At 48.3% G+C, this 139,860-nt stretch overlaps 3 protein-coding genes and 1 long non-coding RNA gene across 8 annotated transcripts; all 4 read left to right on the forward strand.

Annotated features, from left to right (window-relative positions):
* Positions 1–13,390: 13,390 nt before the first annotated feature.
* On the forward strand, positions 13,391–15,693 carry LOC136365313 (uncharacterized). The gene is made up of 2 exons (XR_010744343.1): positions 13,391–15,215; positions 15,259–15,693. It is a non-coding gene; the product is annotated as an uncharacterized lncRNA (long non-coding RNA).
* Positions 15,694–16,978: 1,285 nt separating this feature from the next.
* Positions 16,979–29,797, forward strand: MFSD1 (major facilitator superfamily domain containing 1). Of its 3 annotated transcripts, XM_066325665.1 has the most exons (17): positions 16,979–17,146; positions 18,363–18,415; positions 18,776–18,888; positions 19,272–19,314; positions 19,650–19,717; positions 20,090–20,198; positions 20,805–20,907; positions 21,727–21,825; positions 22,344–22,455; positions 22,929–22,985; positions 24,258–24,414; positions 25,509–25,606; positions 26,577–26,689; positions 27,148–27,195; positions 27,347–27,407; positions 29,256–29,370; positions 29,582–29,797. In XM_066325665.1, exons 1-17 carry the CDS (start codon positions 16,996–16,998, stop codon positions 29,639–29,641), a joined length of 1,560 nt encoding a protein of 519 aa, XP_066181762.1. In that variant the 5' UTR covers positions 16,979–16,995; the 3' UTR covers positions 29,642–29,797. The 3 variants fall into 3 exon arrangements, with proteins under 3 accessions (XP_066181762.1, XP_066181763.1, XP_066181764.1); XM_066325666.1 differs by lacking the exons at positions 29,256–29,370; positions 29,582–29,797 and adding an exon at positions 28,435–29,051; XM_066325667.1 differs by lacking the exons at positions 29,256–29,370; positions 29,582–29,797 and having other exon boundaries at positions 27,347–27,411.
* A 25,477-nt stretch (positions 29,798–55,274) lies between these two features.
* On the forward strand, positions 55,275–61,445 carry IQCJ (IQ motif containing J). Its single transcript, XM_066326415.1, has 4 exons — positions 55,275–55,500; positions 56,343–56,423; positions 59,065–59,254; positions 61,362–61,445. Exons 1-4 carry the CDS (start codon positions 55,406–55,408, stop codon positions 61,443–61,445), a joined length of 450 nt encoding a protein of 149 aa, XP_066182512.1. The 5' UTR covers positions 55,275–55,405.
* A 29,149-nt stretch (positions 61,446–90,594) lies between these two features.
* On the forward strand, positions 90,595–131,270 carry SCHIP1 (schwannomin interacting protein 1). Of its 3 annotated transcripts, none has more exons than XM_066325671.1 (7): positions 90,595–90,704; positions 121,809–121,927; positions 126,120–126,237; positions 126,770–126,967; positions 128,228–128,351; positions 129,732–129,825; positions 130,773–131,270. In XM_066325671.1, the coding sequence occupies exons 1-7, from the start codon at positions 90,621–90,623 to the stop codon at positions 130,822–130,824; spliced, it is 789 nt and encodes a 262-aa protein (XP_066181768.1). In that variant the 5' UTR covers positions 90,595–90,620; the 3' UTR covers positions 130,825–131,270. The 3 variants fall into 3 exon arrangements, with proteins under 3 accessions (XP_066181768.1, XP_066181769.1, XP_066181767.1); XM_066325672.1 differs by lacking the exon at positions 90,595–90,704 and adding an exon at positions 108,239–108,334; XM_066325670.1 differs by lacking the exon at positions 90,595–90,704 and adding an exon at positions 115,657–115,806.
* The last annotated feature ends 8,590 nt before the right edge of the window (positions 131,271–139,860 follow it).

The raw sequence follows: 139,860 nt of genomic DNA on the forward strand, positions 1-139,860 counted from the left end.
GTGGTTAGAAGTTTATGAGAGGATCCAGGGGGTTTGATGGGTGTCAGGTACTGAGGAGAACCAAGGGGGATTTGAGGTGGTTTGAGGTTTATGAGAGGATCCAGGGGGATTTGAGGGGTGTCAGATACTGAGGAGAACCAGCGGATTTTGGGCAGTTTGAGGTTTATGAGAGGATCCAGGGGGTTTGAGGGGTGTCAGGTACCGAGGGCAGCCTGGGCCCTCGATGGGGACCAGGGGTTCTGAGAGGAACCGGGAGGATTTGGAGGGGGAATGAGGATTTGGAGGGCACCAGGGAGGGCTTCAGAGGGACCAGGGGTTTTAAGAGGAGCCAGAGGAGCTTGAGGGGGGACCAGGGGTTCTGGGGGAGTCAGAGGGATTTGAGGGGAGCCAGGGTCCTAAGAGAAGCCAGGGGTTCTGAGAGGAGCTGAGGAAGACTTGGGGGTACTCGAGGAGGGCTGGGGGCCAGGGGGACTTGGAAGATGCTGGAACTTGAGCAGGACCAGGGCTTCTGAGAGGAGCCAGCGACACTGAGGGTGACAGGACTGGTCTGCAGGGAGCCTGCAGCTCCAGCCAGATGTGTAATCCTGACACAGATCCCAGCAAACACAGGTAATGCTTGGAAAAATGCAGTTAGCTCCTTCTCAGCCTTACCACAACTCAACACCTCCCAAAGCTCCTCGCTCAGACCGTGACACGCTTTGCCTGGGACACAGCTGAAATATTCCAAATGTAATGCGCAAGAAGCTTTCATCTCTGGAGTAAATCTCACTTAGGGAAGTTTTTGGAACCAGTATAGTCATGTCTTGGTAACATGAAGAAAATCAACAGAGCATGCAGCCAGATTCCCTTAAAATGATGTTTGGGATACAAGTGGGCTTGTTGCCTTGCTCCTCCTGCAAAGCATCTCTTTTGGAGAGACTCAATGTGGTAAAATGTAGAAGGCTGCAGCACTTCCTGTGTTAAAAAAGCTGATTTTTAATGACCTGCTCTATTACCATCTGAGCAGACAGGGGTTTGTATGTGCAGCTGGGAATCTATTTTTGTGCTCTGCATGAGCATTGGGGCAGGTTTCTGGGCTGAGACCTCAGAGAAGTAAATCAAAACGAAATCAAAACTCTGCTTAAGTACTCAAACTGTCTCCTGTGGAGCTTTAAGTCTCTCTTTATTACTGGAACGGTTTTTCACAGAGCTGGAAATTCAGTATTTCTGAGGCTTTCCTAAGTGAGGGAACGAATTATTACAGTAAAAACATAATATCATTCTTTAGCACATTTTTTTTATAGAAACCAGCTAATTTTCCTGTATTTGTTGATGATGATTTTCCCTCCTGAAATAGATTCTGTAATTAACAGTTTTAATATTTACAGCTTCACACAGGCCAGGCTGGAGGGGGCTTGGAGCAACCTGCACTAGTGGAAGGCGTCCTTGCATAACCTGCTGTCAAGGTTAGCTGGAGGATCATGTTTTTCCTTTGTCTCCCAATATCTTTTCTGGAAGAAACGGACATCTCCTCGTTTGTCCTCGCTGCGGTGACAACGCTGGTGTCCCCTTCAAACTGCATCCCGCAGGCTGAGCGCCCTGGGCAGTGTCACAGCCGTGCCCCGTGTCCCCTCCCTGCCCTGCCAGCAGCGGCCGGCTGTGGGATGAGCGCCGAGGATGCCGTGGGAGCGCAGGAAGCGCGGATCCATGGAAAGGCGAGCAGCGAGGTGGAGCGGGGGAAAGCTCCGCTGCAGGATGTCGGGCAGGGTGGGCTGCGATGGGAGCGGCTTGTCCCGCTCAGGGAAGGAGTTAAACCCACACTCACAGCTTCGGTGCCTTTGATTGCCGAAGTGGTTTTTTTTAAAAAAAGAGGTAAAAGCCTCTAAATGCGGCTTTGTCACCAAAAGCCTGCCAGGCTCAGAGCGGAGCCCCGGGACGCTGCCCCCATCCCTGACTTTGGCTGCACTTCCTTTCCCCCGGAGTTCTCCTCCTTTTCCTGCTGTCCCAGTGAGAAGGCAGTTTCCTTCCTCCCGAGGGTGACCAGGCGGCTGTGAGTGACCCAGAGTCAGTGTGACAAGGGCACTGAACTCCTGTGACAAAGCAGGGACAATCCCGGGGCAGTTTCCTACTCTCCGTGCTGCTGTAATTTGCTGATCTGAATTTACAAAACAATTTTGACTTGGGAAAAACAAAAGCTCCAGATCAAGGCTGGGGGATGTTTGTGAATGTGTACAAGCACAAGGTTTTGTGCTTCCATAACTTTTAGGAAATGTATTTATTTTAAACTCTGAGGGTTTGGGACCCTTAAAGGCTGGAAATGCATCCTCCAGGAGCCAAGGTGGCTTCTGGCTCTTTGGTGAGAGTGAAATGGAGCTGTGCAGTGTGTCAGAGCTGAACCAAAGGAGCTGAAGTGAATGACCTGACCTGAGGGGATGGAGGGAGTCCCCAGGATGATCAGAGGGATGGAGCAGCTCTGCTGGGAGGGAAGGCTGGACAATTGGGATTGCTCAGCCTGGAGGAGCTTGGGGGTGACCTCACTGTGGCCTCATCTGAAGGGGCTGCAAGAAGGATGGAGGGGGTCTATTGACAAGGGATGGAGGGACAGGACACAGGGAATGGCTTCCCATGGACACAGGGCAGGGCTGGGTGGGATTTGGGCAGGAATTGTTCCCTGGCAGGGTGGGCAGGGCTGGCACAGGGTGCCCAGAGCAGATCCCTGGCAGTGCCCAAGACCAGGTTGGACACTGGGGCTTGGAGTGACTTGGGACAGTGGGACATGTCCCTGCCATGGCAGGGGTGGGGCTGGATGGGCTTTAAGGTCCTTTCCAACCCAAACCATTGCATGATTCTGTGTATTCTGGTTAATTAAGTTAATTCTAATTTAATTAAGAATGTGGTGCAGGGAGGTTTTGTCCTTTACAATATTTTTTTTTCCTCTCATCCCACAATAATTTGCTGCAGCCCCGAAGAGGACAGTGCTGGTGTCAGCTCCAGCTCACAGAGCCTCTCTCCCCTTCAGGAACCAGGACACTCTGGGAGGCTTCCCAAGGTGGTTTGCATCACACTTTTGTCACAGCTGACTTGGACCCTGTGGAACTGGAAAGGAGGCTTGGTTCAGGCAGTGGCTCTAAAAAAGGATCCTGAGGTTTGCATTTTCCTTTTTCATACATCAAGTGCTTGTTTAGAGGCCAATTATTACTAATTTGTTTCATATTTGGAGGAGATTTCTATATCCCCTGTATACACCAGACCTCACTGGCTCACAATCATTACCAGCTGACTGTAATTTAATACAGTGAATTTGGACAAAATTCAGTTTATTTGGTTGTGCAACTTTTCCAGTTTTAACTTCCCCATCTTGCTGTAGTTAAGAACGAGTTCTGTTACTTGTTTTTAACTGATTTGGGATTTATTCTCAATAATTAATCCCAAAGAATTTCTTTTTAATTAGCCTCCAGATATTTTTCTGGATACATCAAGAATTGGTCACCTTTTAATGCATTGCTGGGCTGACCTTACCTATAGGAATAAAAGACGAGTATTTGCTTTAGTGTGGTTCAATTTTTTTCCCAGGAAAATTTGGGTTTGAGGGCTTCTGATTATTTTTATATCGTGGGTAGGGGTGTTTTTATTAAAGAAACATTTTGTCAGCAGCAGTTCTGTCACTCCAGGCCTTTGCAAATTGTCTCTCTCCATCTCCCTTGTAGCTCCTTTCAGGTACTGGAAGGCCCCAACACTTTTAAGGGGCAATATTAAAGTCAGCCAGGAAGGTCTGGTAACATCTTCTGACCAAAACCAAGCTGACTGATGCTGTTTCCATTCTTTTGTGTATTTTTATGTTGGGTTTAAAACGTGTGCCAAAGTCCTGTACAGTTGAAATGGCACCAGGAAGTTTCAGAGCTCTCTCAGTTGCTGTTCCCACTTTCCCAGTGAATTATCCATCAGCACTTCTGCTCCTGCTGCTGGGAGGCTCCTCCAGCCTGAAGGCTGATGGTGTAAAGTCACCTTTAATGCCCCATTTCACTCAATTTGCTGTTTTTTCCTGTATCAAATCAATGCTTTTGCAGTGTCAGATATTCTCACACAGAGAAAACCCCCCTTGTGAACCCAGTGAGACAGAGGAGCCCAGAAACTCCCAGCACATCAGCATTTACAGGATCCTCCTTTCTTGCACTTCCCCAAATGTTGTTTTGCAAGGAAATTGGAATAAATCTGCCATGACCTGACCCCAGGAAAGTGAAAGGACAGGGATTATAAACAGGGAGTCAATCATTGCAGGTCATCACTGTGATCCTGACCTGGGAGAGACACACAGAACATTTGGGAAACCTCCTCTGGATCATAGCCTTTGCCTTCTGGAGCTGCTCTGGAACAGAGAAACCTGTCCAGACAAACCAAATCCCTTCCATGGCCATGAGATCCCATCATCCAGAGCCAGGAATAATCATGGGCAGTAAATAATCCCTGTTAATAACCTGAACTCACCGGCCTGCCTCGGGAAACTGTAACAAACGCGTGTGGGCTCATGCTCAGGCCTGTTTCAAAACAAACACTAATTAAAGCAGCCCTTTGGAGCTGAGCTGCTGAGGGGAATCTCTGTTTCTGGGGGTGTTTGCTGGCTGTCACAGGGAGCTCAGCTGGGATCCTCGCTTGGTGGACAGCTCTTGCAGCAGTCCTGCCTCTCCAGAGATGTTTGGGCAGATCCCCAGAAGATGGGAATGTGAGATGAAGCCTGTAAAAGCCCTGTTCAAATGGAATTCTTGGCAGATCATGGATGTGGAGGCACAACCCCTCACCCCACAAAACTTTAATTTGTTTGAGGCTAACATTTACTTACTGATAGCAGCAAAAACCCCCCTCGTAATTCTGACTTTTTGACAGTGATTCTGGAAAGGTTCAGTGCATGTCCCTGTGAAAACGAGGCTTGCAACAGCACAATCACTTGGGAGGTGTTTGGTTGCACAATGTTTGGAGAAGGCATTAAATATTTGCACACCAAGGGGCTGATGGCTCAGGGAGGTTTGACATGAGGTGAGGAACAGGAGAGGGATTCCCACCAAAATTCCTCAGCGTTGTCTCAGCAGCCACCCCTCTCTGCAAGGTGACAGTGGCCCCTCAGAGAGGAGGGAATTTGCCATGTTCTGCTCACTGGATCCCCCTTTTTGTCCCCTCTCTGTCCCCTTTTCCAGCAGCTGGGGATGCTGAGCTCTGAGGTTCCTTTCATCAAAACCCAAAAGGGACAGAAACCCCTGTGGGGACAGCCCTGCACTGTCACTGCTCTGGGCACGCCTCAAAGGTGATCCTGACATTATTTATTTCATCATTTTTAACATCTCTTAGACAAAATGAGGTCTAAGAGAATAAATATATATCATATTTTTTAATATTTATTTTATAATAAATATAAATAATAAAATATTCCTCAATGAGACCTACCTTGAGTATGGATGCTATTTAGAGTGGAACACAAGTGGAATTTATTGTTAATTCTCTTCTAAGAAGAGTTCGTGTTGCAGGGAGATTAATTAACTTAAATGCAAGGGTTTATCTTCACTTCTGAATTTTGTACTTAGGTTTTTTAAAGGTTGGCTCAAAGCTTAAACACTTACAGCCTGTATTTATGTCAGTAGATACATAAATTACTCATGGAAATATCCATTGTACTCGAGGATGCTGGAGATCTTTTCCAGCCTTAATCATTCTGGGATTCTACTTCTCAATTTTCAGCTCACCCTATAAAATGTGTGATGACAATTTGCAGGTTTTTAATTTTCCTCTCCTGCAGGATTTCCAGTAACCAGGTGACTGAAGCAGATTGAGCCCCCTGGCAGCAGGAAAGGCAGGTTATTCTTCAGGAACCCCTACAATTATTTCAAAGAACAAGTCAAAATTCACATTGTGATTTGTTTGTATTGCAAAGTTCGTGTTTGGTTATTGTAGGCACCACTCCTGGGACTTAAAAATCAGCTAGGATTACATTTTAATCTGAGTATTAGATGGACATGGAATTAAAACATCAGAGCAGCTATGTCCAGTTCTTGCAGTAATTAATGCCTATAAAATCCCATTTCCCTACTGAGGAATGGTTTGGTTTCTCTCACTGGTCAGTGAATTATCTCACAATAATCTCGTTTTCTTGGTTGTGATTAGCAAGAACTCCTCCTTTGTTCTTTTTCTGCATCACTGTGTGTTCCCAGCCCAGAAGTTCTGAGAAAATGATCTCTTTGCCCAGGATTAGTCATGGTGTTTTGACAAATACGGCCTTGTTTCCTCACCAAATGTATCAGCACCACCGTGTTTATTTCTCCACCAGCAGGAGCATGGGGCAGTCCAGCTGAACGTTTGGATTTAAAAAAATCTGGTGAAATGAGAGTTTTTTACAAAGTTCACCGTGGGCACTGTGGTGCTTTTCATGAGCCCTGGAGTTCCTGGCCAGTGTTTATCCTGTCAAAACTCCAAGGGACAGGGAGGGCTGCGAGCTCAGCCTGCCTTTGATCCACTCACCAGCTGCCCAAAGGACTTCCAAACATTTCCAGCTCCAGGAACAGTTTGTGAAGAGCAGGAGAGGGGCACAGGCATTCCCAGCAGCTGGAATTCCACTTGGAGGGGCTACAGGGAGAAAATTCTTCCACTTTCATCCCTGGGAAAAGGATGGGAGTTGGTGTGATGTGGCAGAGCTGCCTCACCACATCACCAACCCCATCCCAGAGAGGGAGTGACCACACCATTCCCTGGGTTCTGCTGGAAAAATGGATCAGAAATCCTGGGATGGGCACCAAGGTTTCATGGTTTTCCTATAGATTGAGAGGTTTTCGGAGAAACAGCAAATGAAAATGGGAAAAGTTTTATGTCTATTTAATGGCTAAATGTCTGTTTAATGTCTAAAGGGTGATTCTGGCTTGGAAAATGAGGATTTGGTACCTTCAAATGTTCACAGAATCATGGAATTCCGGGCTGGATGGGCTGGAAGGGACTTTAAATCTCTCATTCCCAAGCCCTGCCATGGACAGGGACCTCCCACTGGAGGTCCAGGGGTTGGGAATGAGATCCAGGGGCAGCCACAGCTTCTCTGGGAATTCCATCCCCTCCTCCCAGGGAGGGATCTGGGTTAAAATATTTGGGTTTGGCTTAGGATATAAAACCATGTCCAGGATGAGTTTGTTAATTTGTTTCTTTCCAAAGGAAAAAAAAAAAAAAAGCCTTCACAATTGTGGAATTTTATTCTTCCACGTTCTAGAATGTGCTGAACTATTTGTATGGATGAAATGAATGAAATTATCCCAGATGAAATAATTTGCTGCCAGTTAAGAGCCTGGTGCTATCATTTTTTTATTAAGTATAGATCTCTTTAGATTGATGATGTGTTTACAAACACCACAGTGCCACATCTACATAAATTATAAATATATATATATATATATATATATATATATATATATGTATGTATATAGTGTAACCTATGATTGAAGTGATATTGTGGCTGAATCCCTGATATCACCCACCTTTCTCTCTGGAAGGATTTTTAATTGAGTATTTAATTGTCCAAACAAATATAGGAAGTTGAAGGGGAGTTCTTACATAAAGGAAAAAAGGGAGAACTTTCCCTTTTTTTCTGTGGAAGCCATTGCAGAGTTTCCCTGCAGAAAGCTCCAACCTGCATTGACATTTTGGTTTCCTTTTTTCCCCTGATCCTGGCTGCCCTTGATTCCAGAGGAGAACAATGGGATGGGAGTGAGTGCTGAGGGTATTTACAGCACAATCATGGGAAATGCTCCCATCACCACTGAGCCCTTTTCCTTCCCCTGGCAAATCCTCTGGCTGTGCTCCAGCCTCTGGATCCACGAGCCTCTTCCCTGAGGGAATTGTTAACAACCTGGAAAATTCCTGTATTCCAGAGGCACCCTTGGAAGGGCACAAGGAGACATCCAAGATCCAGTTCCCTGGTGCATTCAGAAGGTGCTGCCGGGGGAGTTGCACTGATTTTAACAGCTCCAAAGGTCAGAGATTTATTTTTAATGAATTAATTCCCCAGCCTTCTTAAATCTAATGGTCAGCTTTCCATGTTTGTTGTAGTCGCTGCAGGGTTTGAGGGGCAGCAGAGTAAAATTGATTTAGGGATAAATTGCCATTTCTTCACAAGACTCTTAAAAGGGAGGGGAGGGATATTCATATTTCACGTGGCTGGGAGAGGAAATGCCCAGGGGAAGAGTCACAGCACCTGGGCTGAACTCAGCCAGGTTTTTGGCAGGAATGATCTCATTGCTCGTCATGAATGGAACAGAAAACAATTCTGACACAGAGCAAGAGAAGCCTGGCTCAGGAGGGGCCGTCACTGCAGTCAGAGAAGGTTTCAGTGAGCTGGAGAAGGCCACAGAAATGGCTTGTGTGTTAAAAGAAATGTGAGGGGGTAGAAGATCAATAACAAAAATCAAACCAAATTAATTCTTCCTTCTTTTGGTTTTGCTGGGTTTCCCTCTGTTTCCATCTTTCCATTTGCTGTGTTTCCAAAGCAAGGAAGAAGAAGGAGTTCAGGCTGGTTCAGCTCAGCCTTGCAGATAAAGTGATTTGGGCTTTCCCTCATCAGTCTGTTTCATTAACTAAAAATGCAGAATTGAAGAAGTTGTTGGATATTTCTGCATTTTTTTGCAGTTGGCTGCAGGAGACTTTTCTCAGACTGAGGGTTGGGGATGTCCAGCCTGGAGAAGAGAACGATCTGGGGAGATTTAACTGGGGCCTTCCAAGACCTAAAGGGAGCCTGAAGGAGCTGGAAAGGGACCTTGGACAAGGACCTGGAGTGCCAGGACAAGGGGGAATGGCTTTAAACTAAAGCAGGAGAGATGTAGATGGGATTTTGGGAAGGAATTCCTCCCTGGGAGCATGGGGAGGGGCTGGGATGGAATTCCCTGGATCCCTGGAAGTGTCCAAGGCCAGGCTGGAGCCCCTGGGACAGGGGAAGGTGTCCTTGCCCATGGCAGGGGTGGGGCTGGATGAGCTTGAGGCTCCTTCCATCCCAAATTCCATGATTCCAACCCAAAGATGAGCTGGGTATGGAGCCAGCAGTGCCTGGGGGCTAAAGCACCTTCCCAGCTGTTACCAGAACAGGAATTTCAGACATTTTATCCCTGGGTTTTCTTGCTTATCCCTCAGCTGAGAGGTGATGGGAACAACCAGCAGGAGCATCCCCAGGCCCTGGGAGTGGGATACTTTGGGAATGGGACACTTTGGGAATGGACAGTTTGGGAATGGGATGCTTTGGGAATGGGCAGTTTAGGAATGGGACACTTTGGGAACGGGACACTTTGGGAGTGGCACTTTTATAACCATTATTGGCTTTGTGGTTTATCCTGAGACAACAGAACCAACAATAATTTGTCACTTCAGGGCCAGCATTTAGCAGCAGTTCAGGGAAATGCAGGGTGGCTGTGGCAGGTATTAAACACCCCCAGTAAATCCTGGAGGAGGATCCCAGGGTAACAATGCCTGCCTGCCAAATCTGTTTGCAGAGCCCACAAAGCAACGAGGAAAACATTGCAACAGCACAAAGGTTTTCTCACAGCTCCACCACGGGCTGCTGCCTCAGCAAAGCTGTTTGCTGGTGCTTTTCTTCCAGCCCAAACTGGGATTGAGCCAGGCCCTGCATCCATTGGGTTTGGGATGCTGTGGCTGTAGGATAAACCCCCAGCCAAGCCCCCCAGGGAGCCATTTATGCTGTTTGGAACCCGTTTGTTTTTCCTCATTTCCTTGAAGATGTGTGTGAGGAGCAGTGATTCTTCCCAGACCCGTGGGATGTGTGTTTCTTTCCTGTTTCCTGGAAGCACTCAGTGTTTGGGGAAAGTTGCTGGGCCACGAGGAGCTGCTGGACACCATCCACAGCCCCTCTCAGGCATTTTCTGCTGGGTGCAACTCCCTGAAAATCCCTCCAGCTTTGCAGGGAAATCACTTTTCCTGTGGGGCACTCAGGGTGTGAGGCTGGCTCTGGGAAATATTCCCAGGGAAGAAAGGCTGGGAATGTGCTGACAGCAGCACTGCTCTTTCAGGTGTCACTGTAAGAAGCTTATAAAAAGCTCCAGTTCTGCTTGGTGAGCAGAAAGTGCAAGAAAATGGGCTGGGAATGTGTGGAGTAGAAGCTGAAAGGATGTTGGGAGAGCTGGGGCTGGAGGCAGGAATGCTCAGCAGGGAAGGAACAGGCAGCCTTAAAAGGAAAACTTGAAGATGTGAATTCTAGACAAAAGAATTATACAGAGCTGATGAATTATGACTAAATTGCAGCGTGTTTGGACTCCTGAAGACACAGATTTGGAAGCCCTGACTGTCAGAGCTGTGCTCTGGGTTTTGGTAGTGGTGCCATCCCCTCCTCCCCAGCAGGGCTCAGCTGAGCCCCGTCCCACCCTTTATCTCCAATTCCCTGCAAGAATCCGATTTTAGGGAGTTATAAAAGCCCTCCTCGGTCGTTTCTCCTCTTTTGGTGGGGATGTAAACTCAGAGAAGCCAAGGCAAAGAGCCCAGTGGTTCCAGAGCCCCGGGGCTGCATTCCCAAAGGAATGGGGAGTCTGTTCCCCAGCAGCCTCGATGGCAGCTGGATCCAGGGAATTCATGCTGGAGCCAAGGCCTGCCCCAAAGCCCTTCTTGTTGGGGTGGAACATCAGAAGTGTGAGTTCACAGTTTGCCAGCCAGCTCAAACAAGGAAGCAAACACTCCAGCTGCAGGATGGGATGTTCTGACTTGGCGTGGCTCTCTAAACCAGGATTTTTATCTGTTCCCTTTCCTGAGGTCACTTTTCTCTCCCCATTTTCCACTCCCTATCGTTTTCCAGAGCCGTGCCCTTGGCACTGGTTGTCAGATGTCAGATATTTAAATTTGGAGTTGTATTTTCTATGAATGCTTTGTGGTCGTGGATCTCAAATTTCCAGAAAAAAAAACCAAAAAACCCAAAAAACAAACCAGTATTTACTTTCCAGATAAGGGGAAAAAAAAAAAAAAAAAAAAAAAAAAAAAAAAAAAAAAAAAAAAAAGGATAAATTCATTCCTTTTCTCTTCAATTTCTTCTAATCTGACTTCACCTCCTGGTTACCATGCAGGGAGTGGTGGAGTCCTCAGTCCTGAAAGTGTTTAAAAATCCTGTGGATGTGGTTTAGTGCTGGGTGGATTGCTGCTCCTGGAGGTCTTTTCCAACTTTAGGGATCCTGGGATGATTCCAAAAGGACAAAGAACTCGTGGCTCAAAGGGTTTCAGCTCCTCTGAGTGTAACCAAAGCAGATTCCACAGGAGATGTCCATGGCCAGGTCAGCCTGGTGGGATTTCCTTCCCCATCCAAGGAGAAATCGGTTTCTGTGTGCAATCACAGTCATTTAAATATGAATATCTGTGGGAATGTTGTTCCCAGTGGAAGCAGGGAGAGGTAAAACCCCACGTGGCTTTTCCATGTCTCTGGGATCCATTCCTTGTGCTGGTGGTCAGGGGTGGGTGGAATTCAGGGTTTGCCCATAGGGAAGAAGTAAATACAGAAATAAACCAAGTTGTGAGGGAAAGGCTCTCCAGGCACAGCACAATTTCCACTGAAACAGTCTGAGAACTTGCTTTACTCATTTCCTTCTGCTCAAACCGGGTTATTGTCAGTGAATTCTGGTCTTTTTCCTCCTTTTCAAGGAACATGTGGGGCCCAGGACCAGCTGTGACTCAGGTGAAAGCACAGCACCATTTTTCCTGCCTCAGGGGAAGAAGGTGAGTCCTGGAGGTCCCCTAAGAAATGACCAAATTTTCCAAGCCAAGGAAGCTGGAATGAAACTTTCCTTGAAACTCTGGGCTGGGAATAATTCCCTTCACATTTCCTGAGTGGGGATGAGCTGGTTGTGGTGCCAGGAAAGGCGAGGGGAATATTTCAGATACTCACCTGTAGGATTTGTGTTTATTCATTTGGCATTTATGAGGAACAGCAACGTGAACACGCTCGTTTCCTTCTCTCAGGCCATGAATAACATTGAGGAAATTGTTTGCACTTGGAAACCACAAGGTGGGGAGCTCAGGGACATAAAAATGCAAAGAATTGTAATCCGTGAGTGAAACTGTGAAATCAAGTGTTGAGCAAGATGCTTCTACAGGAAACAATATATTTTCAGAATTAGATCACTAGTGATTTTTTTTTCTGTGCAAAATAATTTCTCCTTCACTCTTAGAAGGAAATAAAAAAGAGAATTGCATTTCATCTCCCTCTCCAGCCCCTGATTTTAATGTATACTTAGGCAGAATTTCTTGTCCTCTCATTTGAATTTGTGAAATGGTTTTTTTCTCCCCTCTCCAGCTTGTTTCCAATTCTTTGCCTATAAGGAAATGATTGTGCTCCCCCTTTCCCACCCTTTTCTCTGTTCCTCCAAATCAGAGATTTTTGTAATTTTTTCCCTGTGGTATCACTTTCTTGGGTTCTGAAGCAAAGCCTCATGCTCTGAGATAAAAGTGGATATGTGGAGATGACTCAGGGTTATTGCAATAATTGTGATTTTTCATTTTGAGTTTTATTTTAAACGATCTCAACCCAATGAGAATATTTACCACAACCATGTCAACTACAGGGATAGAATTTTAATTGAATTTCCTCAGATCCAAGGCCTGGGAGAGCTGCAGAGAAGGAATTCCACAGAGGGGATGAATTAATATAAAAGTGAGGGATCAGGTGTATCAGCAAAGGAATTCAAGTTCAGGGAACAAGGGGACCATGGAATCAGGGTGTTTGCTTGGAAAGCTCTCCAGGCTGCAGCACAGAGAAGGAAAGAAATCCACCTCAGCCAGGTGATGGAAAGTCTCCAGCAAAGTTCAGGCACTGGAGGGCAGAGGAAATGCCTGAGGAGGAACTGCTGGATGTGCAGAAAACGCTCAGCCCTGGGCAGGGGAAGAGCAGGAGGCTGCCAGGAGCTCTGCCTTTGGGAGAAAGGAACTGAGGGACACAGCACAGGGCTGAGAGGGGACAGCAGGAGCCTGGAGCGAGGAGCTGCTGGGATGTCCCACAGGCTGGGTGGTGGGACAGCCCTGGATTTGGGAACAGGAGGAGCTCTGTGTCTGCAGGGATGCCAAAGGGACACTCAGCCCTGCCACGTGGGGAACACTTCCCTTTGCCACCCACTGCTGTGTTCCCAGAGGATGAGGAGCCCTGGGGACAATGAGCTCACCTTGGCCCTCAGCCAGAGCCCTTGTCCAGGGTGGGAACTTCCTTCATTCCCAGCCCCCAGCGTTTGATTCAGGATCAGAGCTTCCTCCTGAAATTCCAGGCCTGAGCTATGAAATCCTTCGTGTCCATCCCGCTGGAAGAAACAGCAGAGTTTTAAAAAGTTTAAATCTTTTGAGAATGCACCTTTTCAAAGATGAGCTCTCCAGGAAAGCCTTTGCTCCAGGTTTCCCCTGCAGTTGTTCAGGATTTCCACCAAATGACCTGGAATTTGTGTATCCTGAGGAAAACAGGCACAAAGGAAAAGTTGTGCAGGGGGCCAAGCTCAATGTTACCTAGAAATTCAGTTCTAGTCCCCAGAGCCTAAAGCTCTGAATTCCCAGAATCACAGAACCCCAGACTGGTCTGGGTGGGAAGGGACCTTAAAATCATCCCCACACCTTCCACTGGAGCAGGCTGCTCCGAGCCCTGTCCAACCTGACCTGGAACATCAGAGAAAAAATAATAAAATCCTCCTCAAAGTCCTGGCTGGGCTGAGAAGCTGCACATCATCCATGGTGCTCCTACACTCTCCCAGGGCTGTTTTTCACTCCATTTCCTGAGCTGTCTGTTGCAGAAGGAGCCTGGCTGACACCAGCTGCCCTCGGGAAGAGCTGTGAACTTCGGGGAGGATGCAGAACAATATTTACCAGTGTGGGACAAGGAGCCACAAACCCACCCTGCTGCTGTGACTCAGCAGAGGCAAGGAGCTGTTTGCTTTGGCACAGGATCCCTCCCAACCAACCACAGGAGCTTCCTCAGGCCAGCATCTTTGCTCTCACAGAGATTTATGGGGCAGAAAACCTCCCCAGCCTCTTCCCAGCACTTTGAAGACATCAGAATTGTATTAGGATGGTGCAGAAATACCCAATAACATTTGAGCGACACAGAGAGGTTTGGAATAACCCATTCCTCAGCACATGGAGTGATTCAAAGCTGTTTGCATGCCTTTGTGGGACAGATCCTTCATCCTCTGAGGGGAGAAGTGTGAGATTTTTCCTCCAGAACCTGGATAATGGGGTAATGATGGTGGAGTCAATTTAATCATGAAGTACAGCTCCTGCTTGGTGGCAGTTTTGAAGCAGCTTCCCAAAGACAGCAATAACTCTGAGGAGCTGAACCCTGAGATTCATCCTGGTTTCCTGGGAGCTTTTAGTGTCCTGAGTGCTCCCTGCACCTGCACTGCAAGGAGGGGAGGCCACAGGCACGAGGATTTTATGGCCCCTATAAAGTCCTGTACACAGCTTTTCCTCCATTTACTGCCCTTAAACGCAGCTTTTGTGGGATCATATGGCACTTTAAGTGCTCTGATTTATGGGAAAGCAGCAACTGCATCTGTAATAAACATCCTAAAGCCCGAGTTTAAGAGCAATCCACTGTGTTTATTTGGCACATAAACGCTCACCTCACATGCAGTGCATGTGCCTGAGCTCACAGGAACATCACAGGCACAGCAAGGTCACAGCCAAGGGGGAGGTGGAAGTGACAGGGGAGAAAGGCAAATATTGGGAATTAGCAAATGGAAAACTGCCCTTTTCTCCTGGTAAATACTCTGGATACGTGGCTGTCATTTCTTACCCTCTGATAAAGAGCCTGGTGTTACACAGAACAAGATAAATATAACCCCAGGCTCGGTTTAGCTTCGCTTTCCAAAGTTATCTGTTGTATCTGTGGATAGAAATTGTTTCCCTGGAATTAGGAAACTCGTGGTGCCTCTGTGAGGTCAATTATCTTTGAGCTCCCTCAAGTGGCAGTGAAACCTTGGAGTTTGTCACCGGAACTCTCGGGTTTGTCACAGAAATCCTCGAGTTTGTCATAGAGATCCTCCAGTTTTTTTACAAAAATCCTCGAGTTTGTCACTGGAATCCTCGAGTTTGCAATAGAAATCCTCGAGTTTGTCACTGGAATCCTCGAATTTTTTACAAAAACCCTGGAGTTTGTCACTGAAACCCTCGAATTTGTCATAGAAATCCTCGAGTTTGTCACAGAAATCCTCAACTGTGTCACAGAAACCCTCGTGTTTTTTACAAAACCCCTTGAAGTCTGTCACTGAAATCTTCGAGTTTTTTACAAAACCCTTTGAGTTTGTCACTGAAATCCTTGAGCTGGTCCCTGAAACTTTCCAATTTGTTGCACAACTCCTTTTCTAAGGAAGCTTTGTCATTCGAGACCATGTTTTTCACAGCAGCTGTAGTAAACTGAGATACTCGCATTTCAAGGAATCCAAACCACTTCAGAGCAGTTGAACATGATCCATTTAATAACACAGTTCTCTTTTGACAGGTCTCTGAAGAGACACGTATCATGTGAAATGAAGCATTTTATGTCCAAGAGGAGTTTGCAGCTGACTCCCAACGTGATACCTGCGTGTTTTGAGAAGTTGTTTTGACTTTCTTCTGTGGTTCCTTCTCAAATTCATGACAGAGTTGCTGGAAAGTGAATGTGTTGTTCAACATCTCAGGTAAAACTCAGCCCTTTGCTTTCTACACCTTGAAAAGGTAAATAAATCCTTTGGCTTCAATCCCAAATGGTTTTGCCTCATTAAAATTTTTATTCAGGAAGAACATCTTTTAATCAGAAAGCAGTTGATGTGCACACAGGATTCAGGTCATTTTTGGTGCAAGAAGATGAAATTTGATGGCAGACTGGAGCTTTTTACAGTAAAAAAAAAAAAAAAAAAAAAAAAAAGTAGCTTTTTCTAGGGTTTGTCTAATATGGCAAGAACCTTTTGGAGCAAAGAGCTCAAGAAAAACGACTTTGGAGAAGAGAAAACTTGCAGTGTTTGAAGGGGTACAGAGAAATTGGAGTAGAAGTGTTGATGGGGAACAGGACTGGCAGGACAAGAGGGAATTAATTCCACTGGTGGGATTTTGGGAAGGAATTGTTCCCGGGAAGGGCTGGGGTGGAATTCCCAGAGCAGCTGGGATCCAGGCTGGACTCTGGGGCTTGGAGCACCTGGGCCAGTGGAAGGTCCTTGCCCATGGATGACCTTTAAGGACCTTCTAACCCAAACCATGCTGTGATCCCATGATCCATGACTTTACCACCCAAAATAAGGACAATGGAGTGATTTTACACACTGCTGCATTTCCCTGGATGCTTATTGTGGCCCTCAAACTCCATTTACCCTCACACTTACATTTGTATTTACACTTACATTTACCTTACATTTACACTTATGAGAGGAATGACACAAACAAACTCTGGGTCTGCTGGTAGATAAATCCAGCACTGAGAGAGAAAAGAAACAAAGGAAAAGAAGATATTTGCCTTTACAAACAAACTGTGGGTTTGCTGATAAATGGAACTGGATATTGAAAGATGAAAGAAACAATGGGGAAAGCCCATAAATTCCATAAGAATTAAAAGTTACAAGGGGGTTATACATTAAAGGGGAATTTTAGGTATTGGGCACTCTGGGAAGTCTGTAACTCTCAAGTCCCTCAGATAATGGGGAAAGAGAGAGGGAAACGTTCCGGGAAATTGGGATAAAAAGGAGGCTGCATCCTTCAAACTCGGAGAGACCCCAGGGGAAATGCCCCGTGACTCTCCCTTTATTCAAATAAAGCGACTCCTCTGTCTCCTTTCCGGACACAAACCACTGCCGTTTGCGGACTAATACTGCTAACACATTTACACGGACATTGACATTTTTTATATTTATTTCACGTTCCCGTTTCTCAGCACTCCCCCTCAGGCCTCAGCCCGGCGTTGCCGCGGCAACAGGCGGGTCACGTGCGCGGGGATGTCACGTGGGCGGGTCACGTGGGGCGGGTCACGTGGGGCGGGTCACGTGGCGGCGCTCACGTGAGGCGGGCGCGATGGCGGAGGAGGAGCGGGCGCTGCTGGGCGCCGATGGCGGCGATGGCGGCGGCTCCCCGGGCCCTCCCCGCGCCCTGCCCGCCGCCTGCGATCCCCGCCGCCTCCCGCACCGCCTGCTCGTGCTGGCCCTCATGTGCTTCCTGGGATTCGGTGCGGGCCGGGCCCGGGGGCCGTGTGTGGGGCCGTGTGTGGGGCCGTGTGTGGGGCCGTGTGTGGGGCCGTGTGTGGGGCCGTGTGTGGGGCCGTGTGTGGGGCCGTGTGTGGGGCCGTGTGAGGGGCCGTGTGTGGGGCCGTGTGAGGGGCCGTGTGTGGGGCCGTGTGAGGGGCCGTGTGTGGGGCTGTGAGGGGCCGTGTGTGGGGCCGTGTGAGGGGCCGTGTGTGGGGCCGTGTGAGGGGCCGTGTGTGGGGCTGTGTAGGGCCGTGTGTGGGGCCGTGTGTGGGGCCGTGTGTGGGGCCGTGTGAGGGGCCGTGTGTGGGGCCGTGTGTGGGGCCGTGTGTGGGGCCGTGTGAGGGGCCGTGTGTGGGGCCGTGTGTGGGGCCGTGTGTGGGGCCGTGTGAGGGGCCGTGTGAGGGGCCGTGTGTGGGGCCGTGTGAGGGGCCGTGTGAGGGGCCGTGTGTGGGGCCGTGTGAGGGGCCGTGTGAGGGGCCGTGTGAGGGGCCGTGTGTGGGGCCGTGTGAGGGGCCGTGTGTGGGGCCGTGTGTGAGGGGCCGTGTGTGGGGCCGTGTGAGGGGCCGTGTGTGGGGCCGTGTGTGGGGCCGTGTGTGGGGCCGTGTGTGGGGCCGTGTGTGGGGCCGTGTGTGGGGCCGTGTGAGGGGCCGTGTGTGGGGCCGTGTGTGGGGCTGTGTGGGGCCGTGTGTGGGGCCGTGTGTGGGGCCGTGTGTGGGGCCGTGTGTGGGGCCGTGTGTGAGGGTGTGAGGGTGTGAGTGGGGCCGTGTGTGGGGCCGTGTGTGGGGCCGTGTGTGGGGCCGTGTGTGGGGCCGTGTGTGGGGCCGTGTGAGGGGCCGTGTGTGGGGCCGTGTGAGGGGCCGTGTGTGGGGCCGTGTGAGGGGCCGTGTGAGGGGCCGTGTGTGGGGCCGTGTGTGGGGCCGTGTGTGGGGCTGTGTGGGGCCGTGTGTGGGGCTGTGAGGGGCCGTGTGTGGGGCCGTGTGTGGGGCTGTGAGGGGCCGTGTGTGGGGCTGTGAGGGGCCGTGTGTGGGGCCGTGTGAGGGGCCGTGTGAGGGGCCGTGTGTGGGGCCGTGTGTGGGGCCGTGTGGGGCTGTGTAGGGCTGTGTGTGGGGCCATGTGGGGCTGTGTGTGGGGCTGTGTGAGGGAGGGTTCAGGTGTGGCACCAGCGCAGAGCCCTGAGCCGTCCCCTTCTCCCTGCAGGCAGCTACTTCTGCTACGACAACCCGGCCGCTCTCCAAACGCAGGTTCAGAGGGTGAGTCGCTGTCCGGGGCCTTTGATAAACAGGGATCTTTTCCGTGGGCTAACGGGACAGGGGATTTTGGGAAGGAATTCCTGCCTGGGAGGGTGGGCAGCCCTGGCACAGCGTGCCCAGAGCAGCTGTGGCTGCCCCTGCCCCCCTGGCAGTGTCCAGGGCCATTTGGAGCAACCCGGGATAGTGGAAAGTGTCCCTGGGCTTGGAACAAAATGGACTTTGAGTCCCTTCCATCCCAACCCATCCACTGATCCTGTGAATTACAGAAAACACACTTGTTTGTACCTGATTCTTCCTGAACACTTTGTGTCCCTGCAATTAGCTCCGGACTGATGGCTGTTTCTATTCCCCTTCCTCCAGGACATGAAGGTGAACACGGCCCAGTTCATGGCTCTCTATGCCTGGTACTCCTGGCCCAACGTGGTGCTGTGCTTCTTTGGAGGTTTCCTGATAGACAGAGTGTTTGGCATCAGGTGAGTGCAGTGTTTTGTGTCTCTCGTGAGGAGTGATGAGCTAAAACTGCAGCCGGAGTTTATGCTTCATGTTATGAAATTTTTCAAGCTCATAATAAATTTTTTTGATAGTTTTTCTCCCCGCTCAGTTTCAGACTTTTTAGCACTATAAATGTGCTTCCTTTCCTTCATAATTTAAATAAATTTATTTCCAAAACCGCCACCTTGTGCTGCCTGTTTTCTGCGGGAATTACTGAGCTGCACAGAATTTATTACAGAGACCTTTTTAGTTGCCCATGCACCTCCCCTTGTCTCCCTGCTGCAGGTCTAAAATAGTGTTTTGCAGGGGGGGAAAAAATGATTCTGGTTATGCATGAAGTGATTTTATTTTATTTTATTTCCAGGTTGGGCACTATAATATTCAGCATCTTCGTGTGTGTTGGGCAGGTGAGTGAGGGAGTGAAGGATGATCTGGGTGTGCAATTTGTGTTTCCCTTTAGACAGCTCACAGCTGGAGTGGGAGAATTTGGGTTGTGCTGGGAAAGGGAACCTTGGAATGGGACTGAAATCCTGGGAATGATCCACATTTTTGGTGTGGAATTGCCTGAGGGTGACACAGTCCAGCTGGGCCAGGCTGGAGGGGATGAACAGCAGAGGGAGCAGGAACTGGGTGAGAGGCATTTCTGGGAAGGGAGGAGCACTTTTGTTCGTGTTTTCAGACAGTTCTGCTTTGTTCCACACATGAAGTGCACAGTTTTCATTTCCCTGGCTGCTGTTTGCAGGTGGTTTTTGCTCTGGGAGGACTCTTCAATACCTTCTGGCTGATGGAAGTGGGCAGGTTCATATTTGGGTGAGTCTGGAAGGGCACACTGGTGCCCTTGGAGGTAAGGCCATCTAAAAAACTACAAAAACTATCCCTGAAAAACTCTCCTGCCACTTGGAGCCAAACCTTGGTGGATTCTGAAGCTGAGGAATGCAAGACCTCCTCTTGTTTTCCTTGTGTAACTTAGAAAACAAACCCCAGGATTTTGCAGGTGCTGCCGCATCAAAACCCCTAGAGCCACCACTTACTCCTCAATCACTGCAGCTCCATTTTTCAGTCTTTGATTTCTGCTGCACTCTGCATTCAATCTGCCAGCACACAGGCAGCTTTCTCTGCAGATTTCCCTGCTGGTTTTGCTGTGCCTGCTGCATTGGGGCTGTTGTGCTTTGGTTTCTCCAGGATTGGTGGCGAGTCCTTGGCGGTGGCCCAGAACACTTATGCAGTGAGCTGGTTCAAGGGCAAGGAGCTCAACCTGGTGTTTGGATTGCAGCTCAGCATGGCCAGGATTGTGAGTCTGCCCCAGGGGGGATGGAGAGGGCAGCTGTGCTCCTCTTTTGGGGGGTTTGGGGGTTTTTTAGGGCTCTTTTTGGGGTTTTTTTAGGGCTCTTTTGGGGGGGGGGGGGTTTAACCACTGCAGGTGTGTCCCTGGTGGAGCTGTGCTCTGAGGGTGTTCACCAGTATTTAACTGGTGGCAGCCTTGGGATTGAATCCTTCTCTGGGGGAAAAAGGAGGGGAAAAGGTGCTTTTTTTCTGGTGCCTGTCAGCTGGGAATCCTGTCTGACCAAATCCATCAAATCCAATTCATTTATGAACTCGTGCCTGTGGGTTTATTCACTTTCTTTTAGTGAAATCCCTTCCAGACTTGTTTAAAAGCTCAAATTGTGATGTTATACCCTTGTTGCAATGATTAATTAAATCCTTGTTGCAATGATTAATTATACCTTTGTTTATCTCCTGGTTGCAATAATGAATTTGTTACCAGCCCAGCAAGGAAATAATTTGTACCATTGGTTTAAGTTCCCTGGGTAACACTTGACTAATAAAAAACTCGTTCCTGGTGAATCCCTGGAGCTGGGAAATGCTGGATTCCTCACTATGGCTCTCTTGTGCCTAGGGGAGCACAGTGAACATGAACATTATGGGCTGGATCTACTCCAGAGTTCAGGATCTCCTGGGCTATGCTGGGCCCAGCACCCTCGGCCTGGCTCTGCTCATAGGTCAGTGACCTGGGTTGGTGTCACCTGGCTGTCTTCATGATTTATTAATCATTTGAAAGCACTTCTCAATCACTTAAAAGCGTTTATTAATCACTTAAAAGCACTTTTCAATCACTTAAAAGCGTTTGTTAATTACTTAAAAGCACTTTTCAATCACTTAAAAGCGTTTATTGATTACTTAAGGGCATTTATGAACCACTTAAAAGCAGCACAAATCTGTTTGAGCTTAGAAAGAGCAATTCCAGCACTTATTTTTATATCATATTCTCCTTTTCTCTCGGCTTACTGCAGCCTCTGAAATGCTCTGGCGTTTTTGGGGTTGCCAAATTGAAGCTTGTGTCATGTGGAGATGAAATATTTCACATCCTCTGAGCAAAGAACAGGCTTGAATTGTTTTTTTTCCTGAGGAGTGTCAAAGCTTGCCTGTGGTCACCTGATTGTAAAAATGAAATTATAAACAGTTTGGGGGTGTGTTCCCTTCCCTCAGAGCTGGGGGCATGGAGCTTTTGGTGTTGGGAATAAGGCCAAGGCCTTGTTCCTGTTCCTGCAGGGTGCAGCTGAGCAGCTTGGCTGTGCTGAGGGGGGACTGCAGGGGATCTTTTAAATAAAATAAACTCATTTCCACGTTTGTGCTGCAGGGCAGGTGTGTGCCACGTGCCAGTTTTACCCCTGAGCCTTTGAGTTGTGCAGCTCTTGAGCCCTAAAGCTGATGGTCAACTTGATGTGCCTTGACCTGTCCCAACAAAAACTGCACTAATTGGGCTGGAAAACCCAATTACTGCTGCAGCTGTCCCTGACCATGTGGTGTTGGCTTTTCAGGTGGGGTCACCTGTCTGTTCTCCCTGAGCTGTGCTTTAATCCTGGCTTACCTGGACAGGAGAGCAGAGAAGCTGCTCTGTAAGGAGCAGGGGAAAACAGGTGAGTGCTGGGCTGGGACAGACCCTGCAGCTGCAGTTCAGGTGATTCAGTGGCTGCTGCTCCACATCTTCACAGTTAGAAAGGTGATTTTTAACTCATTTTGACCTGAAGTGTCAGTTTTAAACAGCAGCTCAACAGGCACTGCCACCTGCTTTATTTATTCAAATTAATTAGTGTAAATAAATTTACACTCTTTTGTGCCATTGCCACCAGTTCTGTGTTTTCTTGGATTTCCTGTGAATTTTCTGTGGTTTCCTTTAGCAGGGAAACCACAAAACCGTGGAGCTCTTCCCTGTCAGTGTGTGCTGGGTGGAGTTTTTCCACGTGGGAGAAAAACAAACCAACAAATAAACTAAGAATAACTGAAATTAGAAACCCAGACTGGTTTGGGATGGGAGGAACCTTTTGTCCTGCAGGCAGGGCTGGGATTTGGGAGGGGTTTGGGATCAGCTGGATGCCCTGCAGTGGGGAGAATCCCGGATTTGTTTGTCCTGGCTGATGCCAGTGTGTCCCTGCAGGAGAGGTGATCAAGCTGACAGATGTGAAGGATTTCTCCTTGTCCCTGTGGCTCATCTTTGTCATCTGTGTCTGTTACTACGCTGCAGTTTTCCCTTTCATTGGCCTGGGCAAGTGAGTGCCTCTCCCTTCTCCAGCAATTCCCCAAACTGAGCCAAAAATCCTCCCAAACTTGACATTTATCAGCTGAGCTTGGTGGGAATTGCCCCTCTGAGCTCCCAGAGCACCAGGAATGTGAGTTCCTGGTGAAAACTGGACACAGGTTTAAACCATGGGCTGGGATTTGGTGTCCTGTGGGATTCCTTCCATATTCACTACCCAATATCTCATTATTTGGCTTAAATGTTGGTGATGGATTTTTTATCTTTTCCCCAAAGTATAATTTGAATGATCCTTAAATTGAAATCTCTGGAGTCTGATAACGAGCTCCTGAATTAATTATAAACGAGAATCTGGGATATTGATGTCAAAGCTCTATTTAATTTTTTTGTTAGTGGGATTCTCATGTCTTTGTCTAATTTAATTTTGATTTCCCAGCCTTCAAGTCTGCATTTTCCTCAACAGTTTTTTTTTTTTTCTTCCCTCAGGGTTTTCTTTATTGAGAAATTCCGATTTTCCCCTCAAGAAGCCAGTGCAATTAACAGGTACCTTGGGATTGATTTAATAAGGACCAGGTTTTAGGATATATTTTTGGGCTCTGGGCAGGTGGGAAGAGATTTGGGATCTCCTGTGAGCTGCATTTAAGTGGAGAAACAATTTCACATGACCCAAGGAATAACTGGGAAATGTGGATGTGTTTTTTCATTTAAAAAAAAAAAAAACCATAACAAAAATGTTTCCAGATCTTCACACTAGAAAGAAAAAACTCTGAAGGGTTTTATTTTAGTATTTAGTGATTATTTTCTGAGTGATAAAAGTATTTTATTTACTAGCAACACTAAAGAAACTCAATTTTGGTAGTTTGAGGATGAATTTGTGATGTGCAAAGCAACAAAAACACCACAAAAAAAAAAAAAAACCCACTTGCTGGGCTCTGGGTCTGTCACTGTTTCCTTGGATGCTGAGCACTCCACATCCTCAAACCTTCTGGGAATTCTCAATTATTGGGATTTTTTGGGGGGAGATGTTGATTTCTTCTCACCTGTCACTGTTTCCTTGGATGCTGAGCACTTTCACATCCTCAAACCTTTTGAGAATTCTCAATTATTGGGATTTTTTGGGGGGAGATGTTGATTTCTTCTGGCTTGTCACTGTTTCCTTGGATGCTGAGCACTTTCACATCCTCAAACCTTCTGGGAATTCTCAATTATTGGGGTTTTTTTGGGGGAGATGTTGATTTCTTCTCACCTGTCACTGTTTCCTTGGATGCTGAGCACTTTCACATCCTCAAACCTTTTGAGAATTCTCAATTATTGGGATTTTTTGGGGGAGATGTTGATTTCTTCTGGCTTGTCACTGTTTCCTTGGATGCTGAGCACTTTCACATCCTCAAACCTTTTGAGAATTCTCAATTATTGGGATTTTTTGGGGGGAGATGTTGATTTCTTCTGGCTTGTCACTGTTTCCTTGGATGCTGAGCACTTTCACATCCTCAAACCTTCTGGGAATTCTCAATTATTGGGGTTTTTTTGGGGGAGATGTTGATTTCTTCTCACCTGTCACTGTTTCCTTGGATGCTGAGCACTTTCACATCCTCAAACCTTTTGAGAATTCTCAATTATTGGGATTTTTTGGGGGAGATGTTGATTTCTTCTGGCTTGTCACTGTTTCCTTGGATGCTGAGCACTTTCACATCCTCAAACCTTTTGGGAATTCTCAATTTTTGGGATTTTTTGGAGGAGCTGTTGATTTCTTCTGGCCTCAGAATGAACAGAAGGCTGTGGGATTGTCCAGTCTTGAATTTCCCTGTCCTGCAGCATCGTGTACATCATCTCAGCCCCCATGTCCCCGGTGTTTGGCCTGCTGGTGGATAAGGTTGGCAAGAACATCATCTGGGTGCTGTGTGCTGTGCTCACCACGCTGGCCTCACACATCCTGCTGGCCTTCACCTTCTGGAACCCCTGGATTGCCATGGTAAACTCATTTCCTGGGATTCAGACCCAAACACAGCCCAAATATCAAATATTGCTTCCATAAATATCAAATATTTATTTGATAAGTACAAAATAAGCACTGGAGTTGGTGCTCAATTATTCTCTGTGCTGTGAGGTGGAAAAATTTCCTCACTCCATGACTAAAGTCCTGTGCCAGGTGCTCACTTTTTTCTCCTAAATGTTGTTACTTTAATTTATTTCTGAAGTTTATTGCTGTTACACAAACTGCTCATTTTACTCCTAAACATTGTTATTTTAATTTATTTCTGAAGTTTATTACTATTACACAAACTGCTCACTTTTCTCCTAAACACTGTTATTTTAATTTATTTCTGAAGTTTATGATCATTACTCAGACTGCCTCAGATGTGCTGGATTGAACCTCAGTAAAAATCTGCATTATTTGGAGCAAACCTAAAAATTGTTCTTTTAGGTAACTTCTGAAGTTTGTTATTACTACTCAAACTGCTCATTTTTCTCCTAAAAATTGTTCTTTCAATTTATTTCTGAGGTTTATCATTATTATTACTCAAACTGCCTCAGATGGGCTGGATTGAGCCTCAGTAAAAATCTGCATTATTTGGTGCAAACTTTAAAATTGTCCTAAACCTAAAAATCTTCATTATTGAGGACAAACTAAAAAACTTTCTTTTAATTTATTTCTGATGTTTATTAGTATTATTATTACTACTTAGACTGCCTCAGATGTGCTGGATTAAACCTCAGTAAAAATCTGCATTATTGAGGGCAGATTTCCTGAAACATTTGTTTGGAGCTGAGGATTATGCTGCTCCTCAGTGGGGCAGGGATTAAAAACTTCAATCTTCAAGCGGTTTTCTAGCTCTGGGTGCTCACTCAGGCTCCATAATTTAAATTAACAGAGTTGATTTTAGGGAAGAAGAACTTCTCCATTCCCAGAAGCGTTTCCAAGTGTGGCTATTTTAGAATTTGATGACACAAAGTGTTTGCTGAGCTGCTTTTGGGAGAGAGGGCAGGACCATGTATTGATTTATTGGTGTTCCAGCTGTGGGGTGGCCGTGCTGTGACCCTGTTTGTTTGTCCCCATGTCCCCAGAGCCTGCTGGGGGTGGCCTATTCCCTGCTGGCCTGTGCCCTGTGGCCCATGGTGGCCTTTGTTGTCCCTGAGCACCAGCTGGGAACTGCCTATGGCTTGTGAGTATTCCCAGGGAGGGGTTTTGTGTAAATCCACAGCTCCAGCACGGGGAGGGAGAGCTGGGATTGCCCAGGCTGGGCAGGAGAGTTTGGGGTCACCTGGAGAGGGACTGGGGACAGGGAATGTCAGAGCATGAGGAATGGGATTTGGGGTGGGATTCCAATGAGAGGAGCCTCCAGGAGAGCTGGAGAGGGACTGGGACAAGGGATGGAGGGACAGGACACAGGGAATGGCTTCCCATGGGCACAGGGCAGGGCTGGGGGGGATTTGGGCAGGAATTGTTCCCTGGCAGGGTGGGCAGCCCTGGCACAGGTGCTCAGAGCAGATCCCAAGGCCAGGCTGGACACTGGGACAGTGGGACATGTCCCTGCCCATGGCTGGGGTGGGAATTAAATCATCTTTAATTCCTTCCCACCCAAACCATCCCAGGATTCTCTATATTCTGGTTAATTAGAATGTGGTGCAGGGAGGTTTTGTCCTTTATAGTATTTTTTTCCTCTGGCTGGGATGGGATTCCATTGAAAGGAATCTACAGGAGAGCTTGGGATGAGCTTGGGTGGGACCTTGGATGAGGAGCTGCAGTGCCAGGACAAGGGGGATGGTTTAAACTAAAGGAGGAGAGATTGGGGACATTGGGAAGGAATTCCTCCCTGGGAGGGTGAGGATGGAATTCCCAGAGAAGCTGTGGCTGCCCCTGGACCCCTGGAAGTGTCCCAGGCCAGGCTGGATGAGCTTGGAGCAGCCTGGGGGGTGTCCCTGCCCTGGGGAATTCCTGGGAATCCCTGGGAACCCCTGGCTGCTTTGGGGATGTGGCTTTTGTGGTTTCTGCAAAACTGAGCCCTGACTTGGCCATGTCCCAGCAAATGGGGGAAGGTGCATCCCTCAGGAGCTCCAGAGGAGCTTTTCCTGAGGAAATCAGAATCCCTCCTCCTGAGAAAAGCCCTGAGTGCTGTTCCTGCTCTGTCCCAGCATGCAGTCCATCCAGAACCTGGGCCTGGCAGTGATTGCCATTGCAGCTGGAGTGATCCTGGACACCAGGGGATACCTGTTCCTCGAGGTCTTCTTCAGTGCCTGTGTCTGCTGTGAGTGTGGGGCCCTCTGGGAATGGCTTCAGGAGGTTCCATTGGGCTTTGGGGCTCCATTTTTCCTGGAAAACTGAAATAATTCCTCTTTTCTAGAGGTGCCAGCTGGGCAGTGTTGGGATGAATCCCTCTGGGAATGGCTTCAGGACGTTTCACTGGGCTTTGGGGCTCCATATTCCCTGGAAAACTGAAATAATTCCCCTTTTCTAAAGGGAGCAGTGTTGGGATGAACCCACAGCCAGTGAAGTGCTTGGGGTTGCCTTGAAGTGTGGAGTTTCAGTGTTTAAAAAGATGGAGTGAAACCAGACAAATAATGCTCTTAAAGTGTCAATTAGAAGTTTAAAATCCTTTCTGAATTACCAGAAAACTCCCCTGATTACAAGCACCATGAAAATCTTGGTTGTGGGTGAAACCTGGTCCTTTATTGTCAGCTCAGACTGTCCCTTTCCCCCCTGCAGTGTCACTGATAGCTGTGGTCATGCTGTACTTTGTGAATCACCTCACAGGTGAGTCTCTGCAGCTTCTCTTTACCTCAGTTTCTACTCCTGAAATCCTTCTTCTGATTTCTCAGTGCTCTGAGAACTCCTGGGCTGGGGGAATTTTGATACCAAAGCCACAAAAATCTCAATTTTCATGGTCCCATTGCTGCTGTTACAGGTGGTGATCTCAACTGGTCTGCAAAGAAAAGGGCAAAACTGCAGAAAGCAGCTGCTTCTGAGTGAGTACAGAGACAGGAAATGTCAGTGTCCCTGGGAAATGTTTGTCCTGGAGGGATTCAGGAGATCATTTCTCCAGTCTCATTGATATTGGATTTATTTTATAACCAGTCTGGTTTAGGATTTCACATCCTTGCCTCCTGTGAGTCAATATTTGAGGTAGCATTATCCAGGTGGCCTTTCCTGGCACTTCCCCTCGGTGTTTGCCTTGATTCCAGTGGCCTCACAGCTGAAATGTGCTGGAAAATGTGGTGGTTGGAGTGTAAATCACAGCTCTGGTGGGAAACTTTGGGCTCAGATCTGTCCCAGATGCTCCTGGTGACAGTCAGAGGCTTTATTTTTAATAAAAATTGGGGCAAGACTTTTCAATAAAATGAGATTCACTTCCTGTGAAAGGAAATGGAGCACTTGAGGTGGCAGGAATGGCTGGAATAAGGGAATTTTGACTGTTCATGGAATGGTTTGGGTTGGGAGAGACCTTAAAATTCATCCAGTTCCCAACCCTGCCATGAGCAGGGACAGCTCCAGGTTGGTTCATCCAATTAAAAGATGGTTAATTATTCTTAATGTAACATTTTCACAGGGATTCCTGTAACAATTCCAGGGATCCTGTGGGATTTGGGGTGCCCCATCCCTGTGTTTGTTACCCAGAACAATTCCAGGGGCTCAGTGGGGTTTTTGGGGTGCCCCATCCCTGTGTTTGTTACCTGTAACAATTCCAGGGGCCCAGGGGGGTTTTTGGGGTGCCCCATCCCTGTGTTTGTTACCTGTAACAATCCCAGGGGCTCAGGGGGGTTTTTGGGGTGCCCCATCCCTGTGTTTGTTACCTGTAACAATTCCAGGGGCTCAGTGGGATTTGGGGTGCCCTATCCCTGTGTTTGTTACCTGTAACAATTCCAGGGGTTCAGTGGGATTATTTGGGGTGCCCCATCCCTGTGTTTGTTACCCAGAACAATCCCAGGGGCTCAGGGGGGTTTTTGGGGTGCCCAGCCCCGTGTGTGCAGTAATTGTTGTCCCCGTTTCTTTCAGAAAGGAGAGTTGAGTAGCAAAGGCCCTCCCGAGGTGGGAGCTCCAGCCGCTCCCCAGCTGCAGGAGGCAGAGTTGGGGTGTCCCTGGGGCTCTGCAGGATCCCTTCACCCCCTGGGCTCTCAGCACTGCCTCAGCTCCTGCTTTCTTCCAACAAAATCCCTGGGTTTGCTGGGCTGAGGGCCCTGGCTCACACACCTGGAGCTCTCAGGGTGGAGCTTTCTGAGCAAAAAAGCAAATTTTTTGTTCTCACTCAGAGCTCACAACAGCTCGCTGCTGCTGCTTCTGTCACTGTCTTAATGCAAAAAACCACTTTTTAAATGTCTTCACAGCTTTGGGGTTTGTTTCCTTTCAGCACAATGGAAAACGAGCCACAGGTGCTCATCAAATGGACTTTTTTTTTGTAGGAGATTTCTGAATTCTCAGACTGCTGAGCAGTTTTTATTGCCTTCTCCGTTCTCTTTGTATTGTAATGTTCATTTCAAGGGATGAAATTTGTTTAATAGATAAAAAAAAAATTGTTCCAGAAGCTCCCTGAGCACATTGTAATCTGGGAAAAGAACCAAAAGGTTTCTCTTTCTACTGCAATCTTGGAGTGAAATAAAAGGAACCTGCAGAAATCAGCCTCTCTCTTTCTTTACACTGAATTACTGACCCCTGCACGCCTCAGGGTCGTTCACCTGCCACCCCAAAGCATCTCCTGGGTGTTAAAACAACATCAACAACATTAAAATATTAACTAACACTCAAATAACAACAATTCCCTGCTTGGGCAGGCATTTTCCCCTCAGGGCAAACCATCTTTTGCCACTTTTCTTTTGCAGAGCAGAAGAGCAGGAGAGGCTCAGACGGCAGAAGGAAGATGATTTGGCAAAATTGCTGCCAAAAGCTGATGCCTTTAGTTTAAGGAATAAATACCTGTCCAAACTTGGAGCTCAGGTATCACTGATGAGGATGAGGGGGGGGTTTGTTGGAAGAATTTTTTTGGCTGTGTTTAACAGCCAGCAGCTCCACCTCTTGAGTGCCATTCCTGGGATTTGTTCCCAGGAAGAAACCTCCCAATAATTAAAAAATCTAATGAAGGAAAGGAATCGAAGGCTGGCCCCTTTCAGCCGTTGAGGAATGTCTTTCATTTTATCTTTTTTTGCAGCTCCCAGCTCATTACTCCTCCTGTTTCTCAACCCTGGCCCACAGAAGTGTGTTGAAATAGCAGCTTGGCCCTGTGGAGAAGCAGGAATACTCTGAATTTCCTGGGCCACAGAGCCCAGCACCAGCAGATGCTCCGTGCTTTGCTGCAAGCCTAGATCCTAGATTTCAAATCTTGCCTAAAACTCCTCCTTCCTGGGCAATCCAGAGGATCCTGATGGGGAATTGTGGCCCTGGTGGAAGCTCTGAGTACCTGCTCCAGCCTCCTGGCTCAAATTACTCCGTGAGTAGCTGAGTCAGGGGCCAGGTTTGATCCCTGCCTGTGAAATAGGAAAATTCCATCAGGAATTGCTGGGATGAGCCTGGATGGAGGTGAGGCTTTTCCAGCCTCTCCTCCTTGGACACCTTCCTTGCTCTGCTTTGTTTTTCTGGGAGAAAAAGGTGAGGAAAAGCTTCCCAGAGAATATTTCAGAGGAATTTCCAGAAGTACAAAACGTGCTCAGCCTCAGGAATTTATCCCAGGTCAGGAACAGCAATAACCTCTCCAAGCCTGAATAATGTGAAAACTGATTTATTTTTTAAGAGTTAATGACTAAAAATGAAAAGAGTTAAAGCAAGAACTTGGATTTTGTTTCCAGAGGGAAAAGCCTTGAATTCCATGCTGGAACTCATCATTTTCTCATCCTTTCAGTGGGAAGCTCCTTGCTGAACAGGGAGTTCCCAGAGCTCCTGCAGAATGCACTTTGCTTTGGTTTAATTACTCCTGGAGGTAATTGGATCAGTTATCTCTGAACTGAGCTGAGCTTGCTGTAAAGGGGCAGGAGCAGGAGGTTTGTGGAGCCCCAGGAATGGAGAATATTCCTGGGATCTTCCAGGAAATATTCCTGGAGGTTATTCCTGAGATGGCTCCAGGGAATCCTCGTGTGCCACAAAAAGCTCAGGAGCCTTTGACATTTGTTTGGCTGCAGTGAGGAGTCTGTTAGAAAATGCTGCATTGGGTGTAGAATATTCCTCATTTAATATTTTTAATTTAAGCAGAACTCACAGTCTTAAAGCTGGGGTTTAAAACAGATTTTTTGCAGTGGAGATTTTTTTTTTTTTTTTTATGTCCCTGGAAAATTCTGGTCTTCCTGAGGGACCTTTTGGGTGGAATTTCAGGGTTCTGGAGGACAGTGAGGGAGCCCAAAGCAGCAGTTTGGGAGCTCCCTGTCCCCCTGAGCTGGGCTGGTCCTTTCTGGGCTCCTCAGAACCAGCACTGAGAGTTTGATTGGCTGCTTTCCTTGTGAATTTTGGGGTTGTTTTTAATAAAACCTTTTGTTGGGCACTGTGACCGGTGGTCTTTGATTGTTGAGAGTTCTGGTGTTGCCTTTGGGGGCAGGTGGGAAGGGAACTTTATCCCGGGAACTTTATCCCAAGAACCTCTCCCTTTTCCAGGGATCTCTCACTAGAGGTCAGCACTGGCACGCTGCCGCCTCGGGATGGTGGAGAATTGGGATTAAAACCTCCGAGGCTGCGGCTGCTGGGGCTTGTTTTGGTGCCTGGGTTACACCAGGCTTGGTCCTGGCACGGGGTGTCCATCCCGGGGTGTCCATCTGGAATGTCCATCCTGTCACAGGGTGTCCATCCCGGGGTGTCCATCCCGGGGTGTCCATCTGGAATGTCCATCCTGTCACAGGGTGTCCATCCCGGGGTGTCCATCCCGGAGTGTCCATCTGGAATGTCCATCCTGGAGTGTCCATCCCGGGGTGTCCATCCTGGCAGTGTCCATCTGGAGTGTCCATCCTGGAGTGTCCATCCTCGAAATGTCCATCCTGGAGTGTCCATCTGGAGTGTCCATCCTGGCACAGGGTGTCCATCTGGAATGTCCATCCTGGAGTGTCCATCCTGGAAATGTCCATCCTGGGGAGTCCAAGGCCGGGCTGGACACTGGGGCTTGGAGCGCCCTGGGGTGATGGAAGGTGGTTTTGAAGGTCCTTCCAAGCCCAAACCAGTCTGAGATTCCACGGACCAGAGTCCAATCTTTGGGAAAAGCCCCTCAATCCCTTCAACCAACTTCTCCTTGAATTTATTTCTGAGCTGGGTGAAGCCTTGGTGTTCTCCAGTAGGTTTTACAGGGGAGGTCAGGGTGGAATCAGCAGGGATTTCTCCATGGAAAGGGAGGCCTGGTGTCCACCCCTGGAGGTGTCCAGGGAATTCTGGACATGTCCCCAGTGCTTTGGGCCGTGGGGATCAGGCACAGCTTGGACTCCATGATCTTGGAGAGCTTTTCCAACCTCAGCAGTCCTGGGATTCTGTGGCTCTCCCATGAGTTACTGAGTGGCCTTGGGGAGTTCCTGGTGGCTGAGCTTTGATCAGCTGGACCTGACCTTTGGAAGAAACATTCCTCATCCCTTTGGGATTTGAGGCTGGAATCTCTCTGGCCTTCAAGCCAAAGTGGGGCCTCCCAGGGAACAGAAGGAAGGAAAAAAATTGCTGCTGTTTCCCCAAGCTGCTCTTCCTGGGATTTTGATTTTGCAGCTGCTCCTCAAATGATCCCAATCAGCGTTAGCCTTTAATTAATGGAGTTGTTTAAAAACAACATTTTGTGTTTTCCAGAGCTCTGTGTGTGGGCACAGCAGGAACTCAGCCCCGGGGGAACTGGCACATCCCTGCTGGCAGCTGGAACGGGGATGGAACAGCCAAAACAGGGGAGGGAAATGTTCATTCAGGGCTGGGGCAAACCCAGAGGGGCATGTCCCCAAACCCTGATGGAGATTTCCTTCAACTCCAGACTTCAGGTTAAAAACCCGACTTTATTCCCAGGATGTCTGCAGGTGAGCATTGCGTGGATTTCTGATATGATTCGATATTTTTAGATATGGATTTGGGGGTTATTTTAGAGTGCAGCAGATCAGATGAAGAGCACAATCCACGGACTCAATTTTTTCCCCTTTGCACGGAATCATTTTTTCCCTTCTCCTTTCCTCCTGCATTTCCTGCTCTCCCTTTGCCCAGGCTGCTGCTCTGTGGGGTTTGTTCATCAGCTTAACCCAATTAGTGCCTCGGGAACAGAGGCTGATTACCCTGCACATCCTTTTGATATCCATCACTGGAATACTCCCTAACAGAGTTAGCAATTGGCCTCCCAATGAACCAAAAGGGTTCAGGAGCTCATTGCAGGCAGGAACACCAACCCTGCTCCCCCAGCCCTGCCAGGAATGGGGCACATTCCCAAAGCGGGGCTTCTCTGGGGGATTCATTGGCTTTTTTCTGTCTTGAGGTAGAAAACACGGTTTGGATTTCATGCAGCACTTCCAGAATTGCTGATCCCTGTCCGAGCTTTTTTTATGGAGAGCCTTCCCTGGAGAATTTCCCTTTGAGGAGCTGCAGGAATCAGGAACTCAGATCATTCCACAGGGACTTTGCTGATCCCTGTGGGTCCCTTCCAGCTCAGGATATTCCAGGATTTGTTTGTCTTTCCAGGGAAACAGAAGGGGTGAGTGAAGACAAAATGAGTTTTTTTTCCCCTACAGATCATCTCTCGATTTAGTGAATTCTTGGACAATAAATTGTGGGTTTAGGTTTCCTTCTGAGCAGCAGAAAGCCAGGAAATCCTGTTCAACACCGGGACAGGCAGATCCCCTTGTCCTGGCTGCTGTCCCCTGCCCAGGGCACATCTCCCTTGGCCCTGGCAGGAACGTGGGCAGACAACTGCGGAAGGCTTTTGATGTTCTCCACCTTGGAGTGGAATAATCACCCCGAATTCTGCTCCACCTTCAGTGGAAAATGCTCTTCCCCAGGAGAACCTGGCACAGATGGGATCTGCTGCTCCTGGGGCTGCAGATTCCAGCTCTGAGCCGGGTAAAATCATTTATCCCTGTTACTCCTCGGGTCAGGGCTGGATTAATGGCAGCTCGGCATCATTAGCTATTAATGAGCTCCCTCTGATTTATTTTTCCTGGCAGCCTTCCCCTGCTCCATGCATCATTCCCAACCATCCCATTTCCCTGCTGCAGCTCAGTGGGCTCTCCCATCATCCTGAAGGGTCATTTAGGGGATGTCACTCCATAACCCCCCTGGTGACATCTGTTCTGTCCCAGGGCAGCTCCTGCTCCCCAGCCCCTTGGGAATGGTTTTGTCATCCCAAAGCCCTTCCCGAGCTCCAGGAGAGCTCAAATAACAAACTGGATCCCAGGGAATTGTGGTGTGGGATATTAAAGTCAGTATTTATTTGCCAGAGTCGCTCGAGGGGGGGGGTTAATTGGAGCAGCTTTTCTGCTCAGGCTGCAGAACGGGGCAATAAAAATCCCAGATTGATGGTTATGAGCAGATTAAATGGGGATCAAAGTTATAAATTACAGCCCTGCCCGAGCTGGGATTGGCCACCAGAGATCCTGCTAAGTGCCACTGGTGTTTAATGAGCTCGTTTATTTGCAGGCCTCCAACTGTATCAACTCGGGGAGTTTATTGAAAGTGTGTTTAAAATAACAACGTGTGTCAGGAATATGGGATATGGGCTGGGCTGCCTGGGTCAAAGAGCCCCGAGGGGAAAAGCAGGAGCTGAAAGCAGAAATTTGGATTTCCAAGGGAAGTCTGAGGGCTTGGGGAACATGAGGGGATTCCATCCTGTGGTTTTGCACTGCTGGGATTTTGGGTTCTCCTGGTTTTTGGGTATTTCAGTGTAAACACGAGGCCTTAACCTGCCAGGTGTTAAAAATATGGGATATGGGTTGTGGTCAGACATTCCAGAGGGAAAAAGGGTTGAAAACAGAAATCTGGGTTTCCAAGAGGAGGCTGAGGAGCGTGAGGGTGGTTCTGGGATTTGGGGTTCTCCTGGGTTTTTGGCCATTTCACCAAAAAACCCTCAACGTGCAGCAGATGTTTGTGGGATGTCCCTGGAGGGCTGGATAACCTGGTTATCCATGGAACAAATCCAATGTCCCCATTCCCAAGGGCCGTGGAGGAACCTCAGCAGCACAAGGAGAGTTCCTGGAGCCCTGTGGAACTGCTTGGAGAAGGTTTCTTTCATCTCCTTGGCTGGTTTTTACCCTGTTGGGAGACTGTCCCTGGTGACTCCAGAGTCTCCCCATCTGCTCAGGGAAGGAGAGGAGATGGAGAGCTCTGGAAAAGGCAGAAAAGTGGGAATCTCCTGATATTATTTGCTCGTAGCTGGGCTAAAACTCAAAAGCACAACCTCCACGTAACAGGGATTTGCTGAAAGCACCGAGATCATTTTGTTGGATTGTTCCTCAGCTCCAGAGCTGAAAACTCACAGAGAAAAGCTGAATTTAGGCTGCTCTACGAGGAGACTAAACTCTATTTCCTGACTTGCTGAGGGAGATTTCTAATTGGGGTAAAAGCTGAGCTCTGAATTGATCTCAGTGCAGGACTGTGGCATCAAAAGCTCCCCATTGTCCCGGGGCCATCCTTTGTTAGAGAATCATTTGTTTTACTCCAAAGAGCCTCCTTTTTTTTTTTTTTTTTTTTTTTCCTTTTCCTTCCTCTATTAAAAAGTTGATTTTTTTTTTAATTTTTTTTTCTTTTCCTCCTGGGAGTTCCTGATTAAACATTTCAGTTCAAAAGGGTTTGTGGAGGCTTTTGGGGAGGGAGGATCCGTGGGGATGCTGCGGGTTCAAAGCAGCCTCTGCTTCCTTCCTCTTGCATCAGCACTTTGGATCAGCTCTTCCCTGGCCCTGGGAAAAGCCAGAAAGGGGCCCTTTCAAAGGGCAGAAAATGGTATTTAAAGTGATTTTTATAAAAAATGATCCTATTTAAAGTGGTATCGTTTGAGGTGGTGTTACTTCAGGTGATATTTAAGGTGATGTTATTTAAAGTTGTATTAATAAAGGTGATATTTTTCGAAGCGATGTTATTTTAAGGTGATATTATTTTTTGGGGGGTGATTTTTTTTGAGGTGATCTTTTTCGAGGTGATTTTTTTTGAGGTGGTATTATTTAAGGTGATATTATTTAAGGTTATAATTTTTTTATGTGATACGATTTAAGGTGATTTTTTTTGAGGTAATATTTTTTGGAAGGGATATTTTTGAGGTGATATTTTTTGGAAGGGATTTTTTTTGAGGTGATATTATCTCAGGTTATATTTTTTACATGATACTATTTAGGGTGATTTTTTTGAGGTGATATTTTTTGGAAGGGATTTTTTTTTTTTTAGGTGATATTTTTTGGAAGGGTTTTTTTTTAGGTGATATTATTTCAGGTTATATTTTTTACATGATACTATTTAGGGTGATTTTTTTTAAGGTGACATTTTTTGGACGGGATTTTTTTTTTTTGAGGTGATATTATTTAAGGTTATATTTTTTTAAGTGATACAATTTAAGGTGTTTTTTTGAGGTGACATTTTTTGGAAGGGATTTTTTTTTTCGAGGTGATATTATTTCAGGTGATATTTTTAGGGTGGTATTTTTTTGAGGTGATACTATTCCCAGTGATATTATTTCCAGTGATATTATTTCCAGTGATATTATTTCAGGTGATATTTTTGAAGTGATATTATTTAAGTTGCTGTTTGTTATTCAGTGTAGCTGCTGGTGAGTTCCCAGCCCCTCCTGCAGATGTTGCCCTGATTTTTGGGGGGTTTGAAGGGGGAAAACCCCAATTCTGCCCCTGCCTTTGGCCCTGCAGGTGATGGGACTGGAATGGCTCAGGATGGAAAAACCCTCCCAGGTCACCAACCATCCCCAGCTCTGCTGAGGCCACCACTGCCAATGTCCCCAAGTGCCACCTTGGGCCAGCTGAGCCCCTTTCCCAGCTAGAAACAGAAATTATAACTATCCAATATAAATAATAAACCTTTCCCTGCTCCCTCAGCCTCTCCAGGAGCTCCTTTCCCTTTCCCTGCTTTAAGTGCACCTTGACCTCCCCACTTTTCCTGGGGGAAAATGAATTAAATTTCAGCCCAGCCTGGTTCTGTTGGAGCCCCTGAGGGCAGCAATTAAATGTAATAACAGCAACTGCAGCTTTTAATAAAAACCGTGGGGTTTTTCCTAAAGAAATGAGGTGAAGTCTCTGACATGGGGCAGAGCTGGAGGAATTTATTCTTTTTTCCTGTGTTTCCAAGGGCTGCTCCTGGAAATCCTGAGGAATATCTGAGGAAGGAGCCACTTCCACCTAGGAAATAGAGGCAGGGAGATGTGCAGGAATTCTGTCCTTGCCCAGAGAAGCTGTGGCTGCCAAATCCCTGGAATTGTCCAAGGTCAGGCTGGATGGGGCCTGGAGCAGCCTGGGATGGGGAAGGGCCTCTAAGGTCCCATCAGAATTTAAGGGAATTTAAGAGAATTTAATGGAATTTAACAGAATGGGATGGGCCCTAAGATCCCATTAGGATTTAGGAAAATTTAGCAGAATTTAGCAGAATGGGATGGGCTCTAAGATCCCATTAGAATTTAAGAGAATTTAAGATAATTTAAGGGAATTTAAGGGAATGGGATGGGCTCTAATGTCCCCTCTTTGCATCTTCTAAATGGGAAAAAAATAGGGGGAAAAAATAGGGAAAATTGAAAAAATGGGGAAGAAAGGAGGGAAATGGGTAAAAATTGGTGGGTGAATGGGGAAAAATCATTCCACGATTCTCTGATTCCTCTCTGCTGGGGAAAAATAAAAAGGGATTTAGTGTGACCTGGAGGCTGGAGGTTGTTCCCCCTGGAGAAGGAGGGAATGCTGCTCCAGCAGCAGCTTCCTGGGAGCCCTGGAAAAACAACCCCCACCTCACATCCGAGGGAAATCAAGCACCAGAATGAACCCCATAAATTACAATAATTGTGCCTGGCAGCATGTGGTAATTTCAAATGGATTAATCTAACAAGGCTTAAAGAGGAATAAATAACAAACATCTCCATGCAGCGGGAATCCTGCTCTTCTCCTCCATTCTGCCTGGATATTAATTACTGCTCATAAACCTCGGCAGAAAAATCAATCTGGGAGGAGAAGGAAGGAGGGATTGAGCAGCAGAAATGGGGCAGAGCTGGGTGAGCATTCCCAGAATCCCGGAAAATTGGGAATGTGCTGCCTCCATCCCTGGAGTGATGCAGGTTTGGGATCAGGGCTGGCCTCTCTCAGGTTGGGTTTTGTCTCCCTCATTCCCTGGGTGCTGCTGGTGGGGTTGGGATTCTCCATGGATGGAGCCACAGGTGGTGTTGGCACATCCTTGGAGATGATTTCAAAATAATCCTTCATTATTTCAAAAAAAAACCCCTGTGGAATTCATGAAATATTTTGCAGCCTGACCCAGGACCAGTATCCAGGGAAATGCCTCCAAATTAACCATGGAGTTAGAAGAATCCTTGGGGACAAGACCCAGGGGTTTGCCAGCAGCACCTTCAGCCCCAAAGGCCCCACATTTATCCTGGAATGCTGGTTTTTGCCTTCCAGCTCTCCACAAAAATCAAATTCTGGGCGGGCAGGAGCCTCCAGGGCTGCCCAGTTTGTGTCCTGGAGCTGCTCCTCCAAATCCACATCCCCAGAACCAGCAGTCCAACCCTGCTGGAAACGAACAACTGGCACATTATCCACGGAATTCCTGACTTTCTACGGGCTCCAGTGTCCCCAGGGAGGAATCTGCCCGCTCCTGGATGGAGCCCTGGCTGATTTGGGATGATGATTGTTGTTACTTTCATCCTGGGAATGGCAGCAGCCTGCCCTGCCAAGCCTGGGTCACTGAGGCCGAATTCCAGATGGAATCAGCACTTGTGGGGTTTGATCAAAGCCACGATGGCACCAAAAATCCCTCCAAAGCCAAAGCACAGAGGACAAAACCCCCGTGCCAGCCAGGGCAGGAATGCAGGAATGCTCCTGCCTCCCAGGACTCGATTTCTGTGGAGAGTGGGAAGGCAAAAATCAGCATTTCAGGATAAAGGTGGGGGGCTGGGGCTGTAGCTGGATTTGGGGGTGAAAGTGCTGCTGAGCAGCTCAGAATGGTGGAATGTCCTCAGCTGGAAGGGATCCACAAGGGTCAAGTGAGAATTCCCAGCTCTGCCATGGGAGGTGCTCCAGGAATGCAGGAAAATCCCTCCTGCTCCTTATTTTTGGGAATTTCCATGCCTGAGTCCCTGAGCTGGCAGCAGAGCTCCTGTCCCAGGGTGACTTTTGGAGGAATTCCCCCAGATCCCACCCAGGCTCATCCCTCAGTGACAATTCCCAATTTCCCTTTGTTGAGCCTGATGCAATCTCGGAGATGTTCTAAATCAGCAGGGACCATTTATCTTATTCCCCAGGCACCACTCATGATTAATTAAAGCCCCTAATTAACTGGAGCAAGCCCATGAAGAGCAGCAGGAACAATGGGAAGAGCATTTCCCGCTGGATTTGCATCCCGAGGGCTGAGCAGGAGTAAAAGTAATAATTTTTTTTTTTCTCCAGCATAAAGATTTCATATTTAAATACGATGATTAATTTTTCTAGATGAGCTCTGGCTCAGAATTCCCTTGGTTTTCCTAAAGCACTGCAGCCAATGGATACACTCAATTTTCCCAGGGATTTTTCTCCCAACAGCACCAAAACCCCCAAATATTTTATGAATGAGCCGTGAACATTCACATCCAAATAATTCCCTCATAAATCTTGGGAGTTTCAGCTCCTGTAATCCCTCTGCTCCTGGAGGAAAAAGGCTGGAAAGGGCATTTGAAACAACTTGAGTCGTGTCCATAGGAAGCAGGATGGGATTTGGGAGTTTTTCCATTCATTTCCCCCTCAGGCTGATGGATGCAATGCCTGGATTTGATTAAAGCTCTGTGGGAGTCGGGATTGGGTTTTAAGGGAGCTCCCTGGAAAGAAAAAAAAAACGGATTTTCCAAGAGTTCCACTCATCTTGCACAGCACAAGGACACTCAAAATAAACATTTTGGAGAGATTCGAGGCCCTAAAAATCCATAAATCACTGCAAGAGCTGCTGGTTCCTGCTCTGGAATGGAAAAATAAAAAAGCACTGGGGAGCTTTAAATGGAGCAAAATCCACAATAAAATTGGGAAGGCGATGAACAGACACCAGAGGTGTTGGGCAGGGCAATTAATTAGGGATAATGAAGGGGAGGGAGACAATGACAGCATCCAATTTAAGCAGAAATTAATGGGAATCTGCATAATTCCTGCTGCTTTTCCCAGGAAAGATGTGCTTTGCATCCCACAGCTCTGCTCGGGGTTGGGAGGGGGATTGAGCCTGAAATTTTTGGGGTTTAGGACAGAGGCCTGGAAAATCCATCCTTATTTCAAAAAAACTGTGGAATTTATGAAATATTTTGCAGCCTGAACCAGGAGCAGTATCCAGAGAAATGCCTCCAAATTAACCATGGAGTTAGAATAATAATTAAGAAATATTTACTTACAATTATACACAATCCCCTCTTTTTTTAATGCTGTGATTAATTAAATTCCCAGATTTCCCCAGCCTCTGAATATGTTACACATGGAAATTAATTTTCACCAGCAACTCATTGAGGGCCTCAAATGCTGCAGGTCCCACTGGAATCAGTTATTCCTCACTTTGCTTTGGAAATCTTTCCATGCACATCCCTCACGGAGCAAACCTCAGCCAAGGCCATTTTCCATGAATTCCAGGGGATTTACATTGGGGAAAGTTCTTTTTTTTGGGGGACGTTGGGTTTTATTAATTCACCAGGAAGGACTGAAGGGGGAATTCCCCAGCACCAAAATGAAGTTCCCAGGGTGCATCCAAAGCCATCTCCAGGTGCTTCTGAGGAGAAATCCAATGTGTTTTTAATTTTAATGTTTTATTTTAATTTTTTTTTTTTTTTTTTTTTAGAAATCCAGTATTTTCCAAGGTGGTTTTATTTTAAATTAATGTAGTCATTTGGAATTCTTGAAATGGTGTAATCTCAAAGTGAATTTGAGATTTTAGAAATATAAAAATAATAATTAAGAAGAATTTAATGCTTGTTTGAGTATTTAATAATTGATAATTATTTAATAATTAATTCTTGATTATTCCAATGCACAAGTGCTTTTATCTGGTGCATGAAATGAGGAATTCTCCATTTCCATCCAGACCAGGAATCCCAGGCCTGGAAGTGGTGAGTGTTGGGAAGTTGGGATGTTTTGGGATGTTGGGGTGTTTTGGGATGTTTTGGGATGTTGAGATGTTGGGATCTTTTGGGAAGCTGGGATCTTTTGGGAAGTTGGGGTGTTTTGGGGTGTTTTGGGATGTTTTGGGTTGTTGGGATGTGTTGGGATGTTTTGGGATGTTGGGAAGGGGTCTCTGCTGCCTGGGCCCATCGTTGTCCCATCAGGAAAAGTGAGGTTTGTATGGACCTCCTGAACCCTCAATCCCATGGAAAAACTGGAGATGCTCCAGAGGGACCATCCTGCTCCAGAGGGACCCTCCTGCTCCAGAGGGATCATCCTGCTCCAGAGGGATCATCCTGCTCCAGAGGGACCCTCCTGCTCCAGAGGGACCATCCTTTTCCAGAGGGACCATCCTGCTTCAGAGCTTGAAATCCTTGGAATTACCTCTGGAAAACGGATTTTTGGCAATGTTAGGGAAAAACCCCTTAAGGAATTTACTGATGTGCCTGAAGAGCATCATAAACCCCAATGAAGCCCCTTGGATGCAGGTTTGGGATTGGAACTGTGTGTGATAAAAAATTCCCCATCGAGGAGCCGATGGAATGAGCTGCTCGGAGTTTGTGCTGGCACCTGGGTTTATAAATATAAAATATACAACAGAAAACAGGAAATGGAATATGGGACCTATAAAATAAAAGATAGGAAATAGAAGATATAAAGTAGAATATAGAAAATATAGAATGTAGAAGGTAGAATATAGAATATAGAAAATAAAATACATAAAATAAAATCTAGAAAATAGAATATATAAAGTAGAATGTAGAATATAGACTATAGAATATATAAAATGAAATACATGGAATAAAATCTAGAAAATAGAATATAAAAAATAGAATGTAGAATACAGAATATAGAATATGTAATACATGAAATAAAATCCAGCAAATAGAATCTCTAAAGCAGAATACAAAATAAATACATAAAATAAAGTCTAGAAAATAGAATATAAAAAATAGAATGTAGAATATAGAATATAGAATATGGAATATAGAATATAGAATATGGAATATAGAATATGGAATATGTAATACATGAAATAAAATCCAGCGAATAGAATCTCTAAGGCAGAATATAGAATATATCCAATACATAAAATCAAGTCGGAGTTTATCAAGCAGAGGGGGTTGTTCAGTTCAGTGTGCGCTGCGCACACCCACCGCGCCATTCCCTCTGGACCCAGCGCCGCTCCTCCCTGGATTGGCTGTGAGAGGCTCCAAGTTTCCCCGATTCCCGGGTCGGAGGGCTGGGAATGACGGATCCATCCCCGCGCTGGAGCCGTGCCAGAAGTTTCTCCGCTCGCTGCCTGAGCGCTGCTCGCTCCCGCTCTGGCTCTTCCCATTTTTTATTTTTTCCTCCCTCCCTTCATCTCTCCCGGAGGTTTTTCTGGTGCCTTTAGAGTGAGCTCAACTCCGAGGTTTGCAGCTTCCCTGTCTCCTGCTATTCCACGGGAGCCGGCGCCGGGAGGAGCCGCATTCCTGCCTGCTTTTCCTGGGAAACTTCACCATGCGCCTGGTAAGGGATTGAATTCCTAAAGAATCGCCCCGAGCTCCCTGCGATGGAGCAGCTCCCTCGGGAATCCTCAGGGAAGGAAGGGGTGGGATGGAGGAGGTGTGGGGTGATGCCCACCGGGACACGGATGTGACCCGCAGGCAGATTTCCTTGAGGGATCTGGGATCTCCCTTTTACCTTGGGAGAAGGAGGCTGGAGCAGAGGCGAGGCCGTTCCCGACGGGCTGGAAGTTTATTAAGGGAATTGATGAGGATTTATTCAGGCTGGGCTCTGTGCTCGGGGACGGGGGGAATCATCTCCGGGTGATAACGATCCCCAACAGCGCTTGGAAAAGATGCCTGAGGAATCTCAGGGAATCTCAGCGATTCTCAGGGATTCTCAGGGCTCTGCCCAGCAGTGGCAGAATTTCCCTGGATTTCACCGCCTTTTCTCTTTTGGATGCGCAATTCCTGGGGGGAAAAAAACCGCGGCTGTGCCTCCCGGGGGGACCAGCCCGCGGCTCTGAGCCTGGGAATTCCTCAGGAATTTCAGTTCCTGGCCATCCCAGCCCTGGAACAGCCGGAGGATGGATGCGGGGCTCCTGGAGGCAGGAGTTCGGCTGTTTGCCAACAGGGAAAAGCTCAGGGCTGGAGCCCGATGAAGTCATCCCGGGAATGCTGCGGGACCAATCCGGCCTCTGGCAGTGGGCAGAGCGCTGGGATAATTCCTCGCTGCGGGATTGATTGATTGATTGATTGATTATTTTGGGGGGTTCCTGCCGGAATAGTTGTAGCAGGACTGGCTGGATTGGGCAGCCAGACTCTTTTCCCAGCACTTTGGAGCAGAGAATCCCTCAGGAGCAGCTTCCATAGGGTGGTTCCTTCCATCCCGAACTCATCCCCTCTGCCCTGGGCACAGACATCCCACGAGGCTTTTCCAAACCCCATTCCAAGGCAATCCGTGGGGATGTGATGGGTGGGAGTGACTGTGACAAACACCAGAGGGTGGAAATTAAACAGGGAGAGAGGCTCAGAGGCAAGGCAAGGGAGTTGGGAAAGGCTCCTCAGGAATTCCAAGGGAACTGGGAGCCGACCCTCAGATGAGGATCCATCCTGCACATCCCATTCCTCACGGGAGGACGAGGAGGCTGAACACTTTGGGATTGCTGGATCCCACAGCGAGTGGCTGGGAATCAGCAAATAGTGAATTCTCATTTCTCCCAAGCTGGGATTAATCCCAGATTCTCTGTTTTCCATGATAACTTGTCAGACACTGGAAACTCATTTGTTAAATTGCTGCATTAGGAATGTCTCACTTACCTGGAGTGGAATGTATTTGGGTTGCCTTTGCTGGTTCAAGTTTTTCAGCTTCCCAAAAGGCTGGAGAAGCTCTAGAGGAGTCTTATAAATAAAATAAATCCAGAAGAAATTCCCTGAGCTGTAGGTGCTGGGGTTCACTTCACGCTCCCAAAGCAGCACTGTCAAACCCCTGGAATCATGTCCAATATTTTGTCCCCTGCTTTTCCTGAGTATTCCAAGGCACAGACAGAATTGGAGTCCTTTCCCTGCTTTAAATCCCTTAAAACTCGGATTTTCTGTCATGAGGCTCCTGCAGGTTCCTGCTCTGGCACTTTGGGGATTCCTGGAATCCCAATAAAACCAGGGAGACTCTTTCTGTGCCCAAGGGCTAAATCCTGTCCAGACCTGAAATACAGAGATCAAATGCCAGGGAATGTTTGTACTTCCAGCAATTTCCCTGGATGCCAAACAGAACACAGGAATAAATCAAAAACCAGTTGGGATGAGCTCTCTGAGGGGGAATTTTTCCTGTTTCAGGGGACATGTAACTCCTTTAAACACCTTTGGCTGTGTGATTCCAGCTGGGAAAACCCAGCACAGCCAATATTCCATATTTTTTGCAGCTGGAAAAGCTGATTGCAGCATCCTGGATTCAGATGGGCAGGGGAAGGGGGACAACTCCAGGTGTTATCCCAGATTTCTGTGCTGGGACCTGAGTTCCAACTCACTCCTCTTCAACAGGTTGGATGTGAATACCGAGAGTAAATACAGAGGATAACCACAGGGAGCAAAATCCCCAGAGAAAACAGGGAAATGTCTCCTGAAACAAGGATCTAGTCCAGGGTTTAGCTGGAGTTTGGGCAGCCCTGCTCATCCCCAGCTTTCAGCAGGATCTTGCTGTGGGGACATTTCCATTTAGCAAGGTCGGAGCCTTTGAAGGGTCCAAAGAGTGGTTTTGAGTTAAAAACGGAGCTGGGAAAATATCCACCAGGAAAAGGAATTCCTGGAAACAGGAAAACTGTGGAAAAGTGGGAATTTGAGAACCACTCTGACACCGAACTGGGCCAGTGAACCCCCTCTGGACAATCCAGGCTGAAATGTTGAAGTAGAGAGGAGCTCCCGTCCCTTAGGACTGGGAGATGATTTCCCAGGCAGTTCTGTTGGATTTAGGAATATTTGCCAACTTTAATAATTCCATGATTCCCACTGGTGGAAGCTGGATCTGCTCTCCCAGCTGCAGGAGTGCTGCCATTAGCTTTGTGTGCAAATCCAATTACATCCTCCAGGGTTTTTCTGCATTTCCCTTGTTCATGATTAATTCATCTGCCCTTAATTTCCCCAAAATCCAGCGTTTTCTGTCAGGTTTCACCAAATCCTGGTGTCACCTGCAACTCTTCCCCCTTGCTGCTCCTCTGCTTTTCCCACATAAATAATAAAAGGGATTTTTTGGGGGGGAGCTCTGGGAAGCTCTTTTCAAGCTGTGCAAGTTTTGCTCCTTTGATTCCTGAAGGCTGCACATCCACATCCTGCTATCCAGGCAGGGAATTCATTTACATGCCATGGATGGCTCAGCCACCCCTCAACTGCTGGCATTTCGTCCCTGCTTCGGAATATTATTTACATTTATTAAAAAGCAGTTGGAGAATGTTCAACTTGGTGCCTTTTAACACAATGTGGAGCGGCTGCTTTCAGAAAAGCACAGACGAGGGGTCTTTTATTAATTGATTTCCTGTTAATCCTTTAAATTCCATCAATTATCAAGTATTTAAAGCGGTTTTTATGTGCTAATAACTGAATGAGAAGTGTGTGGAGCCTTCCATTTTTCCAGGTGATTTTAAATCATCTCCTGTGCTGTTTTTCCCTCCCCACAAAACATCCCAAGCTTTTATCCCATCCTCTTCCTTGTCTCCTTGGAGGATTCCAATGGGGCCAGCAGTGCCTGAAGGGAATTTTCCATCGGACAGGGATGTTGTGGTGGTGGTCATTGATTGGAATCCTGATGGAAAATCGCAGAGGGAGAGATGCCAAAGGAATCTGGGAATGCTGGTGGGGTTTAGGCTCAGCCTAAATGGGGGAGGTGTCTGTGTAAGCCCCTCTCAGGATGATTCGAGGTCACCATTTCAGCAGCTGATTTGTGTCAAACTCCTCACCCCAAAGTCCTGCAGAGAACAGAATCTGCCTGCACCTAAAAATTAACACCCAAATTGGGTATAATTAAAATTAAACCGGTGATCAAACTGCAAATATATCCCAAGCGAAGCAAACCTGAATTTTTCATTTACAAGCACAGTTGCTGATGGAAAACGATCCTGATAATTCAGTGTGGGCACAAAACACAACTGAATTCAAAGTGATTGTGGCTTTGGGCAAAACATCTTTCATGGAAAAGGGGAAGGGGAGGGAATCTCTCCATTAGTCCAGGAAACAGCAGCAAATGGATGTCACTGGAGCAGGGAATTTCATGGATGTTGTGCAAATGAAAAGCTCCTTTCTCCTCGGGTTTAGGATTTGAAGGAAGGATCCTGAGCGTTGTAATTAAAAGTGGAGCAGAGGGCTGAGGGTGATGGATGTGACTCCTACTGAGGAGCACCTGGGAATTTTTCCCTGGCAGAAAGTTGGTGGGAATTCACCATCAGGACAGAGGAAACCAGGCTGAGGGGAAGGAATTGCACTGGGAGCAGCCTGTGAATATTCCAAAGCAAATTTTAATTGAAAATAGGGCCTTAATTGTGTGGAATTCCAGCACGAGGGGGTGGAGGTGTTTGTTCCCTGCCTGGGGATGAAGTGGCTCAGACTTGTGGGACCTGTCACAACCCCACAAATCATAGAATTAAATAATTTAGCATCTGGCATTCCTGAACAGGAGTTCTGATGGTGGAAATGGGGCCCAGGGAGCCCAAACCAGTGGTAAAATTAATTACAAATTAATTCTCTCCTCTAACGGAGAGAGAAGGCCGCAGACACTGGGGGCAGAAATGAAAAGGCATTCATTGAGACGTAAGACACACAAATGTTTGGGGACATTGGGCTGCTCGGGGTGCTGACAGATTAAAAGCAGCACTTCTGGAGTTTGTTGCTGTTTTCAGCCCCCCAGAAGGGTTTCAGCCCTGCAGACTGTGGGGTTTGGGCCCCTGGTGTCCCTCCCCAGTGCCAAGGGGACAAAGGGACGTTCAGCCTTGGTCAGGCTCAGTGCAGTGCCAGGGAATGGCCCCACGGTGCCACCAAACTGCTGGAAGCAAGGCAGGACCTGGGGAACGTGTGAGGGGGGTTATTTTGGGATTCAGGCTTCTCTTGCAGCGTTCCCTGGAAGAGGGATCTGTTTGCATTCCGTGTTTGCCAGCACACTTCTGCTCCCAGTGCTGCCATCTCTTCAGTTGTTCCTGCGTGTATTTTGGGACAGGAACTCTTGTGTTTGGTATAAGCTGGAGCCTCTGGAAGGTGAATTATTCATTTTTGGCAGGAGGGGTTCCACCCCGAGTGACCACACACATTTGGGATCAGTGTGTGTGCTGTGGATCCCAAAGAGGTGATTCCAGCTCTCAGCCCGGCTGCTGGGGACTGGAAAGTCAGGGAAAAAGAGATTCATTGACCATGGATTTGTTTCAACCTTCTTGGAACAACCCCAGTGTTGTGTTTGTCCTTGTGGGAAAATCCAATTTTGCCACCAGGAGCTCTCCTTGACCTCCTCAGTCCAGAGCAGCTGGAGCTCACTGCAGTGCTGCTGTTGGGGGCACATTCCGCCGGGAATTATTATTTCCATGAGGAAATATTTCTGATTTCAGCTCTTTTTCCCCATGCCAGGGCTCAGGCAGGGTTTTCCAGAGTCACCTGCAATTCCTGGGCACTGCCCAGCCCTGGAAATCAAACCCCACAGTGTGTTGGGCTGTAATTTATGGCAGGAAACAGATTTAAATTATGCAAATTGCTGTCTGCACCGGATCTGCCATCTGGAAAAAGTTCTGCATGCAAAAATCTGTCGGGGCAAGGCAAGGGACGAGGGATCATTGGGAAGGAAGAGCTGGTGGAATAAAAACAAGCTGCTCCCAGAAAATTGATTCCCCTGCTCCAGTCCAGTGGCAAAGCTGCTGTTCTGTCGGAGTCAGATTAATGTGGTAAGGATAAAGGAATCGTTGAAAGCTGCTTTGGAGCTGGAAAAACTCCTTGCCAAGATGGATAAAATGCAGGTTAGAAGGGACAGGATGGCACAAGGGAAGGTGACACATCCAGAGCTGGAGGTGGGCAGGGATCAACAAGGGATCCAGGGATCTCTTCCACTGATTCAGGGATCAGCAAAAGGGTGTGGCTGAGAGAAGAGACGTGGCCTGGAAATTTTGGGGCACAGGATAAGTCCTGGAGCCACCCAACCTGAAATATTTCTGAAATAAATGGGACTTGGAGAGGTTAAAGGGTGCAGGATTTGCTGCCTCTCTAGTGTTGGATCTCAGGGAGAGGTTCTTCCCCCAGAGGGTGCTGGGCAATGGGAACATTCCCAAACCTGCCCGAGCTCCAGGGATGCACAGGGTGGGATTGTTGGGGTGCCTGTGCAAGGCTGGATGATCCTTGTGCTCCCTTCCAGCTGAGGATATTCCAGGATCCTTTATTATCCATCAGAGCAGACTTGTGTGCCTCCTTCTGTCCCAAAGCCAGAGCTCCTGTGGCAGGAGGAGTGTGCACCTCGGACTTCCATCACCTCCTGGGGTAAATTTCTGGGGCAATCCCCCCCTTTATGAGCAGGAATTGCCTTTCCTTGTGCCTCCAGGATGTCCTCAGGTAAAACTCTGCAGAGCTGAAATCAGAAATCAATATTAATGGGCTCAAGGAACTCCCTGGGAAGGCAGAGGCTGGTTTCCACACCCTCACAAATATAAAACCTCCTGGCTTGCCAAGGCCCTTCCCGTGGGGGTTTGTGTCCACTGACCCTCGTGGTGCCCTCGGTTTGGGGGAGCAGCAGCAGCACCCAAAGGACACTCGTGTCCTTTGTCACGAGAGCAGCGCGGGGCGTTTGGTGACACCCCATGAAGCAGAGCAGTAATTACAGGAATCTGTGTCACATTTTACTCTCTGCTCCTGCAAATGATGCTGAGCACGATGCCAGGGCTGTGGAGAGGCCCCTGGCTGCCTGCACTCCCCTGAACTCCATAGGCACGGCGTTAATTTGGAAAAATAACAGTTGGAGGCTGTCGGGGATGCTCCATAAAACCCCTGCCAGCTCCTGCTGCAATGCAGACACAAAACAAATGGTTCCCATTTCAACTTGGCACGCTGCAACCCCACTGAGCTGACTTCCAGGATAAACTACTGCCATGGAATTGTATTCCCACCAGCAGCACGAGATCCTATTTAACAAGCATCACACAACCCAGTGCATTCCTAATTATTTGTGTGATGAAGGAAGAAACACTTCGGTGCCGGTTTATTTTTGCTCACCATCCTCATAACTAAGCTGGGAGTGCTTTTCCTCTTTCCATAGAGATGGGATATTGGGAAGGAATTCCTCCTGGGAGGGTGGGGAGGGGCTGGGATGGAATTCCCAGAGCAGCTGTGGCTGCCCCTGGATCCCTGGAAGTTTCCAAGGCCAGGCTGGACAGGGCTCGGAGCAGCCTGGGACAGTGGAAGGTGTCCTGGGTGAAGTTGGATGGGCTTTAAGGTCCCTTCCAACCCAAACCATCCTGGGATTCTCCAGCAGCAGAGTTTGGCTCTCAGGAGTTCCTTGGAGATGGCACAACTTTGCAGTCCTGGTGCTTTGGTGTTTTGTGTTGGCTTCCTTTTGTCCATAAAAATGGATTATCCACCAAGGAAGTGGCCACTGAAGCAGGGACCCAGCTGATACTTTTGGGCTTACTCCCTAAATTTAGGGCTTGTGTTTTATGGTGGTTTTAACGCTTTACATGGGATGGAGAACCATGTGCTTCCAGTTCCCCCAGCCCAGCCCCGTGTCCCAGCAGAGAGCCCAGCACAGGGATGGAAAGGATGGAATTCCCTCCTGTGACAGGAATTCACCCAAACACCCCAGCAGCCAAAGCATCCCTGCAGCATTTCCAACACTTGGCTTTGCCTGGCTCACAGAGGTCACAGAGCATCACCCACCTTCCCTTCCCTTCCCTTCCCTTCCCTTCCCTTCCCTTCCCTTCCCTTCCCTTCCCTTCCCTTCCCTTCCCTTCCCTTCCCTTCCCTTCCCTTCCCTTCCCTTCCCTTCCCTTCCCTTCCCTTCCCTTCCCTTCCCTTCCCTTCCCTTCCCTTCCCTTCCCTTCCCTTCCCTTCCCTTCCCTTCCCTTCCCTTCCCTTCCCTTCCCTTCCCTCAGCCAGAGCTGATCTCCCTGGAAAGCCTTTTCCTGTGGGAGCCGTGATGTGACCTTTAGCAGCTCCAGCCATCCCTGACAAAGGCAGCAGGAGAACACCCAGCACCAATATTTGTAATTTTTTTTTTCCAAGCCAGATTATGACAGATCCCTCCTGCAAATGCTGCAGCTGCCAGAGCTCCAAGCACAGCATTAAAGCAGCATCTCAAAAATAACATTTCCAGAACATTTCCTTCCAGCTTCCCCCTCACCCCTCCACACACACAGAATCCACAGGGATGTGACTCCTCGTGCCCGTTTGACCTTTTCTGCTGCTCTCCACTCGATGAAGTTCACTCCTGTGACCTCGGTGCAGCTTGGCAGAGGCTCTGTGTTGTTTCAGTGGTGTCCCTGACATTCCTGTAGCATTAAACCTGGAAAAAAAAAAAAAAAAGGAGGATGTTTCACTCTCAGGCTCGGCTGTGAAAGGTCTTTGGTGTCGCCGTGAACTTGGAAAATTAAAGGTGTTCAAAGATGGAAAAGAAGAGATTTAATCAGTGAGACGCTGCCATGGGGGAGCCCAAGGGCCCTGCCTTGCTTTTGGATGGCAGAAAAGCTCCAAGCTCTGGGGAACTGAGTTTCTGTCCTCCCTGCCCCTTGGATGGAGGAATTTCAAAGGAAGGGTTTTGTTGTTACTCTTTGTGACATTCGAATTCAGTTTTGGTCTTTGGAAACCCAAAGCAGAGGCTCCTTCCTGGCAGGGACTGCAGGAGCAGTGAGGGAAGGGGCGTCCTTGTCACTTTTGGGGGGTTCTTTTACTCTGAATAATTATTCAGAATGTTGGTTCTGTTGGGAGAAAGGTCCTGGAAGGGCAACAAAGCTGATGTAATTCCACCCCCTTTCATTATCCCAGGTTTTGTTTGTGAACACTGGGATTTGATTTGGTTTTTTTTTGATCTGATCTTGAGATGTCTGGGAGTTGAGACCTTTAATTTCCTGTCCTGGTGGATGTGTCTTTGAAACCCTCCTGGGGATGTGTGTCTGCAGGAGAGGCCCCTTCCCTCTGTAAAGGGAGGGCAGGATTAACAACCAATCAAGCCAATATTGTTTAATTCAGCTCATTAAAAGCTGACCCCATCTGACTGAATTTACTGAGGATGCTGCAGCTCCTGGCATCACCTTCACAGCAAAGAAACTCAGGAGCAGCTGCTGCAGAAAACCAGGATTTTGGCTCTGTGACTGGAGAATCAAACTTCCCTGCAAAGGCTCAGCTGGGATTATTTGCTCTTTGCTCTCGGCTGAGCAGCACCAGGAGCAGTTTTATCTCTCAGGAACTTGTTAAAAAAACTTGAAGTAGATAGAGTTTGGTCATAATGGGGGCTCTCACAAAGCCAGGTGAGGTTTTAATCATTATTTTATTATTATTATTTTATACGTATTTATAGAAACGAGTGTCAGGTTTCACTTGGAGAGTACTGCAGAAAAATCGGAGCTGAGGCTGGGAGCTTTGTGGCTGCCTGGGTAGAAAAGGAATCAAAGGGAGGAATCAAAGCTTTCCCAGCTTTTCAGGATGGAGCAGCCACTGAAATTAGAGGGGAGAAAAACTGGATGAGGTGTTGAACGAGTTCTCCTGTGAGCCCAGGAGCAGGATTAAGGAGAGCTGGAGATTTGGGAAGCAAAGCTCAGTTTTAGCCTCCTCCAGCATTTGTGATTAACTTCTCTTGCTCTTGAGGGCAGCGAGGCTGCAAAATGCAAACCAAACTGCTCCAGAGACAATTTCATTTCCACTGCCCATTGAATACCAGGGTATTTCCTTATTAAAACGAGGTTGATGGGAATGTTGGGTGTTTGTGGCTGAGCTCAGGGAGATTAATTAATGGGCTCTCCATTAATGCTGTGGCTGGGATGATAGCTGGAAATAAAGCCCCACCTGCCTGGTTTTTTTTTTCCAAAGTGCTGGTGGAAAATGTCCAAAGGTTTATCTGGAATTCAGAAATGCAGCTCTGCCCCAACATCTCAGCACTGGAGTCACATTCCCATGGATTTTCCACAGAAGTAGCCACAGCAATGCTGATTTGGGAGCAGGCTGGGGAGCAAACTCGGAGTGCCAGAACAAGACTAATCCCCCTCTGTGTTTTCTCTAATAAAAGGGAAGAACACTAAATAATTAACGTCAACAAATGAAAACTAATTTGCCAATTTTTAATTTTTCCCCCATTGCGTGATCCCTGTTAATGAATAATTTACCAGCCAGTGATGAATATAAAATGAAAGGATTTCTCTGGGGTCTGCTGTGTTCTCTGAACATCCAGGATAACTGTTTGGATATCCATCCATATGTGGTTTTTTTAAAGGAGTAAAAAATAACCCCAGAGAAAACAGCATTCAGCAGGAACCAGGCAGGAATAAAAAGAGCTGCAGCCTCCAGAGGTTTTCCCATTTCCTTCTAGACCTGAGATCATTTGTCTGAGGCTGTTTGTGAATTATTCATGCCAAGTGCAGCTCTTTGCTTTCCCAGATTGAATGTGACCAGTTTCCATCCCAGGGCTTCCCATGCTGCTTTTTTTTTTTGTTTTGTTTACATTTCAGGTTTTCCTGGGATGACCTTTTTTTATCCCAAAGCTCTGCTGGGCGCTGGGGGATTCTGTTAAACATCCAGAACCTGCTCTGTGCTCAATGCTCAGCACCTCCCACAGCACCCGAGGCAGCTGTGGGAATGGGAGAACTGAGGAGCTGAGAAACCTCGGGAATGATCCTGTGGTTCTGCTTTGATTTTGGAGTGTGACCTCCAAAGGAAAAGTGTTGGTTATTTTAGCTCTGGGTTGATTTTAAGGGTCCTGGGCATCCCAATCCCTGTGCCAGATTAGCAGGAGAATCCCAGTCTGTGGAAGTGTCCCTGCTCGTGGCAGGTGATGGAATGAGATGAGATTTGAGATCCCAGTTCAAAACCCTTCTGCTTCAGGTGCCACTTGAAACCTGCTTAGGTTTGGTTGTGTTAAATGGGACTGGGAAAAGAGATCCAGGATTGGGAAAAGAGATCCAGGACTGGGAAAAGAGATCCGGGACCGGGAAAAGGGATCCAGGACTGGGATGACCTTCACTGTGTGCCCCAAGGCTTCCTTGGACTTCCATGCCCCACCAGCCTCCAACATGAGCAGCATCTCCACATCCCACAGACACTGGGGACAGTCTCATGCTATGGAATTCCAGACTGGTTTGGTGGGAAGGAGGAGGAGGAGAGATGAGTTCCACCTGCAGCTGTGTTTCCATGGCTTTTCCTGCTGCTGGGCACCAGAGGCACACCTTGAGGAGGAGCACTGGTGGCCCGTTGTTGTTTCCTGATCCTGCCCAGGTTTCTGAGGAGCCATCCCAGTGTTCCCAAGGAGCCACCCTGGTGTTCCCAAGGACCCATCCCAATGGCCATGAGGAGCGGAGATTTCCCTGCTCAGCAGCTCCCGAGCCTCCTCCTTCCCATCCCTGCTGCCTCACCTGCAAGACTTGGCAGGGATTTTCTTCTCATGCCCAGAATCCCGGGATCACCCAGGCTGGAAAAGCCCCCCCGGGATCCAACCAGTGCCTGATCCCCACCTTGGCACTGAGTGCCACATCCAGGAATTCCTTGGACACCTCCTGGGATGAGCACTCCAAACCTCCCTGGGTAGTTCCCATTCCTGAGCGCCCTTTCCATGAAAAAATTCCTGCTGCTGTCCCCCTTGAGGCTCCCCTGGCCCAGCCTGAGGCCGCTCCCCCTCCTCCTGTCCCTGTTCCCTGGAGCCCAGTCCCAGCCTGGCTGTCCCCTCCTGTGCAGAGCCACAAGGTCCCTCCTGAGCCTCCTCCAGCCCCACACTCCTCAGGCTTCCTCCTAAAATCCCAGGAAGAAAAGGATGTGGAAATGATATTTTTTCATAGATGGGATTGGGTTTTTTTACAGGAACCTTCTGATTCCCAGACGAGTTCATCCCTCCTTTGTGAGAATTACAGACATTCCCCCACGCTGAAAAGCTGAAAATTGGATTAATAGATTTGCTTTCCATTTTCAAACACTCCTCTGTTGTTGTCACTAAAATGAACAGGCTCAGCAGCTATAAAAAGAGCTCCTTGATTTTTCTGGGGAAAACCCTTCCCCTGGGAATTCAGAAATGGATCTGTCATGTGAGATTTCCCCCTGCCTTCCCCTCCCTGCCGCGTTGGAATTCACCTCTCCTGCATTCCAATCTCCTGGTATTCCTCTCCAAAATAATCCTGACTCCAGCGTGTAGTGCAATTAAAGCAATAAAAAAATTGAAAAAACCCCATAAAATTAACAAACCCCAGGATGTTGGCTATGCTCAGGCTGAAAAATAATTCATGGACAAATGGAATGAGCACGTTAAGGACTAGGAAAAGACACTTCAGGTTGCTCTGAATGTGCTCCTCAGGCTTCCCTGGATATTTTCCCCTCGCTGTGTCTATGTCTGGAGCTGCCCAATCCCTGTCCACGTCTGTATCCAGCTGAAGGAGGGGAAAAACAAAGCCCAGGAAATTCCAGAATTTATTTGTTTTCTCCGGGCTCTGAGAGGCACCGTAACTCATCCTGGATTCCAACAGCAGCATGGATCCCTTCCAATTTAATTCCCTGGAGATCCCGGCTCGCTCCGGGTGGGATGGGGAGCTGGGGGTGGCACCATCCCGGCTGTCCGTGTCCCCTCAGTGTCCCCGCAGTGTCCATCCCCTTTTCCCCGGGCTCAGCACCACGGGCAGCTCCATAAATCCGGCTGCGAGGAGCCCCGATCGATATCCCACAGTTAATGACGCCCAACTGAAATTAGGATCGATTTCCTGTCTCCTCCTCTTCCCAATTATGCAAAATTCGCTGCGCCCCTTCCAGAGCTGCCTTTTATCCCGGCTTTTAGAGGCACTGCCCGGTGATGTTTAATTCACAATAGTCAAAAACGTCACAACCGATTTTGGCTTTTGCTTTTTTTTGTTCCCTGTTCAGTCTTCACCCCGGGGTTAATAGAAAATGATGTCAAACACCAGGAGTGATTTATGGAAGTCAGGCAGCTTTTGGCACCCTGAGCTATGGATAAAGTCAACTGCAAATTGTTTTCACATTCTAAATTACTGTACCCAGCTCTGGAGGAGGCTGGAAAAACTGCCAGAGGGAAAACGTGGGAGAAGGAAAGGTTGTGTGGTTATCTCTGAACTGAGCTGGGCCTCAAAAAAGTTCCATTTTTTTAAGCCAAACCTCTGTGCTGAACGCCAGGGACGGGTTTTTCCTGGGAATTACCGTGGATGTGGGGATTCCCAACTCCACATCTGCCACAATAAACTGGTGCCACCTCTGCTGCTGGAACAGGAGCTGGTGCAGGCTGGAAATCTCCTAATGAAGAGCCTGATGAAGTGTTGATTGCAGAACAAAGGGAGCTGTGCTCTTCCCAAAAGCATCTTCAGAATCAAAGACACCCAAGATGGGACAGAAAATGTCTCTCTTTTAATCTGTGTATTATTTTTGTAGCTCTGATATTTCCTTTCAAACTTGTGCTGCATTATCAACGAAATATCAGCTCCTTTGTCATTATTATGGATTTCTAAGTTTGAAATCTCATAGGTGGCACCTGAGGGATTGGGTTTTTTAGGGGGCTGACACAAAACTTGGTTTGTCTTGAGGCTCGGAGGGAATCTCCAAGGATTTCCAATAAAAATAATGATTTTTTTTTTCTCTCTCTCCTTGCAGGAAGAACTCAGGAGGCTCCAGCACACTCTGGAACAAGTCAATGATGGCAAAGACTCGCTCCAAAGGTAAATGTGCCTTTTCCAAAATATCTCAGAAAGCAAAATGGATTTTCCAAGGCATGAAACCTTTGCTGAGGGATCCTCTTTGGCACAGACAATATCCCAAATTTTGCCTTTCTCCCATCAACATTCCCTATTTTTAGTTACAAGAGGATAATTTCTGACAACAATATCAGAGAGTGCCCAGTAAAATCTCAAAACAATCCCCCGGGTTGGGATCTGATCTCCCGAATTCCCCTGCCAAGAGCTGCCATTCAATCCATGCTGCTGCTGCTCCCATCCAGGCCAGTGCTCCCTGAGGCTGGATTGGGAATTTCCAGCATTTTCAAATTGTTTTCTTCAGGCCATCAGCTCCCAGCAGCAACTCCTCGGCCATCACTTATTACAAAGAATTTATTCTTCACTCCCCCCTGGGGCTTTTTGCTGCTGTAACTCATTTGCTGCCAGAATTCCCATTGTTCCTTTCCATTTCCCTCTCCAGTTTTGCCAGTGTGGCCGTGGGGATGGAAGTTAATTTAGCAGGAATATCTGTTAGATTTGCCAGTTTGGTTTTGGTGGGTTTTTTTATTTCCAGCAGCTCTTTCACTGGCTGTGCCTGTCCCTGGAGCTGTGGCAGCTGGGAGATTTAAAACAGGGATTCAGGCAGGTTGTCACTGGAAAACTGGATCCAAATTCCCATTTTTTGTTGGGAGGTGGACACAGAGATCCAGATAACTTCCTCCAAAGACAGCAACACCTTCTGATCAGCAGCTCTTGTTTGTTCCTGTCCAGATTATGGAATTCATCCACAGGATTGCAGGAATGTCAGGCTGGAACATGTTAAACTCATTTCCTTTTCTTTCCTGTAGCCATCAGCTCGCCATGGATGAAGAGAACAATATCCAGGAATATCCTATCAACCTCCAGCCCTTGGAATCCAAAGTGAAAATGTGAGTAAGGAAAAATCCTGGGTCTGCCTTGGAATGCAGCTGAGGGTGTCCAATTCCTGAGCTCCAGGATCCACACTGGACCCATCCTGGGTTTCTGTGTAACTGGATAAAAGAGCTTCCAATTAGCAAATTAACTAAATTCTCTATGTTTCAGCATGTGGAGCTGAGAAAATTCAAATTGTTCAGCCTGGAAAATAGAGAAGGCTCCAAAATGAGCAGACTGTGGCCTTCCAGGGCCTAAGGGGTCCAGGAGAGCTGGGGAGGGACTGGGGACAAGGGATGGAGGGACAGGACACAGGGAATGGCTTCCCATGGACAGAGGGCAGGCACAGATGGGATTTTGGGAAGGAATTCCTGGCTGGGGGGGTGGTGAGGGGCTGGGATGGGATTCCCAGAGAAGTTGTGGCTGCCCCTGGCAGTGCCCAAGGCCGGGCTGGACAGGGCTGGGAGCAGCCTGGGATAATTGGAGGTGACCCTGGCCATGGCCAGGGGTGGGAATGGGATGGGATTTACATTCCCTTCTTACCCAAATCATCCTGGGATGAATCACAGAACCACACGGATTCCCTTTGAACCAAGTTTCAAATATTAAACATCAGTGTTGCCCTAATTTTGTCATTTCCTCTGTGTAACTAAAGAATATTTGGGAATCTGCTGGATTTCCCCGTGTGTACAGAGGAGGGAAGGGCAGCACAGAGCCTTTTCCGTGGCGTTTTTCCCATCCAACATCAGTTTTTGAGGGATGCTCTGGAAGGAGCGACCCTGGAAGTGCAGAATTCCTGCTCTGGGGGTGCAGCACAGTCCTGTGGCTTGGGAAAAACGGGATTTCCTGGGGAAAATGTCGGTGCTCAGCCAAGGCACACGCTGACCCCTAGTGCCCCGCCGGGAAGGGAGGGAAGTGCATCCCGGGGCTCCGGGAATCACAGAATCACAGGATGTGCAGGTGGAAGAGACCTTCAAGGTCATGGAGTCCAACCCAACCCCAAGATCTCAACTAAACCATGGCCCCAGTGCCACATCCAGTCTTTCCTCAAACACATCCAGAGATGGTGACTCCACCACCTCTCCGGGCAGACCATTCCAGTATTTAATCACTCTTTCTGTAAAAAACCTTTTCCTAATACCCAGCCTATACTTCCCTTGGACACAGCACTCAGTGTCCATCCTAAACTGAGATCCCAGAGCTGGACACAGCACTCAGTGTCCTCCCTAAACTGAGATCCCAGAGCTGGACACAGCACTCAGTGTCCATCCTAAACTGAGATCCCAGAGCTGGACACAGCACTCAGTGTCCATCCTGAACTGAGATCCCAGAGCTGGACACACTCAAGGTCTGAGCTCCCAAACTCCCAAATGCCACTGAACCATGGAATCATGGAATGGTTTGAGGTGGAAGAGACCTTTAAAGACCTTTTAGTCCAGCCCTGAGGAGGGATGGCTTCAATTAGGGCAGGGTGTCAGGCTGATTTGGGGTGTTTTTAGGGATGGGGTATCTCCCACTTTGCCACCTTCATGGAAATAAATCTTTCCTCATACCCTAAATCAACCTCCTCTTTGAATTACAGATTAATTTTAATTTTTTGCTGTACATGACATGATACGGAGTTTCCCCTGGAGTCAGTTATTCTGAAAGTGTTGATCTTGAATAATTAGAACTTCCCCACGTATTTATCAGAGTCCAGGATTCCTTTTGGAGCCTCTCCCAGCACGGATCCTCCATCGCCTCCATCCAGCCAACACCTTCTCACTTACAGGCCATTCAATATTAATGCATATTAAAATATTAAAAGAACATGAAGTTCCAAATTAAAACCCAGTATCTTTTAAGCTTTTTTGTCATGCAAATAAAAGCCAGACGAAAGGATCAATTTTTCAGGGAGTTTTCTAGGAGGGTAATTATGATTTAAGCTGAATCTATTCTCCGGCTTTAAAATAGAAACACATGGAAATATAAATATGGAAATATAAATATGGAAATATAAATATGGAAATATAAATATGGAAATACTGCTCGTCCCAGTGAATAAACCCTCAATTGCTTAAAAATCCTACAAGGAGCTAATCCTACAGAGAAGTGGTGGGATTGTTCCAGGCCAGGTTGGATGGGGTTTGGAGCAACTTGGGATGGTGGAAATTGTTCCTGCCCAAGGCAGAGATGGAATGAGCGGACATTTTCCAACTGAAATCAGTCTGAGGTTCCATAATTGCATGATACTGCTCTGGCTCTCAAAATCCAGTTGTATCTGAATTATAACCAGAAGTGTGGTATAAAAACAAGATGTAGAAGCTCGTTAATTCCTTTACATGGACAAATGGATATTTTTATTTTTATGGTGAGATACAGAGAAATTCCAAGTTCTGGGTGGCCTCAACTGAAATCACTTCCACAGGGTTTGGGATTGGGCTGGACTCTGAGTATCACAGTAGGAGTTTGGAACCAGACGATCTTTAAGGTCCTTTCCAACCTGAACCACTCCAAAATTCCCTGATTCTCCTCAATAAATATCCTAAATTACCCCGATGGTGCCTGATACAAACCCTACAGAGGCAGCTCCGTGTGATCCTTACCCAGACAGGAAAACAAAATGCAGTCCCAACGTTTGGAGCCAGGGATCTGCACTGAAATCCTTTATTCCCTCAGCATCCAGAGAGCATGGCGTGAGCACCTGCAGCGCCAGGACCTGTCCCCATCCCCGGAGCTACGGGACAAGCACAGCCCGTCCCCAACGTCCCCAATGTCCCCAAGGTCCCCAACGTCCCCAAGGTCGCCGGCATCGGGCAAGATGAGCAGATCCATCAGCATGAACACCTTCTCCGACAGCAGCAGCCCCGTGAGTCCACCTGGGATTTCTCCTTTTTCCTTTGTTCACTTCCTTTTGGGATTTGGGATAAGCGAAAGCTCAGCTGTGGGGTCACTGGGTTGATAATGGGTTAAAAAAGGGATTTTTTTGGCGTTTCATATGAGCCCCAGGCAGAGATTCCTCTTGTTGGCTCATCAGGATGTGAGACTGGAAATCAGACGTGGATTTCAGCAGGTTTTGGAGGTGATTCTTGATGGAAAAAAGCTGCTTCCAAGTGGTCTTGTGTCCTGTGTGTTTAGGATATTGTGTTCCCAAAAAACCCTCAAACTGTGGTGCTTTTTATGCAAAGACGTGATTTCTTGGCTGATTTTTGGTTTGGTTTTGTTGATTGATTTTTATATTTGCTAAAAGAGACTTTGAGAAGTTGATTTAGGGGTTCAAAATTAATTTTTATTTTGGAATAAATATTCCGCCTTGACTAGTAGCTGGAGGCTTCATTTCTCTTTTTGAGGTCTCCCTAAATAAATCCAAAATACAGATCCCATTTTTGGGACACAAACAGCTCTGTGAGTGTCTCTGAATCGGGACTTTTAGGTCAATAAATAAATAAATACAGGATCTGAAAATGTTGCCTTCAGCTTTATGATAGAAGACAAGATTTGAAGGAATTACAGACTGGAATAATACAGACTGCATGGAATAATTCAGGAATTCCTGGAGCAGGAATTGCCGTGCTGTGTGGTGGAGGAAATGTCTCCCTGCTCCTGAGGAGGGAACAGACTGGTTGGATCCTGACTGCCAGTGGCTGTTGTCACTCACAGGACAGCATTTGGTGACTTCCAAATCCCTACAAAAATCTGGGAATTATTGTTAGTGGTTTTCTTCCAGCTGAACAGACTCAATTCTGCCTTGAGTTGCAAAGTTGGAGTGACTTTTATCATGTGAAGCCCTGATCAAACAGAGCTTTTCCACACTAAAAACTCTGATCTTGGAATTTTGGGGATAATTTGACTCTTTCCAGTGTTGATCCAAGTGTTGATCCAGGCCCAAAGTGAAGCTGTTTCCAGCAGGTTTATTTTGGAACACAGTGCTTGACAGAATTTCATAAAATATTCCTGAGGGCACTGCTTTATTTTTAGTTGGGAGCTGGAGAGCAGGAGGATAAAGTGGGCTGGAATATTGAGTTAGACACTGATGTTTCAAGGATTAAAGAGGTTTGGTTCCTTTAATTAGAGGAATTAACGAGGATATAAATGTTTATCTGCCGCTGGAATCTGCTTCCACCAGAGGTCCCTCGTACCCTGCGCAGGGACGCTCCGAGGCTTCTCCAGCACTAATCCCGTTTGGAAACGGAGATTTTGGGATGTCTGTGAGTTCAGTGAGGGCATCCGGGAGTTCTGTGTTTGTGGGGAGAAGGTCACAGCTCCATCCCCGAGTGTTTGTGGAGTAGAACTCGGGGTTGTCCCGGGCCTTCCCCATGGAGAGGACTGAGGGAACGGATGGAATGTCAGAGCTTGAGGGATGAGACAGGAAATGGAGAATTCCTGTTTGGCTGCTGCTTTGTAGCAAAGCAAGGTTTGTGTGTGTGCAGTGTAAAGAGATTTTTAACTGTTGGAAAAGATCTGTTATTGATCACTGCTCAGGTTATGGGATGAGGAGCACACAGGTTGTCCTCATTTCCCTTTGTTTTCGTTTTGTGTGTTCTTTTCTGCTAAAAAGAAATTAGAAGACAGACGTGTAACAGATTTGAAATAATGCTGTTGCTTGTAAATGTTTTCATTTTTGTTACTGTGTAGAAAAGTGCTAAGACTTCCCTTCCTAGAAGGGTTTCTGCTTTTTTTTCCCTCCAAAATTGGTTTGGGATGGAAGGGACCTTAAAGCTCATCTCACTCCCTGCCATGGCAGGGACACGTCCCACTGTCCCAGGCTGCTCCAAGCCCCAGTGTCCATCCTGGCCTTGGGCACTGCCAGGGATCTGCTCTGGGCACCTGTGCCAGCCCTGCCCACCCTCCCAGCCAGGAATTCCTGCTCAATATCCCACCTAAATTTCCACTCCTTCAGCTTGAATCCATTCCCTTGTTCTGTCACTCCACTTCCCAGTGAAGTCTCTCCACATCCTCCCTGTATCCCCGTTCAGATTCTGGAAGGAGCGCTGAGCTCTGCACACAACCTCCTCTTCTCCAGGCTGAAAAACTCCAGCTTTTCCAGCCTGTCTCCATAGGGAAAGATCTCCAGTCCCCTTATCAGCTTCACGGCCTGTTCTGGACTTGCTCCAACACTTCCACGTCCTTCTTACTCTGAGGACACCGGATCTGGGTGCAGCATTCCAGGCGGGATCTCAGGGATCATTCCGTGTCCAGGAGGATGTGTTAGTTACCCCGTTCCCACCCTGTCCGGGAGAGCAGCGGATTCCAGGGATCGGTGGCGGTGTCTCAGGGATCATTCCGTGTCCAGGAGGATGTGTTACCCCGCTCCCATCCTGCTGGGCTGCTGAGAGGAGTGGGAGTCCAGGGATCAGTGGCGGTGTCTCAGGGATCATTCCGTGTCCAGGAGGATGTGTTACCCCGCTCCCATCCTGTCCGGGAGAGCAGCGGATCCAGGGGTCGGTGGTGGTGTCTCAGGGATCATTCCGTGTCCAGGAGGATGTGTTACCCCGTTCCCACCCTGCCCGGGAGAGCAGCGGAGTCCCCGGGATGCGGTGGCGGGGCTCGGCCGTTCAGCACCGCGGACAGCGGCGCGGTTCTCCCGCTCCTCGGCCGGGACTCGAGGCTCGCTGCCCTTTAACGCGGATCTTTTCCCAGCCCTGTCACTCCTGGCCTTCCACCCTGGCAAAGCACCTCTTGTCCTCGCCTAAAAGTCATTGGGCTGCTCATGAGAATGGCTGGAACTGATTCCGTAAAATTCCGGTTTTTTTGGTTGGCGCCAAGTGCTCCAATAGGCAACTTCCGACCAAGAAATGCTTTTTTAAAAAGCTGTAACCACACAAAACCTGCTTTTCCAAACAGGAATGGTTCTTTCCCCACTCTTTCTCCATCGGTTGATGCCACAGAAATATCCAGGAAGAAAAAAGAGCCAGGATTGAACTCCTCTGCCCCAAACCCATTTATTCTTCCTGTCCCATGTGGTACCTTCAAATCCGGGACTTTCCTCAGTGATTTATTAAGGTTTGGTTCTAAAATAGAACAAAATCTCTCTGCAGCCTTTGTGTGTTCCTGGGTCTCCCAGGAGAATCCCATTTTCCCACCGGTGTCTGTGACATTCCCAGGTGTGTTTTGCAGGGACAGGAGCAATGGGAAATTGAGGGAGAGGGAAAATCAATGTATGGGAGGCAGTGAAATCCTAACAAGGGGGTGTTAATGTGGGGAACATTCCCTCTTTCCTGTGAGCCTGAATTCCCAAATCCAGCAGCAGCAGAGAGGGAACCGTCTGATAAATATTTACAATGTGATTTCTATACAATGTAAAAATGCAAATCCTTGCTCTTGAGCGGCGTGGATGGAAACATAATTAAAGATGAGGGAGACAAATCCAACTGAGATGAAAAGGCCTTAATTAGAAATCAAATATTTGATGGGCTGGGGAGAAACATTAACGCTGATGTGGCTGTCAGACAACGCTTGGAATGAAGGGAACATGGAAAAAAATGTTGTTTTCAATCCCTCCCGTTGGCTTTGGACAATCTCAGTTCTCCATGTGCTCAGGGAATTCACTGTGCTGTGGCCCAACATGGAATTTGTTTTTTAAATGGGTTTTTCATGGAGAAATAGTTGTTGAGTTTGTGTTGATTTTTGTACATAATCATTCCCAATGATTATCCAAGTTTAACTCCCTTACAAATATTATCCCATGGGATTTCGACTGCTGGGATTCAAAAGGACCCTCTTTCTGCTGGTGGGAGCAGAACACCAATTATTCCTTCTTTTTTGTGTTGTGTGTATTGAAGCTTGGGTATTGATGTGATTATTGATGTCAACTTGAGTACTTGTGGTTCAGCAGCAGCAAAATCAATCCAGAAATTATCTTGGTGGATGATAAAACCCCTGATTAAACATTTCCAATGATGTTTCTGGGGGAATATTTGGCTGCTTGTGACACTTGAGAACAGGTTTTTGGGTTTTGGGGTGGATTTAGCTCTGTGAAGGTTCACAGTGAGGTGGCTCTGGTGGGTATCGATGAGAGGTCTCAAAAATAGTTTTATTTATGTCCCACTTCAGGAAATTTGGCTGAATCCTTTATAAATCCTTTCTAAGCTAATTCTACCTACAATATCTTATTTGTTCCCACAGCAGGGAAATTCCACTGCCTCCCTTTTACAAAGCCAGGTCCTCAAATGAAACTAATATTAATGAAGACTTTAATGCTTCATTAAGCAGGAGGGTGCAGAGCAGATGTGCACCATCGCAGAAAGCTCTTGTGGGGTTTCTCTCCAGCCCTGTGACAACACACTGAGAATCCAGAATTTCCTTTGTCTGAGGAACTTCCAGAGGGCAAGGTTAGACGGGATATTGGGAAGGAATTATTCCCTGGGAGGGTGGGGAGGGGCTGGGATGGAATTCCCAGAGAAGCTGTGGCTGCCCCTGGAATCCTGGAAGTGTCCAAGGCCAGGCTGGACAGGGCTTGGAGCATCCTGTGGGACTGGATGACCTTTGAGGTCCCTTCCACTCCAAACCATTCCATGATTCTCTACTCCATGAGCCGTGAGCTTTGCTGAGGGCATCTGCAATCTTTGGGACTGATGACAATGGCTTGATTTCTTTAGGCTGGGAATGATCCCGTCTTTTCCTGCTGTTTAGGATACGCCACTAAAATATCCTAAAATATGTCAAGTTTCCAGTGAGACCCTCTGGGATCACAGCTTTGGGAGTTGGTGATTTGAGAGCTGGGCATGGATGAGGAGAGCACACCAACAATTCCCAGGAATTATTTGGAATATCAGGATTTGGCATATCCAAAATTATGAGGGCTTTTGTTGTCCCCTTCCCAAGCGCTGCTGATGACAGAAATCAAACAGCTCAATCCAGAGTGAAATACTGGAGCAGGGCAGGAAATGGGAATGGGTTTGGAATGGGAAGCATGGAATTCTTTGAGACTGGGAGATTTCCAACCACAGGTTTCCCACAAGGAATTATCTTGGTTGCCTGGAATGAATTATATTTTCATGGGACCAAAAAGGAGGGGAAATTGTAAGAAATTTAAGTAATGGACAATAAAGTCCGTGATTAGACCAGGAGGAGTTAGTTGTATAAAATATATTTAATAGAAACTTACTGGGATGGAGGAAAAATCCAATGGAAATTGCCCCATCCCGAGCCATTAAATTATTTTAGTGGCTCTATCACCACTGAAATGTGACAGCAGCACTTTAATGGGGTCTATTACAGAACAGTGGATCTTCCCAAATATATCCAGATTATCTCCTCCCAAAGGGCACAGTATTGATTTCTGCTCCTAAAATGAATTTTCAGAGTAAATACACCAGAAAAGTCCATTTTTGTGAGAATAAATATGATTTGAGCTACTTCGCTGCTTGGAATTTAAGCAAATAATAATCATTATTCTGGTTTTTGGGAGATTCTGACTCTGTGTCAGTAACTCCATTTTTCAAGGCAATTTTTCTCCTGTGAAATGACTTCTTGGGGTCAGCTAAAGGTCATTAGGAAGACATAAATGACATTTCAGGGAGGACATTTAAGGAAAAAGCCGTAATTTCTTTGGGAATTACTTCAAGGGAGTGAAAAAATCACACTGGGGGTGCAAAAAGCCATTTTAATTTTAACGAAGAGCCCAAAGTGAGCAGCAGGGAGGTGCCCTGGTGGTGGTGGTTCATGTCCCACCTGCTCTGCCCATCCTGGAGCTGAGCCCAACCACGGGTGATGCTTTTGGGAGGAAGGTTGGGCAGCTTTGCTCCTCAGCAAACACCTCCCTAAATCCAGCTTTAATGAACATTCCCACATCGGAGTTACTCAGGTCTTCAACAAAACCTGATTAATTCCTGATTTAAAACCTGGTTAAATCCTTTTTTCATGGACATTCCCACATTGGAGTTATTCAGGTCTTCAACAAAACCCGATTAAATCCTAATTTAAAACCCGATTAAATCCTGTGTTAATGGGGATTCCCATGCTGGAGTTATTCAGATCTTCAGATTTTCTCCCAACCCCATCTCTCACACCAATAATTTTTGGCAAAGCCACCCTTAGCAAAGGTCTTTACGAGATCTAAGCCCAGCAGTGGACTTTGGGATTTATTCTGGATTGTTCATTACTTCCATGATTTGTTTGATTGCATCACTTGGTTTGCCGTTTTTGAACTTCTGTTGCTCTTTCTCCCTTTCCTTGAAAGTGTCAGCCTTTATGAACCCCAAAATTCCCCCAAACTCCTCTGTCCTACCCACATAACTGAATTTTGGAGGGGTTTCCCATTTTTTCTGCAGTAAGATTTTGTTTAGCAGTGCCAGGATCACCTCACACCCCACTTGTGTCCTTATCCCTCGGACTGTGCTTGGAACTTCCCTTCACTGGCAGCTTCTGAAATCTTGACCTTGTTTTGCCCTTCTTTGCCGACACTGAATTAAATATTTTCCCTCCTGTTGGCCAGGCCAACAGGAAAATGCTGGGAGCTGAGCAATTCCCACCTGGGAACACCAGAGCCAGAGGTGAACTCTGGAATATTCCTGTGGTTTATTACATTTGACATTTTCCTGCTGTTCCAATAACGAATTCCCCACGTCCTGTGTACACCTTCATTAGCTGAAAATTAAGGAGCTCTTGTTTTTCCAACTAAACCCTTGTTTCCACTTCCTAATTAAGGTGCTGCTTTAATTGCATTAATTCCTCTCATTCCGAGCTCGGGAAACGCTGCTCCAGTCGTGTCAGCAGCCAGGCTTTGGCTTTTCCAAGGTGTTTAAAATTCCATCGCTGTTCCAATAAACCTCAGCCAGTGGATTATTTCTCATGGACAGACAGTCCATCCTTCTCCTGGGGGTTTTATGGACAGAGTGTATAAAATGATAACACAATGAATGGGCCACTTGCCATCCTCTATCAGCTGCTTAAATCAGCTGCTCCAGACAGGAACTCAATACAGGAGAAGCTGTTCCAAATGGATTTTTCAGGTACAAGGAATTTCAGGAGTATTCTTGATCCATTGGCACCGAGATAGCTTTACAGACATTTATGGGCCTTCAATAAAGACGCTTTCAAACTATCTTCAGAATAATAAAATCGCTTTGGTGCTCTGAGGAGCTCAGAAGAAAATCAAATTATTGTTAGATTTGATTATGTCAGTGTCCAGAAATCCCAGATATTGGATAAAATCCACTGAGAAGCAAAAGGAGAATCTCATTCAGGGAGGGAAAGGAAGAGAAGGCTTTGCATGCAGGAATTGAATATTCCCCTGTAATTTTATTTTTATGTAAATTATGTAAATTAGATGAAGATGTCATAATATTTCCCATGCTGAATTCATGGTATTTATGAACACTGCAGTGCTGTTTCCCTCTCCTGTAGAAACCTGCTGTGCTTCCCAGAATGCCGGGGATTTATCTCGTCCCCTGTGTTTAATTTTGCAAAATTGGGATGCAAACTTAAATATGAAATCTTGAAGCCATATTTCAGGAACAGATTTCCTACCTCGAAGGAAATGGAAAGGGAATATGGATGTGCCGTGGAGAATTCAGTATTTTTAGTCCAGAGCTGTGTTTTTTTGGGATGTAGAGAAATTAAAATAGGCTGCCCAGGCAAGTGGTGGGTTCATGCATTCGCCATCCCTGGAAATGCTCCAAAAACATGTGGATGTAGCACTTGAGACCATTATTTAGTGGAGAACATGGGTTGATGGTTGGTTGGACTTGATCTTGGGAGTCTTTTCCAACCTCAGGGACTCTGTGATTCCATGAAATGATGGCCGTGGTGTCTCTCCCAAGACTGGGAATCCTGCTGTGCCTTCCTGCCCACTTGGGGCCATTTTGATAGTTTTCTTCCTGACAGTCAAATATTTCCTGGATTTTCTCCCAAAATAATTCTAAATTTGCTTTGTGGGGTGGAGTTCCATGGGTTAGGGCAAGGCTGGACTTTTGTTTGTCTCTTCCCATTTCTGGGGGGAAAAAAAAGCCCCAAACCTTTGATGGAGTCCTAAATCTCCTCTAGCACAACACTGAGGCTCAGAGGAGCTTGGAATCAGCACCTACAAATCTCAGCCTGGCTTTTCCATGTCCCAATTCCCATTCCATGCCTTTAATCCTGATACATTTCTTTGTTAAGTCCATCTGCAGGAACTCCTTCATTCTCTGCTAATGCAACAGATCCTTTGCTGCTCCTTATCCCAAAAGAAATGGAATTGGACAATTCAGTGCCTGGATTGTGACCTTTCCCCCAAGGATTCTTGCTCCCTCTTAGAGGAATTTTTAGGAGGCCACTATTCCCTGCAAATCTGAGCCTGTCTCATCACATCATCAAAAATCCCTACACCCTCGATGCTGTAAAAATATCCCAGAGTTCCTTAACTCGTTTTCCAGGAGGAGTTTAACGATCCAGAAAATTAAGAATATTCTTTTTTTTTTTTTTTTTACCCCAGAGAGGAGATATTTTAATTCCAAATGTTCCCACTTAGTTTCCCTCAGAGCATAAACTCAGACCTTCTGTGGCAGTGTCCTTTCAGCTGTCCTTGCTTTGGGGATTTATCTTTTCCACGCTTTTATTTTAAAGCCCGCTCTCTGACACACACACACAAAAAAAAGAATCATTTCATTTATTAAAGGCTGTGCCCACCATGAGATAATCATGGCAAAGAAATGAGAGGCTGTCACCGACTCCTCTCTCCATGAAAAAGGAATTGCAGAGCTGCTGGCTGTCAATGGATGCATTTTCCAGCAGCACTGAAGGGCTTTATTTGGCTTTTTGCAGCACCACTGTCCTTTGTTTCCAGCCTTTGCCACACAGTGGAACTTTGTCTGCTGGAAGGGTTGATGCCAATGCTGGAAAAGGTCCTAAAAACTCATGGAATTTCATCTGGGACACATGAGCTTCAGGAAATGTTTTATTGCAGCAACAGGAGCATAAAGAGAGGGAAGGCTGGAGAAGGGTCTTGCTTAGAGTGTGACAGGACAAATCAGGTTGGGGCAGGTTTAATTAGGTAAATCTGGGTTTAGTCCCAAACTGGGGCATTTCCAAGAGGTTTACTTGGTTTTTTTTGGTTTTTTTTGTTTTTTTGTTTTTTTAATGTGAAAGTATAAACTCTAATTAAGTCAATTTTTTTTGTGAAGTTGAATTAAAAGTCATTTTGGCATAACCCGATGTTGGGGTTTTCCCATTTAAAGCTGAACAGGAACCTGAGCATGACATTGGTTTATGGTGTGTTTTCCTCATTTTGTTATTTATTTTAGTGTCTTCTCCAGTCGTGGAGCAGCCAAACCAAAGGGAATGAGGTGTGTTTGTAATTCCAGCACTGGCTTGGCTGCAGGGCTGCATATTCTGGATTGATCCATGTCAGAAACTCAAATGTCTAAAAGTGAACTTTCAATATGTTGGATTTTTTGCTCCTCCTGTGTTTTCCCAGAATCCCAGGAGGATTTTGGTGGGAAGAGACCTTAAATCCCATCCCTTGGTGCTCCAAGCCCTGTCCAGCCTAGCCTTGGACACTCCCAGGGACGGGGAAGGTCTCTCAAAATGTTGTTTATTTCCTTGGTTAAATCAGTTGCTGGAGGTAAATCTAATTCCTGTGGAATTTCACTTATAACATGGAAATCACCTGAGGTTTTGGGAATTCACCTTGATGTAAATGGGAAATGCATACATTAGCTGTATCCTAATACAAATATTTCCATTTATGAAGTAACTTATAATTGCATGATCCAGATGTTTTCCTGCTCCATAAAACCCGGATGGACACGTGCAAAACACAAATATCCAGCATCCATCTGCTACCCCAACTCCTGGATCCCTGGGCACAGGGATGCCGTGGGATCAGTCCCTAAATGAGTCTCTCCCTGCCTCCATAATCTGGGAGTTTATCAGAGCAGCCTGACCTTCCCCAGGGACTGATAACTCAACTTCCTCCCTTTCAGCACCTCAGTTAAACCATGGGGTGTAGGCAAATCCACAGATGGCTGGGACAAGGAATTCTGCCAACCTGGATATTCTAGAACATGTGGGTTTTTTGTAAGGGTCTGGGTAAAAGGGCCTTGCCTTCAGCCCCCAGCCTGGGCTGGAGGGGATCCCAAAGAGAGAGGGAGAGAGAACAGCAGGGGGAGAGCTGAGAGAGAAGGGAGAGAGAGAGCAAAGGGCAGGGGGAAGAGGAAGGGTGAGAGTTAAGAGAGGTAAGAGTTAAGAGTTAAGAGGTAAGAGAGTTAAGAGAGCGAGGTCCTTGTTACAATCCATTATATCTCCTTTTGTGATGAATATTCTAATTCACAGTGACCAACCAACACAAGACACAAAATCCTATAGAATCTACACACAGCCTATAAGAACTACTATATCACCATACTGTGTTATATTTTAAACTCTAAAAACTACTCTTTAAACTTCTGTTTTGCTACATTGACCTTTGGATCCCTCAGCCAGCAGAAAGGGATTGTTCAATCCAAAGGGATTCTCCTGCAGCTAGACCATTGTTTTCAGGTTCTGTAGGAACTAAGACTCAGTATCCTACAACTCAAAGTCAGCTTTCATTTCTATTTCAATTACAGGTTTCATATTTTCAGAATCTTTGCTAAGCAATCATATTTATAAGGTTTCCCTGATTCACCTTCCTCAGCAATGGGAAAGCCTTGCTTGGTCATTAGGACAAAGAATCCAGGATTGCAAATCGTTGCTTATTAAATATTTCCCCCACAGAAAAAAAAGAAAAAAAAGAAAAAAAAAAAAAAAAAAGAAAAAAAAAAAAAAAGCTGAATTTTTAAATGTAGCTGGTTTAGGAGATCAGCAGATGGAGAAGGAGCAGTGAACCTCTCCTGATCACAGCTGAGATGCCTGGAAAAATGTTTCCACAGTGACACTAAAATCTTAATAACCTGTCAAAGGCGCTGCTCAGGAGAGGCTGGGGATGAAAAATAGCTCCAAGATTTCCAGCTGAACAATGCTGGGCTCATTAAACATCCATCAAAACCCAAAGTGAAAGTTAATTTACCTCAAGTCTTGCTCCTGAGCAAAGCCAGGACCTACTTTTTAATTTTCCAGGAGAAAATTGGGCGTTTCAGCCACGGCTTTCTGAGAGCCCAAATTTGTGAGGAGCAAAAACCCAGTGAGTAAAGATTGGGAGTGATCAAATACATGGAGGTGCTGTTAAATCTCCAATAATTGTTTCCTCCACACAAAAACCGGGAAAAAGTTATATACGTAAAAACTGAGCCTAATTAACCTGACAGATTAATTACACCCTCCTGGAAATTTGGGACAGTTGGATCAGGAAAAAACCAAATTGGTTTTGGACAATCTGACCAGGAGAAATTGAAATCTCCTGGTGTTCAGGAGAGCCTGGACAGCCAAATTGTGCAGTTTTGGGTGACCCTTCAAACAATCAGACAAATAGGAGCTGCTCCTATTTGGGATTATTTCCAAATAATTTGGATTTCCAAATTGGAAATCCCTTATTTCCAATCCAAATAAGGGATTTTCTCCCAAAATATTAAATCCTTACCTTTTCCTCTCATAGCTGCTGCCCCAAAGTTTGCATTTTTCCCCCACTACTGCAGATTGTTTTATTTTGGGTGGTCACAAACACAGTTTTGAGTCATTTTTTTGTTTTTGGGGTTTTTTTTTTTTGAGTTTGTTTAAAACAAGGCCCCGTGGAAGGAAAGGGGAATTTGAGTTTTGCCTTCCCCACAATCCATCCCAGCTGTAAGGGCAGAACTGCTCATGGCCCAGCCTGAGACAGGCAGGACAATATTTTCTCCTGCTTTGAAGGCCTCTGAGTTATCCAGGATTTTCTGGGAGAACCAACACAAGGAATGTGGGGACACCTTTTAAGGAGTTTATTGGAGCTGTTATGCATTTAAATTGTCCCATTAGTGGGCCGTGCTCCCCTGGCTGCCAATAAAGATCAGCCTCAGGAGAGCTATGGAGGCTCTTCCAGGAATTATTCCTGCTATTTCCCACTTTAATGGGTTGCTTATTTTAGGGAAACAATGATTTTCTCCAAATGAGACAGCCTGAAGTTTAACCTTTGTGGGCAGATATTTATTTGCTGTGATGTTCTTATCTCTTATCACAGATTTATTCAATAAATGAGTTTAGAAGGACCTGATCCAGATTCCTGAATTCCTTCTCAATTCCTCCATTCTCTGCTCCTTCCTAACCAACAGGAATCCCAAAGAGAAAGTTAAAAACCAGAGGTGGGGACACAACAATTTCCTGCAGTGGCTTTTGTCCATAATGAAAAACAAACGCTAAAATGGAAATATTAATGAGTGTAATACTCAGCTCTGCTTCACTTCCAAAGGAATGAGGGAAATTAAAGATGGAATATTTTAAATATCCTACAGAATATGAATACCTGGATCAACTTAAAAAAAAAAATACAAACAAAAAGATGTTGATAAAACAAAACAAAAGAGGTGGGAGGAAAGAGTGAAAATATTTATATGAAAGGTTAAATCATTTCCATTGGCATTTACCTTTAATTTTCAGAGGAATTTCCTTCCCAAGGTTGTGATTTCTCTGGGATGGAGGTTGGATGTTCAGTCATTTTGCCAGGATCTTCCTTTAAATCCTTCCCCCTTCATTGTCTGCTGGGGAGCTGATGGAATTAAGGAAGGATTATTACAAAATTCTAGATTTGAAACGTTGAACAACAAGCCCTCCCTCAGCCCCCAGGACATCTGACTTTTATTAACAATTCCTAGAAAAGATTGACACTGGGAAGCTGCAAATCCTCTTCCCAGGAACAGTATCCAGTAAAAAGTGTGGAACTCAAATGAATCTATTTTCCCACAAATCTGCCAGATCTCACTGGAAAAGTTTCTGTGCCCCTCACTATTTTGGCCGACAGGAGTTGGAGAAATGGAAACCAGCAAAGAAAATTGGGATTTTTCCCCCCTCTCCAGTGATAAAAAAATCATTCAGCAATGCTGCTCTGAGAAGTTCTTCATTCTTCATTAAATTCTCTGCTGCTGCCACCTCGTATTTTGGGATCCAGGAGATCCTGGCCAGAGTTTGTGCTGCCACTGGATTTTTTAACTCTGTTTCCTGGGAGGGGAATTTATCCTGGTGCTTTTGCTCCTGAGCTGGGAGCAATGGGATGAGAGAAGCCTTGAAATCCTTGATTTTTCTTTATCCCAACCCAGCTGTGGCCAGGTGTGGGATTGGAGCACCCTGGAAGTGTCCGTGGATAGATTTGTTCCTGTCACCAGAGGTGAGCAAGGTTTATGTGGTGGAAAATAAAACAGAGTTTAAAAAAAAGTTAAAAATTAAAAAGAAAATTTGAAACTATTAAAATTTTTAAAAAGTTAAATCTAAAATTTTAAAAAAATTAAATTTAAAACATTAAAAATAATTTTTAAATTTTGAAGTATTTTATTTTATTTTATAAAAGAAAAGTGACACTCCGTTTAAGAACTTTTGGGCTCAATTTGCAGTTTGAATGTGGAGGATTGGCCTCAGATCAAAACTGGGGGAATCTTTTTGGTGCTGGTCTCCACCAGTTTCACTCAGTCCTTCAATTCCCTAAACTGAAACGCTGAAAATGACACAAAGGAATTATTTGGGCTCAAAAATATCTCGTTTTCAAAGCCAGGAATCACTTCTTCCCAGCGGGATTTGTCCTTAGGGAGCAGAATTTGGGATCAAAGTTGCCCCTCTGGCACAGAGCAAAGGGAATCTGGGGTGCTTCAGGAAATCCTGCAGGAAATGTGCTTTGGAGATGGTTTCTGGGGGATGATTTCTTTTCCTCAATCAATTCCTGCTTTGGGAATGGCTCCATGGCACTTGTGGTCACTGAGCAATTCCTAGGGCTGGTTTTCTTCCTACCACTGGGAAAATCCCATCTGGGGTGGATTCCAAACCTTTCCTTTGCTCCAGGGTTCAGCTCCATCATTCTCATCCCACTCTTCATCCATAAAACCACACTCCAGGATGTGAGAAGTTCTCCCAAATCCATGAATAAATCCCTAATTTTGCTGTGTCACCGCCGTCAAGTGATGCCACCACAAAAAATGCAAATCAATTCATGGAATTAAAGCTGACTCCACTTTTCTGAGCTCACCTGAGCCCCTCCCAACCCAAATTTATCCCTTTGCCGGAGCCCAAAATCCTTTTTTTTTTTTGGTAGTCCCAGGCGGAATTTGCATTTCCAGGAGGATTTCATTTGTGTCCTTTCTCCCGGAATACGGAATGCGGAATGGAGTCGGTTGGAGGGAAAACTCGGATGGGATTTCTCCCTGAGTCCAGAATGGAGTCGCCCAGTTGGAAAAAAAAACCCGGATGGGATTTCTTCATGAGTCCGGAATGGAGTCACCCAGTTGGAAAAAAAAAAAACCCGAATGGGATTAATTAATGAGTCCGGAACGGAGTCATCCAATTGGAGGGAAAACCCAGACCAGATTTTGCCCAGAGTCCGGAATGGAGTCATCCAGTTGGAGGGAAAACCCGGGCCCGATTTTGGCCAGAGGCCAGAATGGAGTTGCCTGCTGGAGGGAAAACCCGGACCGGATTTTGCCTGCCTGATTTTATTGTCCTCGCTGCTAATCTCTTGATTAGCCTCCCATCAGCGCTAATCACTTGTTTCCTCCTGATTAGGGAGCCCGAGAAATAAATACAGGATGGGGAATAAATGAGGAGCTGGAGGTTGGGAATATCCCAGAGACACCAGGAAAGGCACTGCCCTGTGGCTCCAGGAATAAATTAATTAATGAGGGCTGATTTCAGCCACTTCATGGATATAAACGGATATAAAATCCCACTTTTAGAGTCAAATAGAGATGGAAATGTGTCATGAAATGCTGGAATTGCAAGAGAGGGAAAGTAGCAGCTCCACATTCCCTCTGCTCCTGTGCTTCCACATCCTCTCCAAAACTGGGACAGCCTGGAGCTCTTCCTATTTTGTCATTCCATGACATTCCAGACTCAGGAACTCGGAGCAGGAGGTTGGGAACACGGAGTGCTCATCCCAGAGACACCAGGAAAGGCACAGCCCTGTGGCTCCAGGAATAAATTAATTAATGAGGGCTGATTTCCGACACCTCATGGATATAAACGGATATAAAATCCCACTTTTAGAGTCAAATAGGGATGGAAATGTGTCATGAAATGCTGGAATTGCAGGAGAAGGATTGCTGGGCTCTCCTCTCCTGCCTGAGCCATTCATCCCCATCCTTCCCTCCCTCCTTCCCTCTCTGGAACATTAAGAAAGTAAAGAAAGCTGAATAAATGAAAAGCCCTGTGAATTATTTATCCCTCTGGAGTGGCTTTTCCCAGCTTTTCCAGAGCCCTCCCTCTCCCTCTGCAGCTCAGCTCTGCTTTAGGTTTATTTTAAATTATCCAAGCTTTCGTTCCAATTTTAATTCTCACCTGCTAATTAATAATTAAAGGCCTCACTTGCTCTGGAATCCCTTTTTTTTTTTCCAAGCAGGGATTCAGGGAAAGGGAATGAGGCTGATCCTGCCCCTGCTCAGGCTCTACCAGTGCCAAGGTGGGAAATAAATTCACTTTTTAACCTAAAGTTGTATTTTTTTTAACTTCTTGGTCTGTTTTTTTCCCTTTTTGCTGTATAATTTCCATTTTTTGCAGTATTTTTCCAACTTTTCGGTACATTTTTCTGCTTTTTGTTGTATTTTTCCTGTCACTGTGCTCCAACGTGGACCTTTTCTAGGCTTTTTTTTCCTGTCTGCTCAATTTCTTCCCTTTAATCTCAATTTTGGGGCTTTTCCCTCCAATTTTTTGCCTTTTGTGCCACTGCCCCATTGATTATTTGGGTTTTTTCCTTTTTTAATAATTTTCTCCCAATTATTTTCTCTTTCTTCCATTCCCTCTGGGTGTTTTTCACTCCACTTTTGCTCAGGAGGTTTTCCCCCAGTCTGCCCCTGCTGGAGGTATTGATGATCTTTCCATATTTCCAACAGCAGATGGACCTAGAATCCATCCCAAATTCTGGGATTTATTCCCTTTTTCCTGGGATTTATTTTCCTTGTTTTTATTTGAGCCGAGCGTCATTTAATCCTTGAAAATGAAAAATTCTCTCTTGAACATTCCTCACCTTTTTTTCCCTTTAAACTTTGAAGTGATTGTTTGCCTTGTGGCTCTTCCTGGGAGGAATCCCCCGAGGATAAACACATCCCTGAGGAACTGCAATGAGAAAAAAAAGATAGAAAATAATTACATTTTTATTTTAGTTTTGTGGTTTGTTTTTTTTTTTTTTTTTTTTCCTTACAGAGAGTACTTTGTGCCCCTTTTTCAGCTGTGCTGATCCATGAAAAAATTAAAATTTACCTAAAGAAAGGCTCGAGGAGGGCACTGAGGACACCTCTCCTGGGATTCTCCCGCTCCAAGTGTCAGCCTGAATTTCCTGTCAGGATGCAGAACATCCCAACAGCTGCTGCTGGAACCTTCCTAGCTCCTTTTAGTCCATTAAGAAAGGGAATTTTAAAAGTCAGGACGGGTTATTTAAGGGAGTAACCCCTCGTGGGGGTGAGATTTCCAAGCTTTATTATGGAAAAGTGAATTATGACCAGAGGGAATTTAAAAGGCAGAATGGAACTAAGGGTTGGAATATTGGTCTGGGATTGCTTTATTTGTGGTTTGACTTAGAAAAAAAAGGGAGAATTTTCCTGCCTTTCCCCACGATCCATAGAGCCTGTGGAAAGGAGAAGTCCATGGACAGATTTCAAGGATTGATGATTGGAAATGAATCCCCATTTTTGAGCTTCCTGCAATCTTCTCACTGCTAGAAATGTTCCTATTTTTTATTTTTCTTGGATGATCTCTAAATTTCCTATGACACCTGTGCTCCAACCTGGCCTTGGACACTTCCAGACGTTGAAAATCCATTCCACCCTCACAGTGAGAAATTCCTTGCCAACATCCCACCCATCCCTCTGTCACTGTGAAGCCATTCCCCCTTTTCCTGTCCTTTTCCAAGGGATGTGCTCACAGGATGGGAATGGGAAGAGGAAGGTGGAATCAGGGATGTGTTTGTTTGTGCTCCGATCTCATAAGCAATTAGCAGAAACCCATTAGGGAAAATCCTGATCCCGTATTGGAAAATGAGGATTAAGGGACCCAAAGAATTGTCCGTGCCTGGAGTTGTAGCCCATCGTGAACAGTTCATTAATGAATTAATTCTGAGGCAATCAGGGACAAACTCACCCTGGCTAAAAGAGAGGGAAGATCTGAGAGAAGTGGTTTTTAATGGACAAAACACAAAGTCCCGCTCCCACAGACCCGTTCAATCCCCTTGTGAGGAGCCAACTTACTTTACTACTATTATTATTATTATTATTATTATTATTATTATTATTATTATTATTATTTTCCCAGCCCTGGCTGTGAGAGGCCCGTGGGGAAGGGTCTGCAGAAGTGCCACGTCCCGGGGACACGGAGGACACTGTCCCCTGCAGGGACACTGCAATCCCATGGGAAAAGGCTCCTCTGCCTCCGGAGGGGCAGCAAAACTAAATGCCTCACAAACCCCTGGGGCTTTCCAACCTGGCTTTGGGAGGGTTTGTGGGGTCTTGTGCCTGTTGCTTTTTGACTCTGGGGCTTTTGAAGCTTGTGCTTTTGTCTTTTGGGGTGAGGATGAGTGTTAGGCTTTCTGCCCTGGCCCAGCCCCTGTTTTATCCCTTTTCCCCTGGCCCAGGCCGTGTTTTATCCCTTTTCCCCTGGCCCAGCCCCTGTTTTATCCCTTTTGCCCTGGCCCCAGGGTCTGTTTTATCCCTTTTGCCTAGGCCCCAGGGTCTGTTTTATCCCTTTTCCCCTGGGCCAGGCCGTGTTTTATCCCTTTTGCCCCAGTCACCTTTCGGCTCTCCTGTCCTGGCGGGCTCAGGCTCTCCCTCACGATTCTCCCTCACGGCTCTCTTTCATGGCTCTCCCTCACGGCTCTCCCTCACGATTCTCCCTCACGGTTCTCCCTCACGGCTCTCTTTCATGGTTCTCCCTCACAGCTCTCCCTCATTGTTCTCCCTCTCCGTTCTCCCTCACACTTCTCCCTCTCGGCTCTCCCTCCCGGTTCCCCTGTCTCCCTCACGGTTCCCCTCCTCACTCACGGCTCTCCCTCACGATTCTCCCTCACGGTTCTCCCTCATGGTCCTCCCTCATTGCTCTCCCTCACGGCTCTTCCTCACGGCTCTCCCTCACAATTCTCCCTCTCGGTTCTCCCTCACGGCTCTTCCTCATGGCTCTCCCTCATTGTTCTCCCTCTCGGTTCCCCTCACTCACGGCTCTCCCTCCTGCCCATTCCCTGCTCCATTCCCTGCCCGTTCCCTGCCCGTTCCCTGCTCCATTCCCTGCTCCATTCCCTGCTCCATTCCCTGCCCGTTCCCTGCTCCCTGGCCCAGCAATCCCAGAGCTGGCTCCTGCCCCAGCCGAGGACAGCCCATCCCGAGCTGCATCTTCATCTCCATAGGGATAATATTTCCAGCATTCCCTTCTTTCTAAAATCTGTGCAAAAGGGGGATTTTGTTGGAATCTGTCTGTTCCTGTTTTGGATAAACTGGAGCTGCAGGACCCTGGGAATTCCATCCTGGAATGGCTTGGGATACCCTTCACCCCTCTCCTCTCAGACACAGCCCAGGGTAACCACGAGCCAGCCTTAAATATGGAAAAGAATCCAAAAGATGAAAACCACAAGGAACTGAGGCCGGGGATTCACTGGCTGAAGTTCCCTGCTGCTGGAATGCCATTTAGTTCAGCTAACAGGGCAGGAATTCCAACTTCTCCAGCCCTGAATTGAGCAGAGGGAAGCGTTAGTGATGAGCTAATTGCTCATCCCACTTCCAATGGGAAGGGGTTTTCCATGGGAAAGGGCGGATTTGGGGATTTGACCACCGTGGAGCAGCTTCGGGCACCCCAGATTCCAACTGGTCTCCGTGAGGAAGGAAAGAGGATTTTTCTGGATACTTTAATCCGTTTCCAGAGTTCGGAGCAGGTCTGGGATTACCACAAACAGCGAAATTCCAGGGATAAATCCCGGGATGCACCCTGCAGATACCACGGGGAGCAGATACCCACCAGGATTTGCCACCGGAATTCCTTCAGAAGGATAATCCCGAGGTTTTTTCCTGGAATTCCCAGCACGGCTTTTCCTTGCAGAGCTGGAAGCCTCCCCAGCATTTCATACCCGGGCAGGAAAGTGCTGCCAAAAGCAGGAGCTCCAGCTGGATCCAGCCCTGCTATCCCTGCTTTTCCCTGCTAATTCCCACCGGGGAAGGAATTGGGAGAAGCTGGAGACGCCGATTTAATCCGGGAAATCCCAGGAATGCTGATGAACAGCTCCAGGATGGCGTGAGTTTGGAAGCAGAGGAGGGGAAAAATAACCCCAAAAGGATAAAAAAGTCATGGCATATTAATGCCTGGAATTGTCTGCTGGAGCAGCACGGGGAGAGGGATGAATAATTCAAGGCAGACAGGATTTCCCTGGCAAGGTCGAGGCTTGTGAAGGGGGAGGATTTTTTTTTTTGTTTTTGGAGAGAGCAGCATCCTGCTTTCCTTGGGAAGAGCTCTCCCTCCATCCCGAGGGTTCCGCCGACTCCAAGGATCCGCCTGGATTTGGGGAGATTCTTTCGGAAGCGCCTCCGCCGGCGGCGGGACACAGAGTTCAGCTGGAATCTCGGCTGCCAAAGGAATTCAAAGTGGATTTTTCAACTGCACGGGCGAATCCCGGAGGAATGGGCAGCGGGAAGGGGGAAGCGCATCCCTAACTCCCGACATCCCAACCCTGGGGATTTCTCCCAAAATGCCCTGAAAGGAGCCGGCAGTGGAAGATGAATGTGAGTACCCTGGAAATGGGCAGCCTGAGCTCTGCCCCTCCTGCTCCTTTCTGCCTCAGTCCCCTCGGGGAGGAACAGATCCTTTAAATAATTCCCAAAAAAACCCCCTCCTGGGCCTCGTTGGAATTGAGGAGGATAGGGAAGAACTCCAGGAGTTCTAAATTTTGGAGCCCCAGCGCAGCCTGGACTCACCTCAGCAGCTCACAAAGACATTGATTATTGAGACATTTATTTATTTATTCGTTTGGACATTCATTTGTTTTTTAAAGACATTTATTTGTCTGTTTATTTATGAAGATATTTATTTGGACACTGTTTATCTGTTTAGACATTTATTTATTTATTAAGGAATATGTTGGGACTCTGGAGGCTGAGAATTTCAGATTAAAAAGTCACAGAAATTTATTGTTATTAAGGGATGCACAGCATATAATAATAATAATAATAATAATAGTAATAGTAATAGTAATAATAATAATTTAAATGTCTTGGCTCATTCTCCACACCCCCAAACGCATCCCAGCCTCCATTCCAAGCTCAACACCCAAAAATATCCATGGATTTTATTCTTCTGCAGGAGCAACAGCTCCACCAGCAAATCTTAGATCCTTGGGAGGGATCCTAATGGATCTTATGTCATTATTTTAAACTTTATTTCGATTTATTTGATGAATTTCATGGTTTTGTTTCTCAAAGAGGACATCAAGGGCAGGTGACAAATTCCTTGGAGTGACCTAAAAAGGAGTTTGTGGGGCTGGGGATTTTACAGGGAATTATTCCAGGAGGGGTTTTAAGCTGGGGGTGTGAGAGCTGTGGATTTCACGGGAATCTGGGATGCTGGGATTGTGACTCAGCATCTTTCCCCTCAGGGCTGGATGTTCTGGGAGGAGGGAGAGACAGGCAGGGGTTGGTGTCCAGGAATTCTGGGATCTGGTGGGATGTGCAGCCCCCCTGGATCTGGGATCACTCCCTGGATCCCTTGGGATGATCCCTGGGGCCAGGGGCTGCTCCAGCCGTGGGTTCCCATCCCTGGGAGGGAGAGAGGAAGGAAAGGAAAGGAGCTGCTCCATGGATGTGCTGCCCCTCAGGGACAGGATCCATCCCCAGGGATGGGAATTGGGGACACAGAGCCTGGGAAAGGGGGTGTCCATCCAGGAACCCCCCCAATCCTCTGGATGTGTTTGGGATCTGTTCCTCACAGGTTTGGACAATGTGTGTTTGGCTCGTTTCCCTAAAATTCCCCGAATCTCAGACTCATCTTGGCTGGATTTAAAATTCCCTAAAATTCCCTAAAATTCCCTAAAATTCCCTAAAATCCCCTAAAATTCCCTGGATTTTAGACTCATCTTGGCTGGATTTAAAATTCCCTAGAATTCCTTGGATTTCAGACTCATCTTGGCTGGATTTAAAATTCCCTGGATTTCAGACTCATCTTGGCTGGATTTAAAATTCCCTAAAATTCCCTGGATTTCAGACTCATCTTGGCTGGATTTAAAATTCCCTAAAATTCCCTGGATTTCAGACTCATCTTGGCTGGATTTAAAATTCCCTAAAATTCCCTGGATTTCAGACTCATCTTGGCTGGATTTAAAACTCCTGCTTGGGCCGGGTTCTGTGGAGGCTGGACACTCTGGGGATTTGGTTTAGGGGTGCAGAGCAGAGTTAAACTCCAGCACTCTCGGAGGTAAAAGACAACAGCAGGGATATTCCCAGACCTGCTGGCTCCAGGGAAAAGCAGCTCTGGGATTCCAGGAGTGTCCCAGGTCTGGGAGGTGTCTGGGAATTGGGTTTTAACACTGGGGTGACCAGAGGGCTCCGTTCTCCATCCCTGATCCAGTGCTGCTTTCCAGGCATTTTTCCCTCCCTGGGAGTTATTGGGGGCCAACTCCTTTCTCCCAGCACTGACACCCTCAGTTTTCCCTCATTCCCATAATTAATAACAAACCCTCTGGTGTTAATTGGAGCCTGGCACAGCCTGACCAGCCCCACTAAGAGGATTATCCACATTCTGTTTCCCCAGTTTCCCATTCCAGGGAGAAATCCGGCGGCACGAGGCCATTCCCAAAGCCCTGGGACCCACGGCCTTTGGAAAGACAAGTCTGTCATTCCTCTCACAGGGGAAGCCTAAAGACCTGGAAACTCTCCCTAATCCAGGAGTAATCCTGGATGTGCCACGCTGTGACACTAGAAGCCAATCCCCTCGTGTCCTGCAGTTCCATGTGACACTGGGGAGCAGTGACAGTGACATTGCTCTGCCTGCAGCTCCAAGGGGGTCACAGCTCACAGCATCCAGCAACTCCCGTTCCAGCAGTGCCTGGAACAGGAATAAAAGTGTCCCAGGCCAGTTTGGAGCATCCTGGGATAGTGGGAGGTATCCCTGCCCATGGCAGGGGTGCCACTGGATGGGATTTAAGGTGTCTCCAACCCAACCCACTCCTGGATTCTCTGAAGCTGCAGCACAAGCTCCATGTCCTGCAGCAATTCCCATATCCCTCAGGAATTCCAGCCCTGATCCTGATCCTGCAGGCACAATTCCCACTCCAGCTGCTCCCTGCTTGTTCCCCTGGGTGCTGCAAGCCCTGAGGGCTCTGCCCATCCCTGGGGCTGGGATGGACCATTCCTGCTGGCAGGAATCCATAACCATGGAAAAAGGAACATCCTGAACTCCATCAGGACTGCAGCAAAGTTATTCTGTGGCCTAAGTCCCCCTGGTTGGGATTTGGGGCTGGAAAAGCCCAAACTGGAGCTGTTTGTGTGAGGCTGAAAAGAGCAGAGAGAGATGGAACAGAGCAAGACAAAGCCTGAGCAGTTGCTTTCAGCCTAAAATGTAGATTTATGCAGAAAACAAATATCAAGAGCTGCATCTGTTGTGGGTGAAGGACAATTCCTCATCAGGGAGCAGAGCTCGTTCCTCACTGCTCCATTTGCTGCACTCACACATTTTATTTTCCCTGGTTTTGTGTGCCATAAAGGAGTTTGGGGTTTTTTTGAAGTTGTATTTCTTTTTTTATTTGAATATAAATGAGCATAAAAATCCTTCCCTGGGCCGGGTGACCACGTTCCTGGAGCGGCACATGAGGAATCTCTGGCCATCCGTGTATTTGGGAAAACCAAGAGGAGCCTTGGGATGGTGCAGGGGGTTTGGGGTGATAACAGGGACGGCTTTCCTGGTCTTTCCCTGCGTGCAGTCTGCATCCCAAGGGATGGGGGAGGGAAAGCTTTCCCTCAGCAGTTCCCTCCTCCCAGGTGCCGGTTCCACACTCGTCTATTTTGGAGAGCAATTCTGGAGTGCCTGAAAGGAATCTGTGCCTGTGCAGCTGCACTTCTGCCACCCTTTGCTGCCTCTCTGGGCTCCTGTGCTGCTCCTCCAGCTTCCTCAGAGAGCAAATCCTGGGAGGAGCAGCTGGGACAGGGGCTGAGCCTGGAGAAAAGGGGGATCAGGGGGGACCTGGTGGCTCTGCACAGTCCCTGACAGGAGGGGACAGCCGAGGGGGATTTTGGATCTTATCCCAGGGAACAGGGACAGGAGGAGAGGGATCAGCCTCAGGCTGGGCCAGGGGAGGAAATCAGCAGGAATCTCCTCATGGAAAGGTTGTTAAACACTGGAAGGGGCTGCCCAGGGAGGTTTGGAGCCCCCATCCCTGGAGATGTCCAAGGAATTCCTGGATGTGGCACTCAGTGCCCTGGGCTGGTGACAAGGTAGGGATCAGGCCTGGCTTGGATGATCTTGGGGATCTCTTCCAACCTAAATAATTCCATGATTCTGTGGCTTTGGGGCTGCCCCATGATGCAGCAGCCCAGGTTTGGGGAATAACTTCAGGGGGATGCTCCAGGGGACCACCAGGAATGGGGTCTCAGTGATACCTTCCCCAAACCAGCTGGGGGAATCCCAGAACCATTAAGGTAAAAGATTCCCAGAATCATTAACAAAAACAGATTCCCAGAATCATTAAGGAAAAAGATTCCCAGAATCAATAAGGTTAGAAAAGCCCTCCCAGCCCATCAAATCCAACCTTTTCACGCCCCAAAGCAGGAGGAGAGCCAAGGAAACATCCCGGGAACGCCCAGGGACCATCCTACACACCCAGCCCCGCCTCTGGCAAAGACAGGAGAGGAAAACTGGGCAGCAGAAAGCAGAGCAGGGATTTGGGCCTGACCCTGAGGTTTAGAATAAAACCCAAAAGTTAAAACCCAGACCAGCTTGCTCTGAGAGCGATTATTGAGCTGCGCTGCTCCGATGGCTCCTTGGAAGGGCTCATTGAGGATCTCAGGAATCATCAGGGAAAAGCAAAGCTGCAGAACGTCCTGGAGCAGAGCTGAACCTCATCCCGGTGGGAAAGGGATCCTGGAGCTGCAGGAACAGCGAAGGAGGATTGTCCTTGAAGGGAACCGGGAGTCAGCAACAGCTGTTGGCTCAAAATTCCCTGGGAATGGAGCGGCTTGCTGGGATTTGATCCCATCCTTTGAAGCAGGAATTCCTTTTGCAGGTGGAATTGCACCTTCCCCTCTCTGGTTCGCTCTGTGTCCAGGCTGTGGCTGCTTTAGGCTGGGATTAATCCTCTGTAAGCTGACTCAACCCCTGAGCTGGGCTCAGACGTGAGACTGCGGATTGTGGGAGGAATATCCAAACTCGATTTTTCCAAACCGCTCCCTGTGCCTCTCCTTCAACTGATTTGGACCAAAAAAAAAAAAAAAAAAAAAAAAAAAAAAAAAAAAAAAAAAAAAAGATTCACTGTAAAATATGTACGGTCCCAGAAAATGTACAGTTCTCAGCCCTAAGTCAGGCAGCGAGCTGGATTGTCCAGGATGCAACAAAAACTTGGGAGAAATTCCTGAATGTTGGCTTTTGCTCCAAACATTGCAGGTGGGATGAATCCTCCTGGATTCTGCTGGAGCTGAGCGTGCTCCTCCCTGCTTCTGTTGGACTCCAGCTCCTCCCAGTGACAACCTGGGGCCCCCAAGGTGATTAACGCACTCCTTAATTAAGCTGAGACTTCCTTTAGGGGCCGAGTCCTCTCTGCCCAAAGGACCGGGAGGAATTTCGGGGGAGAAATGCTGCAAAAGCTGCTGCGCACACGCTGGAATTCGGGAGTTAATGCGTTTAGAGGAAGCAACATAAATATTAAGATTCAGCAGGGCTCTGTGGATTCATGCATTTGAAATATTCCAGCTATTTCCCTGCTCGCATTCCTTCCCCACGTGCCTTCTGAAGCACTTTATTAAAGGGCTTTTTTTTTTTTCTTTTTTTCCTCCTCTGGCCTTGATGATTACACTGAATTCCAGAGGCTGTTGGACAGATAAAGAGATTCCCTTTGTTTCCTCTGAGGATTTTGCTGGCCCTCCTGTGCTCCCGGCCTGGGGCAGGCACAGGGGAAGCAGCTCCATCCCTGGAATGGTTTCAGGACAGGTTGGAAAGGGCTGGGAGCAGTCTGGGATAGGGCAAAGTGCCCCTGCCCATGGATAGGGCATGGGATGAGTTTTAAAGTCCTTTCCAACCAATTCCATGATTTTATGATTCACCCCAAAGCAAAATTTAGAGCAAAACCAGTCTGGGCAGGAGCAACTCTTTCATCCTACAGTTTTCCCAAAGGAAAGGGGACAACGTGGATTTTGTGGGTGTTTTAGGATGTGGGGGAAAGTTCTGGGAGTGAGGGAAGCCCTGGCAGAGGTGGAGCCACCCCAGCAAACATCAAATCCCAGTTTGGAGAACTGGGGGCTGCCAGAGCCCAAAATGCTGAGCCTCAGAGGGATTTGTCTTGGGATGCTGCCCTTGTCCCTGTCCTGCACCTCTGTCCCCTCCTGTGCCACCAGAAGAGCTTTGGTGGCAGTGCCATCACTCAGAGCCCTGCTGTGATTCACCCCCCCTCTAAATTAAACAAATTATTAATTTGGCTACACTTAATTTGCTAAATTTCAAAGAGTTAAACCTGCAAGTCCAAGCAGGTGCCAGAACAATGCCCAAGAGGGTTTTGCTGGTGGCCAGGAACGCTGTGCCATGTCCCAGCTCCCCCAGGGAGGATGCAGCATTCCAGAGACCCTATCCCTGCACCCCAGGGAGCTGCAGGTCAGTCCTCACCGTGTCTAGTTTTAAATTAATTTGCCTTAATTTGGCGTTTGCAGGGGTGCTGTTTGGTTTGTTGCTGGAATCTCAGGGATGCACAGGGCTGGAAAACCTGGAGCAGTGCAGCATCCCAGTGCTCCTCATCCCAAAGGCAGGGATTGGGATAATCAGAGTGCAGGATGTTTTGGGGATTGGTGGAAATGAAACAACTTTTCTGCATGGATAAGCTGTAGAATATTCCCCTCTGCCAGAATATTTAGTCCAGGATCATCAGACCGTAGAATTCCAGAATGGGTTGGGTTGGAAAGGACCTTAAAGCTCATCCAGTTCCAATCCCCTGGCCAGGGGCACCTTCCCCCATTCCAGGTGAACTCCGACAGCTTTTTCCTGCCCATGGAATCAACAAAACCCGGGAATACTCCCTGAGGGGTCGCAGCAGGAAAAGGAAATGTGCCCTGATCTCAGTGCAGCCCTTTTCCTTTCAGGAAAGGGAAATTCTTTGTGTTCAGAGGAAACTTCCTGCTTTATCCTGGGGCTATTTTTATCCCAGCAGCATTTCCCTGGCAAATCCCACCCGGGTAGGGACAATGCTCAGCTCTGTGTGGGCGTCAGTTCAAGGAAAAAAAAAAGCCCCAAACCCCAGTTTTTAAAGTAAAAACACAATTTGGGAGCTCTGGGTGGACATGAGGGTGTTGGGATAAAGACTCAGCTGGCAGAAGTGCTCCCACATTTAGGCATTTGTGGTGTTTTAAGGGTGGTTGTGACTTCCCTGCTTTCCTCCTTCTCTGACCCAAAAACTTCTGCAATTTAGCAGGAGAGAAGACAAGAAACCCATTTTAGAATGGGGTTACAGCAGTGCCAAAATAGGAAAAATCGAATCAATTTGATAGCTTATGATAATCAGCAAACTGCCTTTTAATCCAGCACCAGGAAAAGAATAAGAATCTTATTTTTGGAAGATATTTCTGCCTCAGAATCAACCTCACAAACCTTGTTTGTGATAAACCTCCTTTGCACTGAATAAAGGAGCTGTAAAACAGATTCTTTCATCTCCAAAGGGTTTGTGTTCACACCCTTGAAAATTCCTACAAATCCCAAGTCTTCCGTGGTGCTGGGAAAAGGTTTGTGAAAGAGAGAAATGCCATTTGTGTTTGGAATAGCAAGGGCAGGGTCCAGCAGAAATATGTTCCCTGTGTATAATTTTAAGTGGGGAGGGTTAAAAATTATTGGATCTGTCTGCAGTGGAAAAAAAAAAAAAAAAAAAAAAAAGGAAACTTGGGGAAATCATGTGGATGATGTGTTAAATCTTATAAGAAAACAAATTTGTCCGAGGACATGGCAGCAGGGAGGGATTTGCAAGGACTGGCACCTTAAAGCATGACTTGAGTGAAGGCTGAAACAGCTTGATGCCACTAAAATAGGAAAAATTTGGAATGGGAAGTGCCTGTCACTCGTTTCATGGCACTCCAGATGTCCACACTGGGGAATTCAGGGAGAGGGAAGGGCTCTTGTCCTCACAAAACGTTATCAGTGGTGTTGAAGGGAAAAAAACTTCCCCAGCGAAGATCCTGTAAATCAAACTTTCCACAGGCAGCTCTTCCTTTGCTCAGCGAAAAAAAATAAAAAAAAATAAAATTCCTTTTGAGGCTGGTGGTGACGTTAAAGCAGCCCCAAATAAAGAACTGCAGCACCCAAATTGTGTCAAATGCCACCCCCTCCTAACCTTGTGGTGAAACCTTTTCCCCGTGTAATTCAGCTCCGGGATTTCGCTCCTTCCTGCCATTTGCTGGGATTATTTTTAAAGCTGCACTTTGCAGTTCCTGATTTTGTGGAGTTTCAGCCACCAGGCAGCCTGGGAGGGAAGCAGGGATCAGATGGGAAGAGGGAAGGATTCAGCTGCTCCCGGGGGTCAGGAGAGAAAATTGGGATAATCCAGGCTGAGCACCTGGAGAGCAGCTGGAGGAGACACCTCAAGGGAAAGGTTAATCCCGAATAAACCCTGTGATATTCCCTGTGTGTCCCAGCCCCTTTATCCCTCTGAAGCCGTGCCTGGGAGTCAGAGTCTCCTATAAAAGAGAGAATTTTTAATCAGGGCATGTAGTGGCAGAGCAAGGGGGAATGGCTTCCCACTCTCACAGGGATACTGGGAAGGAATTCCTCCCTCTGAGGGTGGGGAGGTGCTGGGATGGAATTCCCAGAGGAGCTGTAGCTGCCCCTGGATCCCTGGAAGTGTCCAAGGCCAGCTTGGACAGGGCTTGGAGCACCTGGGACAGTGGAAGGTGTCAGGGACAAGATGAGTTTTAAGTTCCTTTCCAACCCAAACCTTTGCATGAGTCTGATTCCCACCCCACAGGGAGAATAGGGGATGACTCCAGGACACTAAAACCTTTCAGCCCCACTCCGTGCTCTGTTCCCAATGTTTTTTCCCATCTGATGTTGGTGGGGTTTGGACTGGCAGGACTCTCCTCCCCGATGGCTGCTGCCCAGGAGGGGGCTGTGGAGTACAGGAGCTTCCCTTCCCTTCCCTTCCCTTCCCTTCCCTTCCCTTCCTTCCCTTCCCTTCCCTTCCCTTCCCTTCCCTTCCCTTCCCTTCCCTTCCCTTCCCTTCCCTTCCCTTCCCTTCCCTTCCCAAACCTTCCCAAACCTTCCCAAACCTTCCCAAACCTTCCCTTCCCAAACCTTCCCAAACCTTCCCTTCCCAAACCTTCCCAAACCTTCCCTTCCCAAACCTTCCCTTCCCAAACCTTCCCTAACTTTCCCAAACCTTCCCAAACCTTCCGTGCTCCTTTTGGGGCAGAGTTAATTCTCTGCCAGTGCCTGGGACAGGCTGGAATTCTGTTTTGGATTTGTGCTGGACGCAGAGTTGATACCCCAGAGATGTTTTGATTGTCGCTGGGTGACCCCAAGGGCGTTTCTCACACAAAATCCTGCCACAAAATCAGCTCCTAACCCAATGCAGTGTTTTGATTTCATTCTAATTAAGAGCTGCTGGTTCTCCCTTGGCCCTGAACTCTCCATATCCAGAGGGTTGGGATTGCAGGGATCAGAGGGCAGCTGCCACATCTCCCAAACCCCGTGTGGAAGCTCCTAATCCATGTGATGGATGGACTTCAGCCACAGCACCTTAAAAGGTCTCCTTGCCGTGGATTTGGGAATGGGAACATTTGCGTGTTAAACTTGGCTTCGGTGACCCAGAATACAGAAACTAGATTAGTTTTTTTTAGCAGAGTTATTTATAGGTGACTCTTTAACGAGTTACTTTAAATTACTTTTAAAGAAGGAAGGAAAGGCAGCGGGGTGGAAGCAGGGGTGGGTGCCCCGTGGTCCCTGGGGCCGTGGGAGGGAGGATGGCCCTCGCTGTGGCTCCCTGCAGTCACTCACAGCCCCACACAGAGATGATGCCACCCCCTCGCCAAACCCAGCCAGAAAATCAGGGAATGGTTTGGGATGGAAGGGACCCATCGCATTCCCACCCCCTGCCATGGGCAGGGACACCTCCCACTGTCCCAGCTGGATCCAAGCTCCATCCAGCCTGGCCTTGGGCACCGTCACGGATCCAGGGGCAGCCACAGCTTCTCTGGGAATTCCAGCCTGGCCCCTCCCCACCCTCCCAGCCAGGAATTCCTTCCCAAAATCCCACCCAGCCCTGCCCTCTGTCCATGGGAAGCCATTCCCTGTGTCCTGTCCCTTGTCCCCAGTCCCTCTGCAGCTCTCCTGGAGCCCCTTTGGGCCCTGACAGGGGCTCGGAGCTCTCCCTGGAGCTTCTCCTCTCCAGGTGAACATTCCCAGCCTGGCTCCAGAGGGGCTCCAGGGTTATCTCTGTGGCCTCCTCTGGACTGACCCCTGCAGCTCCAGGTGCCCCCAGCCCTGGGGCATCTCTGCAGGTGGGGTGTCACCTGAGCGGGGCACAATGTCCCCTGCCCAGGCCGTGGGCTCACCCAGCACAGGGGCATTTGGGGCTGTCAGTGCCCGTGGCCGGGTCAGCTCAGCTTCTCTTCCACCAACACTCCCAGACCTTTTCCCTCCGGGCTGATGTGATCCATTCTCTGAGTAGCCTGGATTGATGTTCGGGATTGCTCGGGGCCGTTCCGACCCAACAACTGTGGAAATAAAGAATAACAATAATTTTTTTATATATATATAACAAAACCCAAAAACAACCAACCAAACAGAAAACCATCAAAAAACAAAATAACATCAACAAACCCCCCCCCCCCCCAAAAAATCCAAACCAAAAAAAAAAAAACCCCAACAAAACACCAACCAACTGTTACAACAGCTACCACAACACCACTAGGTAAAATCCTAGTGACAAAAATAAAATAATTTTAAAAAAAGAGAGAAAAAAAAAGAGGAAAAAAAGGAAAAAAAAAAAGAAAAAAAAAAAAAGAAAAAATAAGAAAAAAGAGGAAAAAAATTTAAAAAAAAAGGAAAAAATAAGGGGAAAAAAAAGAAAAAAATAAGAAAAAAAATGAAAGAAAAAAAAAGAAAAAAAAGGAAAAAAAGGGGAAAAAAGAAAAAAGGATAAAAAAAGAAAAAAAGAAAGAAAAAAAGGAAAAAATAAGGGGAAAAAAAGAAAAAAATAAGAAAAAAAAATGAAAGAAGAAAAAAGGAAAAAATAAGGGGAAAAAAGGAAAAAAAGGATAAAATAAGGAAAAAAAAGAAAAAAAAAGGAAAAAAATGAAAAAAAGAGAGAAAAAAAAAAGGAAAAAAAGGGGGAAAAAAGAGCAAAAAAGAAAAAAAGAAAAAAAAAAGAAAAAAAGAAAGAAAAAAAGGAAAAAATAAGGGGAAAAAAAAGGAAAAAAAGAAAAAAGAAAAAGAAAGAAAAATAGGAAAAAATAAGGAAAAAAAGAAAAAAATAAAAAAAAAAATCCTAATTGAAGGAGACCCGAAGAGGGGGCTGTGCCGCTCGGAGCCGTGTCTCCCCGCCGCCAGCCGCCGTTTCCGCAGCCGCGGGCGGCGCCGCCGGAGCCCGGCCCCGCTCCGCCCCGCCCGGGGCCGCGGCAGCTCGGCAGCGCGGGGGCGGCCCGGGCCGGCCTCTCCCGTGCCCCGCGGGCCGCCGCGCTCCGGCCGCCTCAGCGCCGCCCTCCGCTTCTCTCCGGCAGGATTCCCGGGACGATGGCATGGATTTAGGCAGCGACGCCGGCGGCGGCCGCTCCGGCTCGGAATCCAACTCCAGCAAAGCCACGCCGTGCTCGGAGGGCAAGTCCTCGCCGTCCCCCAGCAGCCTGGACCTGGCGGCGCTGGATTCCGAGGAAGAAGAAGAAGAAGAAGACGAAGAAGAAGAAGAGGAGCAGCACGGCGGCTCCCCGCCGCCCTGGCCGGCCGCCCATGGGCGCCCATGCGGCCCCCGGCCGCGGCCCCCGCCCCGCTCGGAGCCCGGAGGGACGCGCAGCGCCCGGGACCCGCATCCCCCGGCCATGGACTGGGCAGCCTTGGAGAGACACCTGGCCGGGCTGCAGTGCCGGGAGCGGGAGAGAAACCTGCGGGCCACCTCCGCCTCGGTGAGTGCGGAGCGCTTTGATTTATTGGGGGGGTGGTGGTGAGGGGAGAAGGGTATTGGTTTGGGGTGGTGCGATCTCACCCGGAGGGGATGCTGCCGGGGCTGGCGCATCCCGCAGGAGGATGTGGAAGGGCTGGAGAGAGGCCAGAGGAGGCCACGGAGATGCTCCAAAGGGCTGGAGCGCCTCTGCTCTGGGAGAGCTGGGGATGCTCACCCGGAGAGGGGAAGGATCCAGGGACACCTCCGAGCCCCTGGCAGGGCCTGAAGGGGCTCCAGGAGAGCTGCAGAGGGACTGGGGACAAGGCAGGGAGGGACAGGACACAGGGAATGGCTTTAAACTGCACGGTGATAGATTTGGATGGGATTTGGGGAAGGAATTGTTCCCTTGGAGGGTGGGGAGGAGCCGGGCTGCAATTCCCAGAGAAGCTGTGACTGTCCCCGGATCCCTGGAAGTGTCCAGGGCCGGGTTGGATGGAGCTCGGATCCACCCGGGATAAGTGGAAGGTGCCCCTGCCCATCGCAGGGAATGAGATGAGTTTGAAGGTCCCTTCCATCCCAAACCATCCCACAATTCTCCAACTTTCCCGGAGCATCCTTGGGCACTGCTGGGGCTGGCTCCCCGCAGCTCCAGCCTTGTGGCAGGGGCTGGTGTCGCGGTGTCGCCACCCTTGGAGCTGGCTCCCCTTGGAGATGCCGGGCAAAATCCGATTTTCCCAAGATTTTCTCCTTCCCTGAGGGAAAGCACCTTCCCGAGGCCCCGGCGTCAGTCAGGATGAACCCCTCCGGCGCTGTTTGACACCAACCCCCTGGAATTCGTGACCCCATCCCGTGCTCGAGGGTGATTTGGGAATCGCCCAGAACTTCTGCGCTGCGGCCATGTGAGAGGGACGAGCACTGCAGACACGGCAGGGCTGAGGCTCTTCCATAATGTATGAATTCCAAAGGAATCCGGCGAAGCTCTCCTGGAAAGCTCTGCAGGAGCCTTTTGGATGCCTGAGAAACTGTCTGGGTGCCTCCCCAGCCGTACCCCGTGGCCTTGCCTCTGGCACACATGATTTTTATTTTTTTTTTTCCATGATTTTTTGTGTTGTTTCAAAGGCATTCCATGCCCTAACTTCCTGTGAAGTCACCTCGCTCAGGGAGGGTGGGGATTTCCCCCTGAATCCTTGAATTACAACTAATTGGTGACAAATCTGGGTGGGTGCTGGGCACGATGAGTAAGCTGAGGGATGAGTGGGACTGCTGCCATGCAGGGGATGCTTTTTTTTTTCCCCCCAAGCCTGAACACTGGAGCCTCGGTGCCTTGAGGAACTGACAGGTAACAGCTTTAATTACAGTCATTTGTGCAAGAACTCAGCCTGGAAAAAAAAAAGGGAAAAAAAAAAAAAACCAACCACCAAAAAGAAAAAAAAAACCCACCTCATTTTTGTGGTTGGAGAGCTGATTGCTCCAGCATTATCTGATCCAGCATTCACTGCTGGAAACTCTTTGCCTCCAGGCATGAGTTTAACCAGGTGAGCTGTCACCTAAGGAATTCTACCCCTGTCAGGATTTTCCTCCTCCTTCCTGCCATTCCCTCCTCCCGGCAGGGAGGCTCTGGAAGGAATTCAGGCTGCCTCACGCCCTGACTTGTCCTGTGTTGGAGAGTTGGAGCTTTTGCTGTGCAGATCCGGGGCTGGCTGGACACCCACATTTGGGCATGGAGAGCATCTCCCATGGACTCTTCATGAGCTCCAGGACTCTTCACTCCCAGAATCTGGAATCTGCCAACTCTGCAGTTTTGTGTTTGTGGCCCTGCAGAGACTTTCTGCACTCCGTAGCTGTCCTGGAGGCACCTTTGCTCTGGGATTCCCCTTCCCTTGGCTCGCAGGAAGGAGGAGGAGATGTTCCAGCTCTGCTCCTTCCACTTCCCACCTGGATCAAAGAGCTGCTGAGGAGGGACATGTCCCCTCCTGGCTGGCTGGGAAGGGATGTTTGATGTCCCCATGACACCTCCTGTCCCTCTCTGGCCACCTCTGTGAGCACCCAGCGTGTCCCACCAGCTGCGTGTCCCCAGAACTGAACCAGACCAGAGTGAAAATCCCTCTTTTTGTTTTTGTTTTCCCTGCCCTTGACATTTCCCTGCGGTTCAGTGTTTGTAACAAAGCCTTGCCCTGCTGGAAGCCCAAGTGTTCGTAAACACGAGAATCATGGAGAGGAAACAACCAGGGAGCAAAGGCAGGGAAATTTGCTCCGGCTGCTTGTAGGATACCTCAGGAAAAGGGGAATTTCGGTGGGATAGACCCTGGCTGGGGCAGGGATCAGGGTGGGGTGTGAAAACAGCTCAGAGTGGAGGTGTTTCCTCGGCTTCTTGCTGTTCCCAGGAATCCAGAGAGACGTTTCACTGAGATGGTTTTATTAAAATGATTTATTACGATTATTAAAATCGAGGGGTTGTTTTTTTTTTTCTGCTGTCAGGACTTGATTTTCCGGGGGTTGATCATGCCCCAAGTGAAGGGTCACCCCAGTGGGACAGGAGTGACCCATCAGGGGCTGGTTTGGCCACAGCTTTGCTGCTCCCTGGGGCTCTGCTCCTCTCCACTGGACCCCTGCCTGCTCCATCCCTCCTCCCTGGCCCTGGCTGAGTCGGATTCAGGAATCTCTGGGATGCCCAGGGCTGGGCTGAGCCCTTTCCAGCCCACCCTGACAGTGCTGAGGGACGTGGACCGTGCTGCAGTCACAGGAGAAGGAAATTCCCACTCCTAAGGAAGCTTTGCCACGGTTTTAGGAGGTTTTCCCAGCCAGGAGGATCTGGGCTGGGTTGGGGATGCTGCAGCTGGACTAAATGCAAGGTTTCAGTGATGAGGGACCTTTGGTGACCTGCACAGAGCAGAGATCTGCCCTGAGCTGCTGGAAAGGCTGGGGAAGGGAAAATGGATGATATTAAAGCCATGGCAAGGGCTGTTGTTCAGCTTCCAGGGGGGATTACACAGCACAGACAGGATGGGAGGGCCAAGGCTGCTGCCTCAGGGTGCAGACAAAGGTGAGAGGCTCCCACCAGGAAATTTGGGAAGGATTTGGCAACTTCTGCTTGGCACTGGCAGCCCCACTGCAGGGAGCAGCAGAGGCCCAGCGGGGTGGCGTGGCCATGGGTGTGGTGGGTGATTAATTTTTGGATCCAGGATATTCCGGATCCATGGGCAGGCTGTTCCTGGGGGTCGGGGCTGGCTGGAATGCCCCCAGCTCCTGATGCCCTCTGGGAGGGTGCCAGGTGGGCAGATGCTGTCCAGAAATGGAGAATATTCCTCTCTTTCTCCCTCAAAAAGGGCGAAATGGCTGGTTTTGGAGCTGGATGGAGAGGGTGAAGTCCCTCCAAGCCTGCTGGGCTGTGTCAGGTGACTCTTGAGTTTTCTGCACTCCACCTAAGAGGAGAAACCTCTTTCCTGAAGGCGCTTGGAAGCTTCGCTGTGGAGATGCTTGGCTCAATCTCCTCACCCAGCTACACGAAGCCACTCCCTGCCATTATTTTAATTTTTTCCCCCCATTTTTTTCTCCTTTCCTCAACTCCTGGCTGCACCCAGAGTGGTCCCAAATGTGCCACGGGATGATTGATGGCCCTCAGGAGCCGTGGAGGTGCCGGGGAAGTGCCTCTAATGGCTCGAATCAACTCCAAATCAGCCTTAATGGCCTTAATATTCCTCCCATTGCTTCTCTGAGGATAATTGCAATCGATAGGATGGATTGGCTGGGAAGAATATCTGCAGGTTCTGGAGTCAATTAAAGAAACCCTGGCTGGAGGGGAAGTGGCTCAGGCAGGCTGGGCGGTGATGGGAAGGGCTGGAATTGCCGAAGGAATTTTGCTGCCCACAAGGCTTAGTGCAGGCAGTGCTGCTAAAATCTCGTCCCTGCAGCTTCCAGGACTTCTGCAGGAGCTTTCTGGATGGAGAAGGATGTGCTGGGGCTCTCCATTTTATCTTTTTATACCTGGGATGTTCCTGCCTGTGCCGAGAGACGGATCAATGCCGTTATCCCGTCCCTGTGGAGGTGAATCTGAGGAATCACATCTTTCCAGACATTTGGACTCCTGCATTTCCAGTGTTTTGGGAAGTTAAATTTGTGTCCTTCGGGCTGCTTTGGTCCTCCAGGCTGTCCTGAGCCTCTGGAGGTGGGCATGGTGCTGCTGCTTCCCTGGGAGCAAAGAGCATCCAGAGCCCTGAACTCACCCTGGAGAGGGTGGAAAAGCCTCAGGTCTGCCTTTGGAAAATGCTGGAAACCTCAAAAATGTGTGGAAGTGGCACTTGGGGACGTGGTTTATCCGTGAAGACGATGGTGGTGGATTAATTTTGGCCTTGGATGGTCTTAGAGGGCTTCTCCATCTTAATGATTCCAGGAGAAGACTTCAGGCTTTACCCAGGAGAGTCCAGAAGCTGTTGGATGGAATTCAGCATGGACCATGTGAAGATCTCTTTTTGGCCTGTGTCTCTCTGACAATTCGAAGCTCATTAAGAATGGGCCACAATCCTGAAATCCTTTCATCATTAGCCATGGGCAGGGATCTGGTTTTCGTGGATCAGAGCGGCCAGAACGGAAGGAGAAATGTATGGACCAGCTTGGCAAGAGGGAGGAGAGAAATGGAGCCAAGAGGTGCTTGTTCAGGCCCTGTGGGAGTGTTGGTGGAGCAGGATTTTTGGGAATGTGGGCTGGGATCAAGCCCAGACCTTTGGTATAAAGCATGATCCACCCTGGAGCGCTGCCTGAGCATTCAGGGAGCAGATTTTGGCTTGGAGGTTGTCACTGAAGTGATTCTCATTAAAATAAGCATTAATTGTTTGATTGAGCCAGCCTGAAGTGTGAGTTCCCTCCTCCCCAGGGATGTGGGGATGTCTGGGATGGGAGTGTTGGGAACAGGATTAATGCCTGGAAGGATTTTTTATTTTTTTTTCCAGCCAGGAGCTGTCAGTGTGGGAACTTCTGCTTTCCAAAACCCACCTTGGGCCTTGCAGGAAATTGCATTTGTGTCGTTGCTCAGCCAGACCTTCCCTGTCCACCTGGCAGCTCCTGTCCCTGCCGGATCTGAGCACCAAACTCCTCCCCAGGCACCTGGAGAAGGGAAATCCACGGGCAGGGAAGTTCTCCAGGGCAATTGATTTGTTGTGAGGCTTCGACACGGAAAACAAACCTCCTGAGTGTGGAAAAAGCTGTAATTCTGCCTTGTTCCAGTGCCCTGGGAGTGGGATGAGCTGCAGGAATGATGCAGCCGCTGCTGGTGGATCAGGAGAGCCCTGGACTTTGGCCACTTCCCACCCAGCTCAAAGGTTGGTCGGGAGATTCCTGATCCTGCCCAAGCGAGCAGAGCCATTCCCTTGGGAAAACAAAAAAACCAAACAAACCATCCCGAGGTATTTTCAAACTGCTTGGTGTGGGAATTCCAGAGATTGGAGGGATGGGCCTTTGCTGCTTCTCCAACTGAGCCAGGCAAAACTCCCAGGATTCAAACCCCTGAGGAAAAAAAACCCACTCGGTTCCCATCGCTGCTGCTGAGCCTTTCCTTGAAGGAATTGCCAAGCACAAGGGGATAAAACAGCCTGGGGATTGTGTCTGGGGGGAGGATTCCCCTTGATCCCAGTGCTGCCATCATGTGAATTCCGCCAGGTGATGGAGCCCAGTCGGTTGGTGAGTGAATGTTTCCTGTGGGATGTGGAAGAAGCTGGAAAAGTTGGATTTTTCCAGCGTTAATTGTGGTGCAGGCAGCAGTGAACCTCCCTTCAATGGGATGCTGAGGGATCTTTGTTGTGATCTGGCTCTGTAAAACCAGGACATTTATTGTAAATGACTATTTTTGGTGTTTGGGAATCACAAGTAAGAAATCCAAAGGATTTCCAAGGGGAGGGGGTGAGCCTTTATGCCAAGCAAAATTTGGAATATCTCAGAACAATGGTTTCGTTTGGGTTTTTATTTTTTTTTTAAATAGGGAGATTCTGGAGCCTTGCACCCCTCCCCTAATTCTTCCAATTCCCACTTGAACCCAAGTGTCTCAGGTTGTAACAGCAGCAGGAATTTTTGATTTCCCAGGATAATAATTATGTACTTAGGCAAATATTCCTCGCTTATTAAGTGGGATAAATGCGAGGCAGGGGGAGGTTTAATTCTCACGACTGCCCTGTGCTGTGCAAAACCTGTTATTTCCCCGTGGATGGAGAGGAGGGATGTGCTCTGCCCGTGGGATGGGGTGTCTGGAACACCTGGGATTGTGGAAAATTCCAGGTGCACGTGCAGGGAGAAACTGTAGGCAGAGGATATTTAAAAAAACCAGAGGAAAAGGGATTTATTCAGTGCAACCCCAACCAAGTTGAAAATCTGCTGAGGAGCCCTGGAAAACCAGGATTGTCCTGCCTCCAAAATGCCAGGGACCTCAGGGATGTTCTAATTATTCTGAATGATTTAAATAGCGTTTAAATATTTAAAGATTTGTTTAAATATTCTAAATCATGCTCCAGATATCCCCCACACCCTCAGAGAGTTTTGTTTCTGAGCAGCAGGATTGCCTCAGCAGCGATAAGAACAGCAGGAATTGGGATTTATTTCCTCCTTCCTCTCTGCCCGGATTTAAGGTGGTTTGGGTTGAGCTGGTTGGAAAAGCAGGTGCAGCACTTGGTTATTTGATAAAGTTTGTGGAAGAAACTGTGAAGAAATCGCTCAAAGCATCATTACTCCTGCTCCTAACAGCAAAAAAAAAAAAAAAAATCAGGACAATCAATACCAGTGACATAAATTTGTGTCCCCATCTCCTCAGGAGGTGCTGCAGCCCGAAGGAGCTTTAAGGGAGCGTCATATTTAGTGGGGAAAATGGGCTTTTTTTTTTTTTTGAGGAGAAAACCTCTTGAAAGGATCTATAAAATCCCAGTGTAATTCACCAGAGTGGGGTGTAATCCCCACTGGGAGGAAATGTGATTCTCTCAGCTGCTCCCAATGCCTCACGGTGGGTATTGATTTAATTTTATAAAAACGAAGCTGTTGAAAATAATCCCGACATCTGCTCGGTCTGGTATTTTCCAAGGCTGGCCACCACGATCCAGGAATTCCTGTGGAATTCAGTGACCCTGCTGAAGGGGCTGAGGAGAACCAGAATTTGGTGTGTTCAGGCTCTTCAGTCTCAAATAATTCTCCTTTTGTGTCAGAATTTTGTCAGTTAGAACTAAAAAGATTTAAAAAAAAAAAAAAAATCTCTCTTCCAGCTCTGGCTCTGAAATCAATCCTGCTCCAGCAGAGCTCCCGTGGATTCGGTGGAGAATGATTTTCCCCTCTTCCAATTATCCTTTCACATGAGGTGCTCCATAATCCCTCTTTCCCTGGAGGTTTTCCAGCTTTTCCAAGCCCTTGGATCATTTTGGGGCACCTCATCTTTCCCCGTGGAGTCGTTTGTGCGTCACCAGAGTGGGAGATCTTATTTATAGCCCCCGTCTGGGAGCGCAGCTCAGTGATCTATGGATCTCCTTTAATGAGAAAATCACACCCAGGGCCATTTATTCCTGCTGGTTCCTCTGGAAATCCGAGAGGAAATAGGATTTCCAAGGGGAAGAGAAGTGCCAGGCTGAGATTTAATCCTCTCTCTCTGGTAGAGGCAATGTTAAAAATAAAAAAAATAAAAAAAAAATAAAAGAGAACTCTATTAAAGTGCTGAGTTCTTTATGCGCACAAAAGCTGCTGGTGTTGCATGGCCCGTGGGGAATCCAAATGCTTTTAGTGAGTTATTAAAAATTGAATCCCAACTTTTTTTTTATTCCGTGTAATTCCTATATTGGATTTATTGAAGAGGGATTTGGGGAAATAGCAGCGTTCTGTAGCAGGGCCATCCTCTTCTCTGCCTCCTTGGCCTGGCAGGTGTTTGATGATCAATTCTTCTGAGGAGCTCAGAAGGAAAATAATTGTGGGAATCATTTTCCCATCTGGAATTCTCTGCCTTTTGCATTTGCACGAATGCAGAATATCCAAGCTTTTAGCATTTTTCCAGGCACATACCAGCCGGCCTTCCCTTTCTCCTGCTGCTTTCTCATCTCTCGTTTCTGGGTTTAAAAGCATCAAGGCAACTTTTAGCTGAGCAAAGATCCAAGAGGTTTTTCCTGAGAGGAGGATTCCCAGCTTGGGGCTCACCTGGGAGCTGTTGGGAGCAGCAGGGAAACATCCTGCTGGAAAAAACACCTCCAGGGCCTTTTCCAAGGGTCTGGTTTTGGGAAGGGCAAAGGTGAAAATCAGGACACGCTCCTGAAATCCTTGGCTACAGCCTTGACCCCCCCTGTTCTCCTGGAATTCCTTGGAATCCATCCTCAGGGATCAAATTAGCCGATGTTTCCACGTATTAATAAGATTTCAGTGGCTCAGAAGAGGTGCTCGGAGCTCAGGCAGCCCTTCTCCCTGCTCAGGGGCTGCAGGAATTATCCCTGTTCCCAGGAAATGCCAATCCAGGCTGTCTATAAATCACATGGATCAGGCTTTCCCAGGTTTCACACCCGTCCCCGTGTGCCATATTCCATATAAATAAATACATTTTGCCAGAGGAGTTTGGCAGTGCTGGCCCTGGGCTGTTCCCCATCCCATCCCTCTGGCATGGAGCAGAAATGTGTGTTATTCCCAGGGAATTGTGCTGCTGTTCTGGGATAGCTCCAGTTCTCCAGTCCCAATCCTTCTTTCCTTCCTTGTTATCCCTACATTTTATACTCCTGGAGCGATTGGGATGGAGAACTGGAATTGCTGCTCCTCAGGAGAGATGCTGGAGAGCTCCAAAAAGAATTCCAGGGGCATCCACAGCTGGTGTGGGGAGTTCTGGGGGCTTTTGGAATTCTGGATGCCTTTGGGAATGCTGAAGGTATTTGGGAGTTGTGGGGACCTTTGGGAATTCTGGGTGGCTTTGGGAATTTTGGGAGCCTTTGGAATGCTGAAGGCATTTGGGAGTTGTGGGGACCTTTGGGAATGCTGGAGCCTTTTGGAATGCTGAAGGCATTTGGGAGTGCTGGGTGAAATTTGGAATGCTGAAGGCTTTTGGGAACTTTGGAGGGCTTTGGGAGTTTTTGGAGGCATTTGGAATTCTGGGGACCTTTGAGAATTCTGGAAGCCTTTGGGAGTTCTGGATGACTTTGGAATGCTGGAGACCTTTGGAATGCTGGAGCCCAGTGCTGCCTGGAGCATCCCACACTCTGTTTAAGGCCCTGCTGATGGCTTTTAGTTACCCTGGGCTAAGGAAATTTGTGTTATAAATTATAACTAAATATAAATTTGTGTTATAATTATAAATTATAAATAAAACCAGAAGCAAACCAGAGCAGTTGGAGACCTGGATGCAGCTTCCCATGCCCTGATTCCCGAGGGAATCCCAGGGATAAGGTGTCAGGGAGGCAGCAGCTGCAGCTTTAGAGGAGGGTTTGTGGTTGTTACAGGAGTGGATACGGAGGGAAATCTGTCACCATGTAACTGGTGGGGAAATAAAGAGTTTCCTGGAAAATCAGCTTTCCCCAGGGAAAGGCACCAGGAGCATCCTGAGGATTCCTTGGAGAGGCTGAGCACTGCTGTGCTCCCCAGCACAGCAGGGAGATTTATTTTGTCCCTCAGAGCTGGAATTCCCTGCTGTAGCACCCGGTTTTCCCACTGGCATCTCCTTTCCCTCCCGTGCCTCAGGGGTTGGGTGCCCCCCATTCCCTTTCTCTTTTCTCCTGAAAATCCAGCTGTGCCAGAGGTTCCAGAGCCAGGCTCAGCTCCAGCACAGCCTGAGCCACCCCTCGTTCCTAATCCCTGTGTTCCATGGCTGTGGCTCCATCCCAAAATAAACCTGCAGCTGCACCTTGGTGCTCATCCCAGTGAATCCCCTGGGAGCGACCACTGCCTTTCCTGGCAATTCCTGCCACCAGGAGCTCCATGGCTCAGCCTAAAGCCTCAATCCCACGGTGTAAATGGAAAACAAAAATCCCAAATCCATCCTCTAATAACCCCTCAGGTGCCTGTCTGTGAAAACTGGCCTCATTCCAGCAGACACCTTAAAATGAACCACCCGGGATCTCCAGCCTGTGCAACGATCCCAGGAAAACTGAAGGAGCAGGAAAAGCTGCAGGCTGCCAGAGCTAGAGGAAAAGAACGCCTGAGGTAGAACAGGAGAAGGAGAGGGAGAAAAAAAAAGGGAGATTTAAGAGAGCAGAGTTGTTTTCTTGCTCTTATATGGTGCTGCTGTGGCACCGGCAGCTCCCTCGCTCCATGACTAATGAGGCTCTGCTGGGATCCACCCTTGCTTATCCTGGTATTTTTAGCTTTTTCCAGCCTCCTGCTCGCTGTGCCTGCCCTGTCTCGTGTCAAACACTGACTCTGCACCTCAGTGGTTGTCCAGAGCGGGCAGGACTGGGATTTCTCATCCCTGAGGGAATTGTTTTTGGAGCTGGCAGTGACACCCACGGAAGAAAAATCACCTTGGTGACCCAGGCAGCTCCAGACAAGAGGATTCATTTTATTTTTTTTTTCCCTTTCTCCCAGTGACCCTGGGGTTAGGAGACAAACTCCAAAAATCATCTTTACCTCTGCTTTTTAAAGGCTGGGGATTGAAAATTATCCTGAAGCAAGAGCAGGGCTTTGATGAGCCTGGGAGAGCAGGGATTCTGTGGGAATGTCACTGCGGTGGCAGCAGGTACAGAAATCCCACATCCTCTCCTTAGCAACCATTAAGCTCCTGGTCTGGGGCCAAAAGCCATTTCTGGATGGAACACGAAACCCTTTGAATTGTGGCAAAATCCCTGGAATTGCAGGCAGAGCTGATTTCAATCCAGAGGATTGGTTAATGAATTAATTGATCCTGAGGGCGTTGTGCCCAGTGCGCTGCACCTGCATTTCTCCAGCCACAAAACCCAACCTGTGTCTGCTCCATCCTTCCCAAAATCCCAGCAGGGCTTTGGGACTCTCGGATTCGGGGACATGTTTTCAGGAGGCCCCTCAAAAAGAGTGGATTTCTGCCAAAAACTTTGGAGTTATGGGCATCAGCCTTCGGAGCTGAGGGAAAAATCCCCTTCTATTTTTGTCCTGACCATGACTCAGAGGAAGATTTGTCCCTGCAAAGTCACTCCTTTTTTGAGGAGGCATTTAAAGGCCGCTGCTGTCACCTGTTTGCCTCAGGATATTCCTATTTTTGGTCTTTGGCTCTGTTTGAGAAGACAATTTTTCATTCCACATGCACTCTGTAGCGTGCTGTGTTTATTTTTTTTTCAGCCTGCACGTCCCAGTCCTGGGCTTTTGCCGCTCCTTTTGCAATTAAAATCACAAAAATGAAGCCATAAAAGAAGTGAGGCCTCTCAGCTGTTCCCACCAGGAAGCACAAAGGGAATAGAAAAGGATGGATGGGCTGGAAGTGGGATAGCAGTGGGATAATCCCATCCTCATTCCCACATTTTGCCCTCTGGCTCAGTGCTTTATTTATAATTAATAACTTGATTTTTGTGGCTGGATAAATGCAGGTGCAGCACGCTGGACACACCACACTGAGGACTAATTAATTAATGAATCCCTTGCATTTAAATCAGCTGGGGCTTCCCTCAGCCTGCAATTCCAGGGATTTTGCCACAGCTCAAAGGGCTTCATATTCCATCCAGAAACATTTCCCCAGGCCAGTAACTGAAGTGTGGAGTTGGGAAAATGGGATTTCTGTTTGTGCTCCCAATCCAGCAAGGTTTCCAGATCATTCCTGTTTCACCCTGGCCTTCATCCTCAGGGAAAATCCCTTGTTGGGCCATTTTCACCCTCTCAGAAAAATCCATTAATTCCTCTCCCTGCTGCCGGTTTAATGGGACTGGAGGGGGCAATTTTTGTATTTTTTCAAATATAACAATTTTATATTGGAAAACTGAAAATGAACCGAATAAATGGGAGAGGAGAGATCAGGAAAATTTGGCTGGACAAGCCTGGATGTGCTGCCCATGGATTTGAGCAGGGCTGATAAAAACTCCTCCTAACTTTCCTATCAGAGATCAGGTGAGGGTGTTACTTTAAATGATTTTGGTTTATTCTGGATCAGAACGGAGCCGAAACTTTGGGAATCTTTTTCCAGATGGGATTGGGAGTGGATGGGTGCATCCTGCTGCTGCCAGCAGCCCTCAACCCAGCCCAGCTTGGAGCAGAAAATGGGATTTGGAGGCAGAGTTGGTTCCCTGGAATTCCGTGCTGGGTGGGGACGGCTGCTCCAGGCAGGGACATCCTCAGAGCCTGGGAATTCTCTGGGAACAGCCTGTCCCTGCTCTGGGGTGGCTGAGGTTTGATTTGGGCTCAGCTCAGGCAGATCCCACCCAGCCCAATCCCTCTGTTTTCTGGGAATGTCAGGTCTGTGTGTGCCAGCCAAAACTGGGGAAGGATCGTTTGGAGCTGATGGGATTTGCTACAAATCCTCTCCCAGCCTGTGCTGTGGAGCGAGGAATATGTGAATTTATTGATGCTCAGATGAAATCTGATTTTTTTTTTCCTGCTCAAAAGCTGGTGTTCTCCATAGATTCTGCACTCTGGGAATGCTGCCTTTCCAGGAGAACTGTTGATTCCTAACAACAAAAATAAAGCAGATTGCAAGGAGGCAGCTGGAGCTTTGCTCTGCTGTCTCCCCACACTCCTGAAGTGCTGGGGATAAATTGATGGACACAGGGAATGGTTTGGCTGGGAAGGAAGTTCAAGGTTATCCAGTCCCAATCCCTGCCATAGGGACACTTTCCCCTATCCCAGGCTGCTCCAAGCCCTGTCCAGCCTGGCCTTGGCCACTGCCAGGGATGGGGAATCCTTGGGAAAATCCATTCCAGGGCCTCACCATCCTCACAGGGAAGAATTTCTTCCCAATATCCCATTGAATCTCTGTCCATGGGAAGCCATTCCCTGTGTCCTGTCCCTCCATCCCTTGTCCCCAGCCCTCTCCAGTTCTCCTGGAGCCTCTTTTGGCCCTGCAGGAGCCTCTGAGTTTTCCCTGGATCCTTCCCTTCTCCATTCCCAGCAGTGAATCCTTGGTGGGCTCAGACCTCACCATCAGAGCTCCTCGAAATTCCCTTTTAAACACTTCTTCTGCTCCAGCTTTAGAAATTGTCCAGCTAAAAATGAAATGAAGCCTGTGTGGTACCATTGAGCCTTCCTGGATGGCTTCCATGGGGGGAAAAAAAAAATCTGCTTGTTTTCCATATGTTTGGTGGCTTTTATATCGCTGGAGAGTTATAAATACTTTATATTTATATAAATACTTGGGTGGCTGAAATGAGTCCCTGCAGTTCCCTGTGAAGTGTTTGACACGGGAGGAATCAGGGCTGGGGAATTGCTGTATCCTTCTGCTCCAGGATTTTATTTTAGGGAAGGGAAAAATGCTGCTTTGGTGGTGTGTTTTTATCCCAAATCCATCTCTGGTTGCTTCGGGTGGGGCCTGTAAAGGTGCTGCTTGTAAATGACCCCCAAAAATTCCAGGGAAGTAAAAAAAAAGGCATGGAAAAGGGAAGGACTTTGGGTCCTCAGCCTGTTGGAGTTTTATCCCCACCTGGAGCAAAATGAGGGAAAACCCCTCGGCATCATCTCCCTTCAATAAAAACAGAACAGTGCTGAGCATTATCCAGGGCTGTAATCCAAACAAATACTCCCCTTCCCAAGCAGATGTCGAGTATTAACTGATTAAAAATAATCGCTTTTTTTTTTTTTTTTTTTTTTTTTTTTTTTTTCTTTATTTTTCTTGCCGGATTTAAACCCAGGGAAAGCTTTAGCTGAGCTTAAAGAGGAGCTAAATCCCTGACTCCCAGGAAATCATCAGCAAATAGAGCTGAACTGCCGGGATGCTGGATCTCATTCCTGCTGCCAGGAAGCTTGCTGTGTTTGGGAAGCCTTTGGGAGCCCAGCAGGAGCATCCTGGGGCTTGTTCCCTGCCTCACCCTCCGATGGCTCTTTTCCCTGAGGATCATCATCCCAGAGGATTCCATGGAGCTGCTCCAAGGGCTGGAGCCAGGCTGGGAGAGCTGGGAATGTTCCCCTGGAGAAGGGAAAACTCCAGGGAGAGCTCAGAGCCTCTTCCAGAGCTGGAAAGGGGCTCCAGGAGAGATGGAGAGGGACTGGGGACAAGGGACAGAGGGACAGGACACAGGGAATGGCTTCCCATGGACAGAGATTAAATGATTCAATGGGATATTGGGAAGAAATTCTTCCCTGTGAGGATGGTGAGGCCCTGGAATGGATTTTCCCAAGGATTCCCCATCCCTGGCAGTGGCCAAGGCCAGGCTGGACAGGGCTTGGAGCAGTCTGGGATAGGGGAAAGTGTCCCTGCCCATGGCAGGGGTGAGGCTGGATGGGGCTTTCAATTCCTTTCAATTCCTTCCCAACCATTCCACGATCCTGCAATTCTCTGAAAACTGAGATTCAACATTCCCAGGTCTTGAACTCCTCCTCCCTGACTTTCACTTGCTCCACGGTCCAGCTGCCTATTTATTTTGGGATTTGAAAAAAAGGAAAACCAAACTGAACCACGAATTGAGGCCGGCTCTTGTATCAGCCTGGAGATTAAACCTGATAAGGCTCCTGTGGGCAGGAAAACATTCCTGGTGTTCCCAGCAGGAACCATTCCGTGTCTGGGCTGCCTTTGCTGCTGCTCCTGCTTTTTTTTCCCCATTCCAAAGGTTTGTGTGGGTGAAGCCCTGGCAGCTGGAGGGGATCAGGCACAGAGCACGACACGAGTGTGGAAAAATAATTGTGTGGGACAGCGGGAAACGCCAAAACCGTCGGGAAAAGGGCTGGCTGTGGCTTTGCTGTGTGAGTAATCACCCGGGATCATTCCCTTCCCTCCTTCCCACGGCTCCCGGCGCTGGGGATGGGAGGGATCGGCTTCCCTGGCCGCCTTCAGCCCTTTGAAGGAATGGTTTTCCCGGTGGGAACGAGGATGGGAGAGCCCATAACCTCCCTGTGCTCCTCCCTCCGCCCCGTTAATGATTTCCTTGGAGTTTGGGGCGGCCAGGGAAAGCAGAAACCTTGGGAATTCCCTGTCTGCCTTTGCCACCCAGCGCTGCCAGAGAGAGACAAGGCTTGGGATGTGCCAGGGGCATGAGCTTAAGAATGGGGGGAAAAAAAAATCCTAAAAACACAAGCCCAGAAGCAGGAATTCTCTTCTTTTCTCCCAGAATTGGGGGTCCCAGGTGTTTCCTCCTTCTGAGGAGGATTAATGAAGGAAATTCCATGGTTTCACTGGAGGAATTGGAGTGTCTGGTGAAGCTGGGTTTTCTCTCCCTGCGTGTCCGTGGGCAGGGATGTGCTGCCTGTGCCGTGGGATTGAATTCCCTGTGTCCTGAGGCCCTGTGGATGTGCAGGAATCAGGCCTGGCTCATTCCTGGTGTCCACCTTCCCAATCCCCCTGGAGCAGCCCTGCAAGGGTTTCACCCCAGTGTTGTGTCAGACCCTCTGGAGATGTTCTCCAGGGATTTCCCAGCCACACATTCCTTGTCCAAAGCTGGTTTTGGGGAAAGCTTTGGGAAAACTCGCCTGGATCATCTCACAAGTGCTATCAGACACCTTAAATTAGGGGCTGCCTCGTTCAGAAACACAAACCAGGCAGGGCAGAGGTTTGGTTCCCTGCCCCTGGGGGTTTTTACCCAGCTGGAAAGGGGCTGGGGAGGCTCCCAGGAGCTTCCCTCTGGATTGTGGCTCCATGGAAAGCAGCAGCTTTGTGTTCATCCTTCACCCCAGAGCCTCGCTGACCCAGCTGGAAAACTGCCAGGAACCTTTCCCTGCCTTTAATCCCTCTGAGCTTTAATCATTACCTGCCTGCCCCACCGTTTGCATTCCTCTGGAGCAGAGGAGCAAAGGCAGAGGGTGAGGATAATTCCTGCCCTTTCCCACCTCCGTGGCTGGCTCCGTGTCCGGGGGAAGAGCCTGGGGACAGCAGGTGAACGTGGCTCTCTCTGGGATCATCCCTCCGAAGGGAAAAGCTGTGGGGTCCTGGGGGAATCCAGCCCCAGAAATGAGGAGCTTGGCACCAAGCTTTGGGGGGGGAATGAGGGAGGAGGAATTGGGAGTTTTCCTTGTGATGCACAGGATAAACGGGATTGGAGTTGATGTAATGCACGGAGCCGTTTTTAGCTTGCCACAGAACAAAGCCAAGGTTATGCAGCGTGGGGATGAGTTTGTTTGGATGAGGTTTTGTTTTGATGTCTGCTTGAATGGGATTCTCTTCAAATCCAGGAAAAACCAAGGATGACTTCACCCTCTCTTAAAAATTTATGCAGAATATATTAATTTTTTTTAATTTTATTTTTAAATGAAACCTTTTTTTTTTTTTTTTTTTTAAAGTCTGCTGCTGCAGGGGAGAGAGAGCACTGGGGAGGAGGATCTGGGGGTTCTCTCCATCCATACCCCAGCTGCACAGGGACTCCAGGGATTCTCCATCCATCCTCCCACAGCTGCTCCAGCCTGGCTGTGCTGGTGGGGAGCTGAGAAAGCTGGGGCAGGGTGATGATCCCACAAAAGCCTTTTTCTTTTTTTCCTTTTTTTTTTTTTTTTCTAGAGGCACATCTGGTGTGGGGGAATCAAATCCGAGCCGCCCTGAGCGAGTGGTGGTGGATTTCAGTCATGTGAATCCCTGAACAGCTGGGCCCAGGAGCAGGGTAAATCCCTGTTTGCTGAAGGAAAGGGAAGAAGGCATGTGGAATTCCTGCTCTCCCTGCCTGCCTGGGAGTGCCCAGGGCACGCTGTGAGCCCACCGTCCTCTCTCTGGCTGTTTTAATGCCCCTGGGATGAGCTGCGTCCAGAAAAAACAAGGATTGCAAATGACATTTGGCGTGTCCTCCCCTTGGAAATGCGGCTCTTGGGCTTGGTGGCGCGGTTGGGAAAACGCTCCAAACTCACCCAGCGCTCACTGAACCCCATCCCCGAGTGCCCCATCCACTCGGGATTCGAACCTTTCCGTGGATGTGACTCCTCCAGTGCCCTGAGCAGCCCTTTCCCTGCCGCGCACCACCGCGGCCAGGTGAGCGCCGGGCCCGGGCTCCGCCTGCGGGAGGTAAAAATAACCGGCAATGCAGGGCACAGCCTCCCGCAGCAATCCCCGCCGGCATTCCCGAGCCGGCAGGCACAGGGAAGGTGTCCGCACCTCTTCTCTCGGCGCTGGCTGGTTTTTGGGGTGTCTGGGCGCCGCTCTCCATCCCCCGCCCGGCGGCTCCGGGGGGCTCGGGGGGGTTTGACCTCGGCGGGGCCGGAGGAACCTCTCCGTGTGCAGGGAGGGTTTGAGGGGGGTTTTGCCCTCTCCTGGGGAGCAGCAGGGCAGCGGGGCCCCGCCCGGAGCGCAGCGGGCGGAGGCGGCCCCGGCCCGGCCCCTCCGCGCTCCCGGCGCCGCCGCTGCGCAGGCGGAGCAGCGCGGCCGCATCCATCTTCCCGGGCTGCCTCCTCCTCCTCCTCCTCCTCCTCCTCCTCCTCCTCCTGCTGCTGCTGCTGCTGCTGCTGCTGCCTTCTCCCCATCCTCCTCCTCCTCCCCATCCTCCTCCTCCTCCTCCTCCCCATCCTCCTCCTCCCCATCCTCCTCCTCCCCATCCTCCTCCTCCTCCCCGCCGGGGCCGCGGCGGCTGCGGGCGCTGCCGGCGGGGCGGCAGCGGCGGATGATGCACCGAGATGGTTCATCAGGAAAATTGCTCCTACCAGGTAAGGGGCGAGCGAGGCCTGGCCGCCAGCCCCGGGCAGCTCCGGGCCGGGCCAGCCCCGGTCTGTGCCAGCCCCGGTCCGTGCCAGCCCTGGGGCTGCGGCAGCGCCGGGCCTCCGCTTCGGGTTCGGACCGAGCATCCCGGGGGGCGCACCGAGCACCCTGGGGGTCGTACCGAGCATCCCAGGGTTTGCATCGAGCATCCCGGGGTTTGTACCGAGCATCCCAGGGTTCCCTCCGAGCATCTCCGGATTTACATCGAGCATCCTGGGGTTTCCTCCGACCATCCCGGGGTTTGTACCGAACACCCCGGGCATCGCGCCGAGCAGCCCGGGGTTCCCTCCGAGCAGCCCGGGGTTTGCACCGAGCAGCCCGGGGTCTGCACCGAGCATCCCGGCGTTTGTACCGAGCATCCCGGGGTTTGTACCGAGCAGCCCGGGGTTTGTACCGAGCAGCCCGGGGTTTGCACCGAGCATCCCGGGGTTTGTACCGAGCATCCCAGGGTTCCCTCCGAGCAGCCCGGGATTTGTACCGAGCAGCGCGGGGCTCGGCCGGCAGAGCAGCCCCGGGGCTTTTGTGGCCGCCATGTGATGCTCGGAGGCGCAGCGGGGCCCGGCGATGCGCTGCCCGCATCCCTTCGTGCCGGATAAAACCGCTCCCGGAGCGGGAGAGCCGCGCCATCGCGGCCCCCGGAGCTGCCGCAGAGCGAAGATGCGTTTTTCAGACCCTTTGCTGCGCTTCCCACGTTTGTGCGAGCGCAGGGTGGTGATTCACAGGCTGCCGTCTGCTCCTGGTTCCGCAGGAGCCGGCCGTGGGGCTGTTTGTGAGCGTTCGTCCCCATCCCCGGGGGGCCCGGGCACATCGGGGTGATTTTAGTGGGGAAATCGGGAACTGGGTGTTGGGGCTTCATTTCCCTCTGGAGAGAGGCTGGGGGCTGTGGGTGAACCTGCACGGAGAGCGGCTCACTGCGGCTCCACGGCACAATTAGGGGTTCGATGCCTCATTTAGGGGTTCGATGGTTTAATTGGGCACTCCATGGCACAATTAGGGGCTCCATGGTTTAATTGGGGGCTCGATGGCTCATTTAGGGGCTCCATGGCACAATTAGGGGTTCGATGGCTCATTTAGGGGCTCGATGGCTCATTTAGGGGCTCGATGGTTTAATTGGGGGCTCCATGGCACAATTAGGGGCTCGATGGTTTAATTGGGGGCTCGATGGCACATTTGGGGTCTCAATGACTCCTTTAGGGTCTCGATGGCACCGGCCGATTATTAAATGCACATTTAGGGGCTCGATGGCTCATTTAGGGGCTCCGTGGCACCGGGCAATAATTAAAGGCACCGACATCTGTCCCTCCGGCAGGGCGATGCTGAGAAATGCCTTTGCCTACGTGCACTGTGGTTTTTTTTATAAAACTCCCATTCCCTGACATTCCCAGGGCTGGACCGTCAGCAGGCAGGGCCGTGCCCAGGCCAGCGCCCGTTCCTTGGTTTTTCCTCCATTCCCGTGTTTCCTTCCAACTTCAGGCCGTGTTTTCCAACGAAACATCTCACATGCAAAACACCTCACGAAGGGAAAAGACGCGAAACAGAGAGGAGCTGAAAAGATTTTATTTTTTTTTTTTCACGGAATATATTCAGTCTAGCAACTCTGGAAGTGAATTTCCATTTTTAACCTCTTTGGGAAAACAATATCCTGGGGTTTTTTTTTTTGGTTGGTTGGGTTTTTTTCCCCCCAGCCTTTTGGTTTCCCTGCAGCCCGGAGCCTGTTGCTCTGGACAGGCGGGATCAATGGTGCCATTGTTCGGGAGCAGCGGATGTTTTCCCAGCATACTCAGGAACGCACGGGTTAAAGGTTGGCCATTGTTTCCCGGCTGCAAGCGGCTCCGGGGGGTGGGATGATGATGATGATGATGATGATGATGATGGTGATGATGATGGTGATGATGATGCCGAGCTGCGGCACAGGCCTGGCCAAAATCCCTGGGTGTTACTGCGACAACGCCGCCGCCTTTCCCTGCTTGTTCAGGGCTTGGTTCCCCTCCTCCAAAGCCCGTAAATATTCGAAATAAAGCAGCCAGAAACCGCGCACATCCTAAGGGAAAAAAAAAATAAAAATCCAGGGAAACATCATTTCAATTTAGATCTGTTCCTAAACCTTCTTTAGGTCAGTTCCCAAACCTCCTTTAGGTCTGTCCCAAACCTCCTTTAGGTCAGTTCCCAAACCTCCTTTAGGTCTGTCCCAAACCTCCTTTAGGTCAGTTCCCAAACCTTCTTTAGGTCTGTCCCAAACCTTCTTTAGGTCTGTCCCAAACCTTCTTTAGATCTATTCCCAAACCTCCTTTAGGTCTGTCCCAAACCTCCTTTAGGTCTGTCCCAAACCTTCTTTAGGTCTGTCCCAAACCTTCTTTAGATCTATTCCCAAACCTCCTTTAGGTCTGTCCCAAACCTCCTTTAGGTCTGTCCCAAACCTTCTTTAGGTCTGTTCCCAAACCTTCTTTAGATCTATTCCCAAACCTCCTTTAGGTCTGTCCCAAACCTTCTTTAGGTCTGTCCCAAACCTCCTTTAGGTCTGTCCCAAACCTTCCCAGGGCTCCGCAGAGATGAAGAGCAGCCCCAAGCCCCTCCCAGCCCCGTTAACCCAAAGGCTGAGTTTTAATCCCTTTGTGGATGCCAATCCCGGGCTTTGGGATCACGCTGGAAGCCAGCAATGATGGGATTTCCCGGCCCAGGGGCTGGCGGTGTTTAATCCACTCTGCTCCCTCCTCACACCCCTTTTCTTTTTGGAGCTGGTTAAAGAAACTAAAAAAAAAAAAAAATAAATCGAAGAGAGGAACAAGTCAGCGCTTGGGAAAACTTCAAAATGGGTTTGGTTTGAAGGAATCCAGCGGGAAAAGCCTTGATGTGGCCAGGTCGTGGCTGGGGCACGGAATCCGTGGCAGAGAGGGAGCTGGGAATGGGGCAGAGGAAGAGGAGGATGTTCCTGGGTTCCATTCCTTGGCTCCCTGATCCCCCAGAACTGGGCTGGGCACTGCAGGTCACCCTGGGCTCTCCTGGCCTTTGGATGTGGCTGAGTCAGGTGAATTCCTTGAATTTAGGCTGGATTTTCCACGGTCTGGAGGCTCCAGCTTCTGCCACTTTTTCCATGGATTCATCCTGGAATCAAGCTGGGGGCTGCCACTCTCCAGGCCGTGGATTTCTCTCTTAATTGTGCTTCTTTTTCTTATTTATTTTCTTTCTGTAGAGAATATTTCTCTGTATTTCTTCTCTACATTATTTTCTTATTTTTTTTTTCTTAGTTCCAATTTGTTTCCTTACGTCAAACGTTTTCTTTCGTTTTAAATTTTAAATTAAATTTTTAATTTTAATTTTTTTAAATTTCTTTAATTGCCATAATTCCACCTGCAATCTGTCCAGGGAAACCTGGGCTGGTGCCCCACTGAGTTTGTGAGCTCCTGAGCCCACATGGAATAAAAATCCAGCATGCAAATCCAGGCTTTAACCCAAAAATAAAGGTTTTCCTCTGCTGTGTGTGGTTCAGCTGGGCTTTACTGGCCCTCAGCCTCAGTTTGCTTTGTAAAATCTGCATTTTCAGCAGGGCCTGACAGATCTGTGGGGCAGTGCTGGGCTCCTCAGCCTCTTGCTGGCTTAATCCATGGTTTGTGGGTTTGGTTTTTTTTTTTTCCATCTCTGTACAAGCGGGGTGATGTGTCTGAATCACGGATTTCTGGATTCCTGATGAAAAGCAGAGGATTCAGGGGCACCCAGTGGCCGTGCCCGAGGCAGGAGCCTCCCAGTTGCCCCTGGGAACAGGATTTGGCTCGGTGTTTTGGCAGCAGCCAGGGGCTGAGCTATCTGCTGGCAGCAGGGTCGCTCTGGAGATGGTTCCAGCCTCTGCACGTGCGAGGAAAATTAAAAAGGAGAAGAGATTCTGAGGAGAAAAGGGATTTGTTGTTGTTGTTGTTGTGAGGTGAGGCAGGGGGTGTCCGGAGCCTGCTGGGATCCCTGGTTTTCCTGAGGTTTGGGATGTGTGCAGGTGCTGGGGTTTGACTTTATCTGGGTGGTTTTTTGGGAGGGATTTGTTGGCAAAGCCTGTGGCAGGCGTTCCTGTGGGTTGGGAAGATGCTGGTGCCACTTTGGATCAGGCTGGAAGCCCCCAGCCCTGCTGGGATCTCAGTGAGCTGCAGAATGCATTCAATTCAGAATTCAAAATACAACTCAGAATTCAAAACCCACAAGCTTGAAACGTGAAGTGCCCGTTAAAGAAATCCAAAGGATTGGAGATTTCATGAGGTTTCTTTGGTTTAATCTCAGGAGGGGTTTGGAGGCTCCAGAAATCAGCTGAAATCCCCTTTTTTTTTTCTTTAGAGTGCAAACTCTGGTGGCAAAAATATAACTCCCGAGGGGCAAACCTTGGGGAAAACTTCCAGCTCCATGAAAACGCAGTGTGCAAAGGCTGGGGACCTGCTGCCTGGCCTCCTGCCCGTGGGGAATGCTGCAGGCTGGCACAGCTCAGGACAATAAAATCCCTTTGTTAGGGAGCTCTGAGGCCTCGTTCAGAGATCCAAAAATAAAAAAAAAAAAAGTGCTGGAAAAGCGCTTGGAGCGTGCTAAAGCTCGGGGCAGCATCACCAGAGGGATGCCAGCTCATCCCTGGGTTTTGGAGCCTTGTGCTGGGAAGGGTCTGCTGGGAGAGGTTTATTCCACCTCTTGCAATAAAACCCAGGTTTTGTGGAATGGAATCGCAGAATGATGGAATGATTTGGATTGAGAGGGGCCTTAAAACCCGTCCTGATGGGCAGGGACACCTTTCACTAGCCCAGATTCCCCCAGGGCCCATCCAGGCTGGCCTTGGACACTTCCAGCTTCTCTGGGAATTCCATCCCAGCCCCTCCTCACCCTCCCAGGGAGGAATTCCTGCCCCATAGCCCATTTATTTAATTTATTTAAAACCATTTCCCCTTGTCCTGTCAGCCCATCCTCTGGTAAAGAATCCCTCCCTGATAGTTCTGGCAGTTTGAGATTCCAAGATCCTGGAATTACCTCAATCCCCTGAGTGCTCCGAGGGCTTTCCTTGAACTCTGCTGGGAATTCAGGAATTCCTCTCCTCCCTGGGGATCCAGCGGTCTTTGGGAGCTGATCCTGCAGGAAGGAGGAATTCCCCCAGCCCCCAGGGGGATTTCACTGACTCCAGCAATGCTTTTATGCTCAGGAAAGGGGAATTTTGCTGCTTTCTTGTCCTTGAGCTGTCGAGGCGTGTTCCAGACCCCCCAAACTCGCTGTGTCCTGTTTCCTCACCTCACTCAGGGATGATTCCAGCACTTCCATGGTGTTCCTGGCTGTGCTGGCTCCCTGTGCTCCCATCCCAGGGATCCTGCCCCAGATTTTGCTGCTCTGAGCTTTCCCTTACTGCTGGAGAAAGGAGATGGGGCTCTTCCCTCTGCTGCATCACCAGAGGGAGTGGGATCTGCGTTCCTCAGGCACTGGAGCCTTTTTGGGGGGGATTTTCCAAGCAGAGGGACAATGGTGGCAGTGGGTCAGGGCTGAACACCAAAAGGGTTTGGTCCCTGTGCTGAGAGAATCCCAAAATTTATTTCCCTTTTGATCCCCCAGATTGAAATTGGCCTTTCCCAGCAGGGAGGTGCCCATCCCAAGGGAGCCCCAAATGTGCCCCCAGCCGTGGGTCCAGGGGCTCCCAGCTCTGCTTCTTAGCCAGGTTTGGGGTTTTTTTCCCAAAATAACTCCTGGATGCAGGGTTTTCCCTGGAGCTCTGTGGGATCAGCTCAGGGAGTGTCCTGGAGCATCCCAGGAGGGCAGAGCAGTGGATAAACCATCCTAAAGACTGACCCGGGTGGAATAGATCCATTTCTATTTCTGTTTGTAGGGTTGTCTCACTTCCTGCCCTTAGGGGGGTGACTTTGGTGTCACTTTTGCAGGGGTGGCTCCAGCCAGGGAGGGGACATGGGGACATCCCCCGTGGATGAGGACAGGGTGATGCAGCAGTGTCACAAAGCAGGAGGAACCAGGGACAGATCCCCAGCCCTGTGCTCCTGGGCCACTCCACATCCTTCCACTGGGGCTGGATTTATTTATTTGGGATTTATTGTGTGAGGTTCCATCCTGGGCTGGGAGAGGAAGTGGATTTAGCAACAGCAGGAAAGGACACAATGAGTCAGCGGCGGAGGGGAACTAAAAATAAGGAAATATCCAGAGAACGACTTTGTTTCCTTTTGGGAATTACAGTTGCAAAGCACCATCCAGGGACAGGAATGGAATTAAACATGTATTTTTGCTGGTTTTGCCCTGAAAATTCGGAGTAGATTCGTGCTGGGATGCATCCCTTGGGTGTTGTTAGAGCTGGGAATGGACCTGGGATTTGCATTTGGGATGAAATGATGTCACCGTGGCTTGGATATCTCATTAAACACCATGGGGCAATTAAAATGATTCATCTGTTGTTGTGTTGCACCCCAAAATCAGGATTTTCCTCGCTGCTCTGCCAGGATTTGGGGGAGAAACTGGGGCGTCATGACGTTTTCCTGAGGATTCCTTTTGGGAATTGCTGGCCCTGAGCAGGAGCTGAGCCTCTCCCTGCAGATAACCTTCCCTCTGGGATGGGATGGCAGCAGGGACAGAGCAGGGTTTGTGTGGGAGGAGCTCCCAGGCGCCTTTGGGAAGCTCAGATCTCCAGGCAGGAATGCTGCAGGCAGGAGCTGCAAACTCCAGCTTTGTGAGTCCCCCCAGGAGCCAGGGATGGGATTTTTGGGGATCCCCAGGCTCTCCACAGCCACAGGATGGGGAGCGAGGTTAGGCTGGGTGTCTCCCTTGCTTAATGCCAAGAAATGTAGGATTTTATTTCTATTTGCACCTGCAAGAGCCGATTTAGCCAGGGAACAGCTCCTCACTGGTGAGTTTTGCATGGAGCAAAAACTCCGCTGGATGATTCCCACTGCTGCGATGGATCAGGACCCGCAGGAATCCCGCAGGATAACTTCCCTGGGGGGAAAAAAAAACCCCAGGAAAGAGAACCCCCTTTTCTCCCGAGGCAGCAGCACTGCCAGGCTGCGATTTTGACATCAGACACCGGGATTTTTCCTGCCCTTGTGGAGCCCCGGGGTTATTTTTATCCGGCGCTGGCAGTGGCTGCGGCAGGACGCGGCTCCCCGAGCCTCTGCTCCCTGCGGCTCCCTGCCTTTATTTGGGAAAACCGAGGGGCTGGAAAAGCATCCAGGGCTGGGGAAGCGGCTCTTTGGAGCCAGCTCTCCATCCCATGGTGGTGGCTGGGGAGACGGGGAAGGACTGAGATGTCCCATCGGGAGAAATCCAGCGGCCGCGCCGGGAGCCGGGAGCGAGGAGGATGATGATGAGGATGAGGATGAGGAGGATGAGCCAGGAGAGGGAGGATGGAATTGATGGAATGGGTGACATCATCAGGAGAGGAAGCCCGCCGCCTGGGGAAGGCAGCTATAAAAAGGTAAAAAAGGGATTAAAAAAAAACAAACTAAAAAAAAAAAAAAAAAAAAAAAAAAAAAAAAACCAAAGAAACCTCCCCCTCCCCAAAAAAAAGGATCCAAAAAACCCCCACCAACCCCTTCCCCACCCCCCCAAAAAAAAAAAAACCCCAAAAAAGGAAAAAAAAAGGAAAAAAGAAAAACAAAGAAAAAAACTAAGGGAAAAAAAAGAAAATAAAAAGGACAGAAGGAGCCTTTGTGCTGCCCAGATCCTGCCCACACCGGTGGGATTCGGGGGCTGCAGCAGGGAGAACCCACGGGGTTTTTAAAGTGCTGCCCCAGGGCAAAGCTTGCTCCCTGCTTCTTTCCTTCTCTCCTGATGATAAAATATCAGGGGAGTTTCCAAAGGCCTTCTCCCACCTGGAAACCCCCGGGATTTTAAAGGCTTTTTGGGACGTGGCTCGAAAAGTTTGACTCGGCTTTGCATTTACCCCAGGGAAAAAAAAAAAACAAAGGAGCTCAAAGGCCCTTTTCTGTGCTGTTTGTAAATCCCAGAATAGCCCCTGTGCTGTGCAGACATGAAACGAGACTCTGCCCATGGCTCTGGGACTTTAAATATAGTCCTGGTGTGGAGCTGGGAATGACAGAGCCTGGCAAAAATAGCCCTGGTGGCCTGGCCCCGTGTCCCAGTGCTGCTGCTGGGTGTCCCAGTGTCCCTGCTGGGTGTCCCAGTGATCCCCTTGGGTGTCCCAGTGTCCCTGCTGGGTGTCCAGTGTCCCTGCTGGGTGTCCAGTGATCCTGCTGGGTGTCCCAGTGTCCCTGCTGGGTGTCCCAGTGCTCCTGCTGGGTGTCCAGTGCTCCTATTGGGTGTCCCAGTGTCCCTGCTGGGTGTCCCAGTGATCCTGCTGGGTGTCCAGTGCTCCTATTGGGTGTCCCAGTGTCCCTGCTGGGTGTCCAGTGATCCTGTTGGGTGTCCAGTGATCCTGTTAGGTGTCCCAGTGATCCCCTTGGGTGTCCCTGTATTCCTGCTGGGTGTCCCAATGTCCCTGCTGGGTGTCCCAGTGCTGCTGCTGGGTGTCCCAGTGATCCTGCTGGGTGTCCCAGTGTCCCTGTTGGGTGTCCCAGTGTCCCTGCTGGGTGTCCCAGTGTCCCTGCTGGGTGTCCAGTGATCCTGCTGGGTGTCCCAGTGTCCCTGCTGCATGTCCCAGTGCTCCTATTGGGTGTTCCAGTGTCCCTGCTGGGTGTTCCAGTGTCCCTGCTGGGTGTCCAGTGATCCTGCTGGGTGTCCCAGTGTCCCTGCTGGGTGTCCCAGTGCTGCTGCTGGGTGTCCCAGTGTCTGTGTTGGGTGTCCCAGTGATCCTGCTGGGTGTCCCAGTGTCCCTGCTGGGTGTCCCAGTGATCCTGCTGGGTGTCCCACTGATCCTGCTGGGTGTCCCAGTGCTCCTGCTGGGTGTCCCAGTGATCCTGTTGGGTGTCCCAGTGTCCCTGCTGGGTGTCCCAGTGTCCCTGCTGGGTGTCCCAGTGATCCTGCTGGGTGTCCCAGTGTCCCTGCTGGGTGTCCAGTGTCCCTGCTGGGTGTCCCAGTGCTGCTGCTGGGTGTCCCAGTGTCCCTGCTGGGTGTCCCAGTGATCCTGCTGGGTGTCCCAGTGTCCCTGCTGGGTGTCCCAGTGCTGCTGCTGGGTGTCCAGTGTCCCTCCTGGGTGTCCCAGTGATCCTGCTGGGTGTCCCAGTGATCCTGCTGGGTGTCCAGTGATCCTGCTGGGTGTCCCAGTGTCCCTGCTGGGTGTCCCAGTGATCCTGCTGGGTGTCCCAGTGTCCCTGCTGGCTGTCCCAGTGTCCCTGCTGGGTGTCCCAGTGATCCCCTTGGGTGTCCCAGTGATCCTGCTGGGTGTCCCTGTGTCCCTGCTGGGTGTCCCAGTGATCCTGCTGGGTGTCCCAGTGTCCCTGCTGGGTGTCCCAGTGATCCTGCTGGGTGTCCCAGTGTCCCTGCTGGGTGTCCCAGTGCTGCTGCTGGGTGTCCAGTGTCCCTCCTGGGTGTCCCAGTGATCCTGCTGGGTGTCCCAGTGATCCTGCTGGGTGTCCAGTGATCCTGCTGGGTGTCCCAGTGTCCCTGCTGGGTGTCCCAGTGCTCCTATTGGGTGTCCCAGTGTCCCTGCTGGGTGTCCCAGTGCTCCTGTTGGGTGTCCAGTGATCCTGCTGGGTGTCCCAGTGTCCCTGCTGGGTGTCCCAGTGTCCCTGCTGGGTGTCCAGTGATCCTGCTGGGTGTCCAGTGATCCTGTTGGGTGTCCCAGTGATCCTGCTGGGTGTCCCAGTGCTGCTGCTGGGTGTCCCAGTGATCCTGCTGGGTGTCCCAGTGTCCCTGCTGGGTGTCCCAGTGATCCTGCTGGGTGTCCAGTGATCCTGTTGGGTGTCCCAGTGATCCTGCTGGGTGTCCCAGTGCTGCTGCTGGGTGTCCAGTGATCCTGCTGGGTGTCCCAGTGATCCTGCTGGGTGTCCCAGTGTCCCTGCTGGGTGTCCCAGTGATCCTGCTGGGTGTCCCAGTGTCCCTGCTGGGTGTCCCAGTGATCCTGCTGGGTGTCCAGTGTCCCTGCTGGGTGTCCCAGTGTCCCTGTTGGGTGTCCCAGTGTCCCTGCTGGGTGTCCCAGTGCTCCTATTGGGTGTCCCAGTGTCCCTGCTGGGTGTCCCAGTGCTCCTGTTGGGTGTCCAGTGATCCTGCTGGGTGTCCCAGTGTCCCTGCTGGGTGTCCCAGTGTCCCTGCTGGGTGTCCAGTGATCCTGCTGGGTGTCCAGTGATCCTGTTGGGTGTCCCAGTGTCCCTGCTGGGTGTCCCAGTGTCCCTGCTGGGTGTCCTGTGATCCTGTTGTGTGTCCCAGTGCTCCTGCTGGGTGTCCCAGTGTCCCTGGAATGGCAGGGGCAGGAGGATGGCTGGGATGGGCTTGTCCCCTCCTGCAGAGGTGGGCTCCAGCAGGACCTGGAGCTGCTGGAGAGAGGCCAGAGGGGAGCACGGAGCTGGAGCCGGGCTGGGAGAGCTGGGAATGTTCCCTTGGAGAAGGGAACAGTCCAGGGAGAGCTCCGAGCCCTTTGCAGGGCCTGGAGGGGCTCCAGGAGAGCTGCAGAGGGGCTGGGGACAAGGGACAGGACACAGGGAATGGCTTCCCATGGACAGAGGGCAGGGCTGGGTGGGACATTGGGAAGGAATTCCTGGAATAGAATTCCCAGAGCAGCTGTGGAAGTGCCCAAGGCCGGGTTGGACAGGGTTTGGAGCAGCCTGGGCTAACAGGAGCTGTCCCTGCCCTGTCCCTGGGTGGGATTTAAGGTCCCTGCCACCCCGGGGCACTGCAGGGCTCTGTGACATGCTGGCCTCTCCCTGCAGCAGCCAGAGCCAAGGCTGACACTGTGCTCTCAAACAGCCCAGGTGGCTGCTGCCCTTCCCACAGGGAAGGTCCAGGGGAAGAAGGAAAACATCCACCCCAGATTGTTCTGGTTTCCCCTTAAAAATCAGAAGCAGCTTTTTGTTTAAAGCCATTGTGAGACCTGAATTGTCCTCAGCTCCTGTCCTCAGCACGGAGCAGAAACACTTTTATTTTTTGAGTCAGTGCCAAAATAAACACTTAAGTGCCACGGGATTATGTTTTCCTTGGACTTACATTTGCATTTGGAGGATTTGACCCATTGTTCCTTCTGTGCCAAGTCAGAATATTTGAGAGTCAAAACCTTCTCCATTTATATTTTTATATATATCTGTTTCCCTTCTCCATTAATATTTTTCCATACCCAGCTCTGGATTTGGAGTGTAGCTGTCAGGTCATTTATCCACAGCCTAAAGTCCAGTTCCCTCAGGTATATTTTATTTCTTAGTAACTGCTCCCCATTTTATAATAACAAATAGGACTCTGGATTTATTTTATTTTTTATGGTTGTTAGCCTGGGCCTGGCTTGGAAAATGGGATATTCCCACCCCAGTCCTGGGAGCAGAGTTATTGAAAACCCTCAGTAATGACCTGGTGGAGAAAATAAATTGATTAAATGCACAGATGTCAGCCTGGGAGCAAAGGGAAACAGCAAAATTAAAACACATCTCGAGAGACAGATCTGTCCAAAATGAGGAAAAAAATGTCCAATTCTGCCTGGATCTGAATGGGAAAAGAGCAGCTTTTGGTGCCCAGGGAGGAGGTGGGGATGCTCTGAGGAGGGAGAGGTCCCAGCTGGAGTGGAGGTGGATTTGGGTTGGAGCACAGGGAAAATCAGATTTAGACGGGGAGATGTGGGGGAGGATCATCTGAGCTGGGAAAGGGGAAAATTCCAGGATTTGGGGGAATATTGGTGCAGTGGCACAGCCAAGGGCACCCTGAGATGGGCAGCACGAGGAGCTGGCACCACCCTCCCTCCTTCTGCTTCCAGTTCATTAAAACATCATTTTCACTCTTTTTTTTCCTTTTTTTTTTTTTTCCCTGTCCTGCCCTCCCCAGCAGGATTTTTAATCCTAAATCTGTCTCCATGTGATTGAGGTATTGATTATTGAAACCTAAAACCACAATGGTCTGGGTAAAACTTCAGAAACCTGGAGCTCAGCCCGAAAACTCGGCACCACTGGGTGTCCTGGGGTTCATTTTTATTATTTGAAGGATTTGAAATAAAAAGAGTCAGGTCATAAATGAAGTATTTTGGTGAGGGGTTGACAATTTAATGGGCGGGGTAGTAATGTGTGTAATCAGCACTGGAGCTGGAATTAAATCATTAGTGATTTTAGGGGAATAATTTGCATTTTGTCACGCTTCCTTGTACAAAAAGGTGCTTTATTTTTCCTCAGGTGGGAGATGGGAAGCACAGCTCCAAGAATTAACCCCATGGAAGCAGCCCAGCCTTGCCTGCGGCGTTTCCTTTGCTTGTGTTTTCTGGATTGGGTATTAAGTGTTATTTTAGAATTAAAATGTTTGAGGCTTTCCAAGCGTTCCTTCCATCAATAACTTCCTGAGTTTGTTGTCAGCGTCGGCACGTGACCCGTTGGTGACAGACACCAGGGGAGATTTTGAACCCAGATCTGAGATTTGCATTTATTGCGCATTGATCACACAGTTATTGATCGGGGATTCGTTGCCAGTCGTTCTGTTGATTTTATTTTATTTTATTTTAAAACTGCCATACTTGTATTTTATCTTTATATTTCAATTTATATTTATATTTGGGGTTGTGCTTGTATTTGTATTCCTGTTTATGCTTATATTTATATTTTTATATAAAATAACATTTTTAAACCCAGGGATAATCGGGTGGCAATGGTTCCAACCCCATCCCTGAGCACGCTGACGGGAGAGGGATTTTTGTGGGGCTGGAAGCTGCTCAGGGAAGTGGAAGCTGCTGCTGGGGGTGGCTCTGTGTGGATTTAGGTACGGATATTGGGGGATATATCAGGATATCAGCCAGTTTGGGCTGGAGTCAGATTGTCTGTAAGGTCCTTTCCAGCCAAACCAGGCTGATCCCGTGTGGACAGAGATGCCACACCGGGGGTTCCCAGTGGGGTGTGCTCTGTGCTTCACCCAGGTGTGGAACGTTTGGGAGATGCTGGACTTGCTGAGCTTGGTGGTGGGGCTGGTGGGACAAGCCCCCTTCCTGTGCCCTGTCCCTTCCCAGATCTCCATCCCTCCCTGTCCCTTCCCAGATCTTCATTATTCTGTGTCCCTTCTCAGAGCTTCATTCCTTCCTATCCCTTTCCAGATCTTCATCCTTCCAAGTGTCCCTTTCCAAATCTCCATCCCTTCCTGTCCTTCCCAGAGCTTCATCCATTCCTGTTCCTTCCCAGATCTTCATCTATTCCTGTCCCTTTCCAGATCTTCATCTTTTCCTGCCCCTTCCCAGATCTTCATCCTTCCATGTGTCCCTTCCAGGGCCTTGTCCTTTCCTGTCCCTCCCCAGAGGCTCATCCTCTGCTGTCCCTTCCCAGATCTCCATCCATTCCTGTCCCTTCCCAGATCTCCATCCCTCCTGTCCCATCCCCAGGCTGATGCCCTGCTGTCCCTCCCCTGCAGGCCCAGAAGAATGAGCGGGAGTCCATCCGGCAGAAGTTGGCTCTGGGCAGTTTCTTCGACGATGGCCCCGGGCTCTACACGAGCTGCAGCAAGAGCGGCAAGCCCAGCCTGTCCTCCCGGTAAGGGCCAGCCCCGGGGCAGCCTGGGGAGGGGGACATCTCCTGGGGAGTGGGGGACATCTCCTGGGGAGTGGGGGACATCTCCTGGGGTGGTGGGGAGGGTGAATCAGGGAAACCTTATCAATAGGATTGCTGAGCAAAGATTCTGCAAATATGAAACCTGTAATCAAAATAGAAATGAAAGCTGACTTTGAGTTGTAGGATACTGAGTCTTAGTTCCTACAGAACCTGAAAACAATGGTCTAGCTGCAGGAGAATCCCTTTGGATTGAACAATCCCTTTCTGCTGGCTGAGGGATCCAAAGGTCAATGCAGCAAAACAGAAGTCTAAAGAGTACTTTTTAGAGTTTAAAATATAACACAGTATGGTGATATAGTAGTTCTTATAGGCTGGGTGTAGATTCTATAGGATTTTGTGTCTTGTGTTGGTTGGTCACTGAAAATTAGAATATTCATCACAAAAGGAGATATAATGGATTGTAACAAGGACCTTGTGCTCTTACCTCTCTTAACTCTCCCCCTTCCTCTTCCCCCTGCTCTCGCTCTCTCCTGCTCTCTCCCCTGCCCTTTGCTCTCTCTCTCCCTTCTCTCTCAGCTCTCCCCTGCTGTTCTCTCTCCCTCTCTCTTTGGGATCCCCTCCAGCCCAGGCTGGTGGCTGAAGGCAGGACCCTTTTACCCAGACCCTTACAATAAACCCACAAGTTCCAGAATATCCAGGTCGGCAGAATTCCTTGTCCCAGCCATCCATGGATTCACCTACACTGGGGGACATCCCAGCATCGTCCCTCCCACTCTGCTTTCAACCACAGTCCTGAATTTGCCGTGTTTGGAGCCACATCCCAGTGCAACACTCGTGTTGTAGATGATGTGGGGAAACGCTCGTTCAGCGCTGGGCAGAGCGGTGCTGGGATAAAGGGGATAGAGGAAACGAGATGGATGTTTTCTGAGGGAGGTTTCCTTCAGGTTTCCATTTAGGGTTTGGAGCAGGCTGCCCAGAGAAGCTGGGGCTGCCCCTGGATCCCTGGCAGTGCCCAAGGCCAGGCTTGGAGCAGCCTGGGACAGATGTCCCTGCCATGGCTGCGGTGGCACTGGATGAGATTTGAGATCCCTTCCAACCCAAAACATTTGAGAATTCCCAACCTCCACAATTAATGACGAATGCTTTGGAAGAGTGATTAAAGCTCAGGAGGCACCAGAAGATGACCAAATAAGCTTCAATGTGGCTTCCTGCCTCCCCTCCACATCCACGAGCCCTGCTTCTGGACGCGGCTCCATCCCTGGGGCTGCTGTGGATTCCTCCTGTGCATTTTTAAGCTTTTTGCATCAAATACACTGCAGAAAATCCTGTTTCTCTTCAGCTGGGTGGAAGCCACGGCCTTGGGGCAGCATCAAACCCCTCCTGTGCTGGGAGTGAGGCTCTACCTGTTGCCACGGAATGGGAGAAGAAAGGAGCCTTAGGGAGGCAGAAATCCAGGGGGAATGCTGCTGCTCAGGGCAGAGGTACAGTTGTGGGATTAAATGGAGCTGTGGATCATTTGAAAGGGAAAACAGCTTTGCTGTGTGTACTTACAGCTGAACCAGGAGCTGCTGGCTGGTAATTAGAGCGCGGCTCTAATTAACGCAGCTCATCAGGGTTTGGCAGCTGTGCCCCCAGAAATTGCCAGCTGTGCCTGAAGGATTTGGTGCTTGTTAATATTGATAATCCAGGCCAAGTATTCCCTGCTGCAGGAGCTGGAGGAACGATTGCAGGACGTTATTTGTCTGTAATTACAGAGTAAAATCATGGAGTGCTTGGCTTGGAAGGGACCTTAAAGCTCATCCAATTCCCTCTCCATGGGCAGGGAATATCCCAGGTTGTTCCAAACCCTGTCCAACCTGGCCTGGAACAATTCCAGGGATGGAGCAGCCACAGCTCCTTTACCAGAATCTTACCATCTTCATTTGTTCATTAATAAACAATTAATAATCCTATTTAGTTTGTGGTGATGGTAACGGATAAACTCACCAGAAATAAATGGAAAATAGGAGCTTGCTGTTCCTAAGGAGCAACACAAGCTCCCATCACATTGGGAATGAGGAATGAAAGGATTTGAGGGAGGATTTCTCCGTCTCCAGCAGGTGGGGAGGGTTTGGGATCTCTCACCTTTTCCCTTCTGTCTGCCTGCACTGGGATTCCCTGATCCTGAATCCAGAGAAAAATCATTCCTGGGGAGGGGAATGTGGCTGGGGTTCATCAATCCAAATCCAGTGGATCAGGGGGGTCTGGAAAGCACCAGAACAAACTCTTGTGTTACAGGAGTGTCTTGGGTACAGGGAATAAATAATTTCCACCGCTGACAAAATATTTTATGATCTACATTATTATATATGCTATTTATATCTTTATACATTTCTCTTAAATGTATAAAGATGTAGAAGATTTCTCTTGAATGTGTAAAAACATTTTTATTCTTTATTTGTAAATAATTTTTTTTTTTTTTAATAGAACATGTTCCACATCTTTTATTGTATTCTGTAGATTTTATTGAATGTAATCAGAGCTGAACAATTCAAAAATAATAACGATAACTCAAATAACGATAAAAAACCACCAAAAATCCCCTGCAGTGTGGGGGTAATCCTGCAGTTTATTTAAAAAAACAAAAAACAAAAAACAAAAAAACAAACCAACAAAATCTCTGCAGTAATCCTGCAGTTCATTAAAAAATAACCCCAAACCCCTGCAATAATCCTTCAGTTTATTAAAAAATAACCCCAAGTCCCTGAAATAATCCTGCAGTTTATTAAAAAATAACCCCAACCCCTGCAGTAATCCTGCAGTTTATTATAAAAAATAACCTCAAACCCCTGAAATAATCCTGCAGTTTATTATAAAATAACCCCCAAACCCCTGCAATAATCCTGCAGTTTAATAAAAAATAACCCCAAACCCCTGCAATAATCTTGCAGTTTATAAAAAATAACCCCAAACCCCTGAAATAATCCTGCAGTTTATAAAAAATAACCCCAAATCCCTGCAATAATCCTGCAGTTTATATAAAAAAAAAACTAAATCTCTGCAGTAATCCTGCAGTTTAATAAAAAATAACCCTCAAACCCTGCAATAATCCTGCGGTTTATTAAAAAATAACCCCAAACCCCTAAAATAATCCTGCAGTTTATAAAAAATAACCCCAAACCCCTGAAATAATCCTGCAGTTTATAAAAAATAACCCCAAATCCCTGCAATAATCCTGCAGTTTATAAAAAATAACCCCAAACCCCTGCAATAATCCTGCAGTTTGATAAAAAATAACCCCAAACTCCTGCAGTTTAATATAAAATAACCCCAACCCCTGCAGTAATCCTGCAGTTTAAATAAAAATAACCCCAAACCCCTAAAATAATCCTGCAGTTTATTAAAAAATAACCCCAAACTCCTGCAGTTTAATAAAAAATAACCCCAAACCCCTGAAATAATCCTGCAGTTTATAAAAAAAAAAAACTAAATCCCTGCAGTAATCCTGCAGTTTATTATAAAAAATAACCCCAAACCCCTGCAGTAATCCTGCAGTTTATTAAAAAATAACCCCAAACTCCTGCAGTTTATAAAAAATAACCCCCAAACCCCTGCAATAATCCTTCAGTTTATTAAAAAATAACCCCAAACCCCTAAAATAATCCTGCAGTTTATTAAAAAATAACCCGAAGTCCCTGAAATAATCCTGCAGTTTATTAAAAAATAACCCCAAGTCCCTGAAATAATCCTGCAGTTTGATAAAAAATAACCCCAAACTCCTGCAGTTTAATATAAAATAACCCCAAACTCCTGCAGTTTAATAAAAAATAACCCCAACCCCTGCAGTAATCCTGCAGTTTAATAAAAAATAACTCCAAACTCCTGCAGTTTATAAAAAATAACCCCAACCCTTGCAGTAATCCTGCAGTTTATTAAAAAATAACCCCAAACTCCTGCAGTTTATAAAAAATAACCCCAACCCCTGCAGTAATCCTGCAGTTTATTATAAAAAATAACCCCAACCCCTGCAGTAATCCTGCAGTTTATCAGCAGAGGGTGGTAGAAGCCCTACCTCGGTGTGACACCGAGTTCCCCAGTGTCACCCTGAACTGGTCCCCTGCTGAGCTGGTGGCCCTGCTGGTGGCCCTCCCAGCCCCAGGGGACAGCAGTGTCACCTGTCCCTGTCCTCCCCCAGGTTACAGAGTGGGATGAACCTGCAGATCTGCTTTGTCAACGACAGTGGCAGCGACAAGGACAGCGACGGCGATGACAGCAAGACAGAGACCAGCCTGGACACTCCCTTGTCACCCATGGTGGGTGACATCTGGGGTCTCAGCAGAGCCACAGGAACCCCTGAGGAGGCTGCTGCTGTTAAATGGCAGCTCTGAACCCCACAGCAGCATTTTCAGCCCTCAAGTGCAGGATGCTGAGGGAGAGATAAGAAACCAGCCCTGGGTGCTGCCTGGATGGAGCTGGTGCCTTCATGGGAACCTTCCTCCCTTCCTTTTTGGCTCAGGGAGTGGATGGGAAGTGCTGTCAGCTCCCAGCAGCTTCCCTCTGGTTTTTTTTTTGTGTGGATCCATCTATTCCTTTTTAGATCTGACCCCACAGCCCTGGGTGTTTCCCTGTAGTTTAACCCTTCAGCACCTTCTGATCTGCTGGGCTCCACATTTCCTTTAAAGCCCAGGAGTCCTAGCTGGGAATCACTCTGATTCTTAAAGACAATCCCATAGATTAAGTTTTAAAAAATAAATCAATCCTACACTGCTTCTGTAGGGGAAAAAATAAAAATAAAATAAGCAGAAAACCAGGTCAAACTTTGCTGTGGCTTCTGTGCCTCCCCAGAGCAAGCAGAGCTCGTCCTACTCGGACAGAGACACCACGGAGGAGGAGTCGGAGTCCCTGGAGGACATGGATTTCCTCAGCAGGCAGAAGAAGCTCCAGGCTGAAGCCAAGATGGCCCTGGCTATGGCCAAGCCCATGGCCAAGATGCAGGTGGAGGTGGAAAAGCAGAACAGGAAAAAGTCGCCAGTAGCGGATCTGGTGAGTGGGGCCAGGGGTGAGCAGGGGTGAGGCTGGCCTGGGGACAGCCTGGGACAGTCTGGGACAGCCTGGGACAGCCTGGGACAGTCTGGGACAGCTTTGGGACAGCCTGGGACAGCCCTGGGATAGCCCTGGGATAGCCTGGGACAGCCTGGGGACAGCCTGGGACAGCCTGGGACAGTCTGGGGACAGCCTGGGACAGCCTGGGACAGCCCTGGGACAGCCTGGGACAGTCTGGGGACAGCCTGGGACAGCTCTGGGACAGCTCTGGGACAGCCTGGGGACAGCCCTGGGACAGCTCTGGGACAGCCCTGGGACAGCCTGGGGACAGCCTGGGACAGCTTTGGGACAGCCTGGGGCAGCCTGGGACAGTCTGGGGACAGCCTGGGACAGCTCTGGGACAGCTCTGGGACAGCCTGGGGACAGCCCTGGGACAGCTCTGGGACAGCCTGGGGACAGCCCTGAGACAGCCTGGGACAGCCTGGGACAGCTCTGGGATAGCCTGGGACAGTCTGGGACAGCCTGGGGATAGCCTGGGGACAGTCTGGGACAGCTCTGGGACAGCCTGGGGACAGCTCTGGGACAGCCTGGGACAGCTCTGGGATAGTTCTGGGATAGCCTTGGGACAGCCTGGGACAGCCTGGGGACAGCCTGGGACAGCTCTGGGACAGCCCTGGGATAGCCTGGGGACAGTCTGGGACAGCCCTGGGACAGTCTGGGATAGCCTTGGGACAGCCCTGGGACAGCCTTGGGACAGCCTGGGACAGCCTTGGGACAGTCTGGGACAGCTCTGGAACAGCCTGGGACAGCCCGGGACAGCCTGAGACAGCTTTGGGACAGCCACACCGCTGGCTCTGCCTCCCAGAGGTGACACAGGGGGACAGGAGAGGGACAGAAGGGCTTGGCTCCAGGAGCTGGAGCAGTTCTGGGAGCAGGGAATGAGGGGCTGGAGTCTCTTCATCCCATCCTGGGGCACTCCTGCCTCTGTCCAGGGCTGTCACCAAGGTGTCACCATCCCCCTCAGCCCCAGTTCCATCAGATATTCCTGTAATTTCCTGATCCTGGGCCACTGGGAGCCTTGAGCCCAGCTTTGAGCTCCGTGTGGTGGAGTCACTGCTGCCTGTTGGTGATGGGGGAGATGGAAAACTGAGAGGACAAACTGCTCAGAACTAGAAACAACTGGAAGAAAACAGTCGAATATTAGAAGAAAGCAGTCAAATATTAGAAGAAAACAATAAAATACTGGATATTTCTTTGCAGCTGCCACATCTGCCTCATATCAGTGAATGCCTGATGAAGAGGAGTTTAAAGCCCAGTGACCTGAGGGACATGACCATCGGGCAGCTACAGGTGATAGTCAATGACCTGCACTCACAGATAGAAAGTAAGTGGCATTTGTTCATTATTATTCATTATTATTCGTTATTATTAATTATTATTCATTATTATTCGTTATTATTCATTATTATTCATTATTCTGGGGTCTGCCTCCTTTAATTAAGAACAGTTCTCCAGGGTAAATATTAATAAAGACTAAATAGTAAAGACTAAAAGGATAAATATCCTTCGTGGAAAGCATAACTATGAAAATTTTCGAAGATAAAGAATAAATATTCTTTTTTAAAAAAAAAAAAGATTAAAAATAAATATTATATTTTTTTTAAAGATAAAGAATATTTTTTTAAATAAAGAACAATTTTTTTAAGATAAAGAATAAATATTTTTTAAGAAAGATAAAGAATAAATATTCTTTTTTTAAAAAAGATAAAAAATAAATATCTTTTTTTAAAGTTAAAGAATAAATATTTTTTAAAAAAAGATAAAGAATAAATTTTTTTAAATAAAGAATAATTTTTTAAAAGATGAAGAATACCCTTTTTATTTAAAGATAAAGAATAAATTTTTTTAAGAAAGATAAAGAATAAATATATTTTTTAAAAAAAAGATAAAGAATAAATATCCTTTTTTTGAAAATAAAGAATAATTTTTTTAAAAATATAAAGAATAACTTTTTTAAATAAAGAATAATTTTTTTGAAAGATAAAGAATAAATATTCTTTTTTTTAATAAAGAATAATTCTTTTGAAAGATAATTTTTTTTTTTTTTAAGATAAAGAATAAATATTTTTTTAAAAAAAAGATAAAGAATCACTAGGAAAATCACTTCATCACGGAAAGGCTTTCCCAGCTCAGGGCAGTGCTGCAGTCCCCATCCCTGCAGGGATTTAAAAGCCCTGTGGATGTGGCACTGGGTGGGGAAAATTCCCCCCTGGGATTTCCAAAGTGTTGTGGTTTGAAAACAAACCAAGAGAGAGGCTCTAAGTCAGAAATACAATTTAATGAGAAGAAAATGAAAATAAAATAAAATAAAATAAGATAAAATAAAATAAATGCAACACTACAAAAAGAAAAACCACTGACAGAGTCAGAACACACCCTGATCAGGGTGATGGAAGCAGTGATCCCGTAGAAAGGTCTGGTAGCTCCTGTCCTCTGGGAATCCCTTGTTACTGTCCCAAATCCCAGTTTATATCCAGGTGAGAATGCTTGGCTCCTCCCCGTGGGCGGAGCATCTCCCAATGGGATGATGAGTGATAGAGGAGCTCCTTGATGGCCCATTAACGAGAGATAACACCCGGAGTTATCTGTGAGTCATGCACAGGGCATTGATGGGCCATGAACTGAAGGTGGTGATAGAACACATCCTAAACTCCAACCCTGGACACAAAGCCATCCCAAACTCAGGGAATTTCTCCCGGCTCAGGCTTGAACGAGGAGCTGGTGCAGCTGCTGCTGATCCGGGACGAGCTGCACACGGAGCAGGATGCCATGCTGGTGGACATCGAGGATCTCACCAGGTGAGGCAGCAAGTTCTCTCCCCTCACGGCTCTCAGTGTGCCACCACGTTGGTGGTGGGGGGGTTTTCCTTCCTCCAGCAGAATTTTGGGATTAAAAAAAAAAAAAAAATCCCCAAATTGTCCTCATTCCCAAATGATCATTGGGAAGGAATTGTTCCCTGTGAGGATCCAGGAGTTCCCTGGAAGTGTCCAAGGGCAGCTTGGCCAGGGATTTTGCCATCAGGAGGGCTGGACAAAGAGGAGAACTTTGGGATATGAATATTTAATAAGTGATAAAAGCAAAAAGCCTTGCAGGGTATGGGGCAGGTTCCCTTCAGGGCTCCATCCCCTGGCAGCGAGGCTGGGATTTTCCTTTGGGATAATTAGGGATGGGCTTGAGAAATAGAAAATGCTCTGAAATATTCTGAGTATTTCAGTCAGGAGTGTAAAGATTGGGAAGGAAAGGAGCTGGAAAAGAAGGGGAGTGTCAGCACACCAGGGCTGTGCTTCCAAACTGAAGTATTGGGGGAAAAAAAAAAAAAATCCAGATTAAGTGGTGAGGGGGGAAATTTGGGATGGGAGCTGGAGCTGAGCCGGTGCCACCACAGCTCCTGGGTTCTCCTGCCTTGTTCTGGGAAGTGCTTGGCTTTTCCCCCACAGTCCTGGCACTTTCATAAAGGGCGTTTTTTGGGAATCCTTGGGGGCACTGGCTGTCCCCATCATCCCTCTGGTGTTTGGGGTAAAGGTGTTGCTCATCCCTGTGGGAAGGAAGGGAAAAGTCTCAGGTGCCCCAAACCACTGCAGGCTTCAGAGAAAACCCCAAAGGGCTTGGAATTAATCCCAAAAAAACCCCTTCTTGGTTTTCCATGGGGAAAACACAACTGCCAGCCCCTTGCTGGAGCAGGGTGGGTTGGGTTTTCCATCTTTTCCCTTGGCCCAGGGAATAAGAGCCCGTTCCTGTCCCCCAGACACGCCGAGAGCCAGCAGAAGCACCTGGCAGAGAAGATGCCAGCCAAGTGAATCCTCCCTCATCCTGCCTCTGGCCTCTCCAGGGAATTCCACGATCCCACTGTTGCTCATTGACCATGGTCTGAAGCTTTCTGTCTGGTGATTTGGCCTCTGCTTCTTAATTTATTTTAATTTTTATTTTTTTTTTTACTCGTGCCACTAAATATCAGGCGTTTTAATAATAATAATGACGTTATTATTATTATTACTATTATTATTATTATTACAGAAACAAAGAGAATTGTACAGTACTTATAACATTATAAATCATGGGGTGAGAAGAGAGAGGAGTAGCTTAACTTTATTTTTTTGGTCGTTTAGAGAAAATTTTTTTTGGGGGGTGGGGTGGGGAGGGGAGTGGGTTTGGATGATATTTTACCATTGACTACTTTTTTATTCCTCACTGTAGTTTTCAAATAAAAAGACCCTGTTCTTTGACGGTGCTATACAAGTCAACAGAGAAAAAACAAAACAAAACAAAACAAAACAAAACAAAAAAATAAGGAATCCATGCCTGCCTCGTGGTGACGTCGTAGCTTTCAGTAAATCTGTACATTTGGCTCAGTCCTCAGCATTTTTTGGGGGGGATGTTGACACCCTGACGTGCATTTTCTTGGTGTGCTGTTCACACTCGGTGGGGCTGCGGAGAGTTGGGAGTTTTCTGTACAAAGCTGTAAAATAAAAATGACCACCATTGTTTCCTACGACGCGTCTCTTTGTTGCCAGTTTGCTGGTGGATGCTCCAGCTGGAGGGGGAATTTATCATCCCCACAAAAAGCCTTTTTTTTTTTTTTTTGGGTTGTTTTTTGGGTTTTTTGGTTTTTTTTTTTTTTTTTGCCTTGCTGACCCCACGAAACTGAGAGAAGAAAAGTGATAATTCCCTAATTGTGTTTCTTCTGTAACGCTGAGCCCCGAATTTGTGATGGTTGGAAGCAGCAGACACACACACCCCTGGGTGGGGGGTTTTTATATATTTTTGTTGTCTGGGCTGAACATTTAAATGAAATTTTAGAAATAAAAAGGATAATCTGTGTTTAAAAAACGGCAGCAAATTAACTGGATTAAACAGGGAATTCCTCACTCTGCCTTGAGGAGAGGCTCAGAGCTCAGTGCTCTCTGTAGGAGAAGGGACAGTGGGACAAAATAAATTTGTCTCCATCCCTCTTTTATTGGATTTAAAGTCCCAGGCTGATGCTCAGAGCAGCTTTTTACCTTTTAATTCTCATTTCCTTGGGGGCAAATCCATCCCAGCCAAGGCTCTGCCTGATGACTTATTCAGGGTGTTTGCAAAAAGCCTCAGCTGCATTAAAATTTCATCCCCTGCCAGGAATGGCTTTTATTAAAGCACTTTTTTTGTTGTTTGTTTTTAATTAAAGGACTTTTTTTTTTTTCCCTCTCCTTTTTGTTTTTTTTTTTTTTTTTTTTGCAGGAAGGGCAGGGTTGGAAGCAGCCCTCAGAGGGGTTTGGGGCTGGGATAAAGGTTGGTTTAATTTAGGGAGCAAGGTGGATGGAGAAAAAAAAAAGCCAACCCTTTTCTTCCTTATTTTGGAATCTCTGCAGAAAATACAGTGTAAAAAATCGGGGTGTGGGTTTGTTTCCCTGCAGCTCTGGGGAAAGCTGCTGAGTTTCAATTTTCCCTCTAAAAGTGAATTTTTTCTTTCGAAAACCCCCCAAATTTGCAGTGTCTGACCTCAAAACCTCTGCGTGGATCCACTGGCTCCATCAGGAGCAGCTCTGGGCTCGGGGAGGAGCTGCCTCCTGCTGCACTGAAAACAAGAAAAACCCCAAATACACCAAGTTTGATGTCAGCTTTAAGGAAAAAAGTGGGGAAAAAAAAGCAAGAAAGTCCCTGGGTGCTCCTGGGGAATCCCACAGCTCCCCTGGCATCCGGAGCCCCGGGATGGGGCAGCCTGGAAAAGCTGGAATTCCAGTCCCTTGCTAAGTGCCTTTGACTTGCTGCAGAGAATTTGTTTTTCCACTCACCCACTGCTGGTATTTTTTTTTCCCCTCTCCTGTCCTGGGAGATTTTGGATTTTTCCAGGAAATAAAAAATAAAAAATCTCCTGTTCTGGGTCTCCTTGGCTCTGTCCCGAGGGGTGCTGTGGATGGTGGCAGTGCTGGAATTGATGGATTAAAGGATATTTCTAAAAGACGAGGATCTGCTGTGGTTTCTGAGCAAGATTTTGGGTTTGTCCCTGGCTCTTCGAGCCTCCTGCATCCTCCTGGGCGGGTTTTGGATTCCCAAAAAAAAAAAAAAAATCACTACTCATCTCCCACAGGATGCCAGGCTGGGAATTGTTTCCCAGCTGATCTCAAACCCCAACAACGCTCCTTAAGGTTTTTCAGGTCTCCTCCTCAACCCCAGCTGTGCCTGAAGAGCCTGAAATGCTGCATTAAATCAGAAATAAACCCCAAATCGTCCTTGTGCCTGACCCGAGGTCCTGCTGAGGTGGATTCCCCCACCCTTGGGTGCTGGGGTGAGCTTTATGAGCCAGCTGCTTCCTGGCAGGGAAGCCCTGTGGTTTAGGTTCCCCTTTTTTGGGCTTTTCTGCCCTTTCTATTTATTTTTTTGCCTGTCCCTCTGCAGCAGCTCCTGGGTGTGCTGAGCAGCATCTCCCTGGGCACAGAGGCAGCACCACGGAGTGGGAACGTGGGAAAAAAAAGGGAAATTGTGGCTGTTCCATCCCTGGAATTGTCCTAGGACAGAGCTTGGAGCAGCCTAGGACAGTTTAAGGTGTCCCTGCCCGTGGCAGGGGTGGAATGAGATGGTTTTTATTGTCCCTCCCAACCCAAACCATTCCATAATTCCATAAAAACCACACACAGAGCCTTTTCCTCTTCTTTTTCACCCTCCAAATGGGGAGCACTGATGAACTTGTGACACCGAAGGAGGCTCAGATGTGACATTTGGGGATTGGGGGGATGTTCCCTCCGTGTCCCTGCTGTCCCCAGCCTGCTCCAGGACATCCCTGCTCCTTCACAGGGAGGGTGAACAGCTCCCAGCATTTCCCTCTCGGAGCCAAAGCCACCCTTCAGGCCAGTGTTAAAAACGGGCAGCAAATTAAAAGGATTAAACAGAATTCCTCACTCTTTGGGAGAAGCTCCGAGCTGAGCTGTAGGAGAGGGGACATTGAGACTAAATAAATCTGTCCCCAGCCCACTGCAGGCCATCCCTGCTGCTTCACACCCTGCCAGGGATGCTGAAGAGCTCCCAGGATTTCCCTCTCCCAGGAGAATTCACCCTCCAGGCTGCAGGAGGCTCCGTGGGCTGGAGCTGACGTCCCTCTGGTCCCCGCACATCCCACAGCCCCCGAGTTTCAATTCCCTCTTACCATAAACCCAAGGAAAGCCTCGTGTGCAGGGTCCTGCTCTGCTCACAGCCCGTTCTGTGTGTGAACCCTCCTGCAGGGCCTTCTCCAGGGGATTGGGGATGAAAACAGCTCAAATCTGCTTTTTCCCGTCCCTTGGTGGCATCAGCCCTTCTCTCTGCCCTCAGATCCACCATCAGCTCCTGAAAATATTGTTTAAAGTCTCTTGGTTGTGGAGGAAAAATAATAATAATAAAAAAAAAACAAACCCAAAGGATGGTTGTCAAAGGGTTTATCCGGATTTTTGGGGGTGCCACTCCATGGATTTCAGTGGTTGGGATTGCTGTGGAGGGCTGGGAGCAAAGCCCAGGCAGCACAGAGATGGTGTCACAGCCTCCCAGCCCTCAGCTCCCCCAGGGAAGCACATCTGGGGAGGAAACCCACCATAAATGGAGAGTGAAGCACATCTGGGGAGGAAACTCACCGTGAATGGAGAGAGAAGCACATCTGGGGAGGAAACTCCCTGTGAATGGAGAGAGAAGCATCCTCATCCCTCCGCAAAACGGGAATTGTGGTTTTTACCTGGATCTCTGGAGCTGTTCCAGGCAGCTCAGCTCAGCTCAGCTCAGCTCAGCTCTGCTCCCAGGCAGGGGAAGGAATTCCCCCAGGTGTTTCTGGAAGCAGAGGAAGAAGCCCTGGATGTCCCCCACACAAAAAGGATGTTCCTGTGCCCTCTGTGGAGCCACGTCACCCAAACCGGACCTCCCTGGGCTCCCAGCCTCCAGGAGCCATCCCAAAATCATGGAATGCTTTGGGTTGGAAGGGAATTCTCCCCTCATTTCCACAGCAAGGGACACTTCCCAGTGTCCCAGGGGCTCCAGCCTGGCCTTGGGGACTTCAGGGATCCAGGGACAGCCACAGCTCCTCTGGGAATTCCATCCCAGCCCCTCTCCACCCTCACAGGGAAGGATTTCTTCCCAAATTCCCACCTATCCCTGCCCTCTGGCAGTGAGAATCCATCCCCCCATGTCAAATGTCCCCCTCTGCCTGTCCTGCAGCTTTCCCACTCTGTTTTCATGGGAAGGACTGACCCCTCCTCACTTCCCCATCATTCCACCTTCCCCACAAAACTCTGGGAGCTCTCACTCACTTTTGGTTAGCTCCTCTCTTCACTAGGACTGCACTAATTCCCTTTTCCTCCTCTCCAAGGCACGGCAAAACCATTAAATTATTTTTAAGATGTTTAGTTTTGGCCCTGGAGGGTAAATTCCTGCCAGGAGAGCGCCGAAGGAAATCCTGGGTGGGACATCCTTGGGAATCACTCCTGCCAAATCCACGTCCTTGGGATTGAAAGCCGGGGAATTCTCTGTCACCCCAGCAGCTCTCAGGTGTCCCCAAGCTCCTCAGCTTTGTCCCAGCTCCTCTGTGCTGGCCTGGCACAGCTCCCTCGGGATGGGATGGAGAATTCCATCATTAACAGCACTTGGAAAATGATGTTACATCAAAGAAATGCTCAAAAAAAAAAAAAAAATCTCCCTGGTCAGCTCCTGCTCATCCAAGATCAGATCCCTTTCTTTTCTCCACGTGCACGGCCAGTGGGAGGAGAAAAGGCAAATCCAAACCCAGCAAGGACAGAATTACAGCAGCCACAGGCAGGAGGTGACAGGGACAGACGAAAAAGGGAGCAGAAAAAAGGAGCAGAAAAAAAAAAAAAAAAAAAAAAAGGAGCAGAAAAAGCACCCAGAGCTGAGAAATTCTGTCAGGAGTGAAAACTGAAAGTGAGAGAGAAAGAGCTCCTGAAAGTGGCACGAAACCAGGGGCACAGCTGGCATCACCTCCTTACTCACCCCTGGTGCTTTCGGGCCCAGGAGGATGAGCTCACAGGATTCCCAAAATTCCAGGGGGAGGCACCTCCCCCTGCAGCTCCCTGAGGGTTTTTATTCCTATTAATTCATGGAAATGTCCAACAAACCCCCACAGGGCTGATGGAGCCCCATGGAGGCAGAAAATCCTGGGATGGGTTGGGAAAGGATCTTAAATCCCAGTTCCATGGGCAGGGAATGGGAATAATCCATTCTATGGATTAATAATCCATTTTATTTCATTATGAATAATCCATTTTAATCTTGGCTGAGAAGTTCCTTTGTGTTTATTGTACAGAACCATAAAATCATGGAATGGTTTGGGGGATTTGGGGGGATTGGAAGGGATCCCAAAGATCATCCCAGTTCCACCTTCCACCATCCCAAGCCCCATCCAGCCTGGCCTTGGACACTTCCAGAGATGGGGAATCCGAAATTTCTTTGAGAATCCACAATTTCTCTGGACTGGGGCCTCCCAAAAAATAATTTCTCCCTGATATCTGCTCCTCCCAGCTCGGCAGGAGAAATTCCCTTCCCAAAATTCCACCCTGTGGGCTTTTTTAGGGAATCCCAACCCCAATAAAGTAGTTCCCAGTGGGTTCATCCCTTGCCCAGGATGAATCCTTTAGCCTGGAGCTTTGGAGCCTGCAAATAACAACCTCTGAATTCGGGGATCCCAAGGCTGGGTGGTCCCAGAGCTGCCAGGAATCCAAGACCCAGTGTGGATCCAGGGGAAAACCTCAGGAATTCTGGTGGCAACAGGAAAATAAAAGAGCCAAGAGATGCAGGTGACTGAGTCAGGGTTTGAGAGGTTCCAGCACCCCAAGGAAGCTTCAGAAACACCATTTAATCCCCTCCTGATGCAAACCAGCAAAAGCAGAGGGGTGGGATTAGGGATTTCAGGGAATTCCATGAGGAATCAGAACCAACAGCCATAAAAATACCAGGAAAGTTTCTCCTGACCCTTTTAATCTCCTGTTTAATGGAGAGTTCATCAGTAAATGAACGGATTTAATCAGTTCCCAACCCAAATCAGAAACAACCTCTGCCAGTGAGGCTCTTCTGAGAAATCTGACCTTGAATCTTCCCCCCCAAAAAATGATCCAGAAGCAAAAAAATGATTTCATATTCCACGAGTTCTGTGAGTGGCAAATAGGGTGAAATTACTTTTATTTATTGCATCCAGAAATCCCTTTCCATGCAATATTTTCCCTTTTTTTTTAATGGATCAATGATCTCTGTCTACAGCTGACCCTTGGCCTGGGTGGGATTTAATCATCCTGCTGCTTTAATTTATATTTTTCTGTAACTCTTGCTTAATTAGAGCTATAAAATAATTACTAATTACAACGCCAGGCAACAAGGGCTGCGCTACAAAGAACCAAACCCTTCCCACTGACCTTCCCAAAGGGTTTGGGAGCTTCTTCACGAGGAAAATCCATCTAAATTTCAATTCCAGGAGAAATGACACCCCACAGCTGGTAGGAAACATCCCTAAACCTCATTTCCCTCAAAGCACAGGGTGATGGCCACGATTCTTACCCAGAAACCGGGATGCTCCTCACTTCCCTTGGCCAAAAACGAAGCCCCCCCCCAAAAAAATGCAATTTCTGTTTATTTGAGAGAAATCAAGACAGAAACAAAAAGGCAGGACATTTCCAGGAACCTCCCGCTCTTCCAGAAGAGAGAGGCTTGAGCTGATCCCGTTTCTCATCACTCAACTCTCCAGGCCTCAAAACCAAACTGAGCCCAGGCCTTGGGCTTTGGGGCTTTTCTCATCGGGTTTCTGTCTGATCTGTGCTTTCCCTTTCTCTCTCAGGCAGGAGTTTTGGGTATTGATTTGGGCGAGGGCAGAGCCAGGAGCAGGGATTCCCCTCATTTTTGATTGCTTTAGATCAAACCGAATTTTGTAGAGGCACAGAATGATCCTTGCTCTTCTCTGGGAGATAATTCCAACAAAAGCCATTTCTGCTGGAAATACAGGCAGCGGAATTGCATTTTCTTGTGGAAAATTGTACAGCTGCTAACTGTTTTATAACAGTTATATGTATGATACATAAAATATAGATCATAATTATTACCTATATTAGATATAATATTTTATTATCTAATATTTAATATATTAATTATGTTTAATATTCTGGGGAGGTCCTGGCACAGAAGCTGTGGCTGCCCTGTGGGATCCCTGGAATTGTCCAAGGCCAGGCTGGATGGGGCTTGAAGTAACCTGGGATAGTGGAAGGTGGAACTGGATGAGCTTTAATATCCCTTTCAACCTAAAAAAAATTTCCAAAATTCCATGATTTTATGGCTCCATGAAATAAACACAAAGGAACATCACGAGTTTTTAATTATTCCCATTCCATTTCAGCAATTCTTCCCCTTCCTCTGGGGCTGCACTGGCCCCAAGCTGCTCAAAGAGGAATTATCCTGGTTAAATATATATTTATAATCTATAAAGCACATAATTTGGCTCTAATATGATTAATATAAATATTAATTATGGAGATTTTTCATTTGGGCTAAGCCTGGTCAAGCAGAGGATGAAGGAGGAGGAGAAGAAGGTGGATTCCACTCACCAGAATTAAAATCCCAGAACGGGTTTGGGTTGGAAAGGACCTTAAATCCCATCCCATTGCACCCTGTGCCATGGACTGGGACATCTTCCACCATCCCAGGATGGTCCAAACCCATCCAGCCTGGCCTGGGCCACTTCCAGGGATCCAGGGACAGCACAGATCTAGAGGATATCATCAGGATATATCCCAAATTCAGCAGAAAATTCACCCCAAATCCCACCCCAGCGCTGATCCTGCTGGGAAACCTCGTGCCCTGCCGAGAGCAGGGGCTGAGAAACCTGGAAAGCCAAAAAGTGGCGCCTTTCAGGAACAGCCCTGCAGCACATCCCAAAACCTCTTTCACTTTTGGCTCCTACACGAGCTGGAAACCACAGCCCACAGTGAAAATGACGGCGCAGGGGTGGAAAACACAGAGAGAAATTGGAAAATGATGCTGCTGTTGGAGCGAAAAAGAAGTCTCAGGACACGCCACAGGCTTCTTATAGGAAACAGCAAAAATATAAAGAATCTGAAAATGCAATATAAAACTCTTGATTCATCCTGCTCCCTTCCAATTTGACAGCAAAAATCCCAGTGACTTCACGGCAGCCCCAATGCACAGAAAAGTTTTCTGCAGCCTTTCGGTGCAGCTGAGAATGGCCACGAGAAATAGGAGCCCCTATTAAAGTATTTGTTGATTATTCCAAATATTTCAGCGAAATCAAACCTTCGGGGAGGTTTTCACAAACATTCCTCAGTGAGGTTTTGTCGTTCGAGAATCAGAGGATCGTGGAATGGTTTGGGCTGGAAAATAGCTCGAAGTTTATTCCATCCAAACATCCCCAAGGCCACCCCTGAGCCCTGTCCCCAAGTGCCACCTCCACAGGGCATGGGGAGTGCATCCCTGCCCTGGACAGCCCCTTCTAACCCTTTCCGTGAAGGAATTTTCCCTGATATCCACCTGCTGGAGGCTGAGGCTGTTCCCTCTTGTCCCATCCCTTTGGCCCCGAGAAGAAAGCGGGATGAAGACTAGAACTGGAAAAGCCGGAACGAGGCGATTCACGAGGGGATGGAGCGACAGAACAGCGAGGGGGCGGCTTCAGGAGGAGGTTTAGGTGGGATTTGGGGATGGAATTCCTGCCTCGGAGGCTGCCCCTGGATCCCTGCATTGCCCAAAGCCGGGCTGGGATGGAGAGCGGGATGCCATCGGAATGAGAAGACCTTTAAGGATCCTTCCAACCCAAACCATCCATGGCTCTGCCATCCCAGGGGGGCTGATCCATGTGGCAGTTTTCCCGCAGTGTCCGTGCACAGCCCGAG

The sequence above is a fragment of the Sylvia atricapilla genome, chromosome 10 (genome assembly GCF_009819655.1).
Source record: "Sylvia atricapilla isolate bSylAtr1 chromosome 10, bSylAtr1.pri, whole genome shotgun sequence".
NCBI classification, from domain to species: Eukaryota; Metazoa; Chordata; class Aves; order Passeriformes; family Sylviidae; genus Sylvia; species Sylvia atricapilla.

Coding starts and splice junctions, on each gene's coding strand:
- MFSD1 (XM_066325665.1), top strand. CDS start 16,996: ATGGCGGAGGAGGAGCGGGCGCTGCTGGGCGCCGATGGCGGCGATGGC. Junction 18,889..19,271: donor GACAGAGTGTTTGGCATCAG/GTGAGTGCAGTG, acceptor TTTTATTTCCAG/GTTGGGCACTATAATATTCA. Junction 20,199..20,804: donor AGCTCAGCATGGCCAGGATT/GTGAGTCTGCCC, acceptor TCTTGTGCCTAG/GGGAGCACAGTGAACATGAA.
- IQCJ (XM_066326415.1), top strand. CDS start 55,406: ATGATTTTTTTTTTCTCTCTCTCCTTGCAGGAAGAACTCAGGAGGCTC. Junction 55,501..56,342: donor GGCAAAGACTCGCTCCAAAG/GTAAATGTGCCT, acceptor TCTTTCCTGTAG/CCATCAGCTCGCCATGGATG. Junction 56,424..59,064: donor TTGGAATCCAAAGTGAAAAT/GTGAGTAAGGAA, acceptor TTATTCCCTCAG/CATCCAGAGAGCATGGCGTG.
- SCHIP1 (XM_066325670.1), top strand. CDS start 115,690: ATGATGATGAGGATGAGGATGAGGAGGATGAGCCAGGAGAGGGAGGAT. Junction 115,807..121,808: donor GGGAAGGCAGCTATAAAAAG/GTAAAAAAGGGA, acceptor CCTCCCCTGCAG/GCCCAGAAGAATGAGCGGGA. Junction 126,238..126,769: donor ACACTCCCTTGTCACCCATG/GTGGGTGACATC, acceptor GTGCCTCCCCAG/AGCAAGCAGAGCTCGTCCTA.